This window comes from Leptodactylus fuscus, chromosome 2, assembly GCF_031893055.1.
Source record: "Leptodactylus fuscus isolate aLepFus1 chromosome 2, aLepFus1.hap2, whole genome shotgun sequence".
Classification (NCBI taxonomy): domain Eukaryota; kingdom Metazoa; phylum Chordata; class Amphibia; order Anura; family Leptodactylidae; genus Leptodactylus; species Leptodactylus fuscus.
Window position 1 is genome coordinate 112,733,802 of NC_134266.1, and position 144,179 is coordinate 112,877,980.

A 144,179-nucleotide genomic window follows, 5' to 3' on the forward strand; every position below is an offset into this window, starting at 1 on the left:
GCAATGTTAGGCTACATTCAGATGACCAAGGTGTCAAAACATAATTTTCACAGCTGTCTTGCACCTGACAGGCACCTGTTTTCACAAATCCCCCATATATTACAATGTATGGAGGGATCCATGAAAACAGAGAAAATTGGAGATGACCTATACTTTGACGGTCCGTTACAACAGACCATCTAAATAACAGTCATGTGAATAGCCCCCATTCAGACCCGAGAGTATAATAGTTGGAGGTCCAGGGGATTGGGCCTCAGCAGTAACCTGGCCACGCTGAGCATTATGACGTCATGATGTTCGGCATGTCCATGTGACTGCTGGTGGCCCAATCACAGACCTCAACTGTGACTTTGGGCCAATGACTTTACAAAAGACCAGTGAAAATAGATTTTGCTGCACACACTGTTTTGTGATCAAAGGAATATAGAGATTTATTTTACAATATAGTTAACGCCTTTTGACACAATGCAAAATATTGGCATAGAAAGACAGGCTAGATCAATTGGATATGACGTTTCGGTCCTTAGACCTTCATCAGACGCGATCTAGTGTGGTAGCAGGATCAGTATAAGTGTCAAGGCATGACACTTGACACTTATACTGATCCTGCTACCACACTAGATCGCGTCTGATGAAGGTCTAAGGACCAAAACGTCATATCCAATTGATCTAGCCTGTCTTTCTATGCCAATATTTTGCACTGTGTCAAAAGGCGTTAACTATATTGTAAAATAAATCTCTATATTCCTTTGATCACAAAACAGTGTGTGCAGCAAAATCTATTTTCACTAGTATATTTGGGTCGAAGGACCTTTTTTCGCTAGCATCACATATAATTTTAGAGTGTGCGGTACCATTGACTTTTTTGCTGCTTTACAAAAGACCAGACTTAAAAAGGAAAGTCCCAGGTGCCACAAGGAGGCCCAAGAAAGAAGAGGGAACATGAGAATTAACCTTTCATGGTCCCCAGTCTATCATATTCTGGGGTGTGAAAAGACCCCAAAGTGTAATAATGTCACTTTTCACTTTGACATAACTTTGGCTGTGTTTTCCATGGAGAGCTAAAAATTGGATAGACAGGTTACTTGTAGACCTTAGAGTGTTCTACACTATGTTTGGTCCCAAAACTAACTGGTGACCCAAGCCACCGAACCCAAACATGAAAAGAATCTTGAGAGTTTCATCCATCTCTGGATACAGTATGTATCTTTTGTGGAAAATTTAGAATACCTTTGACCAAATACTATGCTCTGTTTACATAATTTATTAAGAGACTGCTACTGTCTTACAAGATGACATTTGTCATAACCATTTATGTTGGTCACGATGGTCCTATAGATAGTGATCTGAAGGACCATGCTTGGTGATTGTTGCCATGGACATACAAACAGTATTTGAGTTTTGCTTGTTCTTGCAGAAAATAAACCACCTTAAGCTAAAATAAATGAATTATTGGTATGTACCTGGGTTTGGTGCATATCGTAGACACTTGTGTCACTGCATACACACCCAGTCACCTTACATCCTCTGGCTGGACTAGAGGCATGAGATAACAGTATATAAGTAGCGACAACCAGTTTGAAGTCTCTACAGCCGTCAGCATCACCAGATCAAGGTAAAGTACAAATATACATGGCATATGTCTATTGCAGTTTTCTGAATTCTATATCATTATTACGATCAATAGTATTAGTTTTGCTTTATAGATATCAAATAAATATGGTAGATATAGATTTTTATAAAATAAGTTTATATATAAACCCTTAAAATGTATGTATGGTATTTTAATGTACTGTAGTATTTGTATACTTAGATAGCACTTCGGATTGAATTTTGTAGGCTGCTGTAGTGTAACCAGGTACATAAAGTGATGACTCTGATTCACATATAGTAATGCAAAAAGTTAAGAAATATTCTATAGGGTTTAACTTTTCATGTCATTTTTCACTTTCTCTTATATGAATGGAATTCTTTACAGGATACATTCATATCTGCATTGGAGATTCAATTTAAAGCCTCCGATACAGTTTCTGGTAGAAATCCTGGATGAAAAAGTTTGGCAATCCTGACTTTTTCATTCAACGATGTCTGTGAAAAAATAACAAATACCCGATGGACCCCAATATAGTAAATTTGGTCCCTCGGAATTCATTTCTGTCATCAGATAAACCATTAACAGACATGTACAATGGATACCATGTCTAACATGTATTCTGAAATAAGTCAATTTTAGTGTTTTCTTGTGAGCTCCCAAATGCATTTTTTATTGCTTTCTAACTGTCCATAGTATTAGCGTAATACTGCCAACTGTCTCTATTACAGTATGGTTTATTTTTCATCCATTTTTAATGTATGTGATACAGAGCTAATGTTACTGACAACATACTGATACAATATCATCAGTAATATGTTTGCTCATTTACCAGTACTCTTGTGTCACGCACACCTAAGTTTGCCATGCTTTCAATTAGCATGGGTCTCATGGACCAATTCTATGTGAACGTATGTCTGGGGAACTAAACACCCAATACAGAATCCTGTATTACACTCTTAATGTTACCACATAATGGAGCTTTAGGGTGCTTTACAGAATCCTCCTGTAATATGGCATGTGTTCTGTTCCTCCATACAAATTCCTAAACAGAATATATTAACACTAGATAGAAAGTAGAATCAATATGTCAAAAATTCTAAATGAATCCAAATAATGAACTGTTCATTTACCTCTATATTCTAGACACAATGAAGATTTTATTAGGATTGGTTTTGGGACTGTGCACTGTTCTGACAGGTATGTAAATCAAAGGTAATATTGCATAAATTAGGCCATTACACACAAGGATTTATTCAGTTTAATAAATTATTATTAGTTATATTAGTGTAACATGTCATGCTTCATAATGTGTTTTGTTGTTTTCTTCCTGTAGTGCATGCACAACAGACTTGTGATGCATCAGTCAACTGTACCTGTAACACCGATTTATTCAACGCAACAAGTAATGTATTCATACTGTTTAAATTATCAGTAATTGTCACTTTGCAGCAATGCTGTTCTGAGGATTATGTTATGTACCTGAGTCCAACACCAGGACTCAGTGAAATGCAGTTATTACTGCAAATTTATCAACTTTGTTATCCTGTTATATCGCTCTTGAGAATCCTAACCAGTGAAAAGTGCGATGTGAATTTATGCTGGGGAGGAATTATGAGCTCTTTATAAGGCTATGCCTCACTCCAGTTTTATTATACAATCCATTCGTTTAGTGCCAGTGCCCTGCTAGCCCAGTCAATATACTGAGCTGGCAGTGGTGGGTATGTGGGCAGTTATTATATTCCAGTTTAATCACATGCAAGAATCTTTAAGGGACACTGCTGATCTTTTATTAGGTATTATCGCCATATAATCAGGGGCTCTGACAAATTTATATTTTAGTACCAAGCACAGTCAGGCAGATATTGTGAGTAATAGGGTGGGGATACACCTGCAACAGTGTTAACCCCTTGATCAATGGTGCTGAATTTCCTGCAGTCTGGTACTTTTGGTTGCCTCCTTTGAGGACTGAGTCAGGTCTTTAAAATTGTAGTATTGAGACTTTCATCTGTCCCTTGTACGTTTGTCCTCTTTTATCTTTGTTTCCCTGAACTCCATCTTTTTGAGAATTATAGGGATGGTGGATGCTTTGAGAGAATTGTGAAAAGTTTTATTAGATACCAGGGATGCTAGCACAGGGAATTGAGATTTTTTAGTTGTGAGGGAGTATGCCCACAGCTATAACTATTATCTGACACTACATATTCTGCTTTTGGTTTCCACTTTGGCTGTATGCCATCTCTTAATAGTATTTATTAAATGTTAAGCTTTAGCTAGGGGATATTCATTGAATGCAATGCTGTACTATGGTGTCACAAGGAGCACCATATGGAGCCATACAGAGTCCCTGTGGTTCCATAGTACAGACTCTGTGTGCCCCAAAACAGCCTTCTCCACATTAAACTATAAATTCATAACCTTTAGCATTCGGAATAATAGATCTAAGTAATGACTATTGGCTATTTGTTCCTATTGAACTTGTATTAATGTAGGTTATATGATTAGAATATTTTATTAAAATAAATTGTTCATAGATGTAATTGTAATTGATCAATCTAGATACAGAACCGTTACAATTTAAGGAATCTTTTGTACTATAAGCCCATATACTTTACATATATGCTGTGTTTGACTCAGAATGGTATTCTATGTGCATTAGTAGTGGATGTAAAACAATTTTAACCATTCATTCTCCTTATTTAGTGGCACCACCAAATGCCAATGTTACCTGCCCAAATGGACAGATGATCATTTACATCTCAAAATGCCAACTGGAGAAAAGTCTTTTTGATTCTACCAGGCTGTCACTGGATCAAAACACTGGTGTTGAATGTGCAAGTAAAGAATATTATGTACCAGGAGACGTCCTAGTAGGCTTCAACAATCCTCTGAGCACCACAAAGTGTGGTAACAATGTCACTGTGAGTACAAGTAAAATATAGTTTAACATATCCTGATAAAAGGATCATGGCTCTTAGAATCATATTTTCTTATATGAATTATATGTCCTTCTTTGGCAACACTCAATGCCGTTTGTCTTTATATAAGCTGCTACAGTAGACCTATGAATGATATAACTGTATCTTCACTGACTACCTCTTGTGTTAGAGCATAATCCAACTGCTCTAGTTGTAAAAGCCATTTACCTATTCATGTCTGTTTCACAAATAATACATGTCCCTTGGTCCTTTGTACAGTTCCTGTAATTAATGGATTACGTATGGATTGTGTTTATTGCCCACACATATATTTATACGTATTAATAAGATTACCTTTAAGAATTTTTTTATTTTTTTTGCAATGTGAAAAAAAACAATATTTCCAAACTGTTCATCCAGAGCAGTGATTCCCAAAGTGGTCCAGGTGGACCACCAGGAGTCCACAGGAGACTCGACGGGACCATCATTAGATCTAATCTTCACATTTTTTGACGAGTTTTGGGAATATGGTAGAAATGTAGCAGCAGGGGGTCCACCAAAACCAGTAAAATTTTGAAAGTGGTCTACGAGGAAAAAAAAGTTTGGGAACCTCTGCTCCAGAGGATACTTCCCCCAAACATTTGCAAGCAGGTGCAAAAGGAAAAACTCCAGACTAAATAAACAGAGGTGCAGATATATTATAGCAGATACTCATGGTTCTACAGTGCTAGTTCTTATACCTGCTCCACAACTAGATTCCAATGGATATTGGAATTGCACCTATGTCATCTGGTATTTGTGATTTCACAGTATTGTTTACTCCATAAGTAATCTTCTCCTTCTGCACTTACTAGCAACAGTGTTTGGGTAAAGTATCCTCTGGATGAAAGGGTACAATCTCCATGTATAGATGGTTGTCTTACACTTAGATGCAGTAAAACATTTTCTGCAGCTTAGATGCATTACATTTGTCAACATTAAATTTCAACTGCCACCTTCTTGTACATGCTACCAGCATAGACAAGTCCTCCTGTAAAGTTTTATGATTAGAGAGAATCTGTCAGTAGGGAAATGGCTATGCATCCAGTCCAAGTATCTGGTAGGGTACAGTTTCCTACGTCTATTCATGCCTTTATTTTTAACATTTGTGACTTCATTTTAATGAAGATTATGATTTTCATGATATTCATATGACACTGAAGGGATGCAACAGAGACTGGCAGGGATCCAGTGAGAAGGAGAAGTGGGTGATGTCAGTGGTGGCACTGTCTAGGGCCAGCCAGGAATCAGAAGCTGATAATAAATTGCACACTTAGCAGAGTTAGGTGAGATTCACTGAGCAAAGGGCTGAAAACCAAATCCATCCAGGCTCTGCCATTCACAAATATAATGGAAATCACGATTTTCATACAATGAATCCAAAGTTGTGAAATAAAGCCATGAACGGTCTCAGAAGCCTGTATGCTGCAATGTACTGGGGCTGACCATTTCCCTGCTGATAGACGCCCATTAAACTGAGATTTTAGAACTCTAAAAGGCAAATTTATCTAGGTTAGCTGTAACATTTCCTCTGCTACTCAAGTAGGTACTGCTCATGATATATTAAAATATTTTATGTAAATTGTTATCTAATTCTACAATATTGCACCTCTGGATTAGTATTGCTATTACAAAATCATACACACACAAGTGAGTAATAATAAGTAATTACCATTCTAATAAATGTTCTTTATAATATTATTATGGAGTTCAGAGATTAACTATATATCATGATCATTTTTTTTCTTCCCAGGTAAATTCAACTCATGTCACTTATACCAACAACCTGCATATTTATCCTTTGATACGTCCTATCATATCTAGAAATAACTACAGTGAAAGTCTGAGCTGCAGCTACCTTTTAAATTATCCAGTTCAACTTAATGTGACATTAAAACCAAAAGTAAAGTAAGTGCAACCCTTAAAATGTCTTACAAATCTACAGACCTTGCATATCCTTATGCTTCACATGCTGAAGGTAGTTAGCTCCAAATGCAATAAATGGACAGACTTTAAGATATGTCATGCTAATCCTTTGAATACATTTATTAATGCAAGGTGATTTTTCCATGTATGTTATTTCACTTATATTATTCAACAGTAGATCTGTAAATGTTAGCTGAATACATAGAATTCAAGATAGATAGATAGCTCTTGCTTATAAATATTTAATAGTGATATTTGATGTGCTCCTTGTTAGAGATGAGCGAACAGTGTTCTATCGAACACATGTTCGATCGGATATCAGGGTGTTCGCCATGTTCGAATCGAATCGAACACCGCGTGGTAAAGTGCGCCAAAATTCGATTCCCCTCCCACCTTCCCTGGCGCCTTTTTTGCACCAATAACAGCGCAGGGGAGGTGGGACAGGAACTACGACACTGGGGGCATTGAAAAAAATTGGAAAAAGTCATTGGCTGCCGAAATCAGGTGACCTCCATTTTAGACGAATAGTGGATTTCAAATCCGGGTCATATGAGAATGTGAACTTTGTGACTATGAGACAGGGATAGCTGTACAGGCAGGGATAGCTAGGGATAACCTTTATTTAGGGGGGAATGTTATTAAAAATAACTTTTTGGGGCTCTATCGGGTGTGTAATTGTGATTTTTGTGAGATAAACTTTTTCCCATAGGGATGCATTGGCCAGCGCTGATTGGCCGAATTCCGTACTCTGGCCAATCAGTGCTGGCCAATGCATTCTATTAGCTTGATGAAGCAGAGTGTGCACAAGGGTTCAAGCGCACCCTCGGCTCTGATGTAGCAGAGCTGAGGCTGCACAAGGGTTCAAGCGCACCCTCGGCTCTGATGTAGGAGAGCCGAGGGTGCACTTGAACCCTTGTGCACCCTCGGCTCTGCTACATCAGAGCCGAGGGTGCGCTTGAACCCTTGTGCACACTCTGCTTCATCAAGCTAATAGAATGCATTGGCCAGCGCTGATTGGCCAATGCATTCTATTAGCCCGATGAAGTAGAGCTGAATGTGTGTGCTAAGCACACACATTCAGCTCTACTTCATCGGGCTAATAGAATGCATTGGCCAGCGCTGATTGGCCAGAGTACGGAATTCGGCCAATCAGCGCTGGCTCTGCTGGAGGAGGCGGAGTCTAAGATCGCTCCACACCAGTCTCCATTCAGGCCGACCTTAGACTCCGCCTCCTCCAGCAGAGCCAGCGCTGATTGGCCGAATTCCGTACTCTGGCCAATCAGCACTGGCTAATGCATTGTATTGGCGTGATGAAGCAGTGCTGAATGTGTGTGCTTAGCACACACATTCAGCTCTACTTCATCGGGCTAATAGAATGCATTGGCCAGCGCTGATTGGCCAGAGTACGGAATTCGGCCAATCAGCGCTGGCTCTGCTGGAGGAGGCGGAGTCTAAGGTCAGACCTGAATGGAGACTGGTGTGGAGCGATCTTAGACTCCACCTCCTCCAGCAGAGCCAGCGCTGATTGGCCGAATTCCGTACTCTGGCCAATCAGCACTGGCTAATGCATTGTATTGGCGTGATGAAGCAGTGCTGAATGTGTGTGCTTAGCACACACATTCAGCTCTACTTCATCGGGCTAATAGAATGCATTGGCCAGCGCTGATTGGCCAGAGTACGGAATTCGGCCAATCAGCGCTGGCTCTGCTGGAGGAGGCGGAGTCTAAGGTCAGACCTGAATGGAGACTGGTGTGGAGCGATCTTAGACTCCACCTCCTCCAGCAGAGCCAGCGCTGATTGGCCGAATTCCGTACTCTGGCCAATCAGCACTGGCTAATGCATTGTATTGGCGTGATGAAGCAGTGCTGAATGTGTGTGCTTAGCACACACATTCAGCTCTACTTCATCGGGCTAATAGAATGCATTGGCCAGCGCTGATTGGCCAGAGTACGGAATTCGGCCAATCAGCGCTGGCTCTGCTGGAGGAGGCGGAGTCTAAGGTCGGACCTGAATGGAGACTGGTGTGGAGCGATCTTAGACTCCGCCTCCTCCAGCAGAGCCAGCGCTGATTGGCCGAATTCCGTACTCTGGCCAATCAGCACTGGCTAATGCATTGTATTGGCGTGATGAAGCAGTGCTGAATGTGTGTGCTTAACACACACATTCAGCTCTACTTCATCGGGCTAATAGAATGCATTGGCCAATCAGCGCTGGCCAATGCATTCTATTAGCGTGAACTGAGTTTGCACAGGGGTTCTAGTGCACCCTCGGCTCTGCTACATCAGATTGCTACATCTGATGTAGCAGTGCCGAGTGTGCATCAGATGTGTAGTTGAGCAAAACTGACTCAGCACTGCTAAGTCTCTGCATTCGCATAGGAATGCATTGGCCAGCCTTCGGCCAATCAGCGCTGGCTCTGCCGGAGGAGGCGGAGTCTAAGGTCGGACCTGAATGGAGACTGGTGTGGAGCGATCTTAGACTCCGCCTCCTCCAGCAGAGCCAGCGCTGATTGGTCGAGTTCCGTACTCTGGCCAATCAGCACTGGCCAATGCATTTCTATGGGGAAAAGTTAGCTTGCGAAAATCGCAAACTGACAGGGATTTCCATGAAATAAAGTGACTTTTATGCCCCCAGACATGCTTCCCCTGCTGTCCCAGTGTCATTCCAGGGTGTTGGTATCATTTCCTGGGGTGTCATAGTGGACTTGGTGACCCTCCAGACACGAATTTGGGTTTCCCCCTTAACGAGTTTATGTTCCCCATAGACTATAATGGGGTTCGAAACCCATTCGAACACTCGAACAGTGAGCGGCTGTTCGAATCGAATTTCGAACCTCGAACATTTTAGTGTTCGCTCATCTCTACTCCTTGTATGTTTTTCAGGAATGAATCAATAATTGTTCCAGGAGTAAATGGAGAAGTTCTCTTAGTTATGTCAGCTTATGAAGATAGTCAATTTGCCATTCCAATTACTGAGACCACAGAGTTGTTTGTGGAAAGTACAATTTATATTCAAGTTTTCATGCCACTGTTGGAAGCAGGCACATTTTCTATTAAAGTGATCAGGCTATTTGCCACCCCAGGTGGAATCAAACCTGAAGTTGGGCCAGTATTTAATCTAACAAGTGGACCAGATGGGTAAGCTCTTCCTTAAGTTCAGCTTTTCTTTAAGATAACATAATTTATTAAATATTTTCTATGGTATGTTAATTATTATACCCAAATTCAAGCAATTTTAATGCCAGATTAATGAAGTAGCAAAAAATGTTAAGATCAAATGTACTGAACTATATTGATATATTAGAATATGTAGGGGTACATAAAAAGGATTTTTGGTTTACTGGGGCTCAATTACTCAGCAGACAATTCCAGCGTATTATATCTATCCTGTAGATGAAATTGTGTCATATTTACCACATCAAGCATTGCAATCTTAATAGTTATAATCTTGTGAACTGATCCTTGCATTAAGCACTAACTGTCTATTATCAGCTACCGTATATCGTTGCATATAAGCACTACAAATGAATGCTGCATATATTCTTGTGAACTTGGTATAGCTATTCTGCTTCTAAAATATATACCTATTTCATGGATACAGAAGGCATTTTACACAGCAAATGAGCAGTGCTTAACAAATATGAATAGAATATGAGCAAATGTAAAAGAAAAGCTGCAGTTGAATAGAAAATAGACAACCATGTAATTATTTCCATTCATTGTGTTTAGATGCCCAGATCCTCAATATGGTAGCCTCATTAACATAATTCAAAATGGTAATGGTTCTATATCAAGATTCGCAATGAAAGTCTTCCAGATCGCTAACTACCCCACGGTGGACCTCTATTCAGTTATTACTATCTGCCCTACTGCATGTCCATCGGTAAGAATGATTTCCATTTTCCTTTAGCACTGTGGCACAGCAGTTTACTCAACTATTTCAATGGGTTTTATTGTCTCCTTTGATAAGATTTCAGCCTTTATAAATCATCATTAAAGTTAAACATTACTCCAACTGTATTCAAGAAAGGTTCACATCTTCATTGGAGACTCCGTTGCAGATTCCGCCCAATATTGGCAGACAGAAAAGTTCTGCAAAGACTATGGGGTCCATGGGTATCTGCATGTAACTGCTTTTTAAGCAGACAGGCTCTCTGTCGTTCAGGTCCCCATGCGAACCTGCACAATGGAGTCCTGAAAGCTAATGTGAACCTAGAATAATTTGTTTCACCACTTTACTTTCCACATTCATATAAACACTATGCTGAAAATAAGAAGCGGCAGCACACAGGTTTGTAAAAACTGTGATTATGAGATAGTTCTGAAATTGTTCATTTTCACATTTTGCTTTGTCATTTACACTGTTGGGGATGAATCCTGCTAATATGTTGATCCTGTCCCCTACTTCCTATTTTCCAATGGAATTTATGCTACCATATTGTTACATGTATTATCAGGCCCCTCAAGTAAAGAATTGATTGCATCCATATTACATCAATGTGACTGTAAATATGGATATATAAAATATATAATTGTCTCCATGTCCATTTCACACTGCTACAGCAGTTAGAGTATTTAATACTGAATTACTCTTCTTTTTTCTGCATGGAACAGAACTGCGTCCAAAAAACTAGTAGAGTATCCGTACCAGGCAACGTGGCAACTATGAGTTTGCAATTTGCTGCTGGTAAGTAAAATATCTGTAATATGTATATCTGGTTTCATCTCTGTTGAATGTGCTAGGACAATGCAGTGCAGTGTTAGAGTGGGGAATTTTAGGCCTAAGGCTAAGGCCCCACATAGTGAGATGCAGCAAAAAACACTGCATGAACATTGCAGCAAAAAATGCTGCACATTACAGTACCTAAATAGTGGATGCGATTATGGATAATCCCATCCACACATTGCAGAAAAATATCTGTAGCGGAAATACTGCAAATTTTGGAAAACTGTTGCCTTTGTAAATCACAGCATGTAAGTTATACGCGCGGAAACGCTGCATAGACATAATAGAAAAAGAAATTCTGTAGAGGAAAACACAAATAAAATTTCTTTAGCTTCTAATGAATCTCGTACATTCCTGGTTGTATATAGATACACCATGCATTGTATATAAAAAATATATATATTCTTTTGTCCTTTCATTTAATTTCTCCATTGCTCAGTTCTAAAGCATGTATCAATTTATATTTGCTTACCCTTTCTGCTTAATTTTTTACAGGAGGGAGTATCTATTCTGGAGCCTCTGACCGTAAGTATTTAATATTTCATTAGAATTTTCAAAAATGAATGGGTAATTGTAATAATATTTTTGTGATATATAATTTAACGTCTTTGCATATTTTTATGCTTGTAATTGTGCACAACAATTGTGTTTGTTTTTTATATTTTATATTATTCATGTATTCTATTTTCATAGATAGATTTCCTAAATAAAAAATCTTAATAAAATAAATACATTTATAAATAATCAAAAAGGGAGGTTGTGTGTGGGTAGGAAGTGAGAGATTAGGTCAGAGATATATGGAGGGAACAGGTTATGGATTTCTTTGTATTTCAGTGTTAACATTTTAAATTCTATTCAGTGGGCAATGGGTAGCCAGTGAAAAGACTGGTAAAGGGTAAAGGGTTAGTGGCACCACTAACTTTAATAGATGGGTCATTAAAGGGTCGTCGAAGGTGGGGGAAGATGATGAACTTAGTTTCCTTCATGTTGAGTTTGAGAAAGCAGGAGGAGAGGAAGGAGGCCATGGCTGCAAGACACTATGGGATTCTAGACAGCTGAGAGGTAATGTCTGAGACAGAGAAATATATTTTAATGTTGTTGGCGTAGCAGTGGTATTGAAACCTATGGGATTCTATGAGTTGGCCAAGGCCGAGGGTGTAGATGGAAAACAGGAAGGGTCTCAGGACAGAGCCTTGAGGGACACCTACGGAAAGAGGGTGCGTCGAGGAGGTGGTGTACCAGTGGTTGAATGTGTCAAACGCGGCGAAAAGGTCATAACAGATTAGTGCTGTTTGACGTTAATAGGTTGCTTGTGACTTTCTTTAGGGAGCTTGTGTAAATGGAGTTTTGGAAGATAAAAAAAAGAAAAGATATTGTATGATTTTTCTGTTCTGATTTATGTGTTTTGTGTTTGTTTCTTTTTTACTACTACTTTTCTACTACTTATTTTTTAACTTCTGCTCAGTGTAGAAGTATTGCTATGTACTATATATAGCAGCAAACAACCCCAAAGTAGTGTTGAACCCCATACTGAGTAAAAATAATTAAAATAAAATACTGTCAAGTATTAAAAAAAACCCCACCATAAATAGCACTCCAATTATTTATTTTTTAAATTTAGTACCGATGGATACAAAGTGACCTGCCCTGTAAAAATAGAATATTATTTAAACTACATATTGAACAGCGAAACGATAATAACCCTATATGTTACCAATAGAAACTACAGTTCTTCCTACAAAAACACAAGCCCCTACACAGCTCACAGCAGAATGTAAAGCAAATGATTTGTGTCAAATAAGAAATTTTATTGTTCAAAAGTACAACATAAAATATAATATAAATATAAATTTGGTATCACTGTAGAAGCACTGATCTGTAAAATAAAATTAGCACCAAATATAGAATATTAAAAAAATGACTTCTGCTTTTGTTCCATCCTGTTACTAAAATGTAATCAATAAGCTATATGTTTCCTAAAATGGCTCAATGAAAAAATACAGATTGTTGCATAACAAGTAAGCCCTTATACAGCTAAATTTGCAAACAAATTCAAAATTTGTAGTCTTTAAAATGTGAAAATGGAAATGAGAATTTTACACATTTACTAAATATTTAATTGTTAGAAAAACTATGGAAAATCGGGGAATCTCTGAAAGAAAAAGAAAAATGTAAAAATAATTAGTGCCTCCTTCCATTTAGGCCTCAAGCATGGCCGGTATGCGGTCTGTCTTACCCCTTTTTCACACCTGCATTGGTATTCCGTCCGGGGGAGTCCGCATGCGGACGCCCCGAACGGAATAGCAAACGCAACTGCAAGCAGTGTGCAGTAAAAGTACATGGACCCCTTAGACTATAATGAGGTCCATGTGCTTGCCGCACACTGCCCGCACAAATCATGCAGACAGGAAAGTAGATTGTGTTTCTTTCCACAGAGTTTACACTACGTGGGTTGTTGGCTTTAATGTGAAAATACCCTGTTATACTATTTTCATTGATCTATCAATAACCTCAAATCTATCAGGGATCTATGAAAACAGCTGCAAACAGCTGTGAAAAAAATTAATTTGTATGTGCATGAGGCCTTAGTCCATGACCTGTTCTAAAATAAAGTCAGCCAATATAAATAAAAAGATGTCATGTGTGTGAATTGCACTTTTTGAAAACTTTCTAGTGATTATCCTGGTTTTTCCAGACGCAAGATCCTGTATATTCACCTTAACCTCAACCTGTGGATAATCTGAACCAAATGAAGTAATGATTACTGACATACATGCTCTTTATGTTTTACTGCAGGCTTCTCCTTGTCATGGACCTTGGTATCTCTTATCTCCACCCTGCTCTTTGTGAAGCTTATGTAAAAAACATCATGTATATGGCTAAAGAATAAATGCAGGACAAATATGCCAAGCTAAACACGACGAGAAGAACTGATCTGACAAATACCTTTACATTTTAATCTTTGATATATCTCTATGAATCAAAAACCAAAATTGATATGATACAATTAACAATTCTTTTTTGCCTATTGCATGTGTGTTACATTCAATGTAAGAAAAGACAATAACATGAAATAACACACATAAGGGTTTATTCACATGTCTACTTTCAGTGAATGTGTGATGTCCATTTCAGGCTAGTTTCACACCTGCGCCTGGTCTCCGTTCAGGTTTCCATCTCCGAATCCGCAGCAGAACTTTTCTCTCCACATTTTCCAAGCAGAAACTGGGAGGAAACCCCGCAAATCCCATTATAGTCTATGGGGTCTGCAGGTTTCCATGACTAACCTTCTTTTAAGAGAATTAGGTTTCCATTCTTGGGCTCCCCAAGCGTATGCCATGTACAGAAACCGCAATGCAGGTGTGAACCTAGCGTCAGTCAGGCTGCATACTTAACCATTGATTTTAAGGTGCCATGCAGACATCCCTTCTCTAGCCACAGACCAACGGTTCATGGAAAAAGAATGGAGACATGGTCTTTTTTGGTCCATTTTCAGGGCCACAGGGTACCTTTCTTGTCTATGGTTCCATGAGAATTACAGACTGCACACAGATGCCATCCATGTGCTGTTCGTTTTTCAAGGAACCAGAGATAATATAACGCATGGTAAAATAAATGAATTGATCTGGTTTTCATGTGTAGGAATAATAGATCACCCATGGACCGTACACGATAGTATTTTGTGCTGTCCAGGATTATGCAGGCATGTGAATAAGCCCTTCAGTATACACTGCTTCTACATTAAAAGCTGCTGATAAATCCTATTTAATTAGCTTCTGCCTAGTATTTGTTGTACAAGATTTATTTATGGATTATGGAAACCTTTCGGCTGTACGCTATTTCTGCATGGACCTCTATTATAGTATTTAATACCAAGAACTGCTGCACGTTGAGCTCTATTATTGTACTGTCACTCCTGAAGGAAACTTTGTGCACCTTGATCTGTGGCAATATAAATCTATACATATACATTTTATTTTATGAACCAATGTATAGCTTTCTAGCACGTAATAAATTTCATTGCAATAATATGTGTCTTCTTGTCATTCAGTATAAATTTGTCTTTCATATTGAGTTATGTTCCATATAAAGTAAAGAAAACACTTCAGTCAGGGGTAGACTGATCATTTGGTTATTAAGGTAGTACTGAGAGCCTGTAATAGCGTTACGTTAGAAGAGTGTGTGTCCTTTTAAATATGGGAACTTTAGGCCCTGTGGTGTTAAAGTGGGTTTCCTCACTCAGAATTTGCTCTGACTTAGGCTAAGTTCACATCTGCGCCAAAGTTGTTGCTCAATGGGAGGCAATGAGTTTGGTGTGGATGAACTCACTCAACCTTAATGCAGCATGCACTCCCTCACTTGCTGCAGGTAGTTTTATTATCTCACCTGTGACAGAGCAAGACTACAGCCATGGTCAAGGCAAGCACAGAGAAAACCCTGACAAGTGCCAGGGCCCTATGCTTTTGGGGGTCCACTCGGTTGTCAGATACTGACTACTTCATTTTGTTGTCACTCCCTGAGTTGACACCCTGCAACCTTATACTGGGTAATGATGCACAGGATCCGCAGGCACAGACAGGCTGGTAGATCACACTGGGCTGCAGCAGGTCAGTGTAATCTATTCCTGACTTTATCCAGTTTTACACCTACAAGTACATGTTCTGTTTTCTGTGTGTATATAAGTTATAGACTCCACAGCAGCTGTATATACTTACAGTAATTGTGGGGGCCCACTAAGATTCTGCAATGAGCATTTCCATCAATACAGATGGAACCATTCATTGCACTGTTAGGGCCCATTCAGATGGCAGAAAATGAAGAGAAATTGAGACAAACTTCTATCTCTTCTGTTCTTCCACAGATATTGAAGCAGAATCCCTCTCAAAATCAATACCAGATACCACCGTGTGAACATACCCTAAACAGTGAAGAGTGGTCAGTTCAGAATATATTTTCACTTACTGCTCTTAGCTCCTCTGACCCCTGTTCCTTCCCTATTATTCCCTAAGTGTGCTGACACCAGAGCAGGGAAGGGGAACGGTATCAAGGAGCTAAGAGTGGGCAGAATAAAATATGCAATGACTGCTCACTCCCCACTAAGCACTGTATAGCAGGGGGTGGGGGTGGGGAGTGAGCGGACCTTATACCGTATTAGGACATAAAGTGCCATTATCCTTTATGAAGGCGTAAGGGACCAATATAATGTATGTGGGTATAAAGGAGCCATTATACTGTATGGGAATAAAAAGGGACCTTTATGCTGTATAGGGACATAAGAGGAAAATGACACTGTATGCGGCCATAGGAGAACCATTAAACTGTAAGGAGTCAAAAGGGGCTCATTATACTGCATGTAGACATAAGGGAACCATTATTCTGTATAGGGGCATAAAGCGGCCAATATACTGTGTGAGGTGTAATAAGGGGGTATTACGCTGTATGGGGACATAATATGACAAATATTTGTCATTGTCATTAAATGGCGTCATTATGCTAATGTGAAAAAGGGGCATTATACTATATGGGTGCATAAGGGGTTCATTATATGTGCAAGTATGGGTGCACATGAATTATAGCTACAGATCTCACCCACAATTTTCAGTCTTTGGAATGCAAAGATCAAAAACTATGGAAGACCTGCAGCCATTCCAGAAGGTCTGCCTCAGCAAAAAAAAAAAAATCACACAATTTTGGGTGTTTTTAATCACATAATGCATATGGAGGATTTGGGGACCTGGTGTAACAGACCAGAGTACCCACAGTCCAGACTATACCTGGGGTTAAAGTTGCCTAGGCCAATTCATACCCCTCAAGTCATATTGTACCCCCATGACCATTGAGTGATATATATAAGAAATACTTAATGTTTCAACATTTTATTGGGGATTTAGCTTTGACTGGTAACTTAAAGGGGTATTCCCATGTACATAATTATTTTTAAATCTGTAAATAATTAAAAGTTAAACATTTTTGCAAATATAAGTAATTAAACATTTTGCAGAGTTTTAAAGATTTTCTCTAAATATCTTGTGGTGACAGTCTGTTGTCTTGATCAGTTGCCAGTGGATACGACCACGAATGCAGAAACTTTTTAAGGTCAGAAAATCAGCCATGATGTCCTTATTGTGGCCGAGATATCTTCTGATACATGTAGTGTCCTTGTCTGATATCCCAGCTACAATAAGAAAATCATAGCTGGGTTCCTGACAAGTCCCAAACCATAGAAAGTGTCTGCATTAGTGGTCATAACCATTGGCAACCGATCAAGACAACAGACTGACACCACTAAGAAAGTTAGAGAAAATCTTTAAAACTTTGCAGAATTTTTAATTACTTATATTTGCAAAAATGTTTAACTTTTAATTATCTACAACTATAGATATGATTATGTACATGGGAATACCCCTTTAAGTGAGAAAGCTAACTGACATATCTTAAAACTCTAAACACATAGACTTTTATTACATCAACCAGAAAAACTTGACTGTCCATAATATAATAAAAGTCATAACGTCTTGAAACTTCAACTTATAAAGGTGGCTTTACATGTGGCGATTAACGGCCAAATATTTACGGGTCACTTGCTCAGCACATGATGTGTGATACACTGATCATGTGACCTGGAAGCCCCGCAGAGCGAAATTCAAAAGCTGCAGCCAGAGAAGTGGGAAATGGTGGTTGGTGGAGACATGGAGGAGGGACGGCGGAAGGCCAGGACATGCTGGGTGGTGAGTATGTATATATTTTTTTCAGCAATTTCTCATTAGCAATAAGTCACTTATCGTCCAATAGTCATCCCGGGTATTGGGACCTTTAGACTAGCAAGTCCTTGCTACAATATAAATGATTAAAGGTAAACACTGAGAACATTAAAATGATGATGTCTATTTTCAAGATAAAGTGCATGTCCTGTTGTTGACAGCAGATTGAAGCTTGCAGGATACGTCAACCACTTCATGGAGTCAGGGCTCGTTCACATCTGCGGCCCGGTCTCCGTACTTAGGTTTCCGTTTCCTGCCTAAAACACAGGCAGGATACGGAAACCTGCAGGAGACTTTCTCACCCATTCATTTGAATGGGTGAGAAAGCTGTCCGGCCGTGAGCGGCAGTGAGCGTTTTATGCTCTCCGCCGCGAAACCGGGTTTTATAATCCGGACACAGAGTCGGACATGCAGTACTCTGTGTCCGGATAAAAAAATCCGGTTTCGCGGCGGAGAGCACAAAACGCTCACCGCCGCGCACGGCCGGACCCGGTCTATGGTTTCCGTCTTCTGGCATGCAGAAGACGGAAACCATAGAACGGAGACCCCAAACGCAGGTGTGAACCCAGCGTCACTGACGTTTGTGTAGATGATGATGTCACAAATCAACAGATTCACTGTGGCCATGATCTCTTCATCAGTTGCCCAAATTCTATAACAAGATATTCCAGAGATCTTCATATATTCATTCACATTTTGGTTCAAGCTGTCCTGTAGTTTTTTTTTGTCAAGTCAGTTTTAACGTGGTGGATGATTTTACCTCTGAGAAGGGAGTGGGTGTCCTCTTTTCCTGTCAGGATGAAAGGTCCCCCAAGAGCTGAATAACATCTCGGGACACATGGTGGCACAGGCCCACAAATAGTTAAAGGAATATTTTAATTAATAAAATTCATTGGTTAGTATTATAAAAGTTGGTGGAATTTAAGTGGTTCAGCCCGGTTTCTTATCTCCCCCATTTTCTGAGGAGATGTGTCAAAGTGGTGCTTACCTTGAGAAGTCAAACCAGGTCAGCTGTGCTGTGCATGAGCAGCTTCCAGATGGTTCCAGATGCTTCTGTCAATTCTACCCAGCAACGAGTTGAACAGCTGATTGGACAGCTGTTTGAAAATGGCGGGAATTTCGGCTATATAAAGGGGTGCCAGCTGTTCAGTGCTGTCAGTCATCCTGGATCAGCTGGAAGAGGAAGCAAGCGGTATGCAGGAGCTGCTCAAGCAACTCATTAACCGGGCAGAGGCGGCGGCACCAGAACTCTGGCCCAGCTGGGCGCTCTTGTCAGAGCGCTTACAGTGTGGGACCAGACCGCAGCTGTAAGACCTGGGGAATCGGCGGTGTGTGACCCTAATTTGCTGCTGTTCTGCGGTGAAACCGATTCTTCAAACCTTGCCTGTTTCCTCTGTGGACTCTCTTTCTTCTGGTCCTTTTCACCATGGAGCTGCTCCTGGAGTTTCTGCTGCGGTTAACCACCTGGCTGCTGGTCCATCTCAAGAAAGGGCGACACCTAGTGGTGAGAACGTCTATGTGCAGTCTGTGAATGATAATGTTTTGAATTTTATGCGTTTATTTAGTGAGTTTGTTAAATCATCTACCCCTCCTTCAGTGGCTGGCGCATGGGTTAAACCACCCAGCATGAATGTAAATTAATTTAATGTTGCCTCAACGGTCATCTACTCCTAGGCCTGCAAACCCCAATCAATCTAATTTGAAGAAAGGGGTTTGCTTCGCTTATAATGAAAGTAATTGTAAATGGTTTCAAAGTTACCGCTACAGACATGAATGTTCGTTTTGTGGAGGAGCACATATGTCTACATGCTTTAAGAAAAATGCCCATTCTACCCAGCAATAGCCCAGACTCAAAGAACAGGTATCAAAAAGCATTGACGCCAGTGAATTGGCAAAAAATGCTGCCTTGGTTAGAGCGTTGCCCAAACAGGGTGACAAGCCGAGTTCTTGCTTAACGGTTTTAAATTTGGCTTTTATGTGCCAGAATTTCAGGGTAAAGGATGTTGCTGTTCCTGTTGAAAAGACAGTCTATCCTTGTTATGCTTTAGAATGTTTAGTAATAGTTATTGACTCGGAAAAAATGGAGTGTCGTTTGTCCGTTGAAAAGATTGTTAAAATGAAGTGTTTGTTAGGGGGCGTTCACACTACCGTCGGTGTCCGACAGCTAGTGTCCGCTGCTAATGTCCGTTCAAAATCTTGCGGACATTAGCATCGGACACTAGCTGTGTCTGTGACATTTTGCATTCATTTAAATGGACATCGGGTGCGTTCTTTTACAGTCCGTGGGTTGTCCTTGTTGAGGTCAAATCATAATACCCCAGAGATATGCTGTCTGTAAAGGAAAATTAATTAACAGGCCAAGATCGGCCTCCGCCATCTTAGCCTGGAGAACCACAAGACACATGGTGGTCGTGTATCAAAATGGATTCTGATTCATTGTTACAGAAAGTTAGCATTTATACAAACATAAGCAGGTTGGACTTTGACCCGATTGGTTATACATAAGCTGTGGCACATGACTATTGGATAAGTTCTGCATCTCATTACTATACTCCAACCTGGGATGACCTTTCTCATGACATACAGAAGAATTTACAATATTTATGTGTAAACCAACATCTTACACTAATTCTAGATGTATATATCACAGCACGAGAGATAATGATCACATGCTATCTGTCCAGTCCGGTTTGTGGCTAAGGGTCAACTGGTTATAGAACCTGTTATGAGATTCTCACCACAAACAGATAAGGAGTTACAACCCAACCATCAACATTCCACACACCTTATCCCCTAAAGGGGTCTCTTAAACTCTAAACAGACATCCTTATGAAGCTTATATAAGAAAAAGCTTACAAAATGGCTGACAGAATACAAGATGGAAGATGTGATCCTAACAATTCCCCCATTTTGAGATAATTGGATACAGGAATTCATATTTAGGTACTTCAGTGACTTAACGTCTACTGCTGGACCTTTCCAGATTCCCCTCATATGTTCCTGTATTCCAAATTAATCTCAATCATAGTTCTGGCCTGTTATTTTCAGTCTGCTTTGTATTTTTCAAACACTATGTATCATTACTTCAAACATTTCCTGTTGTGTTATGAAAACAGCTATATATAACATGACTGAGGTTAATATGGGGCTATGAGTACATATCCTACAGGCTGACACATTCAAATCTTCATTCAAGATCATATGATGTTTAAAGAAAAAAACTTATTGTCCCACTCATTGTCAAATGTTCTATGCAGGCTTATCGCCAGAATAATCTATAACAGTAACATCAGGAGAATCTTCATCGCTGTGTGTAGAGACTTCTTTGCAATGTGAAGCATGGATACAGTTAGGCTTTCCGTCAAGTCTCATAGAAGTATTAGTAGTTAGCAGCACTTGAAGGGAATCATCAAATCTTGGTTCAAGAGGATTTCTCATGTGTCATCAATCTCTTGGTTCAAATGAATAGGTCCCGTCCACTAACTTAAAATCTGAGAGGGAGGAGAAAACTCAAAGCCATACATTAGTCAAATGTTTTTGCCAAGACATCACATAGTCAGTCAGTACACCATAATACAACTCTAACCTAGGGGCTGACCCAAAGAAAGTTTGCTATGGGTTAAAACCAATTCTTCTGTCAGGAGGGTACCTTACAGAAAATACAAATACAAGTGACACACTACATCTTCAGTATCTGCAGCCCGCTTGTGATGGCTTTCTTCACCAGATATGCCCCGGGCCATCCTGAAGAGAAATAACTATACACACAAGCACGTACTTATACCGTCTCACCTTTAGTAGTTACTAAAGTTATAGTTATAGCATATAGTTATCCTGCAATCTCTGGAACAGGTACAAGGGCTCTGGGCATGGCTAAAAAAAACACTTTTCACTTTTTGGCCTACTTTGCACTTACCACATGTCATGCAGGCTCACATATATCTGTCAGTAGTGATACTAAATCCTGCAGCCGCCCATCCTCCGCTCACCAGGTCACACATGGCTACTACTAAACAGTGCACTTAGAAATGAGCTGCTTATGCCATCAGTGGGGACAAATGCTATCAGTAAAAATACTCTCTTACCACCGGAGATCAGGACTTGTACATCCTCTTTCAGTCCTGGACCATTTTTGGTGCTTCAGTGTTGTAAAACCTGAAAAGAGAGCTAAAAGGGGTTTTTGGGCCTAGTATAGTGACCAATTATCAGTAAAGCATATCCCCTAGGCCTCTGCAGCTGGGTTAGTGGCAGTGTCTTCCCACATGTTACCTCTACTTTCTTTCATATCAGCCTTGGTGTGTGTCCTGACTTCTGACTATGCCCACCTGTGTGGGGGCAGCAGCAGGGTCTATCACTACCTGAACAGCCTGGAAATCCTTTTAGGCTTCACATTAACCCTACAGAAAGCTCTCGCTCTCCAGATTGGACCATAGTCCCACTATATCAAACACCTACCCTCAGGCCTTGTACCCTGTCTCAGTGATGGCTTCTAGTTCAGCTTCATGAGCTGAGACCCATACAGTTCTATAATGGTTCTACTTGTGCTTGGTTTTACCCTTGGTTTACCTCATATTCAGTGACCATGACATATCTGGTGCAGAATCCACCATCATTCCTAAATCGAGAATCATCTAAAATGAAAGAACTCTTATCAGAGTTAACAATAGATTCATCATTTACATAACCAAATTAGCAAAAATAAAATTAATTTTAAGTTATCTGACTTTTTCCTCCCCTGAAACTATTGTTAACAGGTTTAGATGGGACTTGTAGTGCAGCACAGAATGCAAAGCTTACATTAGAAGACATAAATAAGACACTGCAGTCTGAGATTGTTATCTTTGTTTCCACTGCAAGCAACCCTTGTGTCTTATCATGGAAGCAGCTGAGCTGGCTTTTCCCAAACTTGTTATACCTGTAGTACTACATATCCCAGCAGCTTGTTTAGACAATCCCAAATAAATTCAGTTCTCTAAAACTTCTAATTATTCCAGAATTACAAACTAATTCATTAATTAGATAAAACTTTTTTTCACAAAATAATTCCCGATTGTTAACATTCATAGATTTATAGTATAAACCCATAACCAATAAACATTGAGTACATAGCACATGTACAAGGTATATCAAGTACATCTCATATTCACCAGAAGACATATACTGTATATATATTCAACGATGGAAAGGAACTCATATCTACTTATCACCACCCTCTGTGGGGCTATCAATATCTTCATCTGCTCCCTGTGGAGACTGAAAATGTAACAATACAGACATAGGCAAACAGAGCATGTACATGTAACACATATGGGCCCATTTACTTCATACATACATGCAACCTTCACACTGGAGCTCCAGACACACACACATCCATTGAATCATAAAGAACTTGTCAATTTTCATATATTTTGTACAGTGATATCATCTTATTGTTCTTTTCCTACAAATAATCACAGGGTTAGTTATAATTCCTGCACAGCTGAATATTGAGGAAAAATAAACAAACAAATCATTAGATGGCTTCATCTTCAATGTGTATCACTGAAAAATAAACATAATAATGATTATCTAACATTTATGCCATTAATCCAATTCTAAAGACATTAAATATGATTTAAACAGCCAATACTGATACCAACATTACATATTAATATTTCTGTGCAGTCTTCGAATATTTCCATGGCAGACCCCACTCATCTAGTTGCTACAGATGCTCAGAAACTCTTACACTATATCTGAGATTTGCCTTAAGGGCCAACTGCCAGAATTTTAACATTTTTTTCTTTATGAGATTCCAATCAAAGTTTTTACCACTGTTACACAAGGTTTAAAAATCAAATACTGGCATTTCTAAAAACAGCTTACATTATACAGTTACAAATTATTAAACCATATATTCCTAATTCTCCATACATTATACCAATGATGTTACATTGTATCACTCATAGCTGAAATCTTAGCTACCTGCCGTGTCTCCCCTCCCCCCTTCTGTTGAATCCTAGCAAAACCTGTCTCCTGTATACCTCTGCTGTGGATATACAGAGGACAATAGGAGGTGGTGGGGGGGGGGAGGGGGAGGCCTGACATTCATTGTGAATTATCCTGACCTCCATTAGAGACACACAGGAGCTTCTGATCTTTTTCTGCCATTTTTCCTTACATAAATGCTTCAACAATCATGGTGTTTTTCAAAGCATTATAGACCTGGTTTCACCCAGAATCTACTACCTTGGTGAGTAGTCTGCCACAATATACTTCAGCGGACTCTCCCTATATCTTTATCTAGTTACCACTCATATATAGTGCTAACATCACAATGCAGACCACATTTAATCCTTTAGCTGGACTGTGAGTGGGGGCTCACTATACAGTCCCTTACACTAAGGAAAATATACAAACACTGAATACCTTATTTCTGTAACCATTCCTTACTTAATGTTTATCCAACTATCCAACATCTTATCAGCAGTTTCTCACCTCCATTTCTAACTGCTCTTTCCTTAAACTATCTTTTGGGTTGATTTCCATACCGGCTGACTCTGCACTCCCCCCATTCTGTTTCTTCAATTAGAGCACATATCCCTTTGTAACTTATGCTCCTGTATCTGTCCTGCATGCTCTAATCTCCATTGGTTCCCAAAATTTACTATCAAACAATCCTGTTCTTAGGAACCCCTGCTCTCTTAAGGATTTTTATTTATTCTTTTTTTTTTTTTTTTCTTTTTCTCGGGCGGCAACTTTCTCTCTCTCTCTCTATTAGTTCATATGGGGTGTACCATATCTCAGAGGGTCCCTTCCCCATACTAGCTGATGGCCAGTCAGCTGTGAGCTTCCCACTCCTCTAGGGCAATTAAGACAATAGAGGGTCACCCTTGACTACTCGAGGGTCATACATACTGACCTCTCTTAGTGGGATCTCCCAAACAGTCACTCTGTTTTCACTGAACTAATCTCTAATGTACAAGTTTCCGGTATCTGTGCTCAAGGCAAAACCTATTCTGAACACCCCTGAATCTTTACACGTACTTGCGCGGATTCTACTCAGTCCTTAGTGCTTAAACAAGGACTTTTCAATCACTCAGTATTACGGATGGAGACTGACTCTCCCTTCTATGCCTCCCTATACACTTTATAACAGATGTATCAATCAAATCACAGCATGGACAGTATACAAAGAATGAGGTATAACATTTCCCACCCCCTTTACAGACAATATATTCTTTTAGGTTCTTTGCAAAAAGCTTGAGCTATCTATATAAGGAACATATGTGTTTACCTCACACTCGGACAGGAAAACAAAAGTTCTTAGAAACACAGATCAAACTGGTAACATTAAAGCTCTTACCTTGCAGCGCTGACTTTGTTGGATCTGTATTTCCAAGCACTCCTGTAATCTGGTCGTCCGGGGGATCAGCAAACCGTCTCCTCATCTCTCAAGCCGCACGTTGGAAGCGCCAATTCCTGTTGAGGTCAAATCATAATACCCCAGAGATATGCTGTCTGTAAAGGAAAATTAATTAACAGGCCAAGATCGGCCTCCGCCATCTTAGCCTGGAGAACCACAAGACACATGGTGGTCGTGTATCAAAATGGATTCTGATTCATTGTTACAGAAAGTTAGCATTTATACAAACATAAGCAGGTTGGACTTTGACCCGATTGGTTATACATAAGCTGTGGCACATGACTATTGGATAAGTTCTGCATCTCATTACTATACTCCAACCTGGGATGACCTTTCTCATGACATACAGAAGAATTTACAATATTTATGTGTAAACCAACATCTTACACTAATTCTAGATGTATATATCACAGCACGAGAGATAATGATCACATGCTATCTGTCCAGTCCGGTTTGTGGCTAAGGGTCAACTGGTTATAGAACCTGTTATGAGATTCTCACCACAAACAGATAAGGAGTTACAACCCAACCATCAACATTCCACACACCTTATCCCCTAAAGGGGTCTCTTAAACTCTAAACAGACATCCTTATGAAGCTTATATAAGAAAAAGCTTACAAAATGGCTGACAGAATACAAGATGGAAGATGTGATCCTAACATCCTTAAAGGGGTATTCCCACGTCGCATACTCACCCGTATTCGTTTCTGTGAAATCTTCTGTATTCCGGCTTTGTTGCGTCATTGGTGGGCGGGGTCACATATGCAAAGCCAAGCGACGAGATGCCGCCGACCCTGCCTGCACGCTCATAGACCAGTCTAGCCTTCACAATGCGAATACAGATCCGACAGGGTGTCGGGTCTGTATTCGCATTGTGAAGGCTAGACTGGTCTATGAGTGTGCACGCAGGGCCGGCGGCATCTCGCCGCTTGGCTTTGCATATGTGACCGCGGAGCGGAATAACAGCATCGCTTCTGCCGCTGCTGGCTTCATGCAGGGCAGAAGCATAGCGATGTTGCTGACTTCACCTGTGCCGGCGTCTAACAGTCCCCAGCATCCGCCTCTCTATTACAGCGGATGCCGGGGAGTGTTAGATGCCAGCACAGGTGAAGCCAGCAACATCGCTATGCTTCTGCCCTGCATGAAGCCAGCAGCGGCAGAAACGATGCTGTTATTCTGCTCCTCCCCCCCTCCCCCCCCCCCCCCCGGAATATCAGCATCGCTTCTGCCGCTGCTGGCTTCATGCAGGCCAGAAGCATAGCGATGTTGCTGGCTTCACCTGTGCCGGCGTCTAACCCTGTATTGGTGGCCCCTTCCCCCCAAAGGGTAAACTACCCCCCCTCCAGGCTCGCTCCCGTGCACTTAGCCCCTCCTCCCTCCCCCCTGAGAGCAGGCTGATACATCACTTGACTCATGAGCAGCTAGGTCAAGGCTGTGGCCACAAAAAAATGAATAAAGTAATATAGTGGACAAACAAAGCAGTTTTGCTGAAGCAATGTATTTAGGAAAAGTCTGACATCCACATTAACAAGCAGTATAGATAGGATCCTTGTGATGGGACAACCCCTTTAACTGTCCGTTCCCAAAGATGTCCGACTTTTCAAGCGGATAGCAAAACCCAACATGTAGGTTTTTGCTGTCCACTTGAAAAGTCGGACATCTTTGGGAACGGACAGTTAAGGACAACCACGGACAGTAAAAGAATGCACCCGATGTCCATTTAAATGAATGCAAAATGTCACGGACACAGCTAGTGTCCGATGCTAATGTCCGCACAAGAGTTTTAACGGACATCAGCAGCGGACACTAGCTGCCGGACACCGACGGTAATGTGAACGCTCCCTTAGTTCAGTTGTTAGCAAAGGCAAAAGTTACTTTAAGAGAGTTACAGTCATTACTAGAACCTATTGAATTTTGCAGATAGGGTCATCCCTATGGGTTGTGTCTTCTCTAAACGATTATACTTTGCTACTAGGGGGCTTTAATCCCCTTATGCTCATATTAAATTAAAAAGATGTCTAAAAGAAGATTTAGGGATGTGGTTGGAATTTCTTAGCAAATTCAATGGGTCGTCCGGCTGGCAATCTGAATTTGAAAGTGATGATGCATTGTGTTTATTTACTGATGCTGCAGGAAGTTTCAGCTATGGTGCTTATTGGTAGGGCCAATGGTCGGCTGAGAAATGGCCTAAATTGTGGTTTGAGTCGGGTTTGACAATCAATATAGTGTTATTGGAGTTGTTTCCAGTATTGGTGTCCATTGTAATTTGGGGTTCTAATTTTAAAAATAAGAGGATTTTAATTAATTCGGATAACAGAGGTGTAGTTTTTGCAATCAATTCTTTATCATCTAAATCAGATGCAGTGGTAAAATTGTTGCAACATTTGGTATTATGTTGTCTAAATGCTAATATTTGGTTGAAAGCCAAATACATTCCTGGTAAATATAATATTATAGCTGAGACCCTATCTCGTTTTCAGTTAGACAAGTTTTTCTGTCTGGTTCCGGAGGCAGAGAGACAGGGAATCCCTTGTCTGAAGCATTTGTGGGACCTTATTTGGGAATAATAGCTGAGAATCTGAAGGCACCAGTAGCTCAGAGAACATGGGCTGTCTATGCAGACGCATGGCATGATTGGCTCTTGTTCTGCAATTCTCTGCAAATTCAGTCTTTGTCTTCAGACATTGGTTTAGCACTTCTGTTCACATGTGAATTAATGCAACAAAGGTTATCTTACGCGTCAATTTGTGAAGTAGTGGCTGGAATCTCTTTCTTTTTCAAGCTGGCTGGGCAACCGCCCTTTGCTTCTGCATTTGTACAGTAATTAAGCAAATGCTAAAAGGTTTTCATAGGTCAAGTATCCCTCAGGTAATGGTTTCTATTGATTTTTTGTCTCCTTTATGGATAACTTTGGAAGAAGTATGTCTAAATAGTTATGAGATATGTTTATTTAGAACTGCGTTCGTCTTAGCATCTTTTGCAGCTTTGAGAATTAGTGAATGTGGCAGTTAATAACTTCAGACAGTCCCCTTTGGAATTCTCGAATGTCCAATTTTCTGGTAACGCGTTGCTGGTGAAGGTAAGGAAATCTAAAACTGATCAATTTGCCAAAGGGTGCTTATTACATTTATATGACTTAGAAGGAAGTCATGATATGTCCAGTGGAGAATGTGAGGTCATTTTTATTCATTAGGCCTAAAGTGGACGGGCCGTTCTTGATACATAAGAATGTGAGACCTCTAACTAAATATCAATTTAACTCGGTATTAAGGAAATGCTTCATTAAATACAGTTGGCTGATTGCAAAATATCTGCTCATTCTTTCAGGATAGGTGCTGCTACTGAGGCAGCCCATCTTGGATTGGATGAGTCAGTAATTGAAAGAATTGGGAGGTGGGAGTCAAACCATTTTAGAATATATGTTCGTCCTGAATTGTTGAAGGTTTAATTTTGATTATATTTGGTTTTTAGATTCACCAATAGTTGTTTGGATAATTGGATATTCGTTCATATTTTGGGCCTAGAAGAGGGCACAGAGGCGAGTGTACAATGAAAACTTATCATTTAAAGAGGACCTTTCACCATTTTGCCCACAGGCAGTTCTAGATACTGCCGGAAAGCTGACAGTGCACTGAGTTCAGCACACTGTTGGCTTTCCCGATCTGTGCCCGGTGTGAAGAGCTTACGGTCCGGTACTGTAGTGCTCTATGGTCAGAAGGGCGTTTCTGACAGTTAGCCAGAGACGTCCTTCTTCACAGCACAGCCAATCGCGCTGTGCTGTGAGAGCCGGAAGGAACTCCCCCCTCCCTCCCTGATAATGCTCGTCTATGGACGAGTACTGCGAGCAGAGGGAGGGGGCGTTCCTCCCGGCTCTCACAGCACAGCGCGATTGGCTGTGCTGTGAAGAAGGACGTCTCTGACTGAGTGGCAGAAACTCCCTTCTGACCATAGAAGAGCTTCGGTACCGGGACCATAAGCTCTTCACACTGGGCACAGATCGGGAAAGCTGACAGTGCGCTGAACTCAGCGCACTGTCAGCTTTCCGGCAGTATATAGAACTGCCTGTGGGCAAAATGGTGAAAGGTCCTCTTTAATGTTGATTCAATTGAGGTGTTTTGGTTTGGTATTAGAGGGATGAAATGGACACAGTTAGTAGAAGAAATAATGAAACTACATATTCTAACCCACATCCTGAGTTTTTGATTGTCCATTTAGGAGGAAACGATTTGGGGAAGGTAAAAACAACTGAATTACTGTTTGAAATGAAGAGGGATTTTTAGCCCTGTTAACCCTTTTCCTGATACTATTCAGGAAACTATTATATTTGGAAGCCCACACCATCCTGGGTACTATCTCTGAAAAAATAAAAACTGAGTCAGGAAATAAACATTTTTCAAAGGGGCTATATCAGCAAAATCATGCTGATAGAGCTCCACATATGCGTGAATAGCCTTTAAAAAGACTATTCAGGCACCGTAAATGTTATATTAAACTAACCCCCAGTTTTAAAATAAAACCCTAAAAAAGAATGTTATCTACTTACGCATCGTGCACGCTGGGCGGGCATTCAGGGTGCGCCATCTTCTTCATCCACGCCTCTTCTTCCTCTGATGTCCTCCGGTCCCGTCCTCCTCCGGCGCTCACGAACTGACACTGATAAAAAAAATGGCCTGGGCGCCTGCGCAGTAGCCGTAGTAGAAGCCGCATGCTACTGCGCAAGCGCCCAGGCCATTTTTTTTATATCAGTGTCAGTTCACGAGCGCCGGAGGACGGGACCGGAGGACATCGGAGGAAGAAGAGGTGTGGAAGAAGAAGACGGCGCACCCTGAATGCCTGCCCAGCGTGCACGATGCGTAAGTAGATAACACTCTTGGTTGTCCAAGGTCCCTTGTGCAACCATAGTGTACAACCCTACCAAACGTAAGGTCAAGACTGGTGCTAAGATACTTCATTCCTGAACTTGGTAGTGGGTTGAAAGTCTTAGGTTGCTTGTGTTTCTGTGTGGCACAGTCATCATGGGACTGAGTTGGCGGAGAAGTCTCTTCATCCTTCTAAAGCTCAAGTTTGCTGGCGTAGTAGGTGTTGCTCAGTATCTTGCCAATCTTATTATTCTTTTACTCATCCCTCAGTCAAGGATTCCACAACTAAGTAGGGTCCAATCCAGTGTGGTTCCATCTTTGAACCCAATAATCCATGTGTTGAGTGCGGTAATGCAAGAGAACCCTCTCTAGGAGTCTGCTTACTAAATCCCTTTATTGTGCTGCTGGTAGAAGGTAAGGGAATCATTGATTATGTTGTTAATCTGTTTTCCCTTAGTCCTAAAAGCAGCACAAGCTTTCTTCCTTAGAAGATTAGTGTTTCTTTCTTTATAACTAACACAATAAGTGGAGGTCTCTTATAGGGGGTATCACTTAATTAATTCATTAGGCAACTTAAAAGTTCCACCTGTCCATGGCAAGCGTCACCGCATACCCTGCTCGGTAAGAAGGAGGGGGGATTGGCAGTACCACACGTATTACATTACTACTGGGCTGCCCACTTGCGCTGCCTTCCATTTTGGACAGCCCCGCAGGCTAGGTTGAGATAGAGAAACTCTGGTGAGCTCTGATACATCCCAATGTGTTTCTGTGGTCCCGTCCCTCCACTCCCCTTTTAGGCCCTATACGCTTCACAAGGGCTATTTGGATTACCTGCTCTAAAATCTTTCCCTTGGCCTCCCAGTGTTCGTCCATGATTTCCTTCCTGTACAACCCCCTCTTACCAAAGGGACTTACATCAGCTTTAGTTCGGCCATGGAATAGGCTGGGCCTTTTCGTGTCGCTGACTTGATAGACCCGCTAAAGTTGAAGCTCAGGCCCTTTGAGTATTTTGTGTCAGAACTACACCTACCTGCTACTGAGTGGTTGCATTACCAGCAGATTGCCTATTTTGTGTTTACACAGTTTGGCTCTCTGAAGGTGTCCCCACCGACTGCTTTTGAAAAACTTTGTTGTGCTGACACCTCTACTGCTGGCCTTATGTCCGACATTTATGTATCCTCTTCTCCTCTGGACGACAGGGCCCCATATTGCATAAATATATGGAGAAGTGATCTGGGGCCTTGAACAGGCAGATTTCCCCAAACCAATGGAAAATTATCTGGTCTCGTGCGGCTAAAACATCCACCTATGTTACGTTCCACGAGACCCAGTACAAGCTACTTATGCATTGGTACCATACCCCTGCCTTACTCCACTCTCTTAACCCTGGCATTTCTCCCCAATGTTGGCACTGCCGGGTAGGAGTGGGTAATTTGTATCATATCTTTTGGGACTGCCTGGGGATCCGTCCTTTCTGGTTGGAGGTCAAGTCCCTTACCGACGCTCTATTTATCCAGGGGTCCCCTTAGATCCTCTCACCTATCTTCTCAATCTTCCCCCTGCACGCCTAGGCAAACAATCCTCTAAACTGTTCCTTTATCTCTGTACTGCCGCCAGGACGCTCATCGCTCTCTGCTGGAAGACTGCCTCTCCTCCTTCTGGTTCAGCTCTTGTAGCCCGAGTTAAGGATGTGTGTAGCATGGAGAACCTGACGGCCTTGCTTAATCATACCGTTGAGGCATTCCAGGCTATATGGTCATCTTGGGACGCATACTGTATTTTGAATGGTCTCTGACTCCTTCCCCTTCCCTTCCTCCCCCTTCCCCTCATTTCCATTCTCTCGTTTTTGTAATGCATATATTTGCGTTTATTTGACGGTATGCGCATTGCTATATGTTCATGTGTTTTATGTTTTCAATTCTTACGTTGTATTGTATTTTACAAAAATCTTTTCAATAAAAACTACAGTTCAAAAAAAAACAAACATTCCACCTGTCCTACCAGCACACATGGGCAGAAATACCCCATATTTTGTATGTTCTCCCCGTGTTTGTGTGGATTTTCATCCCATATTCCAAAAGATATACTGATAGGGAAAAAAAATGTACATTGTGAGCTCTATGTGGGGCTCACAATCCACATTAAAAAACAAAAACAAAAACAAAAAAAAACATATTCTGCTGCTGCTAGGACTAAGGGAAAACAGATTAACCACATAATCAATAATTATTTTAAATAATCAGTGTGACAATTGGGGGTAATTTAGCATCAAAGGTAAGCAGTTTTCCTGGATTTATAGAGGTGTTGGTGGCACTGGGTGCCAAATAAACAGCAGATCGGGTGATGTAAACCAAAATAAGTGCCTTTATTCAGCTTACAACAGGAACAAAAAAACAACAAACAGCCTAGCCCACACACAGGGCACTACCTCACTTCTTGAACCCTGTCTATTCTACCAAGGGCAAGATACTCTGAGGTTTCTTCTCACCAGTCTGCATAGGAACTGCACTGACTGCATACCTATTAAAGGGGTGCCAGAGAAGCGTCTCCAGCGCCGCCTCCTTCTGCGTCCGCAGCGTCATCTTCAATGTCTTCTTCTGGCGTAGGCTCGTAACTTCTAGGCCAAGGGCCTTGGGCAGAGCAGACTGAGCAGGCGTAAAGGCCACGGGAAAATGGCCGCTTGCACAGTATTGTTAGCGGCCATTTTCCCGTGGCCTGTGTGCCTGCACAGTCTGCTCTGCTCAAGGCCCGAGGCCTAGAAGTTACGAGCCTGCGCTGGAAGAAAACATTGAAGATGACGCTGCGGAGGAAGAAGGAGGCGGCGCTGGAGACACTTCTCTGGCAGTGGTGGGGACGCCCCCATCGCTGTTTGAGCGCTGGGGCCCGCCCCCATCGCTGCGAGAGAAATCATTTGCATACTGGTAAAAAATGGTATTTCTAAGGAACGGCGCAGCAGAGACCATGTCTAAAGGTAAGAGACGAATAGCCTTTCTAAAGGCTATTCTGATGTCTTAGTCACAAAAAAAGGTTTTAATGGTAGAATCCCTCTAAAGAGGCTCTATCAGCAAAATCATGCATCATAGAGCCCCACATATGCGTGAATAGCCTTTAAAAAGGCTATTCAGGCACCGTAAATGTTATATTAAACTACCCCTCAAGCCCCCCCCCCCCTCCCCCAGAAAACAGAATGTGATAAACTTACCCATCGTGCACGGTGGGCGGGCATTCAGGGTGCGCCGTCTTCTTCAGCCATGCCTCCTCTTCCTGCGATGTCCTCGGGTCCCGTCTTACTCGCGAACTGCCATTGATAAAAAATGGCGTGGGCGCATGTGCAGTAGCATGCTGCTTCTACTATGGCTACTGCGCATGGCCCACGCCATTTTTTTTATCAATGTCAGTTCGCGAGTAAGACGGGACCCGAAGACATCGCAGGAAGAGGAGGTGTGGCTGAAGAAGACAGCGGACCCTGAATGCCCGCCCACTGTGCACGATGGGTAAGTTTATCACATTCTGTTTTAGGGTTTTATTTTAAAACGGGGGGGTAGTTTAATATAAGTTTAAGACCTTATGTAGCTCTGAGAACAGAAAAATAAAAAAGGTTATGGGGTTTGGAAGGAGGGGAGTCAAAAACGGAAAAAAAAATCAAAAAAATTCCTCTGGTGGAAAGGGGTTAAAGGCTGCTCACAACCCTTTCTGACGCTGGGTTCACACCAGCTCCTGAACTCCGTTCTCAGGTTTCCGTCTTCTGCATGCAGAAGACGGAAACCTGTCATGCCGAATCTGGTCGTGAGCGCCAGTGAGCGTTTTATGCGCTCTGTGGCGAAACCGTTTTTTTTAAAACCGGACACAGAGTACTGCATGTCCGACTGTGTCTGATTTAAAAAAAAAACGGTTTCGTCACGGAGAGCATAAAACGCTCACCGGCGCACACGGCTGGAGACTTTTCAAACCCATTCAAATGATTGGGATTGAAACATGCTGGAAGGTTTCCATCTCCTGCCCCTGTTTTGTGCAGGAAACGGAGTCCTGGCCGCAGATGTGAACGAGCCTATATCAGTAATTTCATGCCCTTTCACCCCATGGTCACTTCAGGTACACTTTACAGTCTCAGGGATGGTTCACACTAGCAACCGGGGACTCTATCTCCCTTCTATATTTAGGCGGTACACTAGATAATTGATATATTCGGGCACCCATATCCCATCTGCATACCTCCCAACCGTCCCGATTTCCGCAGGACATTCATGATTCCAGTGACGTGTCCCGTGGTCCCGGTTGGAGGGAGGTATGTCCCGATTTCAACTGAGATCTGCGTCCAGAGGACGCAGATCTGAGTTGAACACATACGCGGCTGAAGCAAGGAGCTGTCACAGTTCAGCTCCTTGCTTCGCTGCTGAACGCCGCCTACTGGCTGTGTAGACGCGATGTGATGACGTCACATCGTGTCTACAACTGTGCGCGCGAGAGAGAGAGAGCGGCGAGGGAACGAGGAGAAGGTAAGTTGTAGACTGAGGTGGAATGTGAAACTGGGGGCAGATGAAGGAGAGGACGGCATGACACTGGGGGAAGAGATGTGAGAACATGAATCTGGGGGCAGAGATGTGGAGACATGAAGGGGGCAGAGATGTGGGGACATGAATCTGGGGGCAGAGATGTGGAGACATGAATCTGGGGGCAGAGATGTGGGGACATGAATCTGGGGGCAGAGATGTGGGGACATGAATCTGGGGGCAGAGATGTGGAGACATGAATCTGGGGGCAGAGATGTGGAGACATGAATCTGGGGGCAGAGATGTGGGGACATGAATCTGGGGGCAAAGATGGAGGGGGGACATGAATCTGGGGGCAGAGATGTGGAGACATGAATCTGGGGGCAGAGATGTGGAGACATGAATCTGGGGGCAGAGATGTGGAGACATGAATCTGGGGGCAGAGATGGAGGGCACATGAATCTGGGGGCAGAGATGGAGGGGACATGAATCTGGGGCAGAGATGGAGGGGGGACATGAATCTGGGGGCAGAGATGGAAGGAACATGAATCTGGGGGCAGAGATGGAGGGGGGACATGAATCAGTGGGCAGAGATGGGGGACATGAATCTGGGGGCAGAGATGGAGGGACTGAATCTGTGGGCAGAGATGAAGGGGACATGAAACTGGGGGCAGAGATGGAGGGGGGACATGAATCTGGGGCAGAGATGGAGGGGGGACATGAATCTGGGGGCAGAGATGGAAGGAACATGAATCTGGGGGCAGAGATGGAGGGGGGACATGAATCAGTGGGCAGAGATGGGGGACATGAATCTGGGGGCAGAGATGGAGGGGACATGAATCTGTGGGCAGAGATGGAGGGGACATGAAACTGGGGGCAGAGATGGAGGGGGGACATGAAACTGGGGGCAGATGAAGGGTGTATATGAAACTGGGGCAGAGATGGAGGGGGAACATATAATTTACGGATGACTGTAGGAGGATTATACTGTGTGCGGGCATATGAAAAATTTATGAGAATGGGTGGAGTCAACACAAAAGTGTGCGTGGCTAAATTCGCAGCGGCACGCCGCACATTTTGTCCCTCTTTCGGTTCTTCAAAAAAATGCCGTAATTGTTTATTTAACCACTAACAATCTGGGCTCTAATATACATATAATACACATATATATTGTGCTGTGTCCTTTTCTAAACTCGCACACTGTTACCACAATCTACCATACACAAATCACTCTCGCTCGCCCAGGTTCAGGTCTCTGCAATGAGATTTGTTTGAAGTTGTATCAGTCATAGTTCTGTACATCAAAACCAGAGCACAAATGTGAACAAAGCCTTATTAGCTATGAAAACCAAAAGTGTAATTTTTTATTTTTTTTTACAATGATTTCATAATTTATTTGTTTTCTCGCCCCATATGGTGCTGAACATAAAGCATGTATGTCACTGCTGTAATGTGAATTCACATCACACAATACTGCCAGCAAAACGTGGCAAGCTCCATCCTTCGGCTAGGTTCACACTGAGGGTTTTCCTTGCGTTGCAAACTGCATGAAAGCCTTTAAGGGTAAGCTATAGACTAAAAGCGTGTGGTTTTTTTTTCCAAAGCGTTGTTCATTGCGTTTTAGCAGAGCTTTCCTCTGCGGCCTTTGTGCCGTTACATGCAGGGAGTTGTAGTTTCCAGCAGTTAGAGTGCCGCCGTTACTGACCCCTGACCCCGGCACTGCTCCACCTGACTTTTGGGTTTGACTCCGTTGCTACGCGCTGGCGTTATTTCCAGCCATTAGAAATGACGTGTAAAAGTACTTTGTGAACACGGACCAGTCACAGCTTCTTTCTCACAAAGAATCGCAATGATTAGTGGCCAAAGCCGAACGTGATTGGCGGAGGTTAGAGGGGGGCGTGGCTAGGCGCGGCGGGGAAACGGTTTGAAGACAAGCCCCGCCTGACGCTCAGGCATGAGTAGTGTCCGTTACCGAGGCTGCCATTCGTTCTCCCCGGTGCTCGAGTGCAGGTGACGTTGTGTGGTTATTGTATGTTACCGACACCCTGGCGGACCCGGCGGCGTCCTCTGTGGTATCCGCCATATCTGCTTGTAGTTTCTGTTTGTAGTGTCAGTGCAGGTAGAGACATCCCACTGATGTGAATGGGAGCTTAGAAAGCCTTATGGTTAGCTGGGCCTGTGGTCAATGATATATCACGACGTACAAATGGAGCAGCAGTCTGCACGGCCACTGCCAGGACACTCATCTGTTTGAGATCACATGCACTGTACTTGGCTGGCTTCTATAATCCCATAGGTCTGACAGGAGCTGCAGCAGACCCCCCCCCCCCCATGTCTTTCAATGACTGGTGGGGGTGCCACAGGTCAGACTTATTCCCTACCCTCATCTTCTGTACACAGAGTTTTTTGCAGGCAGATTTTGACGTGGAATCTGCTTCAAAATTTGCCTGCAAAAATGTTCCCCATTCATTTCAATGGGAGTCTCTTGCAGTTTTTTTCTGCTAGCGAATTTTCACAGCTAGCGTGAAAAAAATGCGACATGCCTTATCTTCACATGGATTCCACTCCTGGGTCAGACGCGACTCGAGACTCCCTCCTGATTATGCTCATTCATCCGGGCCACTAATCAGAAGTGGGAAGTGGCCACTAATCAGAAGCGCCACTGAATGCACTGTATCAACCACATGGCGAATAAGGTTTTCGGTGTTAGGTCACAGGCAGATGGTATTTTTATGGAAATATGAGCATGCTGTGGACCTTCATATCTTCAAATACTACAGATTACAGTTAATCCTAACAATTTAATACCCAAAGACACACAGTGCAAACATCTATAAAAATGAAAAGGATTAAAACAGAACAATACTTAGAAGTTTTTGGTTCCAGGAGCTTGCAGGGCCTTCTATAGTGAAGGAGACACTTGGCTCTCTTAACTGAGACCTAGAGCTTTTGTCAAATCTGTGGAAGCAGCTAAGGCCAATATCCAGCCATACTATCTTGCCAGGATACCCCCCTCCTCTTACTCCTAAATCCTGGGGAAGAAGGCTCTTTTCATGGCTGCAGGAACACTGTGGCTCTGGAAGTTGGTTCAAGGCACCCCTTCCTCTCGCAGGGTCACTAAACTAAAACATCTGGTCAGCCTGAAAAAGCAATTTCCCCTCTGACCTCCCCCTCCGTATACACAGAAATCACTGAAGCAGATGAATGACACACAAACAAACACAACATTCCAAAAGGTATATGTATGATTTATATGAATAAGCAATAATACATACATACGGTAATACTACCTAGCTCCTGTCATCACACTCCCCATTCAGGTATTTAGCCTATACTTTTTGTGGCATAACCCAGTTAAATGTTTTATACCAATGTTTCAACTCTTGGCTACATCTAAATTATAGGCATAACCCTATAACAGAATAAATTCTAATGGAAATGGCAACTTCCAGTAGATCCTAACATTACTGTGAATAAACTTATTTATTTTTTATACAATAAGGATGTGCTGCCCAATTCACTTGTGAAGGATTTCACTTTTGGGTTTATTTTGTGTAATACCAGTAAACTCTGAAAGTGTTGGCTTGTAGGAGCGGCTATACATATTCCCAGTATGACTGCATTCAATGGTTAAATGTGCATTTGAAAAGTTTGTGATTTTCAGGGGACCCAGAACAATAAAAAATAGTTGTCCAAGCTAGAGCCCCCCCCCCACCTCTAGGAATGCTATATTGTAATCTATACTGTACAAAATATATGGTAACATCTTGTTCATTAATCTACAGCTCCATAGAAGGACGATGGCGGCTCTGGATAGGTACAAAGAATCAGGATTTCAGCAGCCCGGTAGTACAAGCTCTAATCCTTTATCTGTACATTACTGGTATGATTTCATGCCGTTTGGCTTTGACTTTGTCCCCTTATTCTTGTATTGCAGTAAGTGGACTTAAGCATGGGAGCAGTTCTTCCTACACAGAGTGGCAAACTCCTCAAGTATCAGGAAAACCTCTGAGTAGAATTTCTGTATCTCATGGGAACAAGCAAGGTGCCAGTGTCTCTGAGGGAATTTCTGCTTCTGAACATAATGATGGTGAGTTATAATGTACAGTTTCCTAAAGCAGAAAATCCTATTGGAGAGCTGCTCTATGTATGTCCCAAAATCTTTTTGGCATAGTCAAGAGCTAATGCAAAGACTGTTTATTGCTGAAATATCATGCATCCTTCGGTTTTTTTTTTGACCGTTTGTCTTCAGCGGGGGACCATCATGAACAATGTCAGGAGGAAAGTGTTGACATAAAAGGTATTGGATTGCAGCAGTGCAGGTTTTAGTGGTTTGTAACTTCAGGCACTGAAAAACTGTCCAGGTATATGAATATGTTCTTGAGTTTTCTCGTGTGAAGGGAACCCAATGAACCTCTGTTTTACAAGACCAAAAGTATGTAACCTATAATTCTGTATGTTCCAGTTTTCCCCTGGAACCATACTGTTGTGTATAGAAAGCTCCAACTATTTGTGCTCGGCTGTCTCTCAGTCCCATTCACTTTGAACGGAGCAGCAGGTTACATGCTTGGCCACAATCCTGTAACTAGTCTAGTGGGGGCTTAAAAACCTAGCTTTGTATAGCTAAGGTTCTACATTGCAGAATTTAAGGGTGTTTTGGGGTTGTTGGTTTTTTTTTTGAAGATTTTGCTGCACTTTTTGAGACAGAGTCAAATATGGCTATAAAAGAAATGGGAAATATATAGAAGCTCATATACTTCTACATTCTGTCAAATCCACTCTTGTCTTTGCCTCAAAAAAAATGCAGCAAAATCTGCAACAAAAAAACTACGTTTTTACAGTACGTTTTCGGAATGTGGGGCCTCAGCCTAACACCAGCGATTTCTTTACCATAGTTATCTAGTACTTTAACTGTTTAAAATCTTTTGACAACAGGGTATATAGTATCAAACCTAAGTTTCACTCTAGCTGCATGCTTATTATATGGCAACCTCTGTGGAAAATTCCTACAAGATTTTTAAGGATTCCTCTGCTCCACTGTCATTTTATTGGAACAGAGATATGATCACATTAGTGTTTGTTATATATTTTTTTCTCAAGATGACCGCTTTTGCGCCAGCCAGAATATGCAGCTCTCCCTTGTCATACAGTGCATAGCCACACAAGAGGCTTCCATAAGGTGTCAAATTGTCAGACTTAAAATCCTCTCATTACATTAAGCTGATTATACTCTATAACTTCCTATTTGACCATCTTATACATTTTTTGTTTTTTATCTTTCCTTTTGTAGATTTTTGCAATACCAGTGATAGTACTTCCTTCCAGCCAATCAGAAGCCAGATCCCTATTCCAACAGCACATGTTGTGCCTTCTACTATGGCAACATCTTCAACGAACACAAGAATATATGATAGAGTTGGGAATTCCTCAGAATCTGCTGTACAGTTCTGTCCCTTTACATCATCTGTAGACCCTTCCCCAATTGAAGACGCCAGAAAGTTTGAAATGCCTAATATCGAACCTACCATGAACCAGTCTGCTTTGTTAAATACCTTTTGCACAGATGGTAGAACTGACCACCTTACAGCAGTTATCAATGGTGCTGTTGAGCCTTATAAGTCTCTTCCCGAGAGCAGGGAAATTGGAGGAGTGGAGCTGACTCATAGAGCTAGATACCAGTCTTCAAATCTGCAAAATCATGGCTGGCGTGCAGATTCATACAGTAACCAGCCAGCTGCAGAATACAGCTTATGGAAACTTCCGCAACAACAGTATGTAGACAACGTGAGAATGAGGATGGAAAAACTTCAGGTATCTTGAATTAGGGCTAGGCAATTCATTGTAACGTAACAAAAATTGAAAGTTTGCTAGATTAATTGATGTGAACATACTTACATTGTTATTTTGCACCAATGTCTCTCACTGCCATTGGCTAAAGGATAGATCACTATCTGTACATTATACAAACTGGATTGCTGATGTGTTATTAACTAAAATCAAAATTTGGTGACCTAGCATTGGTAGCATGTAGAAGAACAGAGTGTCCTAAAATAATCGCAATCGAGGTAATAAGTTCAGTTACTCATGATCTTGTTTTGGGTCGTAATCGCCCAGCTCTATCTTTAATGTATGTATGTTCATCAGTGTATCCATACCTCTGCCTGTATGTCTGACTGCTGCTCAATCTCTTACAGCTTGTGAGAGATTATTCTACAGCTCCAGTGTACTCTGCTGGACTTCATCCGATTCCAAATGACTGGGAGCGAGTTGTGAAGGCTAGTGACAACATTCTACTTGAAAAGGAGGTGATGTTGGACAGGTAAGAGCATTGTGAATGAGGTTGGTGCTGCTTATACTCAGCATTAACTGTTACTGTCGTCTATTGGAATAGTAGAAAAATGACAATTGTTTCATTTGTATGCAGTTTTCTAGTTAACATTCTAATGGTCGCTAGATAAGTAGCATAACCCTATCCCTGCCACCCATGTATCTAAACCTCCTCCCAGTGTGGCACTTTTCTAGCAGAGGACGTATCTGAAACGTCCTTACTTCTAATGCCGATATCTCAGGATTGATTAGGGCTATGAAGATGGTTTTGGATTAATTTGAAAGATGAGGAGAATTTCTTCAATTCACTGTTGAAAACGCTATTCTGCATTGAGATCCCAATACAGATCCCAATTCCTGACGTTTTTTACAGCAGATCGCTCCAAATCTGTAAGGACTATAATGAAGATCGTGGTATCATTTTAAAGATGAGATTCATCTTCATAGCCCTAATGGATCCTGAGATATAGGGCTCTAAAATGTAATATAATCAGTCACCTTGGCAGCCATCCACATGAAATGAGTTTCTGACCAAGGGGCCCAAAGTAAGGCTTGTGGAGAGGTTGGGGCCACCAGTGCTGATTTCAATGTCGCCCACTGTGGACAGTCTTTCAGCTTATATATTAAAGCGGTTGTCCCATCAGTAACACAGATGTATTTTGGAGCAGAATTGTAAACCCAGTCAGTTATTGCTTAATGTTCAAACAAGCATTCATCTAACTTTGTAACTGACAACCCCTTTACATCATATTCCATTTTTGTTCTATTTCTATATTTTACAGGCAGCGTCAGCACATTGCAGTCCTAGAACAGAAATTAAGGGAGGGAGAGATGCAAGTCCATGGCACACTACTAAGCCAATCTAGTCCATACAATGATATGTGTGTCCTGAGGTTACAGGTAACTGTATACGTCCACTAAAGCCTTCATATCATCTCTTTAAAGACTTACAGGAAATAGTTAACCTGTGTTCTTAGGACTTACAACAGGAGGTTACATTCTTAAGAGCACAGTTTGCGGAGAAGACGGATTCAGCTGCTCGGGAGAAAGCAGAGTTGGAGAAAAAACTATGTGCCATGGAGGCAGAAAGTAGAGGCTTACGAGAAGAAATGAAGGAGGCTGTACAAAAACACTCTGATGAAATGAAGAAGCAGGAGGAACGTGTGAGTTACCATAACTTTCTGATCATATTATTTCAGCTGAAACAATAATTTCCAAAAGTGGTGACTTGTATATGCTGTAACAGGTGAAAGGTAGAGAACGGCATATAAATTCATTAAAGAAAAAATGTCAGAAAGAAGCCGAGCAGAATAAAGAAAAGCAACAGAGGATAGAGACACTGGAGAGATACTTGGCTGATCTTCCTACAGCAAAAGACCACCAGAAACAAGTGCTGCAGGTAATTGTTCACACCATTATAGTTTGAGTTCACAATTTGTAGATGGATCTTCACTTTCTAATGTAAAGAGCTCAAAGAAATCACTGACTATTTTTCTGAAGTGCAGTAACTGTTTATCTCAAAAAAAGAGTCCAGATTCCCCGCATAGACATAGGTTTTTGGAAAATCACATGTTGGCTACTTTGTTACCACTAGAGAGAGCGTTTCAGCTTACTTTTTATCCATTGAATAACGTGATATGCATTTAAAGTATGTTATAAATCTCTCTATAAATATGTCTCTGCAGGAAATTTAAAGCATATGTTTCATAAAAGTATTTACTACATATTTTCCAATCCTTTTGTAGCCATTCCTGGCTTTGGCTCAAGAAAACACAGTAAAATCAGCAACAAAAAGAAAAAACCTGTTTCCATATTGTGAAGCCTCGGCCTAAGGGCTAATTCACACGGGGACATTGAGGAGGATTTTGACAGCGGAATCCACGTCATAATCCTCCTATATACAATGTTAGTCTATGTAGAGGGCTAGGTTTTTTTTTTTTTTACGCTAGGCGAAAAAAGAAGCGACATGACCTCTTTCTTCAGGCGTTTTCCGCCTGAAGAAAGCAATAGAAGTGAATGGGAAGCGCAAAACGCGCATTGTTTTGGTTTTTTTTTTACAAAAAACTGCACGGTAAAAAGCGCAACGCTTTTTTTTTTCGGCCCGTTCTCTTTAAGGATGGGAAAATCACCTGGAAGCAGTTTTTACAAAAAAATGCTCCACAAATAGCGGGCCAAGGTCCAAAAAACACTTCCTAATTAAAAAGCCTTTTTTTCCGGTGCCAAAATAAGCCACATGTAATTTATGTGTGAACTAAGCCTAAAGGTGTTTTTCAACGAAGAGAAAACTGCAGGACCTTTCTCCCTCCCTCCCTCCACATTCAATCTGAGTGCAGCCAGCCAGAATATGTGTGGAGCTGGTGGCGATCTCCTATACCTTTCAAGCCAATTGCTGTACAAGAGAGGGAGAGGTCCTGCAGTCTTTTCATGGGTAAAACATTCTTCATTCTTTTGAGCTATGTTTTTGTATTTTGTCTTTATATGTAGATGAAAGAATTTCAAGAGCAAAATCTCCTCCTACAAGAGAAGTTGAGTGATCTAGAGAATAAACTTGGAGTATCCAGAGCAGACTGCAGGGAAAGTGAAGCACAACTTGCAGCTCAGAAATTAAAGGAGCAAGAGCATTTGGAGACCATTGAAAGGTACCAAGTGAGAAGAAAAAATTGTTTTAATTTTGTTCAGGTAAGATGATTTACAGGTTTTATTTATTTTTAGTTTACAAAAAGAAATAAAGAAGTTGGAAACGACAGACTGGAAAGAAGAAGAAAAACGTTTAACAGAAGAGGCCAATAATCTACAGCAAAAAATTGAAAGTTTATATAGAGAGCAGGATTGCTTACAAAAAGTAGGTTATCTTTCATATTTATGGTTCTGCTTTTTTGTTTTATTTTAATACACTGTATAAGGTGGGTTGTGGTTTTTGTTTTTTGTGAAAAAATACACTGTGTATATGTATTTTATTTATATAGTGCCATTATATTCCAAAGCTATTTACAGACGTTGCCAATCACTTTCCCATGTGGGGCTCACAAGCTACACATAAGAGAATGACTGGCAGCGATCATAAGATACATACATACATACATACATACATGACAGCGATGCAACAGCAGTCATCCCAGTTTAGTGTAAATGTAATAGGAGGCTTCTATTAGGGACAGTAGATCAGAACTTATCAGTCCACGATAGTGGTGGTCGTGCCCCCTCTGATTGCCACCATTGACCAATAGAAGTGATTGGTGACATCACAGCACTGCGATACCCCTGGCAACCTCTGTAAACTACTCTGTTGGATTTAGTGAGCAGATGAGAGAAGTTGCAGAGCTGTGCTGAATTTTGCTTATTTGCCTTTCATACTTACCTCCTCTGTTGCCTCCATCTGCTGTGTCTCCTGTGCATATACCTCCTCATTTTACCTTCTGCATTACACTCTGCCCACCTCTTCATTGTACCACATGCCACCGCCCCCCCCTTCCGGACAGCTGCTACCCATCTGCCTTTCCTTCTCATTGTACCATCTTTGTTTGTGGCTACATCTTTGTACCACTTCTGCCCCATGTGTGTGTCCTTGTCTGATTTGTTCTCAGGCCCATCTCCCTTTATTTAGGAAACGGTCACCTTAGTTAACCCCTTAACGACTGGCCCATAGTAAAATTACTTTGGCACTGACAGGTCCTTCCTAACTGCCTTATAGCAAAAATACATCAGGCAGTCAGGATAGATTTTAACCTGACAGTGCCGACTTGGGGAGCGGGTGTTAGCTGTATCTGAAAGCTAACACCTTGCTCCATAACCCCCCCCCCCCATTTGAGCTGAGCTCCAGTGGGGGGGGGGTTTAACTCCTGGGATGCCGCAATAAAAAATGATCGCGGCATCTAAGGGGTTCCGCAATAGATCTGTCCCCGTTGACATTCACTGCGGCAAGACGTGGGGGTGCCGGTATGTATAATGTGCAGCCTGGGGTCTGACCAGTGACTCCAGGCTGCCACGAGTCCCCGTTACCTGGTTGATCCTGCCGGGTAATGCCTATGCGTCTCTATAGGCTGCAAGACACGTGCAGCCTATAATACAGGATTAGTGATGAAACCATCACTGATTTAAGTGTCCTAAAGGGACACTTGAAAAAGTCAAAATAAAAAGTGTAGAAAATAGTGTATGAAAAAAATAAATTTATAAAGCCCCCCAAAATCCCTTTTTCTAAAGAAAACTATTATATAAAATACTAAAGTAATAAAAACAATGCATAATTAGTATTATTGTGTCCGTAACAATCTGTACAATAAAACTGAAACAATATTTAATGTACATGGTGAACATTGGAAAAAAACCCGCCGGAATTAATGATTTTTCGCCATCTCACCTTACAAAATATGCTATAAAAAGTGATCAAAAAGTCATATGCACCCCACAACAGTACCAATAAGAAGCACAAGTTGTCCTGCAAAAAATAAGCCCTCAACCAACACTGTCAACTGAAGATTAAAAATGTTACGCCTCTCAGAAGATGGTGATGCAAAAATCATTGATTTATGTTCCCAAATGTGTTTTTGTTTTTCTGTAGAATTAGTATCGCATAAAAAAAATAAATAAATATATATATATATATATATATATATATATATAAGTATCGCTGTATCCGTACCGACCCGCAGAATAAGGGCCACATGTTACTTATACTGTACGCTGCATGGAGAAAAATTAAATGTACTGCCAGAATCGATTGCTTTTTAAATCCGGGAAAAAAAGAGTTAATAAAATATATTCAATAAGTTGTAGGCACCCAAAAATGGTGTTATTACAAAATGCATCTCATACCGCAAACAAAAATCCCTTATATGGCAACGTAACCAGAAAAATAAAGAAACTATACCTTGCATAATGTGAAGACAAAATCGTCGAATCATTAGAACGCAACTGGCTGCAGTAGGAAGGGAATGTATAAGCTGTGTGAGCGAATATCAGGGGACCGCACCACTTACATATTCCCTCTTCACCATCCGCTATAGAGTCACGTCTGGGATACTAATACTCACTACACCCCCTGATAAATTGTTTGAGGGGTGCAGTTTTCAAAATGGGGTCACTCCTTAGGGGAATCCACTTTTCTGGTACCTTACAGGCTCTACAAACATGACATGGCGTCCAGATACCAAACCTCTGAATCTGCGCTTCAAAAGCCGCATAGCGCTCCTTCCCTTCTGCACCCTGCTGTGTGCCCAAACTGCAGTTTATGCCACAGGTATGACACATGTATGACACTGGTGTACCCGGGATAACGGACGTAAAGTCATATGTGATATAAACTGATATTAGGGCACAGCTGAACACAGAAGGGAAGAAGTGTTATTTGGTTTTTGGAGCACAGACGGTTTGGTTTTTGGATGCGATGACACTTTTGCAGAGCTGAAACGCCAGTAAAGTGAAATCCCCTGACATGTGACCCCATTTTGGAAACTACACCCCTGGAGGAATTTATCCAGGGGTACAGTGAGCATTTTTAACCAAGTGTTGCTATAACTTATTATCCATTAATGAATACGAAGCTGATTGTGAAAATGACAATTTCCAGAAATACGTCAGTTCAGTGAGTAATATGTTGTGCCTGACTTGTATCAGAGATAAACCGCTCTAAAAGCTGTTGTGCCCGGGATACCCGCTTACCAGTTTTTGGAGTGTGTATCTCTGCTGACATAAGCTGGGCACAACATATCGGGCAGTGAAATGGAAAGTCTCTGGAAAAATTAAATTTTTAACTTCTCATTATCAGCTGCGCATTAATTTCTGGAAACTAAATAAATGTAACACTCAAGGGTTAAAAATGCTCGCTACACCACTTGATAAATCCCATCAGTGGGCTAGTGTCCAAAATGGGGTGACATGTCTGCGGATTCCTCTTTATTGGCAATTCAGGGGCCTTCCCGGCTGTGCCAGAACAGCCATTTATACCCACATATGTCATTAAGTATGTTATCTGGGGTACAGCAGTGTCATACATGTGGGCATACGTTGCAATTTGGGTACACAGCAGGGCGCAGATGTGAAGGAGGGCTATGTGCTTTTGGAGTGCAGATTTAGATTGTTGGTTTTTGGATACCATGTCACATTTGCAGAGACCCTAAAATTGCGCCTACAAAATGGGGTCACTTCTTGGAGAATTCCAGTTTACTGTCACCTCCAGGGCTCTGTAAAATCATGGCCCCCAGAAAGTCCATCTAAATCTGTACCCCATATGGCATATGCTGGGCACAATATATCAGGCACTGAAATGGCATACACAACTTAAAAATTGCAATTCTATCTCTGCACCAGTTGCTGTACAATACTTTTTGAAATCCCAGTAGGGTTTCTACTACCTCCATAGATGAATACCTTTTTAACCACTTCTGGACCGCCCATAGACTATATACGTCCGAGAAGTGGCTGCCTTGTTCTGACAGGACGTGCCGGTACGTCCTGTCAGAACACAGCTATTGCACGAGCAATTCGTGCAATTGCTGAAGCTGGGAGCTGGCTGTAACTTTAGCCAAAGCTCCCAGAGAGAAGACAGGGAAGGCTTATTCCCATCCCTGCCTTCTCGATTGCTGTGTATACAGCGGTCACGTTATTTGCCGGGCTCAGTGTCTTGCAAGAGCTGCTGTAGGACCCAGATCAGCTCTGTATACTGTGCATAGCAGCGTGCAGGAGGCTCTATTCCTCCTGCAACTGGGGCTAAATGTACCAGCCCCAGTTATAGGAGAAATCAGCCTCTAATACAAAAAAAAAAAAAAGTGATCAGATGTCCCCAAAGGTCTCTTTTGACCTTATGGGGACAACATCTGGAAAAAAAATATTAAAAAAAATTAGTTTGAAAAAAAAAATAAATAAATAAAAAAAAAAAGTAAAATAATACACCAATAAAATGCTGTTATTAAAGGTTATAGCCCCACCCCCGACAAAGCCATACAAAATAAAAATTACCGTAACTGAGAGGAAAAACTATTTTATAAAGTTTTTCAGTTGCACTTTATTGTATTATTAAATTAAAAAAAAAAAGAAAAGTGAAAACCAGACACAATTTCCCTCCTATTTTGTTTATATTTTCCCGGATATAAAAAAAAAATTAAAACGCATTCGAAAATAAAAACAACATAAAAATATAAACCTATGTGTCCCCAAAAAAAGACGCAAAAATTAGTTGAATGAGACATATGAGAAAAAAACGTTACAGCCCTCAAAACCGCACATACAAAATAAACCTAAAATGTGTCTGGTCCTGGACCACAAATTGGCCCGGTACTGAAGTGGTTAAGGAGTGAAGTTTTAATGTGGGGTCACTTCTTGGGGGTCTTATATGTAGTCCTGCCTCAGGGAACCTGCATATATGATTGCACCAGAAAAGTTTTCCAGCTACATCTGTGCTCCAGTAGTCTAAATAGTGGTTCTTCCCTTCTTAGCCCTGCCATGTGGCCAGGCATCTTATAGCGGCTACAAATAGAAAATTGCCAAAACCCACATTATAAATGATGGGGTTTATATGGCATGCCAGTGAGTCATCTCGCCATGCAGTCCCAAACAGACAGGAAATGTGCTAGGCTGGAAACTGAAGGGAATCATGGCAAGAGGGGAGGTGAAGAAAGGGAAGATCTATTTCTATGGACACCCATTGCTTATCCAAAGCTCTATGTTGCCAGTCGAAAAGGAGCAATAGGACAGCTGATCTGTAATATACCCGCCTCTCCTTTGCCTGGGTTAAATTTCAGTATACTTCGGAAGGGGCCTCAAACAAAACACCCAAATAGCTTCTGAAGGTTTGAGAAGTAGTGTCATGGGACTGGGATTGGTAAGGCTTGGAAAGGTAAAGAAAACTGGGAACCATGTCCATCTTCAATGGCTTTATGCATCCAGACCAGGACAACCCGGTGACGTTATAGTTTCTCAGGTCCACCTAGGTATTTAATGGGGAATGTGAGATCAATTGTGAATAAGATGGATGAACTGACTGCACTGACCAGACATCAACAGGAGTTTCGTGAGTGCAGTATGATGGTTTTTACAGAGACTTGGCTTACTGAAATCACTCCGGACACACTCTCCTCCTTGGTGGGCTTCAAACTTTTTTGTGCGGACAGGACGCTGGAGTGCGGTAAGCGCAAGGGAGGAGGGGTCGCAATATTTGTGAATGAGAGATGGTGTAATCCAGGACATGTTGTAGTTAAGAAACAAATGTGTGGAAAGGATATTGAACTGCTAGCTGTGAGCATGAGACCTTATTACCTGCCAAGGGAACTATTACATGTTATCGTATTAGCTGCATATGTCCCCCCCCCCCTCCTCTGCTAAAGCTGACACTGCCTGTGAAGTCCTCCATGCTGCTGTGAGCGAGCTGCAATCATCTCACCCCCATGCCCTGCTCCTAGTGTCTGGAGACTTCAACCACGTCTCCCCAGCATCCACTCTACCTGGCTTCACCCAGTATGTAACCTGCCATACAAGAGACAGCAAAACGCTGGACTTGCTCTTTGCCAATGTAAGGGATGCATATAACTCATCTGCCCTACCACCCCTAGGCAGATCAGATCACAACCTGGTACATCTGCGACCCACATACACTCCACTGGTGCCCCTCACACACCAAGACCCACCCCCCACCGACTGGCAGTAAATTGCAATCCGAATGTCTGATCCTCAGAGTCTCTGGTGTGTCGGAAAATCAAGAGGATTAAGGCAGACCAGGCCGGTGGGCCCGATGGGATAAGCGCAAGAGTTCTTAAAATGTGCAGTGACCAGCTGTGTGGTATTATTACGCACATGTACAATATGAGTCTAAAGCTGGGAGTGGTACCTCAACTGTGGGAAAACATCTTGTGTGGTACCAGTCCCAAAGAAACCCAACCCGATGGACTACAATGACTACCGACCTGTAGCACTGACATCCCATCTGATGAAGGTCCTAGAGAGACTGGTCCTGACACACCTACGCCCCCTAGTGAGCTCCGCTCTGGACCCCCTCCAGTTTGCCTACCGGCCGGGCATTGGGGTAGATGACGCCATCATCCACCTTCTTCATAGAGCTCTCTCTCACCTGGAGAAACCCGGGAACACTGTGAGAATAATGTTCTTTGATTTCTTCAGTGCGTTCAACACCATTCAGCCAGAGCTACTGAGGGAGAAGCTGAACCTTGGTGGAGTGGTTCATCACCTGTCCAACTGGATCCTAGACTACCTGACAAACCGCCCTCAGTATGTGAGAGCCCGGGACTGTGTGTCTGACACGGTGATCTGTAGTACGGGGGCACCACAAGGTACAGTTCTTGCCCCATTTCTCTTCACACTGTACACTGCTGACTTTAGGCACAATTCCTCCAGCTGTTACTTACAGAAGTACTCTGACTCTGCTATAGTAGGCCTTATCACTGATGGGGAATACAGAGACTTAAACCGGGATTTTGTTGAATGGTGGCAGCAGAACCATCTCAGGATTAATGCTGGGAAGACCAAGGAGATGGTGGGGGACTTTAGTAAACGGAGAGGTGCTCCGACCCCGGTGGAGATCCAAGGAACATGTATTGAGATAGTCAGGACCTATAAGTATCTGGGTGTGCTCCTCAACAATAAACTAGACTGGGCTGACCACCTGGAGGCGCTGCACAGAAAGGGCCACAGCAGACTCTACCTGCTCAGGAGGCTGAGGGCCTTCGGAGTCCAGGGGACACTTCTTAGGGCCTTCTTCAACTCTGGTTGCCTCAGCCATCTTTTTCGGTGTAGCCTGCTGGGGGAGCAGTATATCAACCAGGGACAGAAATAGACTTGACAGGCTGATCAGGAGGGCCAGCTCTGTCCTGGGGAGCCCCTTGGACCCAGTACAGGTGGTGGGTGACAGAAGGACACTGTCCGTGGTGACCTCCATGCGGGAGAACAAATCCCACCCCATGTATGAGACCTTGATGGCACTTGGCAGCACTGTAAGTGACCGTCTGCTTCACCCCAAGTGTGAGAAGGAGAGCTATTGCAAGTCCTTCCTTCCAACCGCGACCAGGCTGTATAATCTACATCAGACCAAGCGAAGATCACTCCGCACAGAGAACTAATGATTATGAATGTCCTCCTTCTTAATTCTCTGTTCCTTAGCTGCTATGGACTCCTAGTATATCTTTCTCAGCATATGTGTGTCTGCTACTTCTGTAATATTTACTGTGTATTATCATGTATCTGTATTACTATGCAGCTGAAACATACTGAAATTTTCCCACTGTGGGACTATTAATGGATTGGATTATCTTATCTTATCTTAATGGAGTGAGGCTGCCATTCAATGGAGAATTGGTCGGCAAAGACTCATTGAGAATGGATTGGGAAGGAGATATGAGGTTGAGTGACGTAGAGGAGAAGGTAGTTTGCATATAGTGTTGTCTTAACCTGAAAGTGACCTGTTTGGGGGGGCCCTGTATCCCAGGGTACTCCTGCAGAGCTACTATGAGGTGTTCCATCACTTGCACATAAAGCAGAAGAGATAGGGTTACAACCCTGTCTGGTTCCATTATGGATTGTTGGAGCGTAACCTAGCTATGGCATCCCCATTAAGTGATAGAATATTGCTTAAGAAATTAGGTCCATGCCCCATGTATTCCCCAGCGTAGCACGCAGGAATCTTCAGTGTACACGATCAAAAGCCTTTTTGGCACTGACAGAGAGAAGGCAAAGTGGGGTATTATGGTTGCTCGATGCCTTGGAGATATGGAGTGTTTTGTAAATGTGATCGTTGATTGGGGAGGTAGAAGCCTGTTAGGGCGACCTCTTTGCTGCCGATATGTAGTTGGCTCAGTACCTCCTGTTTGAGAGATCCCTTGGATTTAGAAGTCGGGTTGCCGCTGTGGAACTAGGAGGGTTAGTACCTGTTGCACCGGAATGTGGTCTTTTGTGAAGTGGGTCTCCTGTAGGACCAAAACAGAGAATGAGCCTTATGTATTTGGTACAAAATTTGTTTCCTCCTTTGGGGGAAGTGAAGCCCCCTAGCATCAAAGAATCAAAAGTTAACAGAGGACAAGGGGTCATTAATGGAGAAAAACTGGGTAAGAGTAGGCAAGAAGAAAAGATGAGACAAAAATGACAAGATCTACAATCAACAGTCAGAAAAAAAAAAGAAGAGGGGAACAAAAACAAACATAGAGAACCAGAAAGTGGGGAGGAAGAATCTCCCTCTTAAGCGCAGAGAAAAATGGTGAAAACTCAAAATATCACACTACACAGTAGTGCGAGGACCCCTATGGGACACGAGTTTTCCAATGATGGAGCTACCCCCACAGACCGAATAATAAGACAGTGAACAGCATGAATTTAAATAAAAAACAACCCGACTAGGAACTATAGTGAATCTTTAAATGTAATATGAGAGGGGAAGAATGTGGGAGACATAGGGTGGCCTAGAGGCAAACAGAACAGGATTGCGAAGATTTGCAGCTTCACAATGCCATGACCAAGCCGCGCCCCCTCTAAACAGCGTTTTGGTTTGTTTTTTACCACAAATGGGTAATTGCTGTACTCGGGAGAAATTGTGTAACAAGATGGGCTACTTTATTCCCTGGTAAAAGGGGGGGGGATGAAACAGTGCATATACTTGGAGAAATTAATTTTTTCAAATTGATGGACAAATTCTAATAATTTCAGTGAACGGCCTGGTGGTTCAAAATGGTCATATCACACACACATGAATTCCTTAAGGGGTCTAGTTTCCAAAATTGAATTTTGTGAATCTTCCACTGTTGTGGTATCTGTAAGGCTTCAAATGTAACACGTGACCAAAATCCATAAAGTTGCTCTTTCATTTCTGAGGACAGGTATTGAGTCACGTTGCACAGTAGGGCCACATATGGAATATTTCTACAAACTGCAAAATCAGAGTGATGCATATTATGGTAGGTTTTGCTGTTAACCTTATCTTTATTACAGGAAAAACTGGGTTGAAATGAAAAATTAGCATTAAAAAATGACATTTGGAAATGTCACCTCTATTTTGCAATAATTCCTGTGGAACACCTAGTTAACAAAGTTCACAGCAATATATAGACTCCTGTGGCATGTTTGATCTGTATATTTGTGAGCTGTATCAATTTTCGTTTTTGCTTCATTTCAGGTGATAGAAATGCATAAGAAGAAGATGGAACAGATGTGCAATAAAGTGAAAGTGAGTACAAGTTTGGTTAGCGTTAACAGTACAAAACTCTAAATTTAAAGAAGGACATATCCGCTATGAAGCAACCGGAGAACTTGTGATGGAAACAATATAACAGATTTATCAAATGTATGGTTTTGGGTAACTGCAATCATTTTTAACTTTTTTTTTTTTTTTTTTTCTATTTTTTTTTTTTTTTTGTCATTACTTTATAGTTTTCTTTTTTTTTTTTTTTTTTTTTTTTTTTTTTTTTTTTACCAATTTATTTTTATTGAAAATATTTTAAATATAAACAAGAAATTTATAGCAACAACTTAGAATTATTGAACCGGGTAACAAGAGAAAGGTATAACAGTAGTAGCACCGCAGTGAGGTAGGTTAGGAGGTAAAAATATAAAAGAGGACAATAATGAAGCATATCTTCAAGTGACATAACCAAATTATAAATGCAGTACATTTAGTGGGAGAGAGGAAAGAAGACCAGAGTATCGGGCAGATGTGCCCATCTATGTTCCTATGTATACTCTATGGTAGGAAGGCTTTAGATGTACACAATATGTTACTGTATTAGAGGAAAGTAGCCGGGTCCCAAGATTGCCATTTTTCTCTTTCTAGTAACCAACATTTATTTTGTGAGGCAAATTTTAGTTCCAATTCTTTTGCACCGTTGACTCTTTCTCTTACTTCGGAGATGTGCAGGGGTTTTGAACTTTTCCAGGAGGATGCAATAATACTTCTAGATGCCAGTATAATATGGGAGACGACTGTAGCAGTGGGTTTTTGTAGAAGTTCAGTATTGAGAAAGCGTAGTGCTAGACTTGGAGTAGGTGTTAGGTGAAGGTTAAGTGAGTTGTTGAGAGCAGAAAAAACAGTAAGCCAAAAAGTGTGAACTATAGGGCAAGACCACCAGGCGTGAAAATAAGTACTTTTGTTGCCGCATCCTCTCCAGCATAGATCAGGATAGTTTAGATCCATTTTGGCCAGCTTATCTGGCGTAATGTGCCAATGTAATAGAATCTTACGAGACCGTTCAATATGGTGCATGCCCTTAGATATGCGATTCGTCCACATGAAGGCTTTGTGCCATAATGAAAGATCAAACACTTGTTCCAAGTCTGTTTCCCAACGCACATTATATTTAGGTTTTGCATCATCGTTGGGTGTAGTAAGACTTCCATAAAAAAGTGATATCCCCCCAGAAGATTTCTTAGAGTTCATGAAGAAAAGATAAGCAGTTCTAGGGAAGGTGTAGGTGGTGAACTGGTGAGACGCTAAGGCATGACGAATTTGTAGGTATTTGAAGAAGTCTCTATTTGGTATATGAAACGTCGAGGTTAGGATTACAAAAAGGACCAAGGAACCACAATCCAGTATGTCAGCAATATTTCGAATTCCTTTGTCTTCCCATGTGGAGAGGTCAAGATCAGGGACGATAGTGTAAAGATAACGAATTGGCAGAGAGGTCACTGGTATTGTATCTATCTTTGGAGTCATTTTAGAGTAAGTTACCCACGCATTATATGTAGCTTTAACACTATATAGGTTAGGGGAAGAGGGTTTAGCAAGAGTTATGTTATCCACTTCGTTCTTTGGTGTTAGAAGGCGGATGGAATGTCCGTGAACATAGAAGTCTTCTATCTGTGACCATCTGTTTTGGGGTTGACGCCACCAAGACTTAGCTTGGTCTAGTAAGGATGCTATCTGATACTTATGTCGGGCAGCCCCATGCCTCCGACCTTCCAGGACATAGTCATAGTGTTGACATTAATTCTGGGTTTCTTAGGGCTAGTTCACACGGGGACATGGACGCTGATTTTGACAGCAGATTTTGCGGCCAAATCAGCGTCCATACAATGTCCACACTATGTGAACTGCTCCCGCCGCAACCATCGTGGTCGCGGCATTCACCTCCGCTGTCGGCTCAAATGAATGAGCCGACATGGAGGGCGCTGCGGCTCATCGCGAGCGCCTCCCGCCGAAAGATAGGTCATGTCGCTTCTTTTTCTGCTAGCTCGCTAGCAGAAAAAAAAAAGCGAGCAGTTCACATAGGGATACATTGTATGGACGCTGATTTGGCCGCGAAATCCGCTGTCAAAATCAGCGTCCATGTCCCCGTGTGAACTAGCCCTTATAGCTCCAGATGAAATTGTTTAGTGATTTTTGGATATTGCTAAAGAAGGAAATAGGAATGTGTATTGGAAGTGTTCTGAGCTGATACAAAATTATAGGGAGAACTAACAATTTAAGGATGGAGATTCTGCCTATCCAGGATAGAGGTAATTTGTGATAACAATCCAGTTTTTTCTTAACCGTGTCTAATAAATGCGGAAAGTTTTCTTTATAGAGGATAGAGCTGGGAGATGTCAGATTAATACCTAAGTATTTAATTTTCTTTTCATTCCATTGAAAGGCAGACATAGTTAAAAGCTTGGTTCTGCAAGAGTTAGAGACACCAAGATTAAGTGTGCGATTTTTCATTGACCTTATAATAGGACATGTTGCCGAATAGTTTAAGCGTTTGTTGGATTATGGGGAGGGATTTAACAGGGTCGGTAATGGCTAGAATGATGTCATCGGCGTATAGGCCAATTTTGTGGGTGATCTTCCCTACCTTAAGGCCCGAGATGTTTTGATTTTGTCTTATATGCTCCGCTAGCGGTTCCATAATCATAGCAAAGATGATAGGAGATAATGGACATCCCTGACTGGTGCCATTTGTGATAGTAAATTTATCTGAAATATAGCCTGAGTTGTATACTCTGCCCAAGGGGTTGGAATAAAGTGCAAGTATAGCGTCTTGGATGTTTCCGATAAATCCAAATTTTATCAGTACTTTTTTCAGGAAATTCCAATGCACTCTATCAAACGCCTTCTCTGCATCTAAGGCCAGAAGCAGAGAGGGCGTTTGGGTCAGTTCTGCATGTTGAATTAGGTCTATGAACCTGCGTGTACCATCTGTTGTTTGTCTGCCAGCAATAAAGCCTACCTGGTCTGGATGAATAATAGTTGGCATTATTGATACTAATCTTTTAGCCAGGATTTTTGTGAAAATTTCGACATCGGTGTTCAAGAGCGATATGGGGCGAAAATTCGCTGGGGTGATTGGGTCTTTGCCCGGTTTTGGGAGAGTGATAAGTGTAGCTGATAGCATCTCTTCTGGGAATTCTTTTTTATTTATCGCTTCATTAAACACCGATGTCAGGTGGAGTGCTAGCAAGTCAGCAAATTTTTTGTAGTAACTGTTCGTAAATCCGTCCGGACCAGGTGCCTTACCATTTTTTTAATGTTGCAATTGCCTGAAGTGTTTCATGTGATGTAATAGGCATGGATAGAGTTTCAAGTTGAGAGTTAGAAATTTGGGGAAGATTTAGCCCGTCTAAAAATGCGGAAATGTCTTCTGCAGATGGTTAAGTACTCTTATCATTTTTTAAGTTATAAAGTTTTTCGTAATATTGTTTGAAATGGTTTACTATTAGTTGGAGGTTTATAATTTTTTTCTTTGTTCTGGTTCATCAGATAGGAAATTCGTTGGTTTACAGATCTTCTTTTCGCCTGACTAGCCAAAAATTTACCGGGCCGATTACTATGTGCGTAATAATTTAACTTGTATCTGGTCAGTAATCTATTATAAAAATCAGAAAGTAATTGTTGTAGTTGAGTTCTTAAGTCTCTTAGTTTGGAAGTAACAAGATTGGTGGGATTACGCTTGTGTTCATTCTCCAGTTCAGATATACTTTTTAATAATTGTTGTGATTCTTTATGTCTCAGTTTTTTCCTGATTGATGCAAGCTGTATAAGTATACCGCAAAGAAACGCCTTATGTGCATTCCAAACTATAGAATTATCTGTTTGATTAATAGAGTTAAGCCGAAAGTATTCGGAGATACGCTCTGCTAGGACGGTTTGGTAATCGGAGTGGTGGAGTAAAGAATCATCTAGTCTCCAGAGGTATATATTCGGTGGGTAGGAATGTTGGTGGAGTGTTATAGAGATAGGAGCATGGTCTGACCATGTTATTGAGCCAATCTTCGTGGATTTAATCAGGTTGAGATTAAAGTGATTTAGGAGGAACATGTCGATCCTAGAGTATGTTTGGTGAGGGGAAGAGAAAAATGTGTAGTCTCTTTCAGTTCCATGTGTACACCTCCAGGCATCGACATATCCCTCCTTGAGTGACAAGTTACGAATGGATGACATGTGCCTAGAGGTAGATGTGGAGTCTAGGTCTGGGAACATAATATCGTTTAAATCACCACCTATTATTACTATGCCTTTTGCTTTTTTCCGCAATTTTGCATAAATTTTTGCTAGAAATTCATTTTGTTTCGTATTTGGGGCATAGATGTTGGCTAAAGTGTACTGAATATTATTAATGTGGCAGATTATAAAAATGAAGCGTCCCTGTGTGTCAGTAATGATTTGTTCAAGTGTGAATACCACTGATGCTAGGTTCACACCTGCGTTCTTCTTTCCGTTCTGTGCTTTCCGTCTTCTGCATGCCAGAAGACGGAAAGCACAGACTGGGTGCGGCGGTGAGCGTTTTATGCTCTCCGCTGCGAAACCGGATTTTTTAATCCGGACACAGAGTACTGCATGTCCGACTCTGTGTCCGGATTAAAAAACCCGGTTTCGCGGCGGAGAGTGCAAAACGCTCACCGCCGCTCACGGCCGGACATCTCTCACCCATTCAAATGAATGGGTGAGAGAGACTCCTGCAGGTTTCCGTATCCTGCTCTGTTTTATGCAGGAAACGGAAACCTGCACAACGGAGAGGGCAACGCAGATGTGAACGAGCCCTGAGTTAGCAATGGCTATCAGAACTCCTTTCTTTTTTGTATCAGCTGAGGACAAGTAAACATGTGGGAATTTAGGGTGAGTTATTTTAGGGGTTTTAGTAATCGAGAAGTGTGTCTCCTGTGTGAACAGTACGTCGCACTTGAGAGCTAGGGCTTCTTTCCATAGTAAATGGCGTTTGTAAGGACTGTTAAGTCCTTTAGCATTTATGGAAGAAATAGTTAAATCCATTTTTGTAGAGGGGTTGTGTTGATATGTGAACTATTGGGTGTCTATATGTGTGTATAAGTTTTGTACTCACTATATTACATGAAGCAGGGAAGTACATAGCGGAATTTGGGTCCGGATTGGTCGGAGGCATGAGGCTGTCCATCAGGGTGTATAAGAAGGTGCTACATGAACATAAAACAAAAACATAAGCAAAACATACATAAGAATAAACAAGGAAAAAAATCACCGATGCCAGTAAAGTACTTAGCATTGCAAACAATAAACGGAGGTAAGGCTCCAGTAAGTAGAACCCATTTAGCATAAAGCCGGTGAGGGCTTGAACCGTAGGTTAACCCCTTAAGGACCAGGCCATTTTTTGGTTTCGCATTTTCGTTTTTCCCTCCTCACATTTCAAGAGCCATAACTTTTTCATTTTTCAGTTCACAGAGTCACATGATGGCTTATTGTTTGCGGGACAAATTGTACTTTGTAATGGCATCATTCAATATGCTGTGCAATGTACTGGGAAGCTGGAAAAAAATTCAGAATGAGGTGCAATTGGAGAAAAAATGCATTTGCGCCATTTTCTTATGGGTTTAATTTTTACAGCGTTCACTGTTTGGTACAAATGACATGTTACCTGTGTTCTACGTGTCAGTACGAACGCGGTGATACCAAATTTATATAGTATTTGAAATGTTTTGATACTTTTAAAAAAATGATAAACTTTGCAAAATAGAAAAAAAATTTTGTGTCATCATGTTCGAACACCTGTAACTTTTTCATATTTCCATGTATGGAGCTGGTTGTGGTGTCTTTTTATGCGGGACAAGATGACGTTTCTATTGATACCATTTGGGGAAAGATCTGATGGTTTGATCACTTTTTATTCAATTTTTTATAGGAGGCAAAGTGTTGAAAAAAACGCTTTTTGGCTGTTTTTATTTTTTTTGCCGCTACGCCGTTCGCAGTACGGGATAAATGTTTTAATATTCTAATAGTTCGGGCATTTTGGAGCGCAGGGATACCTAATATGTTTATGTTTAATGTTCTTTAATTACTTTTATAGCTGATCTAGGGAAAGGGGGGTGATTTGAACTTTTATATTTTTTTTATTTTTTTAATACTTTTAAAAACTTTTTTTTTTCTTGTTATACATTTATGATCAGACCCCTTAGGTACCTTGAAACCTAGGGGGTCTGATCGCTCATACTATTCACTGCAATACTACAGTATTGCAGTGAATAGGAAAATCGCAGCACTTCTATTAGACGATGCCTCTGGCATCGTCTAATAGATCTGGTGCAGAGACAAGCCTGGAAGCCTTCAATAGGCTTCCGGCTGTCATAGCAACCGATCACCGCCCTCATGTGACGTTCAGGAGGGCGGCGATCGGGGAAACATGGCGGCGCCCATGACGCCTGCGCTGTTTACACGCTGCGGTCGCGTTTGACCGCAGTGTGTAAAGGGTTAACAGCAGCGATCGGCTCGGGCACCGACCGCTGCTGTTATTGGCAGGTCCTGGCTGTATTATACAGCCGGCATCTGCCGTGTATGGAGCGAGCTCAGCGTGTGAGCTCGCTCCATACATCCCCATGCGACCCATGACGTACAGTTACGTCAAGGGTCGCTAAGGGGTTAAAGAACCAGCATAAGGAGTTTTGCATAGTTAGGAATGATTGCCGCGTTTTCCAACAGTTTTCCAATCCTTGGTAATTAAGGCCGGAGAGGATGGAGGATGTTGTGGAGAGAGAGTCGGAGGGGATGCGTTTGTAGGAAGTCGCCAGTTATCAAGAAGTAGCAAGCCTTTTTCTGGGTTGTTAATTACGAAGGTGGAGCCATCTTTAGTGACAATCAATTTGGTTGGGAACGCTTGGGCAACAGCGTAATATACTGCAGAGACCCGGCTCTAATGCGCACGATCAGTTCCCTTAGAAAGTTACGGGTGTGAAAATACGGCAAGAAGTTTTTTTTGTTTTTGTTTTTTTTAAAGTAAACATTAAAAAAAACAAAATAAATTTGGTATCCTCAGAATCTTACTGACCCACAGACATGTCATTTTTGCTACACGGTGAATGCTGTAAAAACAGTCAGAAACAAACATTGCACATGCATAGTTTCCTCCTGGTCACAGCAGCAACAGCTGAGGGCTTCAAAAATAAGTCTTAAATGTCTTTTTACAGCAAAATAGCATAGATGCCTATGGCATTGTATAGAATATGGATTTCCTTTACTTATGCCCTTTCCCATCCCTTGGTTGAACTACTAGCCTCTGCCCGCGACTTCGTCTGCAGGTTGTTGGTGTGTATGATCCGCCTAAATTTAATAAATTGCTGCCGTCGATGGTTTCCGTGCTCCATCGTTTCGGCAGCTCTCAAGCTGTCCTGCTGCTGAACTTGTTTCTTGCACTGTGTCTGTGATTGTTCCAGCATGTCAGCAGCTCACTAGAGACGCCATATAATGAGCGTGTTATTGGCATTATGATCCGCCTGCTCTGGCGTTTCGGCAGCTCTCAAGTTGGCCTGGCACTGAAGTTGTTCCTCGCACCGTGCCGATGATTGTTCCAGCCTCTCAGCAGCTCGCTGGGATGCCATATAATGAGCGTGTTGTTCATGTTGATGATATACCAGCTCCGGCGTTTCGATAGCTGTGAAGCTGGCCTGCCGATTAACTCGTTCCTCGCGCTGCGGCATCTCAGCAGCTCGCTGGGACACCATATAATCAGTGTGTTGTGGGCGCTGATGATCCGCCTGCTCCGACGTTTCGGCACCTCTCGAGTTGCTCTGGCACTGAAGTTGTTCTTCGCACCATGCCTGTAATAGTTCCGGCATCTCAGCAGCTCGCTGCGATGCTATATAATGAGCGTGTTGTTGGTGTTGATGATCCCCCTCAGCTGCGCTTGAGGAGAACTCTGTGACTTCTGGCTACCTTCATAGCTCTCGTTGTTTGCGACAAATGAGATTTTATTTTTCCCGGCATGTTTAAAATTGAGAAACTGCCAATTTGGAGTAAAGGTGTTGCCCATGTCAGTTTGTCTGCAGTGCCTGGACCAGATCAGATAATATGCAAATGCATGAACACTGAGGGTTAGTGTGTGTTCACACAGAGTGATAACAGGCCTGGCTTTATCATAAACTGAGATAAGAACAGTGTAATATAGAATATGGACAGAAATTCATTTGTGAAGCCATGTTATTTAACGGAAAAAAGTAGCCTATATGTTAATCGAGGTTGCAGTCTATCCACGTGCCAAATTCCATTCAAATCTGTTCAGCTGTTTTTGCGTGATTGAGGAACAAACATCCAAACACACAAACCTTCACATTTATAATATTAGTAGGATAGGATGTAAAAGTGTGATTCAAACAATAGGTTCTTTTCTGATGATGCATTCTTTTTAGGATGTTATGAAAAGTTTTTCTTACCCCTTTAGGATTTGGAGGAGCAAGTGTGTCAAGAAGAGGCCATAGGACAAGCTTTAAAAGAAGAGTCTCATCAAAAAGAAGCCGCACTGCAACAGCTGAAAGCAGCTGTTAGGGATGTAAGTCACTACGTGTGCATGGATGGTACTTCAGTAAATTGAACATCAGCACATACTATATGAAAGTATGAATGTTCTTCTAACTCTATTCTTGTTTCAGTTGGCTGCGCAAAACCAGGATCTTATGGAGCGCAATGTGACAGTCCAGGAGCAGCTGCGTCTTGCTTTACTAAAGGCACAGCCATCAGATATGCGATCTAGTCAGCTCTTCACACTATATAAAGAAATGAATCTTTGCCTGAAGAATTTGAGATCTATATGCTGTTTACTGAGCCAGAGAGTGCAGGGAGTAGACCCTAACTTGTCCATGTTACTAGGAGTACACTGTGAGTTGGCCAGTCTGTATCTTATCTTTTATATATCTATTGTATAACTACCTAATCTATGATCCAATGACGCTAACCCTTCTACATACACAGTGGGTTCAGCTCCATTGTACAGCTAACCACTACCTATAATTTCCTTTTATGGATATGGTGCATGTCCTGGTAGCTTTAAAGGGGTTGTTTTGGCTGAAAATATTTACGACCCATTTTGAGGATAGGTCATCATGTTAAACTGGTGATTATCTGTCACAACACATCCCCACCAATCAGCTGTTCTCAGTAGCTGATACACATTGAATGGAGGAGGAAGTAGAAAGCTCATTTATGTGTGACCGGACAAGATACTGTACAGAATAGCAAATAGATTTGTGGGGATCACCCCCCCCCCCCCAATCAGATATTTTTAGCCCAGAAAACCCCTTTAACCCCCACACAACACCCTCTGTCCTTCAAATGACCCATGCTTTCCTGTGACTTGATCAAGGGGTGCCAAGTGGCTGCCATGACAGCTTGAGGCCTACTAAAGACCCCACGCTTTGTCATCTTGATACAGTCAAGTAACAATTAGATGATGCAGGCACGGTTATTGAAATAAACATGCAGTACGATGAACTGTACAAGAAAACGTGTCCATTAGAAAACTAAATATTCAGACGATTAAAATATAATGTTCTATCCAGCATAGAGCAGCACAGTTGCTCAGTGGTTAGCATTGTTGCCTTGCAGTGCTGGTGTTCATTCCAACCAATGTCAACATCTGTGTGTAGTTTTGTATATTCTTCCCGTGGTTGCATGGGTTTCCTCTCACATACGGAAAGTATACTGATGGGTAAATTGGCTTCCTTTAAAAACAACTGACCCTTGTGGATGTTGAGGATGAGCGCAGGTATGGCAGCCTCTAAGTGCTCTACACCACAACGCTTCCTGCGCTTTGAGCCCTTTGGTGAGAAATGTTTGTCATGGTGAGCATGGTAAAAGTATTATGTGCATGGGCAGATTGCTGACTTATAACTGTGCCAATCATTTATCTTTGTTCTTTCTTTATATCAGTCTTAAATCAATTTGTGTTTCTAAGTAGTTTGGAAAATAATTATTAAAATTATAATTTTACACCTTTCCAGCTTCTGCAAGCGTGGATGAGGAGGAAGATTTAGATGACCTCTCTGCTGACAAATATCTGAGTGGAGTAGAGAAGCTGAAGCGAGAGATTGAAGAGCTTCGCACAACCATCAGTGACTGTTATGCACAAGATATGGGAGATAACTGTATCACGCAGTGACTGTGCTTAAGAAAAATGGATGTCCAGGACAAAAAGGTGTGTGGTCAGAATCTAGGCCTAAAATATAATCTTTATTGATTCAACTAAAAATACTACACTCATATGGCATCAGCATCCAACATCTCAACAGAAAAATACAGATGACCTATGGAGTTGATTATGGGGTCAGTATAGGAGCCAATTAATATAGAACTCAAAAATTTTTTCCCTAATATTCCCGGTTTTGGACCAAAGATGATAACTCATTTGGCATAGAATCGCCCACCCTGCTGGTATACCCCAGTCTTCTATACAGATAATTTGGTATATCATATGACCGTTGGTGCCAGTAGATCCATAGCTCCCTCTGCTCCCGACTATAACAGAACTATATACTCGCCAATAATGTGGATACTGAATTATAAGAATGCTATATGCGTTTACATGGAAAGAGGTTTCAAGGGATTGGCCACAGATTAAAAGGGGTTTTCCAACAAAGCTATCTCCCACCATAGGATAGGGAATAACATGTAGTTCAGTAAGGGCGAGTCAAACCACTCAGACCCCCACTGATCAGGAACACATAGAACTTTAGTCTGACTGTAGCAGTATTTGAGCGTTAAAAGCACTGTTCCATTCATTTGAGAGGGAGTACCAGAAATTGACAAAGTACAGTGCTTGGCTCTCTCTGGTGCTCCCATTGAAATGAATGGGTGCGCTGCCTGACTACTGCTCCATTCACAATGGGACTACAGATAGGGGATAGCTTGCTTTGCTGTGATGACCCCTTTAATGTCCTGTTGCATTTATCCCCAGACCTGGGGGAATGAGGAATTATAGTTGGGACAGCCATGTAGAAGAGAATGCAGTGATGGTCACGCAATTGCACTGGTGTTCCATTCACAATTAGGCCTATGAGAACTTTTGGTCCCTTGCTGTCCTGTTGACTGCGGGACCTGGCAATCATGCCCAAGGCAATAGGATACTTAGTCTCTTTCCATAAGACAGGGAATAAATGTCCATACTAGGACAGATCAGCTTACTTTAAAAAAAAAACAACCCTGAAAAATGCTTTCTCACTTCTTCACCAGTTTCTGTATTTAATGCCATGCCTTTGTTCATACAATTAAAATCCAGTCTGTTTGCTTTGTAGGCCACTTTAGCCTCCGCTGCAGGCTATCACTCCCAAGCCAGTGTTTTCAGGATCTTCAACAGTTCTTTTGGGAGTAGCATTTTCCTGAGAAAATTGGAACATGAGATGTTATTCAGTTTATTCTTCAATAACAATGTACATTTTAGCTACACTTGCTCCATTGCACGGTTCTACATTAAATGTTTATAGTCCGCCTAGATGTAAAACATGTTTTGTGTTTTTACTTTCCTATAATAAACTATTTTTTAAAAAGTTCAAATATTTTTGTGTAAAAATTTATTTTAAAAGGTGGACAGCCAACATTTATATAAAACAAGAAATACAGTGATATATATATAAGTCCCATAGTGGCCCACATACCCTATAAAGCCGTATAGTTGCCCATGTGGTTTTCTTTATGAATTTTCTTGGGGCTCTTCAGACCCCAGAGTATAATGATCAGAGGCTCTGCGGTGGTGCTCAGACAATAGACAGTGTAACTCTTCTCTTCTAATCTTGTCTTCCTGTGTCTTCTGTTCAGAGATGTCTATGAATGTCAGAGACCACTGAGGTGGACCCTATGTGACATTGCGACAGTGTCATTTTGCTTATCGTCGCCAATGTGACTTACTGATGTCATTCAGAGATGTCTCTGTGAACAGAAGCTGGAAGGCCCGGAGCCTGGGAGAGGAGAGTTATACTGTTTGTTACATTTAATCACCTCCCCAGAGCCTCTGATTGTTATATTAGGGCAGAATTTCCCAACATTTTCAGATTCTGACTACCCCTAACAATTCATTTTTCTCGCTTATTTCACTGGGGGACATCATGGTATGGTCCTAGCCACTAAGAGGTTGACTCTAGGAGAATGAAAAGTTGTCGACTCCACCTCTGGGCTATACCCTTCTCACAGACTCTGTGCTAGTCAGTTTGAACCTAGTGTCTTAGGAGGCAGATACGACCTGACTCGGGTCTTTGTCTTGCATCTTTCTTTCTCTTTCAGGTGCGGGGGGGTGGTCTTCAGTGTGTACGTCACACTAGTCATACCTTCCCCCCCCCCCCCCCCCCATCCCTGCGGTCGCAGTGCTCTGCAAAATAGCACCTCGCCGGTCACCCACTCACTGCAACAGCGGCGGGATTACCAGTGACCCCACTCCCATGTGCAAGGTCCTACCGAGGGGGTGAAATTTCGACGCCTGTATTATCATTTTCAGTCCAAGAGTGCTTGTGGTTACAGACATGCACTCCTAAAACTATTAAATGGGCTATCCCGGGTACAAAAAAAGTTGGATATGTGGGCATATAATGTTTATTGGACAAAAAGCAGGGCTCAGAAGAGATTTAGAGGGACTTTTTGGCTATGTTTTTTTTTTTTACAGAGCCCAGGAGGTGCCAGTAAATTGGCATTCCCCAAGAAGTGACCCCATTTTGTAGGGGCAATTTTAGGGTCTCTGTTGGTTTTTTTGGAAACCATGTCAGATTTGCAGTCTAAATCTACACTTCAAAAGCACATAGCGCTCCTTCCCTTCTGTGCTCTGCTGTGCGCCCAAACTGCAGTTTACACCCACATGAAGGACACTGCTGTACCCAGGATAACGTACTTAATATCATATGGGGGTATAAACCACTGTTTGGGCACAGAATGAAAAGAGCATCATTTTGGTTCTGGGACTTCAGCTTTTGGAGCGTTCATCTCTGATGTAAGCTAGGCTGAACACACATTAGCCTATCCTATCCTACTAATATTGCTTCATGACTGTTATGAATTTTTGTTCACATATTACTGTATATTACACTGTTCTTATGTCACCTTCTGAGAAAGCCAGGGCTGTTATGACTCTGTGTAAGCACACACTAACCCTCAGTGTGTATACACATTTGCATATTATCTGATCTGCTCCAGGCAGTGCTGACAAACATGGGCAAACGCCTTTTAATCCAAATTGTCAGTTTGCCAATTTTCAACATGCCTGGAAAAAGAAAATCTAATTTGTTGCAAACAATGACAACTATGAAGGGCACCACAAGTCAACAGAGTTCTCCTCAAGCACAGCTGAGGAAGATCGTCGACGCCAACAACACGCTCATTATATGGCATCCCAGCGAGATGCTGGAACAATCATGGGCACAGCGCGAGGAACGAGTTCAGCGGCTTGACAGCTGCAGAAACGCTGGAGCAGGCGCATCATCAACACCAACAACACGCTCATTATATGGCGTCCCAGCAAGCTGATGAGATGCCGGAACAATCAAAGGCACGGTGTGAGGAACAAGGTCAGCAGTAGGACAGCTTGCGAGCTTCCAAAATGCCGGAGCAGGCAAACCATCAACGGCAGCAATTTGCTGAACATAGGCGGATTATCAACGCCAACAACCTGCAGATGAAGTCGTGGGCAGAAGCTAATATTTAATGAACACTTGGGGGTTAAAAAAAATATTCACTGCACCCCTGGATAAATTCCTTCAGGGATGTAGCTTCCAAAATGGGGTCATATATCAGGGGATTTACTGGTGTTTCAACGCTGCAAAAGTGTCATAATGTCTAAAAACCAAACCGTCTAAGTCTGTGCACCAAGTAATGCTCCTTCCCATCTGTGCCCAACAGCAGTTTATACCCACATATGGCATGAAGTACATTATCCTGGGTACACCAGTGTCATACATGTGACGTAAACTGCTGTAACCGTGCACTGGATCTCAGCTGCTTTACATAGCAGGGACCTGGCAGCAGTGTTGGTTATCAGATAGTTATTTTGCAGGGAAATCGTGGGAACTGTTCTATTGACTTACCGACACCCGTGCTTGCCTGGGCTATATTACTATTGAGACCTGTCATAAAAATAGAAAAACATTTTTGAATCCCCCCTCCTTCGCCAAATAACATAAATGGAAAAAAAAGCCCAACATAATCATTGGGTCTTGGGGCAACTGGGTGGCTCAGTGGTTAGCACTGCAGCCTTGGAACAACATCTGCAAGGAGTCTGTATGTTCTCCCCGTGTTTGCGTGGGTTTCCTCCCATTCTACAAAGACATACTGATAGGAAATAATGTACATTGTGATCCCTATATACAATCTACATAAAATAATAGTAATAATCATTGGGTCTCCTTATGCCTGATTTATGAAGCTAGAAGAATATGTATCCCATATGTTGAACTTTGCAACGGCAAATCCAGTCATGGCCGAGTCATTGGTTTTTACCATTGCAGATACCGCACACTGGTTTATGTGCTCCAATGACAACCAGTGAGCTGTGCAGAGCCAACCACACCTGATACTACTACAAGCAGGGCAGCGGGCACATTCCCTGGCGGAGCTTTATTTCCTTGGGCAGCAGCTCGACGCCAGGAAAGATCGCACTGCATATTGGGATTTGTAGTTCACAGCTGGTCATCACGTGTTAGTCTCTGCTCTATAATTGGTCCAGGGGTGGACACGTGGTGGGAGAGGTCGGAAGTCTTCAGTGTTGAACGGAATCTGAACGATTAGGATGTCGCTGATTCTATATGTGACATCGGTGACCCACTCCCGAGAGGTGAGGAGGAGGGCGGGCGGCGCTGGCAACGGCAGGCTGTGTGCAGTGAGGTGGCTCCGCTCCTGGCTGCTGCCAGTCCATGGAAGCCATATACCCTATAGTAACCTCTTTCAGTTAGTAACTGTCTTTGTCACTGCCGCAGCTGTCAGCCAGTAATAGTTTCTGGGTTACTTGGGTTTCCTATATTGTAGCTCAGGGATGTGGATGTAGCGCTGCTGTTATTGGGATCCAAGAACACCACCATAGTGATGTATGGAGGGAAGGAGATAGGAGGTGTCCTGCAGCCGCTTATCTCTGAGGGAACGTCACCTCTCCAAAATCTAATTAACGTGGGGGTCACATTCATCGGGCAGATGATCTGCAGCTCAGTCCAATCCAAGAGAATGGGCTGAGCTGGGGTACTAAGCACTGTGCATAGTGAGTATTGAGGAGGGCAGGCTGCGACCTCTTCAAACTGATCGACAGGGTATTGGGGTGTCAGACCCCAACCAATCTCCAATTGAAGGTATTAAGCCTGGAAACCCCTCTTGGCTATTACCATGATTGGTAATGGTAGGGGGTGTGAGTGTCTGGACCCCCCACTTATCAGCTGCTAGAATGGCCTCTCCATTACCAGTCACAGTGACGTCCGTTCAGTAGGGTCTGTCTGGGCTACTACAAATGGCTGCTCTAATAAAGTCCTCAGTAGCCATGTACTGACATTTCCCTGTCAATGACATGTGGGTAAAGCCATGTTTGTTTGTTTTTAGATTTGCTCAGTGTTGCTAGCAGTCCTGATAGTGTTACACTGTCCCCTATGGATAACTTGGGGTATTGAATATATTGACTAATATTCCACCATTATTTCCACCATTCGCCTTATGTAAAGTTACACATACTCTTCTCACCGCATGAACAAGGCGTTCACTTGTCATTTCGTGTTCTTCTGTATTCTGAGACTTGTGCGATCACAATATTTCCTTTTTTTAGTACCTTCACTTCCTATTTTAACCTCTTCCTCTTTATATTTTTTAGTCATTGTCTTCTTCCATATTTTCCTTCTACATAGAGTTGGTTTTCTTTGTTCTGATTGTTTCCCACCTTTGACATTTCAGACAAAAGCTCGGCAGTGTGAAGTGAAGCGGATTTTCGAGACTAGAGGAATCAAATATGATTCAGTGGATATTTCCTTAGACAAATGCTATCTGGAAGAAATGCGAAAGAAGGCTGGAGACCCCTGTGCAGTCCCACCGCAGTTGTGCCGTGGAGATAAGTACATTGGGGTAAGGACTACTAATTTCCTATACCTGAAGTGGCTAGAAGGAAATACGTGTACCTGGTTCAAAGTGTCCCCAAGAAATGATCTATTGTTTAAATCATGTTTTTATATTATCCCCTTCCCGCCAATGGCATTTTTTGATTTTCGTTTTTGACTCCCCTCCTTCTAAACCCCATAACTTTTATTTCTCCGCTCCCAGAGCCATATGAGCTCTTAATTTTTGCGGGACAAATTTTTCTTGATGATGCTACCATTAATTATTCTATATAATGTACTGGGAAGCAGGAAAAAAATTCAGAATGGGGTGGATTTGAAGAAAAAATGCATTTCTGCGACTTTCTTATGGGCTTTGGTTTTACGGCGTTCACTGTGCAGCCAAAATGACATGTCCCCTGTATTCTGTGTTTCGGTATGGTTCCAGGGATACCAAATTTATATGGTTTTATTTACATTTTGACCCCTAAAAAAAATTCCAAAACTGTGTTGAAAATTTTTTTTTCTAAAAGTCGCCATATTCCGACGGCCGTAACTTTTTTTATACGTAGGTGTACGGGGATGCATAGGGCGTCTTTTTTTGCGGGGCCGGGTGTACTTTTTAGTTCTACAATTTTCGGGAAATGTTATTGCTTTGATCACTTTTTATTCAAATTTTTATCAGAATCAAAACAGTGAAAATGGCGGTTTGGCACTTTTGACTATTTTTCCCGCTACGGCGTTTACCGAACAGGAAAAGAGAGAATTTGCAGACTGGCTGGGAGCCTTTAACAAGGCTCCCGGCTGTCATGGCAACATGACGTCAGCCCTGGAGCATGCTCCAGGAGCCGGCGATCCCTGCCAAAATGGCGGCGCCCATGCACCGCCGGGAAAATGGCGCCTCCGGCGCCTTTGACCGCAGTGCCGGAGGGGTTAATGCCTCCGATCGGTCCGGGGACCGATCGGAGGCATTAGAGCCGGTTGTCTACTGCTTAAAGCAGTAGACACCCGGCGGCTATGGCGGGCGCCCGGCTCCCGGGCGGTCGCCATAATTACAGACCCGACATGCGCCGTACTATTACGGCGCATGTCGGGAAGGGGTTAAACATATTTTTAGGAATTTTTAGTGATTGTTTTTAATTTGACTTTTTAATCTATATTTAAAAAAAAAAACAAAAAAAAAAAACAACCTAAAAATCTTATAATTCCAACTCTTGCCACTAAGCTGAAGGCCTCATGCACATGGCAGTGTGCAGTTTGCAGTCTAGTGGAAACGGCATGAATGATATCCGGGTGTCATCTGTTGCTTTCACTGACCCTTCCATTTTACTGAATGCAACGAGCTGCAAATATGGACAGGTATAGGATTTGCTCCATAATTAGTGTCTCTAAAATGTAGCCCGAACACACAGTCGCAAAAACTATGGCTGTGTGTATGGGCCCATAGAAATGTATGGGTCCCTACTTTTATCTGCAGTTGTATGACTGACTGTCAGGAACGCCCTTCTGACTGTAAAGAGCTACGGTTCCGGGACCGATAACTCTTTACCCAGGGCACAGATCGGGAAAGCCGTCAGTGTGCTGAATTCAGCGCACTGTTAGTTTTCCAGCAGTATATAGAACTGCCTGTGCCCAAATCGGTGAAAGGTCCTCTTTAAATAGTCTGGGACTTTCTGTCTTCTCCATACCACACAATGGTCTGGAGCAGACCCTACTGAATTGTATGGGACCGGTTTTCTTTTCATTTTTTTTTTTTTTTTTTTTAAATTTAGATTGTTAGCCCCACATAGAGCTCACAATGTACTTTTTTTTTCCCCCTATCAGTATGTCTTTTTTGCAAACACAGGGAGAGCATACAAACTCCTTGCAGATGATTTTTTTTTTTTTTTTCCCCTTTGGTGGGATTTGAACACCAGGACCCATTGCTGCAGTGCTAACCACTGAGTCACCATGTGGCCCCTATGAGAGCAGTTTCTAGGCATGCTCTGGGAGTGGGGAGTAGATCTATTGTGAATGGTGGATTCTTATCTACATATGTGTGATAGCTGAGATCATCAGTGTGCTGGTAAGTGAGATGGAAGAAATCTCCTGCAGAAAATAGGAAGTATCTGCATATTATGTGTTCTAGTGGACAGGGTTAGAACTGCAGGGATTTTAGGTATATTTTAAAATATAGATAATAACATGGAAAAAATTTTAAAGACCTTACCGAAAACTCTGTTTAACACAGTAAGTGGGGTCAGAGAACAGTATGAATGGTGCGGGTTTGCTAGTTACTATACGTGCTGTGGTTGGATCTGGTCTACCCTTGTCCTTTTTGTAAACTTCCCTATTTTGATTTTTGTCTTGATTATTATGTTATGTATATGTGTGTGATATATGCACTGCCTGCTTTTTTTTTTTTCCATGTAACGCTGCGGTTGTTGTTACAAAGCAAAAATAAACTCTTTTAACAAAAAAATAAATAAATAGTTTAACATAAAACTTGATTGAAAGAATTGGTCATTTTATAGTGAAAAATTCCATTTAGGGTGCATTCACACTACGTTTCCTGAAGCTTATTCTGAACGTAAAACACGTTTAGAATAAGCGGCGTATAAAGCAGCTCCATTCATTTCTATGGGAGCCGGCATACGAGCGCTCCCCATAGAAATGAATGGGCTGCTTCTTTCACTCCGTGCAGTCCCATTGAAGTGAATGGGAAGTGCCGGCGTGTACGGCTCGGCATGAGCAGAGCTTGCCGTATACGCCGGCACTTCCCATTCACTTCAATGGGAGTGCTCGCAGTGAAAGAAACAGCCCATTCATTTCTATGGGGAGCGCTCGTATGCCGGCTCCCATAGAAATGAATGGAGCTGCTTTATACGCCGCTTATTCTGAACGTGTTTTACGTTCAGAATAAGCTTTAGGAAACGTAGTGTGAATGCACCCTTAAGATGCTTTTGATATGGAAAAAAGCAACAGAATTACAACAAAATGCAATAGAAATGCAATGTTAGTTGCCATTCTAGCAAGGGCATGCTCCATTAATAAATAATATTAATAACGTCACACTGTGACAGGTCGACCATAAGCTATTTTACTAAATACTTCCACTAATGTTACCAGCATGACACTTCACTATAAAGGAATCAGAAGAAAACCTCAATGCAGATTATATGTAGTGATCTGAAGGCCAATGTTCTGATTTCTTCCCAGTGCCATGTTGGAAGCTTCTCTCATTGAAACACTGGAACTGTTGTTCCTCTGAAGCAGAAAGCAGACTAGTCCACTGAACACTAAGTAAATTCTATTCTTTGTCTGAGATTTTATCTGTAGCCCACAGTGGACTAGGCGAATTTTCCGCTCACATAAGTAAACACACACTGACACACATGCAAAGGCGTTCAGTCCTTTTTATAAGCCCATTTAAAGACTTGGCCTTTACCACTTCCTTTGGCCGAGACTTCAAGTCTTGACTTTCCTGAATGTGAACAACTTACTACCTTTTATGTTCTACTTATATTTGCTGTGTGATAAACCTAAGATAATAGATAGACTTTTGTTTTGGTGGCAATATTTCTGTAGCATGTCATTCCTGAAATGTTTGACACTTCTGATTCTAGAGATAAGATAATCCTTTAATAATCCCACCGTGGGGAAATTCAGTGTGTTACAGCAGCATGGATAATACAGTAATATATTACAAGAAAGAACACATACAAGCTCAGAATAGCAGATAGAAAGATACTAGGAGTCATAGAAACTAAAAAGGACTCAGGATGAGGAGCTGACGGACATGGCGAGGGGGAAATCCCCGGGTCCTGACGGTATTCCACTGGAGGTATATGCTCAATATGGGTCTGTGCTCCTGCCTGTGCTGCTGAAGTGCTATGAATCTGCCTTTGAGGGCCGCAGTCTTCCGGCGTCCTTTTATGAGGCGACTATTATTGTTCTTCTTAAACCGGATAAGGATCCATTGGACTGTGGCTCTTATAGGCCTATATCCTTGCTGAATTCTGATTACAAGCTACTGACTAAGATGTTGGCGAGGAGACTTAATACGGTGATTCTAGATTTGATCCATCCGGATCAAACCGGCTTCATGCCCGGTAAGTCCACATCTGACAACCTCAGACGCGTCCAGGTGGTGACCCAGATTGGCTCGGTCTCCTCGGAGGACTGGGCAGTGGCCTCTTTAGATGCGGCCAAGGCATTCGACTCCAAATGGCCTTTCCTTCTACAGTCTTTGCGTAAATATAGGTTTGGGGATCGCTTTATCACGTGGATCTCTATTTTGTATAGTTCTCCCAGGGTGGCGCTATCCATTAATGGTTCGCTGTTTCCATATTTCACGTTAGGTAGGGGCACGAGACAGGGTTGCCCTCTTTCTCCACTGCTGTTTGCTCTAGCTATAGAACCCTTGGCCTTGCTTCTCCGGCATGATCCTGTCTACAGAGGTGTATCTATTGGTCCCAGGGAGGAGAGGACTGCGCTTTATGCTGACGACCTCCTCCTATTCATGACTGCCCCCTCTACATCCTCGCCTCGAGCTATGGAAGTGATAAATACTTTTGGTAATTATTCGGGCCTGCGTACCAACTGGTCCAAGTTCTTTTATATGCCCATAGGTCGTACTCCGACAGCAGCGGAGGGAGAGGTGGACTGTGGTTTGCCGGTGGTCTTGGCTTTTAAATATCTTGGAATTATGATCCCTAGAGACTATAGGAGGTACGTAGACCTTAATGTTTTTCCCCTACTCTCGCACTTCCAATCTAAATTCGAGACCTGGGCTGCTTTGCCATTGTCTGTAGCCGGTAGAATTAACCTGATAAAAATGATCGATCGTTCTGCCCAAATGCCTATACTCCCTTAGCAACTCAGCTGTGCCCGTCCCTCTCCAATTTTTTTAGACAGATTGACTCCTTGTGGACCTCGTTTGTCTGGGGACATTCTAGACCCAAATTACGGCTATCTGCTCTCCAGAGGCCAAAACAGCTTGGGGGTGCATCACATCCTAACTTATTTCTCTATCATTTGGCGGGGCAGCTACGCTTTATAAAGCCATAGCTCTCCCCAACTCAGCTTTCGGGACCTGAGGCGCACCTGGCTCACCACCTGGACCTACGTGTATTGTGGCCGGTCCTGGACCAGTCTCTGTTGTTTAAAGGTCAGCTGCTACCCATTCATGCCATGGCAGAGCAGGTTTGGAAACAGGCTAGGAAGGTATCCTCGTATTCTGATACTCCTGCAGAGACCCCTTTATGGGACAATCCTGGATTATCTGATCTGTTTAAACTACCCGACGCCAGGTCCTGGGCCAAATATGGGGTGTCTTCCTTGGCAGACTTATACACACAAGGGGTGTTTGTTACTTTGAGTCCCTGGTCTCCTCTCATGAGATTCCGAGGCACCAATTCTTTAGATTCCTCCAGATTCGACATGCCCTCTCCTCAGTGTTCCCTCACCAACCCTGTGCTATATCAGAATACCCGCTTATTGGTGTGCTACGATCCCGGGGCCCAGGGGGCCTTATTTCAGTTCTTTATGATCACTTGATTCATGTGAAGGTATCTCTAGCCGATGCCCCGACATTGATGAGATGGCGTGCTAATATTCCAGAGCTGACAGAGGAGACGTTTCAGGAGATCTTAGTCTCCTCTCTACGTCTCACCCTCTGCTAATAACAAATTGATCCAAATTTTCATTCTACACCAGTGCTATTTGACTCCAGTCCGGTTGCACCGGATGGGTCGGCTACCTGGCCCTAACTGCCTTCAATATTCATGCCCCCGTGCGGACTTTTGGCACCTGCTGTGGAGCTGCCCAGTTATTCAGGACTTTTGGAAGGGGGTGGTAGACCTTCTGACAGATGTCCTGCAACGCCCTGTCCCGTTTTCTCCCGAAGTATGCCTGTTTGGTGTGCTGGAGGAGGAATTGTGGCAGCACCACGTCCGCATTTTCCTAGGGGAATGCCTGTTCTATGCGAGGAAAGCCATCACTTTGCAGTGGATGGCCCCTTGATCCCCATCCGTTCCTCAGTGGCGAAAACTGGTTAACGCGGTTCTCCCATTTAACCAGATTATATATTAACGTAGAGCCTGTCCTCAGAAGTTTGCTAAAGTTTGGGGTGCCTGGTGTGACTCCCCCATGACCCAATACTCTGCCCCTTCAATGCGTTTGGCTACTGGTGCCTTCACTCCGTAAGCGATGGCTTGTGCCAGTAAGGTTTGCAACCCCCCTCTGTTATGATAATGTTTCCTTTCCTCAGAATATGTACTGTGTTACTCTGAACTGTACGGGTGGTGGGAGGGGGTTTGGGGATGGGAGGGGATAATGATGTGTCTCATCTTTGTTCGTTTGTGCTCTTTTCTTATGTTTGGTTTTTGCTTCTATTCTGTTTTATTTACCTGTATTATTTGCTCTGTTATGTTTCAATAAAATGAGTAAAAAAAAAAAAAAAAGCAAGTCAGGATCACTTAGTTCTCTGTGCGGAGTGATCTCCACTTAGCCTGATGTTGATTATACAGCCTGACTGCAGTTGGGAGGAAGGATCTTCGATAGCGTTCCTTCTCACACTTGGGGTGAAGCAGTCAGTCACTGACACTACTGCCCAGTGCTGTCACGGTCTCACACATGGGATGGGAGTTGTTCTCCAGCATGGAGCTCACCATGGACAGTATCCTTCTGTCACCCACCACCTGTACTGGGTCCAGGAGGCTCCACAGGTCATAGATGGCCCTTCTGATCAGTTTGTCAAGTTTATTTCTATCCCTGGCTACTCTTGAGTTTTTATTGCTTAAGGCCACCATTTATATCTGCTCTACAAAGCTCAATAAATCTCTATATCTATCTATAAATCACTGATATAACATATGTATTACTATTACTCCTTGTAGGTCTTTTACAGAACATTTTATGGTGAATTCTATGCAGATCATAAAGGCTGGTGGTCTTTCATAAACAAGATGGAAGAAAGCTTCCATCTTGTTTTAACAGTTTGGGGAAAGTGGGTGCTCCCTCTGCATTCGTCAGTCTGTCAGCTTTTTAATCTATTGCTCTGATCCTATGACTAATCAAATAGACTTGAATGATGGCAGTGTGAACTTGGCTTGAACTACACTGTGTGCTTACAATTTGTGGCTGCTTCACAACACAGAGCTGAAAGTTGGTTGTGTGCCTTATATAGTGGCTGGGGTCTGGTACTGCAGCTCTGTTCCCATTGAAGTCAAACCTAAATCCTAAACAACCCCTTCAATTACAGCTTTATTGTGAAGTTACAGTAGATGCTCATCTTCCGAGCTCTGACTTTCCTCTCTGCTCCTGTGATGCAGGCACTGTTTCCTGTACGAGGAGGATGTCAGATTCACAATGTACGTCTATTAGAGCCCAGATCTGACTCCCATAGGCCTTAGTTGTAAACTTGACCTCCTGTTCATAGAGAAAACTGTATTCATCAGAAGCGATCAGTAAGGTATTTAGTAACATTACACTACACGGGCTCATTTTCAAATGGGGAGGGGGAAATTTCTTTATTTTTTAATTGAGGCAGCTCATACTGCTAGTTTTACAGAAATGAAAGGGAAAAAAAAAACTTCAGAAGAATCAAGAGAATTTTCTTGATTCTTCTGAAGTTTTTTTTCATTTGAACTTTTGGCGTTTGCCATCCACAAACCATTATTATACTGTGGGGTCTCTTCAGACCTCAGACCATGATGGTGGAGGTCCCGGGGAGGTGATCAAACATAATAAACAGAGTAACCCACCTCTTTTGGGCTCCAGCACGTGTCTTTTGGCATCTTCTGCTCACAGAGACGTCTCCAAATGACGTCAGAGACCGCTGAGGCATGTGACATTACACTGGCATAGTTTGTCCTGCTTGGGCCTTAGCAGTCTTAGCAGAGAACAGAAAACACCAGAAGCCTCTGCGCCGAAGGCCAGGAGAGGTGAGTTATACTGTTTATTATGTTTGATCATCTCCATAGGGCTTGTCATTATGGAGTCTGAAGAAATCCCAGAGAATAAGGGTTTGATGGTGGCGATCCTGCAATAGTGCCAAAAGCGAAAAATCTAGTAAATGCTTCATCACACATACAATGTATGCCAAGTAAAATAGCGGGTCTGCTGTATTGTATTTTTACTTCGTGCTGCTTCCTAGTTGGATCATTGCTATTTGAATGTGTTCCCGAGAGGAAGCAACATTGAACAGATGTTTTAACTCCCTGTATATTTTTTTTTTTTTATCATAAAATTTCAAGGAGAGCCTTTATATCTTAGTGCTGCTATTGAGCTAGCTGTGTCCTGTTACCGAACAAGGCCAACAATCTTGAAATGTGTTGCCAAGTCCATGATGCCACATGTTAAAGCCCCACTCCAGCAAAATGTATTCTATTTTACATGGCCGCATATCCAAAGTGTCTGGTGCATCATTCACTTTATTCAGCCTTTGACCGATGACCTGGCTGGTCAGTTGATCATAAGACTGACCTGGCTATTTCCATACACTTCTGGCTGATGTGTGAATTGGCAGATCAATCTGCCGACCACATGAGCAGCCGACTCACTAAGGCAAAATAACGTGAATGATGCAACCAGCTAGTGAGTACATTGACTTTGTACAGAGTGATCCATGGATGGAGACGCCGTAATAAATAAACTTAGGTTGGGAACAAAGTGTGTGTGTTGCTTGTTGCTAAATGGAAGGGGGCAAATCGGTGGCCATTTTGAAAGCTGCCATCTTAGAAGCAAGTTGTTTTTTCCCCCTTTGTGGGAAGGGGTGCATGAAGTTCACATACATAACCCTAGCAACATGTTACACCCATGATGGTGTTTCCAACCAGCATTTCCATTTATTCAGGTGTCTCCGTATTCTTGGACCTCTCTGATGTCGCCGTACCTTAGAATCGCCCTGTATTAGGATGCCCTGTACTATACAGCTAAAACATAACAATAAATAATGCAGCCAGGCATAACCGTTATACAATGAATATTGTTCCCCTCTCACATTTATCCCTTTTTATATCCTGTAGGGTTACACGGAGCTTGTGGATGCTGTGGAAGACGGCAAGTTGGAAGAGTTGCTAGCACAAGACTAAATTTCAAGCTACTCTGCATCTATTTTGCTCATCTCTAACCTGGCTCCTTTTATTTTCTACATCACTTTTATTCAGTTTTTGTTATTGGAACCTGGTAGTGTTGCAATTTATTTTTGTATTTTTTTTACTTTACACTTTTGGTCATTCCAGTTTTACAAAACAAAACTACATTCCTGTAGAATTTGTACCATTCATTCCAACATAAGCCTTTAAACTGGATGTCAAGAGGTCATTTTTTGCCTTCTAGTGTTACAGAAGCCCTTACCCTTTTGGCAGCTTTGTGATCTCCCATCCCCATTCCTATCATGACTGTGAATTGTGTATTTCCTGCCAAAGAGGAAGTGTGTCTTCCAGCTGATCAATAAATGTTTCACAATAACTGTGTTCTCACTCGATTATTTTACCTGGTACGGGGTGGATTTCATTATGTGCTATTGGCTTCTGGATGACATGCAAACAGCCACTGAAACTTTGACCCTTGGCATTTACAGTGCCAATTGCTTGTTTGACCAGGCACTGTGAAGGACACTTCTACATAGTGATTCTGTAGCAGCTAATGCTTGGTGATTTACAGCTGCAGTATAGTGATGGCGATTTAAACAAGTTCCATTCATATTGTGCAGTCCTACTAATATAAGTCCAAAACCCACTATTTGCAGGGTATTAATCATTAACTTTATATGTCTACTAATGAAAGTCCCTAGCGTAAAGAAGACATTCTAGGGCTTAAGTAAACAGGTGGTTACTGTTCACACCAGACCATACTGCCTAAAACATTGTTTTTTCCCGCAAAGTGGGCATGGGATTTGCACGAATCCCATCCCCTTTGATTGCAGTGTAAAATGCCGCAATTTTTCCCGCAGCGTCTCTGCTGTGGGCAAATCGCGGTGTTTACATCCTGTGGGTCCCCGGCCTCAAACTCTATTCGTGTTTTTTTTTTACATCTGTTTAACGAATATCAAAAATTAATGCAAAAAACTGATCCAAATAGATGACCATAGACAATTTTTTTTTAAAAAAATTAAAATCAGTCGGTGTTTTTTTGGATGGATACATGTATACAGTATGGTATACTGTTTTTATATTCTTAAAAAAAAAAGAGGAACGGATCTATTTTTTATTTTTTTTTCCACAATGATGGCCATCCGTTTGCATCCATTTTTTGGATCTGTTTTTTTTGCATTTGTTAAAAGGATGTAAAAAACATGATCTGAATAGAGGCTAAATTTGCATTATAACACTACATACAGTACAATCTATTCCTATCCTATCAACACTCAATGAACTCATAAGTGTTGATGGGATATTAAAAAAAAAAAAAAAGGCAGCAATCATCAAAGATAGTAGTAAGTATAGAGAGACTGTAGGAGGAAAAAAAAATGAAAAAAAACATAGCATTGGATTTGGAATCTGACTGGTATTGAGTGTGCAATAGGCCTAAAATTTCTACAGTGAAGATCTCTGCTAGGTTTGGGAATGAGAGTGACGAAAGAGTGGAGAAAGGATACAAGGATAGGCGTTTCCTCAAAAAATGCATTAAACAGGAAGGTGAGACAGGGAATTAGGTCTGTCCCAAAAAACAAGACTGTAAATACGGGGAAAGAACATCATCCTTCTGTGTGCAGGGAGACCAGTTGGTAAGGGTTTGTTCACACGGCAAAAACCTTTTCCGCCATGTGAACTCTCCACACGGCTAGCCGCGGCGGGATGCTGATGCAGTGCACCGCCATTCTGTTGTGGCATCCTGCTCCTGATTAGGCACGAATGAATGGGTCTCATTGGGAGTGAGACTTGCGTCACGCACCTGCAGCTGTCTCAACCGCAAAATCCGCGGGAAAAAGGGTATGTCACTTCTTTTTCCCACTAGTGGGGAAAAAGCGAGCGTCCCCCACTCAAATGAATGGTAGCCTTTTTTGCAGACTGATTTTGAGGCAGACTCTGCCTGCAAAAAAAAACTCTGTGTGAACAAGCCCTAAGGAATACAGTCGCAACTAATAGCATGACCTATGTGAGCCACTTTAGCTGGATCATAATTACTGTGCCATCTTACTGTCTAAGAGTGTAGGCTGTTCCCTTGTCTAGTCGGTCTCTGAGCTGCAATTTTCTAAGTTTGAAATTGAATGCCTTTCATATAGAAAGTGGCACTACCCAAATGACTTCATAAATAGAATTTACCATATCTCTTCATTATGTTGTAATCAAACTTTAATCACATTTTCATTTTTTTTTCTATATAAGACAAGTTAAACAGCAATTTTCAAAATTTTCAAAAACATTTCCAAAACCCATTTTTTCAAGGAACCAGTTCAGTTGTGAAGGGGTCTTCAAAGGCCTCTCTAATATAACCCCCCCCCCCCCCCATAAATCACTCCATTTTAAAGAGGACCTTTCACCATCTGGGGCACATGTGGTGAAGAGTTATCGGTGCCGATACCGCAGCTCTTCACTGTCAGAAGGGCGTTTCTGACAGTCGGTCCCCAAGTGGATAAAATATATTACATTAGTCATGTTCTACATCTGTTTTACATATTACAGTAGTTCTTGAAAATCACAGTACAGTTGCTTGGTTGCCAGGAGTTACTTCTGTTTTTCAGGATCTTTTGGCTTCTTCCTTCTAAGTAGGAGTAACGCATTGGGTACAAGGCCAGCCTCTTGAAGAGTACAAGTGTCGTCATCATAAACATGGTGGGGATATCGACTGATTATATCATAGGATGAAACATCAGAAGATCTGTTGACATAAATAACGATAATAGATATGGCAGCAACAGAGCAAACACTGGGTATTTAGGAGCAAAACTTACATATGTTGTGAAAGGCAGGCTCGCAGGTCTCCAATGGTCTCATTGGGCAACATTTGTACCTTGTAAGTGTGGTCTCCAGCCTCAGACTTGATTCGTAGGGTACACACATTTGCAGGTTTCTGGTACCTGACAATAAAAAATAAAAAAAAAAAGTGATCAAACAGTGATATGAGTGTAAATTCACACTTGCGTTCACTCAGTTGTTCGGGTCTGCCGGGGGACCCAAATGATGGAGAGCTCTTCCTCTAAAACAGCAGTTACCAGCAGACCCCATAGACCAGGAGTGGGCAATTAATTTTCCCATGGGGCCACATAAGAATTTGAAACTATGCTAGAGGGCCATGCCACAGCAAATTTAGCTCCACCCACTTCTACGTTGACTCCGCCCATTCCCAATCATCTTTCCATGTGCCCCCACAAAGTATAATCCTCCTACAGTCACCCGTACATTATATGCCCCCACATTATAATGTTCCCTTCCAACTGCCCAACAGTATTAAGTCCCTCTCCTGGTGCCCCAGTATAAACTGGTGGAAACTAGAGGGGACACGAAACTGGAGCAGCTGGAGGGGACATTAAACAGTGGGGGTAGTTGGAGGGGGGCAATAAATTGACAGCTGGAGCGGGACATGAAACTGGGGGACATTAAAATCGGAAAGCAGATATTAAAACGTAGGGGTAGCTGGAAGGTGACATTAAACTGAGTCAACTAGAGGCAGACAGGTCCCCTTACAGCTTCCTCCATGGTTTAATGTCCCCCCAGTCTAAGTGCCCTCTTCATCTACCCCCAGTTTCATGTCCTCCCCTCCATTTCTCCCTCAGTTTCATATCCCCCTTTATTTTCCCCATTTCATGTCCCCCCTCCATCTCTCCCCCAGTTTCATGTCCCCCCCTCCATCTGCCATCTCTGCCCTAGTATAACATTCCCCTTCCATCTCTGCCCCTAGGTTACTCAGACACATATAGACAGACACATACAGACAGAGAGACAGACACACACACACACACTCTCACTCACACTCTCTCTCTACCCTGCATCTTTTAGTACGTTATGACACACTCACATGTCTCCATCTTCTGCCGGCACTAAGACACGCCTCCCTAGTCAAAGCTGTGCGGGCCGGACTGAATCAGTCAGAGGGGTGGACTTTGCCCAGGTCTGCCATAGACCATAATGGTGTCCCGCGGGTGTCTGTCAAGTTTCTGCTGTTTTTCCACTGATCCCGGCAGAAAGAATAGTACATGTTGCAGAACTTCTCTCTGACAATTTTCGGCAAAAACTGCAACGGAATCTCCTATGGAGACTGTATTGCAGATGTGAACCTAGCCAAATTTTGAACTATTATCATTTAGGGGGGGGAACAAAAATTTAGCATATGTGAATTTTCCTGTACACTGGGGAAGAATTATGATATATAATACATTTAGTTCATCTTGCTAGACATGGTGGACATTTTTGTCTAACATTACACCACCTACTGGCTGACTGACTTTGTGCCAAAATTCTGGAGAAATTTTATTTTGCAATATGTCGTCCTATCAAAATATAATATAAGAATAGGATTTGGAGTGATAATTATTTTATATACATTATACATTATTATATGCTATATAATAATAGAAACAAGACCTGTAAATGCTTGTCTTTTATAGAAGAACAAAGTAAAAAAAATTAAATACTTTTAGTTGACTACATAGACTGATAATGCAAAGTGTGTTTTCTCTGTTTATGCTGTTTTATCAAGGTTTGCACTTTTATAGCCTTTATAGTGTCCGTTTACAACCATGTCCAATTTTCAAGCAGACAGAAAAATCCTGCATGTAGGATTTTTCTGTCAGCTTGAAAAATCGGACACGGTTGTAAACGGACACTTAAGGACACAACATAATATCCCATTTAAATTCATGGAAATTGTAAACGGACACAGCTAGTGTCCGTTGGTAAAATCTTGCGCGGACATTAGCTACGGACACTAGCTGTTGGACACCTACGATAGTGTGAACCCAGCCTAAGATTGGAGGAGTTGGCTGCCAGCTTAGCTGGAGATGAGTCCAGACTCGGTCTGCTCTTCTGTTTTAATGGCAGTTAAGTCTAGGAATCCTGAGACATGCTGCCATTTGGCCCCAGAAGCTTACATAAAGTAACCAATGACGGTAACCATGAGCATCTCTAAACCGCACAGCCCTTTCTGTACATTATTATGGGGGTAGCCATCTTGTCTAAACTCTTCTCTTAACAGCACTTCAGAGATACGCTTTGTAGCCACATGGACTATATCAAACTGCAGTATGAAAACTGACTATTCGCTGAGATATAGGGTGGAGCATTGTAGGCATGTGTTCTGTGATCTGAGTAGAGGTCTCTGAGCAGGGAGTGTGTGGAGGTGAGTGGTGTTTCATCACCTATTCCAGAAATTTATCCTAAATTATCTCACTCCAGCTGTTTAATATGTAGATGTTAAAGTATACCTCCAGTTATAAACAACTTTAATACAGTAAGTTAATACTGCATTTAAATATAAGACGCTTTGCAATAGATCTTATTAAGGAAATCTTTTCCTTCACCACGTATTAAGGCTATGTTCACATCTAGAGTTTCCAATAGAGGCTCCATTGCAGTGTCCGCCTGAAAAGGAAAAATTAGTATGTTCACACAGCGTTTTTTTGCAGGCGGTTTTTTTATGTAGAATCAGTCTCAAAATTTGCCTGCAAAAATGCCTCCCATTCATTTCAGTGACAATCACTTGCAGTTTTTTTTCCGCTACCAATTTTTTTTCAGCTAGCGTTAAGAAAATGCGACATGCCCTATCTTCACACGTATTCCACATTGGCATCCAGTCGCGGCTAGCCATGCGAAAAACCCACACGTAGAAAAGCCACATGCTATTTTACTATTATTTTAGTGGTCCGTCTCCAACCTACCAGAACAATTGTAGTATGAACTTAGTGTAAGCTGTTCTCCTTCAATCTGACAGCTTGTCTACATTAGATTGGTTTTGAGCTTCACACATGGAGCTCTATGGAAAAGGGGGAGAGGACTAGGATTCTTCAGCCAGCTAGTTAATTGATTTATTTCCTCATTCTGTGTACTAGTAGCTTATGATCTACAACCTAACCTGCTACAATAGTTTACAATCGCAAAGCGAAGTAGCAACTATTTGAGTGTCTTTTCTGTCCCTGCTCCCCAAAATATGCAGAAACCAACTGAAGAGTAGAGAAGAAAACATATTTCTTTAATAAGATATATTACAAAGTTTCTAAACCTGTACTATGAAAAGTTGTTTATAACAGGATTAAATTTTCATTGTAATTCTGTGATGTTCATTGTAAGCCAGTGATGATGAATGCTGAGAAGTGATCTCTACAGAACAGGAAGTATCAGCCTATTGTGAGGCTTGACGACTCATATCAATTATTTTTTTTATTTTTTTAATGTAAACAGTGATTAAATTAAAAAAAAAAAAACACCACAAATATTCTTCAAAATGATACTTAAAGGGGTTGGCCACTTTCAGACCAATATTGAGAGAAAAATGTTATGGTTTGTATAATAAAAAGTTATACAATTTTCCAACATACTTCCTGTCTCAATTCCTCACGGTTTTCTAGATTTCTGCTTGCTGTCATTCATTCTGTTACCTCTAGTGGATAAAAGTCTGATCATGGTCATGTGACTTACGGTCCATGGTCATGTGATGAGCACACAGGTGTACAGCTGATTAGCAGGCAGATGTCTGATTACTGTGCTGTGATTATAACGAGCAGCACCTGTGCGCTCATCACATGACCATGGACTGTAAATCACATGACCATGGTCAGAGTTTTATCCTCTAGAAGTAACAGAATGAATGATAGCAAGTAGAGATCTAGAGAACAGTGAGGAATTGATACAGAAAGTATATTGGAAAATAGTATATCTTTTTATTGTACATTTGTCAATATTGGTCTGAAAGTGGCCAACCGCTTTAACATAAAAACCTAAATAGGACATTTACTGATAATAAACTGCCTTTAAGATGTACTAACTCGCTATACTTGATATTATACATGTGTTAACCTGACATAATAACATTGAGTATTTTTACATGCAATAATGTTACACTGAAATATAACATGCCAAAATATATTCTAATTCCTAATTAATTACCCCACATCCATTGATGACACAAGTGAAGATTCTAAAAGACTCTCGTCTGCTTTGGGCCCCTGAAATGTGTACATATAAAATATAAAGAGAGACAGATTAAAACAATCTTCTAGCTTACTGACCTATTTCTAGCAAGAATTTATTGTATAAACATGACAAACTAAAAAGCAACTGTTGAAAGAAAGTGACCTAGTTAAGAATAGATGCAGTCAACAATCTAAAGCATATAGACAAGGAAGTTACTGTAAAGACTGGGCCCATAGTAAACTTTTGACTTGGGAGGGGGGCCGACAGCTTAGTTCCCCCTTTCCTAGCTCCCACACAGTATAATGCCCCATTTACACACTATAATGTTCCAAAGTGACCTCCAGATAGTATCATGTCACAGAGTGGCTTCTCCAGAGTGTAATGTCCATAGCACCTGCCCCTGCAAAAAGTATTGTTGCATCGTGTATAATGTCCCATTCTGGAGCCTAAGGTGTTTGTTGCAAATATTGCAAAAAAATCGGGTCGGCAGAACCTGTAATTTTGGAGGTACACCGTCCATTAACTATTTTTACCATATCATGTCGCTGGAACACACGAGGCACCCTGGATGGCATAAGGGGGAGCGGAGGTGGCCATGAACAGGAACTAGGATTGGTAAGTAAACAGAGTTAACTGCTGGAGATTACTCTAGCAGGTAACGGCCTATTTAAAAAACATGAAAAAAATAAAAAAATAAAAATCTAATCTAAATCTAAAAATCTAATAAAAATCAACTAAGCCCCCTAAGGTCACGGGCCCCGTAGCAGCTGCTGTGGCCATACTTTGACACTGCATATAGGACTAGGTTACTGGCACCTAATGTGTCTGGCAGTTACTTATCCTCCGCAGCCATAGGAGCCAATGCCAAGCATACATTTTATTTAAAGTGGAATTGAGGAATAAACTGCTAGATATTTTTGTCAACTGAGTATCTCTGAGGGAAGAAAGGTTTGAATTTCAATATTGACCAATCCTACATTCACACCAACTGTATATGATGGGTGTCAGGTTGTCCAAACTCATCTTAATTGTCAAGTTTACATAATGTTAAGATTCATATCCAGAGTATTCAAGCCATTTAAAAATAAATCCCAGATGCTTTATTCTAGTAAATTAAAAATCTGGTCAAGAATGGAAAACTAGTAGACATCTAAAATGATATATAACTTATTTGGGCTCCTGATATTGGTCTTTAATTGAGAAATTAGCAAGTGTTCAACAGATCAAAAACATACAAACCAGCAAAATGTCTCTAACAGGACCTTGAATATCCATGACGCGACCACCTTGTATAACAGATTTAGGGAGCCTGTTTAAGAATTGTTGGATCGAATGCCGGGAACCTAAAAAGTAATGTAATACTCCTTTGAGCCTCATAAGAAGGGTATTCTTATGTAATATCCCTTTAAACATAATCAGGAAGTTTATTGGTGCTGGGACCCAGACATTTACCAGTGTCAAGATCGCAGCGCCAAACTCTTGTAGCACCAACAACACATACAAAAAATCATGAATAAAAGTTTACATTTGGTATTGTCCCTATCCTGTCCATACCTGATCTTTAGAGAGTTAAATATGCTGACCACTTCTCCAGCAGTATATGTTACATGTATCAGACATGCAGTATCTGTTACATGCTTCTTTCCGCATAGATTGTAAGCCCTTGCGGCTTTAACATGTTAGTGAATGACAGCAAACTATTACTGGTCTTTTGTTTCAGTATTTTTGAGAGCACAAGCTCTTATTAGAGTTGTGGTGTACATATTATTCGTGCACACTTCGATCTATTAGGTTATATGTGTTGTGTAAGTGAAAGCACGATTGAGTATGAATTTTAGATGCAAATATCTTTTAATGCATTCTTAGAAAAAAATTATAATAATTTGTGTTTGTCACAAAGTTACAAGAGGGTGGACATGACTTCTGATAATCCACTGAGACAAATCCTTAAATTGTCTACCTTCAAGAAATATATGGTTTGGGAGTGCCTTTGCTTTTTATGGTGTGTAATCTCTATTTTGTAGGGTGATACTTTAACATTTCCAGCTGGGGCCCCACGCCTCAAAAATTCTGCAGCAAAAAACAAAGCTTACAGTACCTGCAAAGTAGAATGGATTCTGGCAAATCCTATCCACAAATTGCAGAAAAATATCCGGACAAATTAACGGAAATGCTGGAATTTCAAAAACTGTTGCGTTTTTGTAAATTGCAACATGTCAATTATACGCATGGCGTTTTCCGTAAAGATATAATAAAGGCAGAAAGTCATAGATTGTAAGCCCCTCATAGATTGTAAGCTCTTGACAGGCAGGGTCCTCAAACCCATTGTGCCAGTCGGCCACTATTCATATCATACTTGTTTTATATATTTTGTGTACCGTATGTAAACCCTCAAATGTAAAGCACCATGGAACTAATGGTTCTATATAAATAAACAATAATAATAAAAAGTCCACAGAGGAAAACTTTATGGACTTTCTGTGAAAAGTTCTGTGGCTTGCTATGTGAGGCCTTAGCCTAAAATCAGATTTCTGGTCCTTCAAGTTCTGGTGATTAAGATATGTGCATGCAGGTGTAGGTTTAAGTGATTTACTGTGCACATATTAAACTCTTATTTTTAGGGAGTTTGGTACATAGGTTTGAGGCAATATTCACACCTTTAGTCCTGGAAGCACGACTTTGGCTGTTCAAGTAGGATTTATGATGTCATAACAATGGTAGGAGGATCAATTCCCACTGCACTGCAGATTGGAATAGGTAGGAGTCAGAGTGGCAAGAGAGAGGTTTCAAGGAGCTGATGGATCGTTCAGCTACCTTACTTCAAAGTTGTCTTTCTCCAAAAATGACATATATCACAAAGGTATGTCAGTTATCATTGTAATGTGCTCTGTAACAGGATACTGACAGCTGAATAAGATTGGGCGGTGGTAGACGCCCTTTAAATTGCTACTAACTTTTCAACACACTTTTCATAAATCAACAGAATAGGGAAATATAAGATAATATGCACTATATCTTCATCAGAGAACTATACAACTTTTTTCACTTATCTGGCTCTTTTCTTGTGCCACTTTCCATAAAACAGACTTTCACTCTGAAACCTCTACTGAAATGTGTTATGAGGAGGGGCAGAGTAGTAAGAAGAAGCTTAGTGACAGATAAAAAAAAAAAAAAAAAGACTCCAAGCAGCTAAATAGGAAGCTTTCTATCTCACTCTAGCGCTCTATTCACACCAACACTGTTCATTACTAGTTTACAGGATCCTATATGATATTACTACAGCTTCCGAGTGGGAGAGCGATGTTTATGGAGCAGATTCTTCTCTATTTTCTGTGTGCTGTGTATGGCAGACGTCATAGCAGATAGTTTCCACCCACCAGCTTAGGGAGAAAATAAAACAAAGACCTTGCAGTGAGGAAAGCTGCTAAATAGAATGGCCAGATATCGTGTTACCCCTCACGTACACACACAGTACTACTGATTCATGCAAAGCTTGTTGAATAGTTAGGTAACCCTTTAACCAGTCAGATGCACTGAAATTGTTCTATAGGTTTTATTTTTAATATTAGCATACCTGGTATCTCACTAGTCTCATTTGGGTTTTCCTCTGCACAACCAACACTATGACCGGTACCTGGAAACTGATCCCAAGGTCTACGTTCACGGAACATAATATTACGCATATCTGTAACCTGAGCAAAGAACATATATTCATTACATATCATACAGGACATGTTATAAAAGGGTTAAGTGCCTTATCTATCACTCTACGTCGATAAGTAAAATACTAATGTAACAGGTTATTTCATTTACTTTGTCTTTTATGGCACTATACGTAATACATGATGAATGTTTATCATTAGATTAAGGCTGTGTTTACAATTCACATTTATGACCAATTTCTAACCAGTCTCACAATCACCATTTTCACTAGGATTGTAGAGTGAAAATAGTGACCTAAAAGAAAAAAACTCTTATATGAAATTAGAGGGGATTGTGTTACCAAGAGGAAAAAAAGGCGGACATTTATTTGCACATACAATGTATAAGCTAACTCTATTCTCAGAAATTGCTAAAAATATTGTAAATTGCCAATTCAGAACAACTGCCTAGATACTGATCTGACTGATACTGGTATGATATTTGTGTAACCCCATAAAAACAGATGAAAACAATGTCACAATTTAGAGGATATCTACAGCCAAAGCATGCCCCAACACTGCAGCAGATATTATCAGCACAGCTGATAGAAAACTATTCCACATGATCAGTCATGTCTGTCTGCGAAGAGTCTGCATTAGCGATAGCTTGATAGGACGTCTTGAGGGCAAAACAAAGATACGGTATCGTTAGGATAATCTGATATGTTTGACATTTTTATATACCATGTACAATGGTAAATATTAGCTCATTCCCCTCTTGTGAATAAATGAAATTTTGTAATATAGTTTGATAGTCTTCCCCACCTTCCAGTGGCCTGTTGTTCCTCTTTCTCTACTTGTAGTGGGTATGGCAGAGGTTTTCTGGGACATAACTGATTACTTATACTTTGGATCAGTTATTAACTGACATCCAGGACCCACGAGGATCTCATGTTCATCAGTTATACGGCCTGATCGCAGCTCAGTCCCATTCATTATTCTAAGCTCCGATACCAAGCACAGCCATTGCACAAATGTGTGGCACTGTGTTTGATAAGTTGGGAAAAGGCTGCAGGACTCACTTAAACATATTTAGCTGATGCTAGGTAATGTAATTGTTTGCAGCATAATGCAGACAGGCCCAAATAGTAGATGCTGGAAACTGCACAGGTGCAAAACAGCGATATAACATCCACACACACACCTACAATCCATAAGGGGGTGGATGCCTAGTTCGTAACGCCAGTCACATGGTAATGTGGGGTGCAGTGTGCTGGATTTACAGGCTATTAGAGATGCCCATACCATTAGATCAGAGGTAGGCTGTCCAGTACCTATATAAGAACACCCTACCAACACCCCATTTTCCCTCAACTAACTTTACAGGGCCTGGCTGCATCCGGCAAAAAAATTGAGTCAAAAACCTGACATATTAGTATATATTTTGGCCATAATCCACAAGCTCACAACATGTGTCAATGCTCCCCATGTCTTCGGAGCGCTTATACTACAATCATAAACTATTTACGGAAAGAGACATTATAAATTAGATAATTGAAAGAGCTGACAATTGAAATTGATAATGATAATTGATAATTGAAAGAGCTGAAGAGCTAACAGCTGATATTAAGCTGACATTTATCATTAGAGCAGGCAAACTGCTTAGCACCTATATACCAGCACTCTATTTCACCTCAACCAATTTTTTGATTTTATAGGAACCCTTAATGATGGTTGCAAGCTTGAACATTTTGGCAAAAATATCTAAAAAAAATTCCTCATGCACATTAATTCATTTTTTGCAGGATGCAGGAAGGCCCTGTTCTCTTGGTTGAGGGAAAATACATTATTATGATGTTGTAGGTTCAGTTCACGGGAGCCATAAAGGCCAGAAAGGGCGAACTGTATTTCTTGGCCAGAATACAGCTGTGTGAAAGGGCCCTGAAGGAAGCAGAACACAAAGCCTAGCAGTTACATTGAACTATGAAAAGCTTGACCACTCAGCAATCATGGAGAGAGAAAACATATAGTATACAAAATCAGCAGAGGGAAGGAAAGTATATATATTATGTTTTATATAATATAAATCACTATAAACACCACCTTCGTACACCCAAAATGTATGTTATAGTAAACATTGCATATGTATAGAATATTGCCATGAACTATAATAACTAAGTTGTATGAGACTGGAGCCACAAAGTTGTTCCCCTTGCAATAACTTGGTGCAGATTTCTGATATTTGCCTTTTTGACACTATACATTTTCTCCTATGTTGTCTGACATTAAACTCTGAATGACCTTAATTGTAAGTAGTTGTGACTTCTACTACAACCAGAAAAACGTCATTCTTAAACATAAAAAATGTGCTTACAAACAACATAAAACAATGAGTAACTTGGTGATACTTTGCTCTTAGTTACCTGAAAAGTAACTCCATCGGGAAACCGAGCCTGCAGTTCTGATGGAAAGTATCCATCCATGATGTCCCTCAGGCATTGCTGAAATACAAAAATGACCAGTACTTGTTAGTCAGGATGACGTTATCCCTGGCTTTATCCCTATTGCCTCACAATTTTTTTTTACTTGTGTTGAAGACTCTTGGTAGGAACGAAATGGCCCCTGGAACATGATGATTCCATTTTTATATAAGGTGAGTGGTACAGGTTCAGGAAGCTTCAGTCGTGCTGCCCGCTCTTTATATTCTATATGTGATACTCCATCTCCTCCCAGCACATTCAAGTCCTGTAGATTTTCCAGGACTCGATCAAAATCTGGCTGGAAACTGTAGCCAGACTGTTCTGTGTATATGCGAAGCAAAAAAAAGAGGTGTTTAAATGTGACTGTTACTTCTTCTTTTTCCCATTTAGCACCTATTATGTTTAGAAATTTTTAGGTGGCAAGAGAACATTGACTTTGTTACCTGAACTGCCCTGTGGTGTCTCCTGTTGGAAATCATTAGAGGAACCTTCATCTCCGACCCAAATAAGTCCATAATCACTAAGAAACTGCTGAATATACAGAAGCAACAAATTTCACTCTAATGCGAAATACAATTTCTCAACAAGTTATAGAAGCATACCTATGGCTATAAAAAATAAATAAATAAAAAATCATTTCTTATTCAATGTAAATGTTTATTTGATGGACTCAAAGAGCAAAGGTGCCTATACTGCATATCTCAGTCCCTTCCCTCACTATTTCTGTAATGGATCATTTTCGTTGTATAACTAGTCTCTTTCCTGTGTGAAACCTGTTCTATGATGTGTGCTCTAACCAATCAGCTTCCTCCCAGGAAGGTGCTATTAGTCTTTAACCCTTTAACGTTGCAGGGACATTAACGCTCGGCAGTTTTTTTCTTTCTTGCATTCCAAAATCCATAACTTATTTTATTTCTGTTAATCATAGTTGAGTGAGAGTTTATTCTATGAATGACGAGTTGCCCTTTTATTTTGCACCAGTTGGGAGTACATATAAAGTTTTGATTAGCTTTTATTAACCTTGTTTTGTTTTTTTTTTTGTTTTGTTTTTTTGGGGGGGGGTTGCATCATAATTTTCATAATTTTTTGCATTTTGTTCCTAAATCATTCACTTTACATTAAAAATGACATGTCAACAAAAATTGACATGTCCAGTGGGTCATTACAATTAAGGTGATACCAGATTTATTTTAGTTTTATGTTTTGTTGCATTTACTAATAAAACACCATTTTTCGAAAATGTACAATTTTCACGTTGTCACCATATTCTGTCGTTTATAACTTAACTTTTGTTGACGGATATAAGTCAGGGCTATTTATTTGTGGGGGAAGTTGTAGTTTATATTGGTACCAATTTTTGTTACATGTGACTTTTTGATCACCTTTTATTGCTTTTTGGGTAAAGAAATGTAAACAAAGTACGCATTGTGATTTTTTTTACAGCATAGGAAATATAAAAAAATAAGTAACTCTGTTTTTGGATAGTTGGGGCACACATAGGGATATCTAACATGTTTGTTTACTTCTGTTTACATCATGCATTTTTTAACCTCTCCCCACCATTCACTGTACTATTATGGCAGATGTTGGGTCTTTAAAAATGGCAGCCACTCTGCTGCAAATCAGCTACCATAGCAATAGGGTCTCCGCTGTATTGTTTTCTGGAGTCCATGACAGCACCTCTTGCAAGGAGACTGCCCATTCTGGGACAGGAAATCTGAGGATATAAAAAGGTTACACATCCGCCACACCTGCATACACTAACTTACAGGAGGACATAAATCCCTACTATTGGTGTAGACTCTCAGAAAATAATAGGAGTAAATTTATAACTTGTTTAATCCTGAGAACTATGGAGGAAACAGCTGCCTCAAAAGACATTGCAGCAACCTGGAACTGTAAAAGAAGATTTGCTGAGAAGAAACTTCCAAATATATGATCAAGCACCTCCTCACATCTAGACTGTGAAAGCTACTTCCTAGTAGGAAGGATTGGGACAGAAAGAGGGAAGACAAATTATCTGACAATGATACGGTGGTATAGGGAAGTAGAGAGGAAAAGATATTTCTAAGACTCTATTAGCAGATGTGATTGCCAGGGAAAAAAGCAATCTTAATAGTTAGCAATTTTTCTAAAATCTCCAGAGACTGAAAGGGGACCTGAGAAATATCCTTAAGGACCATATTAAGATGGAATTTTTCCAAAAAGATCTTTACAAAATTGCTTTTTCAATGCCATAAGTTCTTTGAAATTTAAGAACTAAGACCTTGTCTTGAGATCCCATCTGCACTGCCACCATAGACGAGTACTGGGGGGAGCGTTCCTCATCGCTCAGCGTCATCATTGGTGGTAAGCAATGCCCTCTCTCACAGTACAGTGCAATAGACGCTGCTGTGAGGAAGGGCGTTCCTGACTGACTGTCAGAAACGCCCTTCTGACAGTGAAGAGCTACAGTACCAGCACCGATAGCTCTTCAGCGAGGGCACAGGACATGAGAGCCGATAGGACACTGAAATTCTAGGGGTGTATTACACCTCATGTGCCCCAGGAGGTGAAAGGTCCTCTTTAAGACTTACGGAAGACCAGCTGTTGAGCATTTGGTCTGCTTATTACATACTTGGCTGTGTGCTGGGAGAGCAACCCCTCTCAAAACACCCCTCCCCAAAGATACAGTGTACCATAAGTGACACCAGAAATTATAACAGTCTGGTTCCAAGATACACAGCAACAACCCCATGGCCCCAGAAGTAGTGTTACCCACACAAAAGTGTCCAGCGACATCCGGAAACTACCAAGATGCTGTATGTCAGCACTGCAACTGCAACTCCCTCCCTTCTAGGGTCAACAGAGGAAATTTTCTAAAGGCAATAGGACAGACTGCCAAGCTGCGGTTGCAGGGAACAGGAGGGAGGCAGCACCGGGCTCAGCATATAACACCACAATGGGCTGTGCAATAACACAAGTTATGCATGCTAGAAGTAGGGAGGTAAAAGTTGACTTCCCCATCTTCAGCCCCCATGATGTAAATGTTTAGACAGAACGCCAAGTGGGAGCACCAACTCCACAGATCTTCCCATCCAGGTGCAGGAAATCTAAACTCAGGAGTGGGGAGGATTTAGCCCGTTTATATCCTCAGATTTCTGGACCGGAAATGAGCGGTCTCCTCGCAGGGGTGCTGTCCTGGGCAAAATTTTGCGCTCTACTGAGGCATTGATCACTGTGTTATTATAATGTGTAAAGAGTGACATGGAATATACTAGCAAAACATACATAATGGGAAATAATTAACTTTACAGTGTAAAGTGTATTTGATATGTCTAGTATATTACGTTGGTTTTCTCTGGTATGTGTCAATTGGAGTCAAACAGTTCATGCTTCTTACAAAAAATAAAGCTGATTGAATAGACTACAGCCGGATTTACAATATTAATAGACATACCTCCATATCATTGACTTTCTTCTGCAGTTCCTTACATTTTTTCTCAACCTCGTGAACTTGCTTCTCCCCTTGTGGATAGTCTATAATCAGAAGAGTAGTCAATGACTTCATCAGTCACCCCTTTTCTACACATGAAAAATGTCTCACCTATCCTCCGTATTTGCAATTTCTTAATCTTCTGCTCCAAAGCAGCAATCTCTTGATCCTAAATTACAAATCATGTGAGATTAAAACAGTGTAACCCCAACTTCTGTGATATTCTATGAACAGTTTGGCTATTTGCTAATATTGTATACAGATGAAAACAGCCCACATATTGTGGCTAAAGATTACATAATTATTCAAACTAAAGCAGATGGATGAGCCACTGCATTTGGACATTTCATCCACATGCTGCAGTTGCAACCATTTCCTTATCCACTTATATAAACAAAGGAGTAGGAGAGCAGTTTAATAACAGTCCTATTTGTATCCAGCTCACACATAGAAGTCTATGAAGAGAGAAGAAAAGAAGAAGGCTGTTAATTGATTTATAGCTTCATTCTGTGCAGCCGTAAAGTCTTATCTTCAAACATAGCTGCTAAACTCTGTTATTCTTATAACACTGCTAAAGCAATTAGTGTGCCTTTTCTAGAAGCGAAAATCGAAAAATTCCTCCGGATGGAAGGGGTTAAAGTGGAGGTTTTGCCCTTCCCAGAAAGCCCTGTGCCCACTTTTGAGGAAAATGGCATGCATGCAAAAAGGTCCAATTTTCTAACACAAAATATGCTTTTTGCCAAAATTGTGACCTGTCTATGCTGGAGAATTGGTGTAATGCTTTAATAAACCTCCCCCTCATGGGTAAGCTGCACATAGATCACTGTATATCAAACCTTGAGCTGGTTTTCCCGTGCTTGTTGTTTCACTCGGGTCTCCAACTCACTCACTCTTTTCACAGTGCTGCTTAAAAGATCAAAGTCACTTAAGCCTGCAAAAAATTAGAACAGATCATCCATATACAGGTCATTCACATACCCAAATCTTATAATGTGTATTATTTCTTACTTGAGATTCTCACCATGTTCTTTCCCAAATGCGTAGTGTCCCATCTGTTGAGATAGACAGTTGTTGGAAGGAAGACCTGCTACTGAAAAAAACAAAGTAAAGAAGAGAACTATATATAATCTTACTAACAATAGTTTCCTATACAGGAAATGGAATTTCTACTTATAAGACAAGGGTCTGGACATAATGGCAGTGTAAACTGTTCCTATGTGAATGGAGCCTACTTACACGTTACACTATATACCAGAGCTTAAAGGGGTTGTCCAGGGAAAAAAAATATTTTTTAAAACCAGCCAGGGTGGTGTTTACAAATAAATAAGTAATCATATCATACTCTTTCCAGCGTGGTTCGGTCTTGCTGCCTGTCTTAAAAATCTATTATTTTTTGCCCAGACAACCTCTTTAATCAATATGACTTTGGCATATGGCAATTTGTGTCACATTGTTGCCTAAGCACTTGATGTACCTGAAAAAAAAAAAAAAATCAAATCCAAACACAAAACGTACTAGATATAAAAATAACAGCCATTAGCCTGCTCTTAACAATCACCCACCTTAACAACGATCAAAAAATAAATAAATCACCAAATAAGGGTGCATTCACACTACGTAACGCCAGCGTGTATCACAGCCGTACACGCCGGCGTTACAGCAGGGCTGCCGAACACTTCCCATTCATTTCTATGGGAGCCGGCATGCGAGCGCTCCCCATAGAAATGAATGGAAAAAAGCAGTCCATTCATTTCTATGGGGAGCGCTCGCATGCCGGCTCCCATAGAAATGAATGGGAAGTGCTGTAGCGCCGGCGTGTACGGCTGTGATACACGCTGGCGTTACGTAGTGTGAATGCACCCTAATAAGGAAATTTGCCTGGAGCGGTCATATGGGTAAATAAACATTTTTTTTTATTTTTTTTTATTACTAGTGTTATTTAGAAAGTAGGAGGGGGGAGGGTGTTTAGATTAGTGTAGGGATTTCAAATTATCCCAGACAACCCTTTTAACATTAAAAAAAATAGTAATTTAAAAAAACATTTTTAAAAATAAATTGTGGTTGCAGAGCTGTGGTGGCATTATCAATAAATCTGGAGTGGTCAGTTGCAGCAGGGGACAAAGTTAGCTGGCATATAGCCTTCAGATGGGTTAATAAGTACACCCATATACCTTTAGCAGTGCTTGGAGTGATTTCTGGGTGTCTCTGTGAGCTACTAGCATCCTCTGCATTTGTTTACGATGTTCAGCTTCTTGATGTGCAGCTTCCTGTGCACCTTCCACACTAGTTCCATCTCATTCAGCCCTCCCTCCTCTCTCACTCCATTCCACCCCGTCTACCTAGCTAATCTATCCTGCCCACTACTAGCCCCTTCCCCTGCCTGTCTTCCTAGCTAAGCTATCCTGCCCACTACTAGCCCCTCCCCCCTGTCTCCCTAGCTAAGCTAGCTTACCCATTACTAGCTCCTCCCACATCCCCCAGTCTCCCTAACTAAGCTATCCCACCCACTACTAGCTCCTCCTCCATCTCCCTAGGTAAGGTATTCCACCCACGACTAGTAGAAAGGAAGAGGGGAGGAGCTGTTCCAGGACACAGGAAGGCTGGGGATGGGGGGTAGTAACGGTGATGTTTAGTTTCGGGAGTGATCAAATGGAATGTAACTGGATTATCAGAAAGTGTAATGGGTAATATATATATATATATATATATATATATATATATATATATATATATATTTTATTTTTTTTTATTAAAGTAAATTAAAAGTTAGGCAGGGGGAGGGGGTTTAGTTTAGGGGTGAATTCTTAGTTTATCCTTGACAACCCCTTTAAAATAACAAAAACCAACAGAGTCTGCATGGCAATTGTGATTACAAAAAGCATGCCTCTAACACAGCAAGTAAAACATTAAGAGGGTACTATCTCAGGTGGGGGAAGGTAACAGGTAAGGCACCAAGTACATGCCAAACCGGCTACTATATTGATAAACGCTGGTCGATGCAACATAATTATACATTAAATATATACTATATGATTGCAAAGGCATCACTTATTCCAACATTACAGTATACCATATACCAAGCCCAGTTCATAGCAGAGCCACATGTTCCTTTCTGTATTGTGGACCATACTTCTGCTACAGTTAGAGATGTGGATATTTTCCCAGTGGTCCTTTTGTGCTGGGGGGGGGGAAGACAAGTTCTATTCCTGGAAAAAGTTGAAAGCTTCCTTGGGGCTGCTCACAGCCCCAAGAATAGCAAGGAGATCAACAAGAGACATCAGCTGAATCAGCATGGAGAGGCACCTAATACAAGGAGAATCCAGTCTGTAGAAATAAGCCAGGCAAGAAAAAAGTCACATAGGCAAGTGAGGAAGGACTAAGCAAGCAGCCATGGATTCCGAGCCTGTAATAAACTTACAAGCAAGGAGGTATCAGGAAGGGAGAAAACAGCAGGGGCAGGGTGGATGGACTTATAGGAACACACATCTGTTCACATGCTCAATCTACTCCATGACCATTTGTAGTTGAGCAGTATTTGATTAACCTGTTAGTTTAGCACGCATCACTAAACATTACAAATATCCTATTTACAATAGGGTGTGGTGCACCATGTAATTATTGTATGACTCAGCTGTGACCTCCCACCTTTAGTTAGTTTCAAACTGATTTGAAGCCATATATGCAGATCCAGAGAAGTCACTTGTTTCTGCTTCTTTAAAGTGATCCTATCAAATAAACAATTTTTTTTTCTGGTTGGCACGTAGGAATAGCCCTAAGAAAGGCTATTCGTCTCCTACCTTTAGATGTCTTCTCCGCACCGCCGTTCTGTAGAAATCCCGTTTTTTGTCAGTTCTCTTGCAGCACTGGGGGCGGTCTCCAGCGCTCAAACAGCACTGGTGTGTCCCCAGTATTGTAAGCGGCCATTTTCTTGTGGCCGGCAGGCATGCGCAGTCGGCTTTGCCCTAGGCCCGAGGTCTAGAAGTTTGAAGCCAACCCCCGAAAGAAGACGAGTCAAGACCCCTTTCCTGAAGAAGATGGAGGCAGCGCTGGAGAGTTATCTCGCAGAACTCATTTGCATACCGTCGAAAAACGGGATTTCTACGGAACGGTGGCGTGGAGAAGACATCTAAAGGTAGGAGACAAATAGCCTTTCTTAAGGCTATTCCTACGGGTCAACCAGAAAAAAAATGTGTTTAAATGATAGGAACCCTTTAAATACCAATCTTTTTTGTGTCTGCGCCGTATTTAATTTGTAGGAGAAAGAAAAAAAAAAAAACACATAGCAAGGAAATGTGCATGGAATTTATCAACAGCTTGTGCTCGATGAGTAAATCATGCAAGAATTGAAAGGGGCACAAATGGCGAAACTGCGCAAAATTTCACCGTAAAAAGAGGCGCATTTGAAAAATAACCCGAATTGAATTGCCACAAATGCATTATAGAGCACAATACAGTGATACATAAAAGTATATTATTTATGTCACTTGTGTAGATTTAGAGGAAAAAGAAAAAAGCTTTGATAAGATATGCAAATTACGTATTTGGTGCACTGGGGGCAGGCTGTTAGCACTGCTCTGGCCACTCAAGTAAAGTGGATGATGTCCCACTGCACAAGCTGAAGAAGGCAGTAGATGGTAGTGGCCTAAGCAGCAAGGCCGGTGCTCCAGGAAGCCTTCCAACTGTGCACCAATTACCTCATTTGCATAAGACTTGTTTTTCTCCAAAAAAGTGACATATAAATGTGACAAACATATCGAGTTTGCAGTTGAATATGTTTGAGAGAAATGACAAACTTCCTTTAACCCTTTCCCTGCCACCCACATATTTACATATCCATCAAGGGTGGCACTTTTGTAGCAGAGGACGTATGTAATACCTCCTTACTACTAATGCCTATATCTCCAGATCAGCTAGGACTATGAAGATAATCCTAGATTCATTTTAGAGAAGAGAATCTTTCACCTTTAAAATATCAAAATCATCAGGATAGCCCTTACAGTTCCAAAGTGATTCGCTGGTGAAAACGCTATTCGTCATGGAGATCCCAATGCAGACAGCAACTTAGAGCTGATAAAGGAAGGAGGAGTGGAATGAAGCAGAGCTGCGCAATTGCCCAGCGCCCCGTCCCCAAGGGGGCCCTCAGGATCCGAAGCATCAGGCTTTTAGGGGCATTATTATAAGGAAATTATTAAATTATAAAATATAAGTGGACTATTATAAGGGGGAACAATTATATAAGGGGGATTTTATGTTTAATGGAGGAGCTCTTTTATATAAAGAGTACTATTATCAGAAAGGAATTTTTATATATACGGAGCACTATTATATGGTGAGACAGTTATATACACTGCTCAAAAAAATAAAGGGAACACTCAAATAAGACATCCTAGATTTGAATTAATCAAATATTCTCATTGAATACTTTGTTCTGTACAAAGTTGAAGGTGATGACAACAAAATCACACAAAAATCATCAATGGAAATCAAATGTATGAACTAGTGGAGGCCTGGAATTGGAGTCACCACCAAAATTAAAGTGGAAAAACACACTAAAAGCCAACCCAACCCAACTTTGATGTAATGTCCTTAAAACATGTCAAAATGAGGCTCAATAGTGTGTGTGGCCTCCATGTGCCTGTATGACCGCCCTACAACGCCTGGGCATGCTCCTGATGAGGTTGCGGATGGTCTCCTGAGGGATCTCTTCCCAGACCTGGACTAAAGTATCTGCCAACTCCAGGACAGTCTGTGGGGCAACGTGACGTTAGTGGATGGAGTAAGACATGATGTCCCAGATGTGCTCAATCGGATTCAGATCTGGGGAATGGGCGGGCCAGTCCATAACTTCAATGCCTTCATTTTGCAGGAACTGCTGACACACTCCAGCCACATGAGGTCTGGCATTGTCCTGCATTAGGAGGAACCCAGGGCCAACCGCACCAGCATATGGTCTCACAAGGGGTCTGAGGATCTCATCTCGGTAACTAATGGCAGTCAGGATACCTCTGGCGAGCACATGGAGGGCTGTGTGGCCCTCCAAAGAAATGCCACCCTACACCATTACTGAATCACTGCCAAACCGGTCATGCTGAAGGATATTGCAGGCAGCAGATCGCTCTCCTCAGCGTCTCCACTCTGTCACGTCTGTCATATGTGCTCAGTGTGAACCTGCTTTCATCTGTGAAGAGCACAGGGCGCCAGCGGCGAAGTTGCCAATCCTGGTATTCTGTGGCAAATGCCAAGCGTCCTGCACGGTGTTGGGCTGTGAGCATAACCCCCATCTGTGGACGTCGGGCCCTCATACCATCCTCATGGAGTTGGTTTCTAACCGTTTGTGCAGACACATGCACATTTGTGGCCTGCTGGAGGTCATTTTGCCAGGCTTTAGCAGTGCTCCTCCTATTCCTCCTTGCACAAAGGTGGGGGTAGCGGTCTTGCTGCTGCGTTGTTGCCCTCCTACTGCTCCCTGCCTGTCTCCTAGTAGCACCTCCAGCCTCTGGACACTACGCTGACAGACACAGCAAGCCTTCTTGCCACAGCTCGCATTGATGTGCCATCATGGATGAGCTGCACTACCTGAGCCTCTTGTGTGGGTTGTAGAGTCCATCTCATGCTACCACGAGTGTGAAAACACAACCAACATTCAAAAGTGACCAAAACATCAGCCAGAAAGCATTGGTACTGAGATGTGGTTTGTGGTCCCCACCTGCAGAACCCTCCTTTATTGAGTGTGTCTCGATAATTGCTAATAATTTCCGTATGTTGTTTATTCCATTTGTACAACAGCATGTGAAATTGTCAATCAGTGTTGCTTGGAGTTACATTGTGTTGCTTAGGTTTTTCATTACATACAGGCTGCCTGTTATAAGGAGATCGTATATATATATATACTAGCTGGTACCCGCGACTTCGTCTGCGGTGATTGTAGAAGTGGGTATATACAGGCGCGGGTAAGGTTTTCGTAGTATGTATAAGGTATGGGATATGAAATGTAACTTTGTATCTTGTTTTTGCTGTAATTCAGAGAATACGTGAGACTTTTGTGTTGAAGTTAATTTGTATTTGAGCTGCTATACGGTGTTGTGAGAAACTTTACATAGTGACTTTGGGACAGAAGTATTTGAAGTTAACCCTTTCCCGCCGATGGCATTTTTGGATTTTCGTTTTTGACTCCCCTCCTTCTAAACCCCATAACTTTTTTATTTCTCGGCTCCCAGAGCCATATGAGGTCTTAGTTTTTGCGGGACAAATTTTTCTTCATGATGCCACCATTATTTATTCTATATATTGTACTGGGAAGCAGGGAAAAAATTCAGAATGGGGTGGATTTGAAGAAAAAATGCATTTCTGCGACTTTCTTACGGGCTTTGGTTTTACGGCGTTTACTGTGCAACCAAAATGACATGTCCCCTGTATTCTGTGTTTCGTTATGATGCCGGGGATACCAAATTTATATGGTTTTATTTACATTTTGACCCCTTAAAAAAAATCCAAAACTGTGTTAAAAAATTTTTTTTTTTGAAAAGTCGCCATATTCCGACAGCCGTAACTTTTTTATACGTGCGTGTACGGGGATGTATAGGGCGCCTTTTTTTGCGGGGTCGGGTGTACTTTTTAGTTCTACCATTTTCGGGAAATGCTATTGCTTTGATCACTTTTTATTCAAATTTTTATCAGAATCAAAACAGTGAAAAAACGGCGGTTTGGCACTTTTGACCATTTTTCCCGCTACGGCGCTTACCGAACAGGAAAAATATTTGTATAGCTTTGTAGAGCGGGCGATTTCGGACACAGGGATACCTAACATGTATGTGTTTCACAGTTTTTAACTATTTTTATATGTGTTCTAGGGAAAGGGGGGTGATTTGAATTTTTAATCCTTTTTATTTGTTTTTATTTTTTTTTTTAACTTTTTTTAAACTTTTTTTTTTTGCATTTATTAGAACTCCTAGGGGTATTGACATTGGTGGGCGGTGTCGCGGATTGTCAGAGCGGTGGGGGTCGGCAAACATGGCTGCTCCGGAGCGTTAAAGAGAGCCTCCTGGAGTATCGTTAAGGTGAGGGGCAAAGTGGTAAAGTATATGTATATGTGATTGTGTGGGGTTAGGGGCGAGGCTGTAGAGGACAATATGAATTTTGTGGCTTGCTATGGTCCAAAGTGTGTGAGATTGCAGAGATGGTGGTGTGAGTTTGGGTTTTGTGGGGGTCCTGGCACAAACGTATGTGCGCTATTGTGACGAAAAGTAGCCTATTGCGCAATCCTGTGTAGTAACTATGTTTATGGAAACTTTCAGCCAAATCGGTGGAGCGGGTTTTGCGTGATTGAGGAACAAACATCCGAACATCCAAACTCACAAACCCACAAACTTTCACATTTATAATATTAATAGGATATATATATATATATATATATATATATATATATATATATATATATATATAGGGCTATTATGTATAAGGGAGGAACTGTTATATATAAGGAACTGTCTGTTATACATAAATGGGGAATTATTATTCATAAGGGGGATATATATATATATATATATATATATATATATATATATATATATATATATATATATGGGAGAGGACTATTATGTATAAAGGGAGGAACTATTTATAAAGGGGCTACTATGAGAGGAAATTATTACATATAAAGTGAGCTAGTATTAAAGGGAAGAACTATTTATAATAGGCCCATAATAAGGGGGACATTATATGGGAGACTATTATGTGGTCTCTTTTATTTATAAGAGGGAAACATTATAAGCAGGGTATTGTTAAATGGGGCTATTTATAAGAGGGAACTACTATTTATTAGGGGGTTCTAATACTGATAAGGGGGAACTATTAATGATATGGGGAACGGTTTATAAGCAGGGACTATTATTTATAAGGATGCAAATTGCCTCAGTAGTTTTTGAATGAGCCAGTTTTTAACCATATGCTAATTGGCCTCCATTGCGGAAGTGACTGTGATCACCGTCTGATATCCTCTATGTGTGTGAGAGCAGAGAGATGAATCCACAGCAGCAGCCTCTCTGCACTCACACACATGGCAAATAGCGGAGGGTGCACACAGACACTTCCGGAGTGCATGGTGGAGGCTAATTAGCATGTGAATAAAAACGGGCTCATTCAAAAACTACTGAGGCAAATTACATACAAAAGGTACGTGTCAAATAGCCTTTTTAAAGGCTATGCAAGTATGTGTTTAGCTAAAAATGACTTTTCCCAATGATAGAGCCCCTTTAACTGCCGGACAGCAGGACTGGTATATTTGGCAACCTACTCTTGTTCAAAAAATAATGTTGGTAAGACGACCCAGGAGTTTCTCAGACACCATGTCTGCAGTAGCATGCGGCTTCTACTACGGCTACTGCGCATGCGCCCAGGCCATTTTTTTTTTTTAATCAATGTCAGTTAGCGAGCGCCGGAGGAGGACAGGACTGGAGGACATTGGAGGAAGAAGAGGCGTGGATGAAGAAGAAGACACAGCCTGAATGCCCGCCCAGCGTGCACGATGTGTAAGTAGATCATTCTTTTTTAGGTTGTGCTGATAGAGCCCCTTTAAGGCTACACATTGTGAAAACGCAGCTTTTTTTGTTGCAGATTTTACTGCGTTTTTTTGAGCCACAGCCCAGAATGGCTACAAAAGGAAAGGGAAATACAGGGTGGCCATAAAATAACCTCAGGTGTTTGGAGTCGTGTGCACGCTGACCCAATGGACGGAACTGCCTGAAAATTTGAATGTGTGCTAATCAAGGCATGGGGAAATGGATGGCATGAAAAAAAAAAAAAAAAAATTTAATACGAAAACTCCCCACCAGGAGATAATGTGGCGCTGTACAGTGAGCGCACGGCGAAAAACCCATCTGTCGATACTTAGGGATGTCCCATTTGGACCACCGACTAGCATGACTGTTCAATGTGGCCCCACAACCAGAAATCACAAGGAGTGAGATCCGCGAAAAGTCTTGCGGGCATACCCATACAAAATTAGCCTTCATCACCAACTGCTTCCTCGTGACAATGACCCCCGCATGACATTTGCATTAATGTTTCTGGCCAGAGTGGAAGTGGATACCAATTGGCCATGGAATATCCTGTGGAGTGACGAAGCGCATTTTTACCTGAATGGAGCGAACAACACACAGAACTGTCGCATATGGGCCACCGAAAACCAGCGTGCGCTCGAGGGGGTTCCGCTACATTCGCCCAAGGTGACCGTTTGGTGTGGGTTCACCTCATCGTTCATGATCGGACCATTCTTTTTCGAAGATTTGGGCCCAACTGGGGTTGTCACCTGTTCCGTCACAGCAGCAAGGTACTGGACAATGCTGGAAACAGTGGATGTTCCCCAACTCGATCACCTTCATGCAGGATGGAGCCCCTCCTCACATCGCAAATCCTGTGAAGAACGCTCTTCGTGCACATTTTGAGCTGCTCATTCCCTACAGCGTGGCCACCGTGCTCTCTGGATCTCACTCCTTGTGATTTCTGGTTGTGGGGACACTTGAAGGAGCGTGTTTATCGGGGGAATATCGAAACCCTGTCTGACCACAAAGACCGCATCACGTTGGAAGTGCGCAGCATCTCACCAGAGACGTTACACCCAAGCGTCGTTCTGCATAGGATGACAATGCTCACCATGCATGATGGCGGCCACATTGAACAATCATGCTAGTCGGTGGTCCAAATGGGACATCCCCAAGTATCGACAGACTGGTTTTGCGCCGCGCGCTCACTGTATAGCGCCACATTATCCCCTGGTGGGGAGTTTTTGTATTAAATTTTTTTTTCATGCCGTCAAAAGTGAACCCATTTTGGAAACTGCACCCCTCACAGAACATATCAAGGGGTATAAAAGGCAGTTTGACCCAACAGCTGTTTCACAGATTTTATTAATATTGGAACGTGAATATGAAAAATTACTTTTTTCTTCCAATAAACTGTCAATTCAACATTATTCTCAAGAATCTGCTGATACTGAGTGGAATCCATGCGACCCTCAACTTTAACAAGATTCCCGGTGCCGGCATTGGCCACACAGCCCCAAAGCATGATGGAACCTCCACCAAATTTTACAGTGGGTAGCAAGTGTTTTTCTTGGAATGCTGTTTCTTTTTGGACGCCATGCATAACGCCTTTTTTATAACCAAACAACTCAATCTTTGTTTCCAAAATGAAGTTGGCTTCTCCAAATGTGCTTTTGCATACCTCAGGCAACTCTATTTGTGGCGTACGTGCAGAAACGGCTTCTTTCTCATCACTCTCCCATACAGCTTCTCCTTGTGCAAAGTGCGCTGTATTGCTGACTGATGCACAGTGATACCACCTGCAGCAAGATGATGCTGCAGCTCTTTGGAGGTGGTCTGTGGATTGTCCTTGACTGTTCTCACCATTCTTCTTCTCTGCCTTTCTGACATTTTTCTTGGCCTGCCACTTCTGGGCTTAACAAGAACTGTCCCTGTGGTCTTCCATTTCCTTACTATGTTCCTCACAGTGGAAACTGACAGGTTAAATCTCTGAGACAACGTTTTGTATCCTTCCCCTGAACAACTATGTTGAACAATCTTTGTTTTCAGATCATTTGAGAGCGGGCTGTCCATGTTCGGCGACCATCTAACTTAACTGAACTTGAATTGTTTTGTAGAAAGAAATGGTCCAAAATACCTTCATCCAGGATCCAGGAACTGATTAAAAGCTACAGGAAGCAACTAGAGGCTGTTATCTTTGCAAAAGGAGGATGTACTAAATATTAATGTCACTTTTCTGTTGAGGTGCCCATATTTTTGCACCGGTCAAATTTTGGTTTAATGCATATTGCGCATTTTCTGTTAGTACAATAAACCTCATTTCAATCCTGAAATATTACTGTGTCCATCAGTTATTAGATATATCAAACTGAAATGGCTGTTGCAAACACCAAAATATTTAGAACTAAAAATGATTAAGATTAATAGGGGTGCCCAAACTTTTTCATAGGACTGTATAAGCGGTGAGGAGTACATAGGGAACACCAAATTCCCCTGTGTCCCCTGATATGCGCTCACACAGCTTATACATTTCCTTCCTGCCACAGCCAGTTGTGTTCTAATGATTTGGTGATTTGGGGGGTTTTTGTCTTCACATTGTACAAGCTATATTTTTTTTCCCGGTGATGTAAACATATGAGGGCTTGTTTTTTTGCGAGATGAGATGTATTTTGTAATGACAACATTTCTGGGTGCCTATAGAATAAATTTTATTAACTCTTTCTTGGTGGATTAAAAAAAAAAAAAAAAAAAACTAAGTAATTCTGGTATTGCTTTTTACTTGCTAATTTTTTTCCACGCAGTGTACAGTATACATAACATGTTATCTTTATTCTGCAGGTCGGTACGATTACGGCGTTACCTCATTTATATTGTGTTTTTATGTGTTACTAGTTTTGCAGAACAAATAAACATTTGTGGAATGAAATCAATTATTTTTGCATGTGTAGCTTTTTTTTCGGTTCACAGAGTTGGTTGAGGGCTTATTTTTTGCGGGACAATCTGCGCATTTTATTGGTACTGTTTTGGGGTACATGTGACTTTTTGATCACTTTTATACCATTTTTTTAAGGCAAAATGGCGAAAAATCATTATTTCTTTGCTTGACAAATTAATTTTTTTTTTTTTTTTTTTCATACAGTTGTTTTTTTGTTTTTTTTTGTTATTTTTTAACTTTTTTATTGATGCAGACACACACGGCTCTACTCCTGAGCCTGCTCGATCACCTTCACGTACCTGTATGTGGGATTGGGGAACTACTGACATTTCCTGATATACAGGTAGGTGAAATAGCGTTAAGGGGTTAATTTAAGTCTATAGATCTATGAGGGCAGTGAAATAACTTATACATGTACCCCAGTAAGTTACTTAGTGTGTTATTAGTCCAAATATTTTAAACAATGTTATGAATTGATATATGCTCTATTTCCGAGAGAGGGACTTGGGCATATATCACCATGTTTGATTTTAGGCTAATCTTTTGATGAAAATGTTATCGCTTTTCCTTTACATTCCCATTATATATATATATATATATATATATATATATATATGCAATATACGAATCCAAGACTTCCACTTTGACATACTTTCCATCTTTATTCGTATGTATCCTACGTTTAGGGAGATTGTTATTATGCAATACAATATGCACAGGATTAGATATACAGCTCAGCACACAGTATCACACACCAGAGGATTAGATACACAGTTCAGCATACACCATCACACATCAGGTGATTAGATATCACAGCTCAGCATGCATCAGAGGATTAGATACACAGGTCAGCACACACTATCACATAGTAGAGGATCAGATACACAGGTCAGTACATATCAAAGGATTACCGTATTTTTCGGACTATAAGACGCACTTTTTCTCCTCCAAATATGGGAGGAAAATGGGGGTGCGTCTTATAGTCCGAATGCGTCTGTGTCCCGTCCCTATCCCGTCTGTGCGAAGGGTACAGGTGGCGCAGGCAAGTTAGAAGAAAGCGGCGCCTGTACTTGTTTATTATGCCCCTTCCTGACATCTGTGAGGACGATGAGGCAAGTTCACGAGTAGATAGATACTACTGTACATTGACTTGTCTATCTACAGGGCGCTCTGAAGACATGTGAAGGACAGAGGACCGGACCAAGAAGAACTGGGAGCTGCAGCTGTGCAGGTAAACGGACACAGGTGTGTGTGTGTGTGTGTGTGTGTGTGGAGATATTATATTATTATGTTATTAAATATTTTACACATTTTTACAAATTTTTTGGCTTCAAAATTTTTTTCCCTCTATTTTCCTCTTCTAAAACCTTAGTGCGTCTTATGGTCCGGTGCGTCTTATAGTCCGAAAAATACAGTAAATATCAGCACACAGTATCACATATCAGGTGATTAGATACACAGCTTAGCACACAACAGAGAATTAGATACACAGTTCAGCACACAATATAACACATCAGAGGATTAGATACACAGCTCAGCAGGCATCAGAGGATTAGATACACAGCTCAGCACGTATCAGAGGATTAGATGCCAGATGATTAGATACACATCTCAGCACACACCATAACAAAATTGGGGGATTAGATACACAGCTCAGCACACACCATCACACATCAGAGCTTTACTCCTGATTTCCATAACAACCCAGGCATTTTTCTTCACTGCTGTATGTCAACTTTAAAGCGACAGGGCGCTGTGGATGACACTGTTACACAAGATCACATTCACACAGCTTTACTCCAGATATCCATAATAATCGATCACAGGTTTTTCACTAATATCCAAACTGAGATATGCAAGATCACATGACGCTTATGGACACACACACAAACGATATACAAAATAGACCAGTGCAAAACTGGGCAATTCCTATGGGGTCACTACACAAACAAAAATATATATACCTATGTGAAGCTGCTAGTTTCAAATAAAAATGGCCCAATTAAAAAAAACAAAACAGGGTTATAATATGAGTTGTTTAAATATTCAAGATTGATTAGTCAAATGTATTAGATGTGCACAACATTTAACAAAGTCATGTGCCTACATCATAAATACACATCACAATAAAACAAGTCTAAAAAAAGGTGAACCTGCAAATAATATGGCCAGTAAAGGTCAGATGATACATAACCCCACTGTGCATGATGTGGCCTGGACCTGGTTATAGATTCTACTTAGTGCCTGTAATATCCCACAGCATAAGCTTATCCTACTAACATGTCTGCATATATTGTACAGTTGTGGGTGAAAATATCTGGAAATGTGAAATTCCTCCCACTTGGCGGTTGTGATAGTGAAGCTCCAGCTATTGCTATTCATGAAGTGTCCTCAGCTAATGAATAAGACTGGTGACATACCTAAGGATGCTGCATTGTCCTTGTACGGGGCCGCTCTTCTCCTGGGGATACACAAGGCAGAGGTTATACACAGGACGTCCACACATGGTGTATATGTAATGGAGCTGTAAATACCCGGCAGCTTCAGTCAGCTTCTTGTGAGGCTTCTCCATGGTCTCCGCTGTGTCACTGCCCCCTGACACCTCCTTCACATCACCGGGATATGTCTGGAGACGCTGCTCCTGGTAACCGTGCTGGCCGCCAAGGATCTTACTCCTCCGGACTCTCCCTAATGTAACCAGCGGACCGCTCATAATGCAGACACTGCGCCGCCATATTGTTTGATGCTGTAACTAGGAGACTATGGGGCTTCCGGAGGACACAAAGGCGGGGGCGCGCAGAGCCTTAGGCGGGTCTTTGTAGGGGCTGAGGTGGCTGCTGTGTGTTAACGTCCAGCCTGGTTCGGAGGGATTCCGTGATAATAGGGCTAAAGTAGTAGTATAGAGAGGACTATGGAAGTTTCAGCAAGTAGTTGTCTGAAGTGCTAGTTTGTGTAGTGTACCACAAGACGTTCCTTATTTATATATACTGTGTGGTATTGGGGTACCTATAATATAGTGGGGTGAACTGCACATATTAGCTGACACCCTGGGCCATTGTAACCATAGGGCTAATGGGCCATACGACCTATGTTTGTGGGCCCGCTCAGCCGCCTGCAGTCTTTTACATTACCTGCCAGATGGATGGGATTCTGGCTAATCCCATTCACACATTGCAGAATAATATCTGCAATTTCAAGAACCGCTGTGTTTTTGTAAATCATGTCAGTTCTACCTACAGAAATGCTGCTGTTTTCTGTATAGGTATAATAGGGACAGATACAACAAAAAAGGAGAAAAATCTATCAATGGCAGCGGTATGACCTTAAAGGGATTCTACCATTAAAACCTCTTTTTTTGTGGATAAAACGTTGGAATAGCCTTTAGAAAATCTATTTGTCTCTTACATTTAGATGTGATCTCCACTGTGCCGTTCCTTAGAAAAAACAGTTTTTACCAGTATGTAAATTAGTTCTCTGGCAGCGATGGGGGCATCCCCACTGCTGCTCGAGAACACAATCCTGCGATGCCTCTATCTTCGGCTGGATCCTCCCCTTCTCTGTCGTCTTCCTCCTGCGTCACCTCCAACGCCTGCGCAGTAGGCTCTACCAGTGAGACACTTAGTGAGACCGTCCTTGCTCTTGAAGTTCAATGCATGAGCAGCCTCCCAAAAATGGCCGCCGGCTGACATTCGCACTCGGCTCTGCTGGTGTCTCACTGCCAGAGCCAACTGCGCAGACATCGGAGGTAACGCAGGAGGAAGACGACAGAGAAGGGGAGGATCCAGCTGTAAATAGAGGCGTCGCAGGATCATGTTCTCGAGCAGCAGTGGGGATGCCCCCATCGCATTTTCAGCGCTGGGGCCGCCCCCATCGCTGTGAGAGAACTAATTTGCATACCGGTAAAAATCGTTATTTCTAAGGAACGGCGCGGCAGAGATCACATCTAAAGGTAAGAGACGAATAGCCTTTCTAAAACCTATTTCGACGTCTTATCCACAAAAAAAGAGGTTTTAATGGTGGAATCCCTTTAATATATTTACCATTATATTGAATAGCAGGAGTACAGAAACAATGAAAATTCTCCCTATAGTGCTGCTCACACCTTATAAATAAAGTCATATCAAAAAATGTAGAAAGAAAAATTAGGGGGCACTCAGGGCCGGTTTTAGATAAAGTTGCCGCCCTGAGAAAAATAAAAGAGCCCCAAATTCTAAAATATAGCATGAAAAACGCATGGGTGGTGTGCTGTCCATGGTTGAGCAACTTTTCACGTCTGTGAAGAGCAGATCAACCTTTTCTCTGTTCATTTTTCTTTAAATTTTCTTTTTCGTATTTCCCTGGATTCATGAAAACGAATGACCCATTGATGTGATCAGCGATTAAAAAGGCTGTGGTTTCATTGGATTTTTGTGGACCTACTGTAACATTTGGTGTAAGGCGCGGCCAAAAATGTAGATACCATATGTATGTGATATGTGGACATGTGAATAAGGCCTTCGTGTGCTGCACTGCTGATCTTTAATTTTTATAGGAGTCTGGCAGTGTCTTTAACCACACATGCAGGTTTGGTAGATTTGAGCATGTATGTATATGGGGAACCAGAAGAGATGAGTGTTTGGCTGACAATTATTGTATGTGTATGGCCTTGAGGACATTTTATACTGGCAGGCAGTGATCAGGAATACACTTTCCTACGGCTGTTCAATTCAGATTATCAGCTACTTTTTTGCTGCATTTAACAACCACCACTTTTCTGCGTAGATAAATAACTTGTTTATCCCATGTGGTTTGCATTTGCCAGCTCAGTCTGATAGGCCAGGGCCCCACATTGCAGAAGCGCAGCAATTTGGCCACAACATTTTACAGTACCTGCGTAGTGGATGGTTCTGCCTAATTCCATTCACACATTGCAGAAAAATATCTGCAGCAGAAATGCTGTGATTTCAAAAACCATTGCTTTTTTTTTTTTATAAATTGCAGCATGTCAGTTATAGCTACAGAAACATTGGTGTTTTCCATGTACAGTAGGAATAATAGGGACAAAGTCCACAGAGGAAAACTCTGTGGACTTTCTGTAAAAAGCGCTGTGGGACAAAATGCAGTACGGACGTGAATAATGGATCAATCACGAATAGCATTTCACCGGTAAATTAGCAGGATTGGGTGCTGTCTATGAATATCATGGAACTCATCTGTCCGCATATTATGGGTGTGTTAATGAGGACTAAGTGTTTATTCACATAGTGTGGTTGGATGCTGTTCTGATGCTGTTTTAGCACCATATTCTTAATTTTACAGTTGAAATACATTTATTTAGCACAACTGACTGTAAAATAAAAACGGTGCCAAAAACAGCATCAAAACTGCACTTAGATTTTTTTCTGATGCAGTTTTAACCAGTATAGGTGTCAATGACATCTGTAGAGATAACTCTGCTGGAGGACCTCTTTGGGGATAGAGGCCCTATGCAATTGCCCACTTTGCTCCTCCTAACAGTGGCCCATTCATGATAAAAACATGCACAAAGAATTAATGAGAGAGAGTGATTGCAGAAAAGTGGCCAGGCAACGTCCGTTTCACGCAGGGCGTGCTTTTTCAAGACTCACTTATGGAATAAAAGAGTGATAATAGGGACAGTTTTCCTCTTCAAACTTTTTGCACAATGGGATTCTGCTGCTGTCATTTCCCCAGCGGTTTCTTAATGCGACTTGGTTTGTGGGCCTCAGTCTTAACTCCTTTGTGACACATGATGTATTATTTCGTACTGGGCACCTGGTACTTGGTGTAAATGGACGTAATAGTATGTCCTATAATGGCTGTCCCCTAGATATTTCAGTGGGTGTTGGCTATAACTGACAGCTAAAACCCACTTTATTAACCACCTGTCAAAGCTGTGCTCCGAATGCTTGTGTTAACCCATTGAACGCCACGGTCAAACATGACCATAATGATACTGGCCTTATTGACACCCCCGCAATGAGATGGAGGTTCCGTTATCTATTTTCTGCAGCTCAGGATCTGACCAGTGACCCTGGGCTTCTAGGAGCCCACATACCTGGTTGATCCTGCCTTTGATGCAGAAACATGCAGGAATAAAAACCAGTATGTGTGGTGGACTACAACAAATTTATGGACGCAGTTGATTTCAATGATCAGAGATCCTAAAGTACAATGTAAATAAAGCCCCAGTACAATGTAAAAGCCCCAAAAAGTGACCTCATTTTAGAACCGACAAGGAGTATTATTGTTTTGATCCCAAGACTGCTTCCCAAATATTAATGTACAAAGTGAAACTTCAAATTTTGAAAGAAATATATACTATTTTGAAAGAAACCGGGAATATTTACCGAACTGCAGCGCGGAGAAGACTTCTAAAGGTAGGGGAAGAATAGCCTTTCTTAAGGCTATTCCGACCTGGGTTTAGCTAAAAATGGGATTCTAAAGATAGAATCCCCTTAAAGGGGCTCTATCAGCAAAATCATGCTGATAGAGCCCCACACATGCGTGAATAGCCTTTAAAGGCTATTCAGGCACCGTAAAAGTTATATTAAACCAAATTCCCCCCCCCCCCCCCCCGTTTTAAAATAATAACCTAAAAAAGAATGTGCTCTACTTACGGATCGTGCACGGTGGGCGGGCATTCAGGGTGTGTCTTCATCTTCATCCACGCCTCTTCTTCCTCCGATGTCCTCCGGTCCCGTCTTCCTCCAGCGCTCGCAAACGGACATTGATTAAAAAAAATGGCCTGGGCGCATGCGCAGTAGCATTCGGCTTCTACTACGGCTACTGCGCATGCGCCCAGGCTATTTTTTTTATATCAGTGTCTGCTCGCGAGCGCCGGAGGAGGATGGGACCGGAGGACATCGGAGGAAGAAGAGGCGTGGATGAAGATGAAGACGCACCCTGAATGCCCGCCCACCGTGCACTATCCGTAAGTAGAGCACATTCTTTTTTAGGGTTTTATTTTAAAACGGGGGGTAGCTTAATATAACTTTTACGGTGCCTGAATAGCCTTTTTGAAAGCTATTCACGCATATGTGGGGCTCTATCAGCATGATTTTGCTGATAGAGCCCCTTTAAAGACAAAATCGGCAATATCCATCGGCAAATAACCCATTCTCCAAGCAACATCAGTCCCCTTTGCTCCCTTGCTCCTCATTGTGTATTCTCATTATTTGAGCCAGTAACAAGAAGTCTTCCAGCTCCTTTCTTCTTATCACCCTACTACTTGCACAAGTGAACCTATCCTGTCACACCTCCTTCAGTCTCTGTCCCCTGCTGTTACAACTAACCTTACTAAAATTTGTAACCTCTCTCTTTCTTCTGAAATCTTTCCCTCCTCTTTCAAACAAGCTGTAATAACCACGCTACTGAAAAAACCCTCCCTTGACCCATCCTGTGCTGCTATCAACTTGTCTCTAAGCCCCCTGAGGGGCTTGGCTGCCTTGATGCAGTGCTCCAAGCTGGGAGCAAACTTTTCTTTCTTTTCTCACTCTTTTCCTCTATATCTTCAAAAATCCTGTAACAAGCAATCTAGCACTATGAATTTAGCAACTATAAATCGAATGGAAGACCCTGTGGAGTATTTTGTTCCTTTTGTTTTCCATTGTAAAGCATGGACTCAAGACCTGGTTCAGCTGGTTTCCACATGTGCCTGTTACCATCCCCCCAGCTAGGACAGCATGGCTCACCATGCAGCATGGAGGAAAACCTACATGGAAGTGTGGACTTCTTCAAGGAGATGATTTTTGGCATCTATTGCTGATGTGTGAAGATGCTACAGCTGACTGGTATTTCTTTCTTTCTATTACTGTGGACACGTGGGACTCTGCTACAGCCTGGGAACCTACCATCACCCACCTACCCCAGGAGTTGTGGAAGCTTGGCAAGAGAGGAGCACCATGTATACCTGGATGGCTTCAGACTTCTTTGGGGAAGTAGAACACAGTGGTAAGAAGGAAGGAGGAGGAGGGCTTGTGATGAAGGACATTTGGGGCATTTTCTTTTGTGGTTAAAAGGACAATAGTGCTGATACAAGATACCGAACTATCAGCTGTGAGCAGGAGATCTCACCACCTACCAAGAACTACCACATGTTATCATGATAGCTGCATATGTCCCCCACCTCTGCAAAAAATTCTGCTTGTTATATCTACATGCTGTGACCCCCCTCCTTGTGTCCTCCAACCAAGTCGGCTGTATTATTATTATTATTAACATCACTCCGCACAGAGAACTAAATGATCCTGCAGTGTGTCTGTGTTTCTTTCTTTTTTAGTTGCTATGATTCCTAGGATTTCTCTATCTGCCATGAGCTTCTATGTGTTTCTCTCTTGTTATATACTACTGTACCATCTATGAAACTGTATCACTGAAATTTCCCCATTGTGGGACTATTAAAGGAATATCTTATCTTATCTTAACCTCCCCTTCATCTCTAAACTCCTGAAATGCCTGGTCTATTCCCGCCTAATCCACTATCTCTCTGCGAACTCTCTTCTGAACTCCTTACAATCAGATGTTCATGCACTACACTATACAGAAATGGTCCTTACAAAAGTCTCCAACAATCTCCTGAATCTAAAGGGAACTATTCACTACTTATTCTTCTGGATCCCTCAGCAGCATTTGTAGACCACCAACACCTCCTCACTATGCTTCACTCTATTGGCCTCAGGGATAATGCTCTCTCTTGGTTTTCTTCCTATTTTTCTGGCTGCTCAATTAGTGTATAATTTGCTGGTGCTATTTCTTCTCCTTTGCCCCTTGTGGTTCCTCAGGGCGCGGTCCTAGACCACTTCCTCTTCTCTCTGTACACAGCCCCAATTGGACAAACCATCAGCAGATTTTGCTTTCAATACTATCTTTATGCTGAGAGTCCTTGGTAGTTCATACCTTTTTAATTAAAAATTATGACATATTGCGAGCTTTCGGAACAACTCGGTTCCTTCATCAGGCTGGTATAACACAATATCTGAAGGAAAGCACATTTATACAGGAATACAGTGTTTGATGCACAAATGATGGAAAACAATACGGTACAAAGATAAATTTATCTTTATGCTGATGATACCAAGCTACATACCTTATCCCGTGACATCACCCCTGCACTACCGTGTTTCCCCGAAAGTAAGGCATGTGGGGGGGGGGGGGGGGGTTTCTGTTGAATTGCCTAATATAAGGCACAACGAAAATAAGGCATGCCTGGCAGTGGTGGGCGGGGCTTAGCGGAGCTTTCGTGGATGGGGCATAGCGATACCCACTTCACTGACACAGCAGCCGTGCTCTGTGCTCCGTGTGCACAGCAAAGCCGGCTGTTGCCTTTGCTGTCCGTGCTGCTGTAGGATGAGCTCTCCCAGCTCATCCAAGAGGCAGCAGCCGCCACAAAGAAGAGGCAGTAGCTGGCTTTCCTGTGCACACGGAGCACAGAGCATGGCTGCTGTGTAGGTGAAGTGGGGATCGCTAAGCCCCGCCCAAGAAAGCTCCGCTAAGCCCTGCCCACCACTGCCAGGACGAACAGCAGCACCAGCGCTGCTAGGAAGATGGGAAAGGTAAGTATGATACCTTCCCCCCTCCCCTACACTACACTACCTACAACCGGCAGTCATGCTGTCGCTCCACTAAGGAAGTGCCGGCATGACTGCCAGTTGTAATAAGACATCCCCCGATAATAAGACAGGTCCTATATTTAGGGTGACAATTTAATATAAGACACTGTCTTATTTTCGGGGAAACACGGTACTACAGAACACCAGTGACTGTCTCTCATCTGTCTCTAACATCATGTCTTCTCTTTATCTGAAACTGAATCTTTCAAAAACTGAACTTCTTGTGTTCCCTCCATTTTCTAACCGACCTAACTCTGATACCTCCATTTCTGTCTACCGTCTTACTATTACATGCCCGCTGTCTTAGGGTTGTACTTGAATGAGATTTCACCATTACCTCACATATTCAGACATTTGAACGCTCTTGTCACCACCTTAAAAACATCTCTAGAATTTGCTCTTTTCTCTCTGTGGAAATATCAAAAACTATCAATGTTGCTTGATTCTCTCTTGTCTTCACTATTGCAATTCTCTTTGTAATTGGGTTTTCTCTTACTAAACTCTCCCCACTACAATTTATCCTGAATGCTACCGCCAGACTCGTCTTTCTGTCAAATCGGTACACAGATGCTTCTACCTTGTGTCAGTTGATGTATTGGTCGCCCATCAAGCACAGAATTAAATATAAAATCATCACACTCACCCACAAATCCATCCAAAGTGCTGCGTCCCCCTATATCTCCACTTGTTACTGTCTACTGCCCTAACCATTCTGACCACCACCATCTCCAAGTCTGTTCTTGAGCTGCATCGGTGCTCTGGAACGCTTTACCCCGTACACTCACATTAATACTCAACTACAGCAGCTTCAAATATGCCCTAAAGTCACATCTGTATAGTCAGTCTTATCACATGAATGCGTAGGTGTAGAACAATAACACTTTTTTATACTTCCTCCTCTGATCCTGGCCCTTCCATCTCCAAGTTACACTGCACTCTTTTCACTTAATATCTGTTTATTCACAAATACCAGCTGGTGACAGGTTCAGCTTCTGTCACATAATGACTAGACCATTGTAGCAAACAATACCTCTGATGACCTCATGTGTCCCCCTACCTCCTCATAGAATGTAAGCTATTTTGAGTAGGGCCCTCACTCCTATTGTTTGATATGTTTATTTTTGTCACATTGTAATGTCTAATATTGTTTTTCCATGTGTCTTCTGATTTGTAAAGTGCTGCAGAATAAGTTTGCCAGGGCCGTTTTAACACATTGGTGGGCCCTGTGCAAAGGTTTCATAAGTGGGCCCCCCATCACCACTTAGAAATACCTGATCTGCACAAATTATAATGCCCCCACATAGTATAACGCCCCTTAGTATAATGCCTCCCTAGAGGCCTCATACAATATATTGCCCCTCATATCGTTATGAGTAAGTATATACATTATATGATAGCACGTCATGCTGTGATCGTGATATTTATGTATTGTTTCAAATGTTATGCCAGGTTTTGGATGGGACCTTTATCATGAATGTTATTTTATCATTAGTTTTTACTGCTTAGAGTTTGTTAATAAAATATTTATATTTTTCAATTATGTTTTGTGTATGATTTCTTCGGTATATTCATATAGGTTGACTCTATATATTTGTGGGATAAATTTATTTTCTTTGTAGGTTAGCATAGAAGAACATCCTGGAAGTGGTTTTATTGTGGTTCCTGAGAAGTGACTGTTGTAAAACAAATTCGTTACACCTTCCTGTCTTTGTGAACAGGTGTTAAACCAAAACACTGACACCAAAATCAACTATCAACTAAAATATCTGCTATTACTTGTATTGCATTTCTGTCTAGCGACATTAGACATTTCTTCATCTCACCAAGTCCATTACAAGCTCTGCTGTGAAGTCTTCCATAATGGCACATTATTTTTTCTGGTGTGCAGTACTGCTTTCCCTCACCGCTGTGGTACTGGGAGAAGATCAGATGGTAAGTGTCATTGACAGGGAATTTTTTGAAAACTTCATATACCATATATTATTACTTACCCTTCATATATGAAGACATGTAACCTTGGTGACATAGCTGAGGTATAATCTGAGAAATATCAGAGCCTGTTCCATTATAGAATGCGAAGTCGCAATGGGACAGGCCTGGAGGCAGGTAGATTTACTTCCTTCATGATACCAATGATTTTATACAGTAGAACGTTGTCTGACTTTCACGTTTTTATGTATTAAGTATGTAAAATATTTAGTATACTAAGCTTCAAATAATCAGTATAAGAATCAGTATTACCGTATATACTCGAGTATAAGCCGAATTTTTCAGCCCAGTTTTTGTGCTGAAAAAGCCTCCCTCGGCTTATACTCGAGTCAGCCAAAAAAAAATTTATTTATTTTTTTTTTTAGGAGGGTGAGGGGGTCTATGACCAGCCACAATATCAATATATAGAATCTCCCATAAAATTGTGCAAAAAAAAAAAGATTTAAAAAAAATAAAAGTTCTTAATCCCTCCTTTCCCTAGAATACATACAAAAGTAGAAAATGACTGTGAAACACATACACATTAGGTATCCCTGTGTCTGACAGTGCACGGTCTACTGAATATAGGGTATCTGCGGTGCTCCTGTCCCATCGGAAAGGGGTTAATAGGAGCACTGCAGACACCCTATATTCAGCCAGGCTGAATTCCAAGTGGAGGAAGAAAAAACTCAGTCCTCAAGCTCAGGGAAGGGGCAGACAGACAACCAAAACACCCCCTCCCCTTTCCCAGCATCTACTGCACCCAAAAACTCTGACCATTTTAATTTTTGAAATTTCCCAGTAGCTGCTGCATTCCCCCCTACTCGAGTCAATAAGTTTTCCCAGTTTTTTGTGGTAAAATTAGGAGCCTCGGCTTATATTCGGGTCGGCTTATACTCGAGTATATACGGTACTTTGTATGGCGCCATCATCAAAACCTATTTGGAATTTAGTGATACTACAATTCTAGGCCAGATTTATACAAAACTGGATACAAAAAAATGTCCTCACCAGTTGTGTTCCAAATGGTGCTGTCTGCATAGTGCCCTAAATTATAACCTATAAAAAGATAAAAACTTCTTTTGGCAAGCTCCTAGAGTTTAAGGTGCAGCAATAACTAGCTATACCATGATAAAAGAACATAGGGTTTCTTGGTGTTACATAACTAAAGATTATTCTCTGTATAAATGAAACATTTAAAGTGCTTCATATCAATTAGATGAATTATTTTAGTTTCACATCATCTTGCTAACATTTAATTGTTGACGGATAATGGCTTTTCAACAGAGAAGTGGTTATAATTGAATCCAATCTAGGCTGTGCCAAATGAGTCTGGGGCTGACATAGACTGCTGACAGCCCCTGTGTAAGTTATAGTTTTGGGCTCTCTGTTTTTCAATATCTCAGCATAGAGCGCTCCCCTTACGTATCTTTAAACATCCACCAGTAATTGTTAGCCATAAAGTTTATTAGGTTAGGAAATTAACCTCAATCTAATAGACAGTAGAAAGTGGCTGTAGGTTCCTGACCTACTGGGTCCTTGAGCAACTCCACCTTGTGTACCAATCCTTCTGTTATCTAAGGCTATGTTCACATAAGCATTGAATTCTCTATAGGACTCCTGCTATGATTAGATGCCAGGCCACAATAAAAACAACAGCATGAAATTGGCTGATAGCTGTGAGCAGTAGAGACAGCTATTTACAACCAGTACAACTCTGCGAGCGAAAACAGACCCCCAGATGCCTTGACCAGAGCTTGCCGCAAGGAGAGATGGACTTTGCTGGATCCGAACTGTCACCAAACAGATAAATGTACTAATAATAAATGCACCACTGCAGAAAACCAAAAAAAACTTACAAAGAGGCATGGATGCAGTGAAGACATATTAACAAATTAAAAAACCAGGAGAACATGTAGTAAGCGAAGACGGAGACAAAAGCAAAATCCGATAAACAAGCCAAGGTTTTTTTAAAAAAAACAAAACAACACAAATGACAAAAATTAAAATTGCCATTTCCTTTTATTTTACATATAAAACTAGTAAAACAATACAATAAATTTTGGCATTTATCCTGCATAGTACAAAGAGTAATGGAGAAATTAAAAAAAAACAACAATGTCCAATTCACTATTTTTTGGTTACTTCACCTACACCAAAAAATCACGCATTACGTACCCTGAAATGGTATTAAAAAATACTGCTCATTCTCCAAAAATGATGAAAAAAAAGTATTTTCCTGCTTCGTTTTGCTACATGGGGCTTTAGCCTAAATCTAGTTTTACAGTAGTCGTACTAACCCACAGAATAAAAATAATAGGTAATTTTTACCATATAGTGGATGATGTAGAAAACAAATCCAGCACCCAACAGCAGAATTGTTCAGTAGTAGAGTTGTTTATTTTTCCATTATTTCATCCCACAAACAATTTTGTTTACTATTCTGCAATACATTACAAAGAACATTAAATTGTGACATTAGAAAGTAAAACTTGTCCTATAGAAAACAAATCTCCATACAGTTGTGTGAGTAGAAAAATGTAGAAGTTAGAAGGCAGGGAGGAAAAAATGAAAACCATAAATCCAAAATTTGCTACTAAAGGAGGGATAAACCATTAATGAACGATCATGTACTAAAAAGTGCTGCATTTTGCTTTGCTGTTAGGAATGGAAATAACTAGAGATGAGCGAACACTAAAATGTTCGAGGTTCGAAATTCGATTCGAACAGCCGCTCACTGTTCGAGTGTTCGAATGGGTTTCGAACCCCATTATAGTCTATGGGGAACATAAACTCGTTAAGGGGGAAACCCAAATTCGTGTCTGGAGGGTCACCAAGTCCACTATGACACCCCAGGAAATGATACCAACACCCTGGAATGACACTGGGACAGCAGGGGAAGCATGTCTGGGGGCATAAAAGTCACTTTATTTCATGGAAATCCCTGTCAGTTTGCGATTTTCGCAAGCTAACTTTTCCCCATAGAAATGCATTGGCCAGTGCTGATTGGCCAGAGTACGGAACTCGACCAATCAGCGCTGGCTCTGCTGGAGGAGGCGGAGTCTAAGATAGCTCCACACCAGTCTCCATTCAGGTCCGACCTTAGACTCCGCCTCCTCCGGCAGAGCCAGCGCTGATTGGCCGAAGGCTGGCCAATGCATTCCTATGCGAATGCAGACTTAGCAGTGCTGAGTCAGTTTTGCTCAACTACACATCTGATGCACACTCGGCACTGCTACATCAGATGTAGCAATCTGATGTAGCAGAGCCGAGGGTGCACTAGAACCCCTGTGCAAACTCAGTTCACGCTAATAGAATGCATTGGCCAGCGCTGATTGGCCAATGCATTCTATTAGCCCGATGAAGTAGAGCTGAATGTGTGTGCTAAGCACACACATTCAGCACTGCTTCATCACGCCAATACAATGCATTAGCCAGTGCTGATTGGCCAGAGTACGGAATTCGGCCAATCAGCGCTGCCTCTGCTGGAGGAGGCGGAGTCTAAGGTCGGACCTGAATGGAGACTGGTGTGGAGCGATCTTAGACTCCGCCTCCTCCAGCAGAGCCAGCGCTGATTGGCCGAATTCCGTACTCTGGCCAATCAGCGCTGGCCAATGCATTCTATTAGCTTGATGAAGCAGAGTGTGCACAAGGGTTCAAGCGCACCCTCGGCTCTGATGTAGCAGAGCTGAGGCTGCACAAGGGTTCAAGCGCACCCTCGGCTCTGATGTAGGAGAGCCGAGGGTGCACTTGAACCCTTGTGCACCCTCAGCTCTGCTACATCAGAGCCGAGGGTGCGCTTGAACCCTTGTGCACACTCTGCTTCATCAAGCTAATAGAATGCATTGGCCAGCGCTGATTGGCCAATGTATTCTATTAGCCTGATGAAGTAGAGCTGAATGTGTGTGCTAAGCACACACATTCAGCTCTACTTCATCGGGCTAATAGAATGCATTGGCCAGCGCTGATTGGCCAGAGTACGGAACTCGACCAATCAGCGCTGGCTCTGCTGGAGGAGGCGGAGTCTAAGATCGCTCCACACCAGTCTCCATTCAGGTCCGACCTTAGACTCCGCCTCCTCCAGCAGAGCCAGCGCTGATTGGCCGAATTCCGTACTCTGGCCAATCAGCACTGGCTAATGCATTGTATTGGCGTGATGAAGCAGTGCTGAATGTGTGTGCTTAGCACACACATTCAGCTCTACTTCATCGGGCTAATAGAATGCATTGGCCAATCAGCGCTGGCCAATGCATTCTATTAGCGTGAACTGAGTTTGCACAGGGGTTCTAGTGCACCCTCGGCTCTGCTACATCAGATTGCTACATCTGATGTAGCAGTGCCGAGTGTGCATCAGATGTGTAGTTGAGCAAAACTGACTCAGCACTGCTAAGTCTGCATTCGCATAGGAATGCATTGGCCAGCCTTCGGCCAATCAGCGCTGGCTCTGCTGGAGGAGGCGGAGTCTAAGGTCGGACCTGAATGGAGACTGGTGTGGAGCGATCTTAGACTCCGCCTCCTCCAGCAGAGCCAGCGCTGATTGGTCGAGTTCCGTACTCTGGCCAATCAGCGCTGGCCAATGCATTCTATTAGCCCGATGAAGTAGAGCTGAATGTGTGTGCTTAGCACACACATTCAGCTCTACTTCATCAGGCTAATAGAATACATTGGCCAATCAGCGCTGGCCAATGCATTCTATTAGCTTGATGAAGCAGAGTGTGCACAAGGGTTCAAGCGCACCCTCGGCTCTGATGTAGCAGAGCTGAGGGTGCACAAGGGTTCAAGTGCACCCTCGGCTCTCCTACATCAGAGCCGAGGGTGCGCTTGAACCCTTGTGCAGCCTCGGCTCTGCTACATCAGAGCCGAGGGTGCGCTTGAACCCTTGTGCACACTCTGCTTCATCAAGCTAATAGAATGCATTGGCCAGCACTGATTGGCCAGAGTACGGAATTCGGCCAATCAGCGCTGGCCAATGCATCCCTATGGGAAAAAGTTTATCTCACAAAAATCACAATTACACACCCGATAGAGCCCCAAAAAGTTATTTTTAATAACATTCCCCCCTAAATAAAGGTTATCCCTAGCTATCCCTGCCTGTACAGCTATCCCTGTCTCATAGTCACAAAGTTCACATTCTCATATGACCCGGATTTGAAATCCACTATTCGTCTAAAAAGGAGGTCACCTGATTTCGGCAGCCAATGACTTTTTCCAATTTTTTTCAATGCCCCCGGTGTCGTAGTTCCTGTCCCACCTCCCCTGCGCTGTTATTGGTGCAAAAAAGGCGCCAGGGAAGGTGGGAGGGGAATCGAATTTTGGCGCACTTTACCACGTGGTGTTCGATTCGATTCGAACATGGCGAACACCCTGATATCCGATCGAACATGTGTTCGATAGAACACTGTTCGCTCATCTCTAGAAATAACATGGTCTTTTAAAGGTTAAAAAAATTTTTTTTCATTTTTTGTGTGCTTTACCATATAAAGAGAAGTCCTAGGTTATGGATACAGCTGATTTTTCATTGAAATGTAGGTGATTTGCCCACAGCTATTGAGCCATGACAATTTAGCACATATTTATAGATAAGTATGACAATAAGACTTTGTTGGAAGCTGGTAATGAAATAGTATTACTGTGTGAAGCAGATGTGTTGTCCAGTCTAAGGATAAGGACACATTTTTCAGTCACGGCTTGATAAACGCGCTGCTGCGGTGTGGATAAAATACATGCGAATATTCAGTTTGACCACTAAAAATTAAGACATTAACAAGTACCGTATTTGGTACTGTACCATACCAGCTAGGGACAGAAATAGACATGCCAGGGTGGTTAGAAGGGCCAGATCTGTCCTGGGGAGCCCCCTGGACACAGTAAAAGTAGTGGGTGACAGAAGGATACTGCCCATGGTGAGCTCCATGCTGGAGAACAACTCCCATCCCATGTATGAGACCGTGATAGCACTGGCAGTACTGTCAATGACCGACTGCTTCACCCCATGTGTGAGAAGGAGCACCATGGGGGTCCTTCCTTCCATCTTCAGTCAGGCTATATAATCAACAACAGGGTAATCAAAGATCACTCCGCACAGAGAACTATATGATCCTGAAGTTTTTTCTCCTAGGACTCCTAGTATCTTTTTTATCTTCTACTCTTAGCTTTTTATGTGTTTTCTTGTGCTATTATTGTATTATCTATGCTGTTGTAACACACTGAAGTTCCACATGATGGGACTAATTAAAGGATTATACGTCATAACTGCATCCCACTTGTACCCTAACACCTAAAAAAATACTTTGGTTTATGATATGAAATAAAAATCGTTTACATCTTGTATTTTTTTTCTTCTAAATTAGAAACCTACCGCTGCAACTACAAACATAAATCCCAATTCAAATGGAGCTCCAGAAATGTCAGCCATGTTGCTCACCATTCTTACATTTTCAATTTTTCACTACATCCTGAACAACTGACCATCTGTTATGACGGGCTGAATGACGACGACTAGTCCGGTCTAGAAGAGCCAAATATTAAGAAGGCTCCAAACAACTGATAAATTCACTTCCTCTGAACCATTGCTTATACTGAACCTGTTTTGCTGAATAAACCTATCCTTAAAGTGATATGTTTTATTATTATAATTTTTACTGCACTACTTTTTTGTTGCACATTCACTTAAACGGAGATTTTGACATAAAAAATGCTACAGAGCCATCATTGTGTTCATTCATTTTAATAAGTCCCATATATAATCTAGTATATACAAAATCACCGCGAACTTGTGAATTAGAAAAGAAAGACAAAGACTGCAAAACTGTATAAAAATATATATGTATATATATATTATAAATATTTAGTACCTCAAACTTGATGCACAGAGATGCTTAATAATACTATACAAGATATATCTACTGTGCCCTGTCATATTCAGCTGGAGCTTCACATTTTACAGATTTATGACTTGCTTTTTATGTGGTTAGGAAAGTGCATCACACGTTATCATGACAGAGTTTAAGGTTTACAAAGTCTGCCAGCCTGCATCTTAACTTAGTAATACTGTAGTAAGAAGCATGAGGATGATGATGGGCTCCTGTAACTCACTGAGAGTGACTGTTTAGAACTGGAGTAAGTCCACTGAGCTTGCACTGTAGTATAGTGTACTTAATGCGCAGAACACCAGTAACCCGTAACGGTTTTAGAACACCTCAAGATCCCATTGTTGCGTTAGCCTGTCTTCTGTTGGCTCCCACACTACAACGTGGTCTGAGTCATAGCTGTGCCCACCTGTAAGTAGAAATAGAAGAAGTCAGCAGAAGTGATAATTCAACTTCACAAAGAAAACTAAAGTTTCCTACTGCAACCTAATACTTTCCCATGTAGAAAAGCCACCTTTAGAAGATCACAGTGTGAACAGGTCATATTTATTTCAGGATTACTAGTATAGTGGTGCTAACAGGTTAAGTTTTTCTAGTCTTGTAAATAATATAATTTTGCACTGAAATTTCTAATATTAGAAACAGATGTACATATTATATTTTACATAGAGATACCTTCTGTGCAGTGTCATTATTATTATTAGTAGTATATTAAAGGGGTTGTCTGGGATAAATATAAATCGCTACACTACTCTAAACAACTTCCCCCTCCTACTTTCTAAATGACAATTAATCATTTACCCATGTATATTTACCCATGTCATGTGACTGCCCCAAAGACATTTTCTGATTATCTGGTGACGATCCTTTTCTGGAAAATAGAAGATCACTACTACTCCCTACTCCATTCACTCCATCATACTTACCTATCATCTTCCTGTCTAGGCTTCCTTTTGAGGGGAATGGCTCCTCCTCCTTCCTTGACTTCAGCCCACGCGTGCACAAAAGAGCTGGAGTCTTGGCTTTGCGCTGAAGCTGACACTCCAACTCTATTGTGCAAGCGTGGGAGCCTGCATAATAGAGATGCAGTGAAGGCTACAGCACAGTGCCGGGACTGCTGCACACTGGCAGTCACAAAAGAGGAGGTGCCATTCCCTGCAGAGGAAATTGTGGGCAGGAAGAAGATAGGTAAAGTATAATAGGGTAAAGGTGGCTGACAGAGTTGGGAAGGGCTAGCCATGGGTGGAATAGCTAGGGATACAGAGGGGGGGGGGGAGATGAGAGGGAGAGTGTGAGAGCCTGCAACTACCAGAATGCATTGCATCAGCTAAGGCATCGGGAAGATACGCCTTGTAAACAAATGCAGAAGATGCTAAGAGGTCCCAGAGAGAGCCAGAAATCAGAAACATGGGTGTTATATGGGTGTACTTATTAAACTATTAACCCATTAATAGCACTAGCAGAGGGGTTAAAAAAAAAAAAAAAAGATTTTTTTTGCCTGGAAAACCCCTTAAATATCAGAACTAACCATTATAGAAACGCTTAATAAGAACTAAGAATCTAGAAGAACTGTGGAGAAATTCTCCCTCTTTCTGAAAAGAGACCCTTCAGCAGCTGCAGAGTATATTGTGCAGAAAAGGATGGACAAAAAGCTCCCCTAAGGGGTAAGGCGGTAATGCACTGATTCTGCCTCTCATTGTTTCTAATTGGAGGTAAAGATCAAAGCAAGATGCTGAAAACGCTACGGATTCCACCGCTGACTCAGCTGCACAGTCTGTGGTGCGTGACATCCCTGAAATTAGTACAGAGGGATACAGTCGTCAACTGCAGAGTGTAGACGTAGGGGCCCAATCCAAGTTCAGTGTATGAAGTGTGACGTCTGCCTTCATATCCCAATGATTAGGGTTTTTTGTGTGTGTTTGTGTTTTTACTGTATTTCCCACAGATAGTTGTTAATATACCACTGGTTGAAAGAACCGTGGAAAAGAGGTGCCATGACCCAGTCCTGAACCCTAGGCAGACTAGGAAACCATAGGCCACAAGCCACCTGAAACCTACAAGTTTCCATGAACACGAAGGAGACATCTGTGTGTCCTGGTGCAGATGGTGCAATGACATCACTGCGTCATGACTCTGCACTAGGATCTTCACATCCTAATGGTTTCCTGTTTCTATATAAGCCACAGACCTAAAAAGGCTGTGGTCTCAGTCTGGAAGAAGAGTCTGCGACTGTGTAAGTAGAGGAATCTGAGGTAGGTACCTATAGTTTTTCTTTCTTTTCTTTTTTTTTTTTTGCACATTAGGGGACATTGGTAGAACTAATAATATAAAAGGGGCATTGGGAGGAATAATAATATAAAGGGTGGGGAATATAAATATAAGGGAACATAATTTATATAAGACGAACATTAATGTAGCAGGTCTAGGGACACTCTAGGGCAGGGGTAGGGAACCTTCGGCTCTCCAGCTGCTGTGAAACTACAACTCCCAACATGCTCCATTCACTTCCATGGGAGTTCTAAGAACAGCAGAGCAAGTATGCATGCTGGGAGTTGTAGTTTTGCAACAGCTGGAGTGCCGTACGTTCCCTATCCCTGCTCTAGGGGGACAGGAGGCACTGAAATTTACCACTAGATTAGACCTATGCTGTAAAAGAAACATGGTCTTTCTGCTTTGATTTCTTACCTTTTATATCTAGACACAATCCCTCAAATAAGCAATTCATCAAAAGACCAGAATCCTCAATTGACCATGTTTGGATTGGCTTGCGCCCTTCAGACCACATGACTACTTTTGTCCCTGGAGCAGTCATGCCAACTACTTGTAGGCTCATTTGAGGAGTCATCTATGAAGAGATAGAGAGGTATGTTAAACATTGTGTCCTTTTTATTAGACTGGATTTCTTTAGACTGGATACTTACACAGAATTTTCTTTTGACAGGATTTATAGATATACATATGTACTATCCCACATACATAAACACTTGCCAGTCATACCACCCCTATAAAGTTGTCATCCACAGTTGGTATCTCTCTAACCTTGTGAACCATAGAAGGTTACCCCATAAAACTGCCAGACGTAGTGGATTTAAAGCAACCCCCCCATAAAAGCCTTCCAATAATATATTGAGCTACACTGCCGTCTCTCCAACATTACTGGCACAGCTATAGATCTGTTACAGCGCTACTCACTTACAGTACCTCTAGAGCTGCTCTTCAGCTTCACTTGGAGAAATGGCTCAAACATGTTCTTTCATGCTGTTATATGTTATTATATCTCCAAAGGAAACTGAGTAGTTTAGGGAAGGTGTAAATCTAAACAGGTAGTCTATACTATATAGCTGGCATTGATGGATTGTTACGCAATCTTGCTAAAGTAGGAAGCTGATGAAAATGTACCTCTCTTAGGAGGGTTCACACTACTGTCAGTGACCGTTAGCAATGTCCGTAGCTACTGTCCATTAAAAGATTTTAACAACGGACACTAGCTGAACCATCAGAAATCCATTAAAATTTCCATTCATTTCAATGGGATTTTATATTGAGTCCATTAGTGTCCATATGTTTCCGTTTACACCCAATCTGTCAGAAGTCCATTTTTTTCCAACTTTCAAAAAATCCTACATGCAGGACTTTTCTGTCTGTTAGAAAAAACAGAGGGCAAATGTCCGTTATTTTTTAACATTGAAGTCTATGGACAATGGACTTATAACGGACAGTAAGGGCGGGTTCACATTGGCGCCCCGGTCTCTGCTTTCAGGTTTCCGTCTTCTGCCGACAGGAGACGGAAACCCGGCAGACAGTGTCCCCCCATGAGCACTCGTGAGCGTTTTGTGGTCATTGTGGCAAAACCGTTATTTTTTAACCGGACACGCAGTCTTGCATGTCTGACTTTTTGTCCTGTTAAAAAAAAAAAAAAAAAAAACAGAAAAAACAGAAGACACTCATGGGCACTCACGGGCGGACAATTTACAAACCCATTCAAATGAATGGGTTTGAAAAGTGACTGCCGGTTTCCATCTCCTGACAGCCATCAGTTACTGTATGTTATTTTGTGTCAGTTTTTTTCTGCGCATGCTCAGAAAGCAGAAACAAAAAAAAAAAATGGACAGTATAAAAAAAACGGACACTAACTGACACTAACTGATGCTAGTGTGTCCATTTATTTTTAATTGGATTAGTTAAATAAAAACAGACACATTAAGGGTGCATTCACACTACGTAACGCCAGCGTGTATCACAGCCGTACACGCCGGCGCTACAGCAGGGCTGCCGAACACTTCCCATTCATTTCTATGGGAGCGGGGATACGAGCGCTCCCCATAGAAATGAATGGGCTGCTTCTTTCACTGCGAGCAGTCCAATTGAAGTGAATGGGAAGTGCCGGCGTATATGGCAAGCTCTGCTCATGCCGTGCCGTACACGCCGGCACATCCCATTCACTTCAATGGGACTGCTCGCAGTGAAAGAAGCAGCCCATTCATTTCTATGGGGAGCGCTCGTATGCCGGCTCCCATAGAAATGAATGGGGAGTGTTCGGCAGCCCTGCTGTAGCGCCGGCGTGTACGGCTGTGATACACGCTGGCGTTACGTAGTGTGAATGCCCCCTTACATCAGTTGGTGTCCGGTAATGTCTGTTACGATAGGCGTCTGTTTTGGGGGGTTTTAACGGACACCTTCATAATGAAATTCAACAGTAATGTGAACCCAGCCTTATGCTGAATGGTGTTCAGCTTCCCCTGTTTCCTCTACAATGATGCTAGTGCTCACAGATAACCTTGCTGCTATGAATTAACAGATTTACAGTTGTCTCTGTGGTTAAACAGAGCTCTTCATAAACACTTGCCCTAGTCAATGACATTTTTAGCACATTGCTGAGCCTATAGTACCTGAACAGAAACACTAAGATCATCTGTAGATCTGTATAGATTGTAGGAACATAACATTTTGGTCGTAATACAGTGCACAAGATAGAATCATTAAACCAAAGCTTTTGGATATGGTTTAATTTCACCAATTAATATAGCTATAGTGTTATTAAGGAAGAATGCTTTCAATGCTTTTATTTGGCTTTTTCAAGGGTTTACCACCTTATTTTTATGTAAGGGTAAACATGGCCCCCATGAAGTACAGTAACACCTCAGGTTACTGTACCTCAGAACATTTTTCCACTAACCTGATTCTTAATGCGCCCTTGTTCATAGTACCAGAGATCACAGCTTCCGTCTCTTGGCTCAGTGACTTGGACACGTGCAGCTTTCATGTCCTCCGCTGGTTCTGGAACGCATAAGAATAGTCCTAGGGCACGGTTCCGAAGTCGGAAATATACCCTCCTCTAAAGTAAGGAGGGAAAGCAGGGTTTAGAATTTAGAAGAAGACCACCTCATCTACAACTTTAGAGCATTGATTTATTGGTTAAAATAAGTAGATAAATACATTATAAAATAATAACAGCAATACTATTTTCATATGCAATTCAGAAACTGACACTTACTAGTTTGCCATGAGGGAATTTGGGTGTTGTTATAGTTTACTGTGTTTGCAGTGTCCTTACCTGTCTAATAGGACAGAGTGATCCAACTCGCTGAAGCCCACTGAACAACAACCAGTTAGTGATCTGTGTCTGTTCTAGTAGCCACTGTCTGCCACGGAAATCACTGTGCTCATAAAGTACCCATCTGCATTATCAGACAATAGAATGGACAGCACATTATATAAAAAGCAACTAACACATGAAGAAGCCTTGTAATGAATAACCACTCACATTCCACCCGCCACTTTAACAGACAGCACATGGTTGTTGTAGCCTTCACCTTGCAAACTCCGAACTGCCTCAGTGAATTCTAGTTCCTTGCCTTCAAATCTCTCTAAACCATGAAGTGATATAGAGGGAATGCAAAAATACTGTAATAGAAACAGCAGGATCAAATGTCAATATAACCTAAAGAATGCATATATAGTATAGCAGTACTATAGCTGATATTATTATGCAACTATTTACACACAGAATAAGGACACACCAAAACATACCGTATGCAGTCATGTTTTAAAGACAATGAAATCTAATGGAATAATATCAGGCCGGAAACACTGCAATTTACCCGCGGCAGAAACGCTGAGGGAAAAATCGCGGTGTTTTACAGTAACTGCAAAGAGGATGGGATTCTTGTGAATCCTAAGCACACTTTGTGGTAAAAACCATGGAGCGGACACACTGCGATTTCCAAAACCGGAGTGGTATTGGAAATCGCAGCATGTCAATTATATCTACAGAAATGCCATCGGCTTTCCCGTAGATATAATTGTACCAGAAAGTCCATGGAGGAAAACTCCACAAACTTTCTTTAAAGCTTTGCAGGAAGAACCGTGATGCGTTCCCGCCGCGTTTTTTTCCGCAGCGCTTTATAGTTGTGGGTCGTCCCGTGGGGCCTTAGCCTTAAAGAGCCTTATGTCCTCATGCATATGCAGTTTTATATATCGCTGAATTCAGCGCACTTTTGGCTTTCCCGATATGTGTCCTGGTGGAAGAGATATCAGTGTTGTTAGTCTCGGCACCAATATCTCCCCATTCTCAGAAAGGTGCTCCTCATTAGCTCAGCGTCAATGCTGTGAGGAACAACCTCCCCCCTGACAGTACCCTAACATAACCTTGTACTGTCAACGGGGGTGTTCCTTACCGCCCAACAGCTTACCCAGGGGACATAGCGGGAAAGCTGACTTTTAACGTTTAGATCAGTTGGTGGCCATGAAATTTTTTTTTTTTTTTTAAAGTGCATCCCGCATGTCCTGCTTCTTCTGGTCCGGCTGCGTCTCCCGAGTGTCTTCCGGAGGTCTGCCCGAGCTGTTGTTTGGCCTCAGTGGTCACATGACTGTTGAGGCTAATCAGCAGCCTCAGCAGGGCTCAGGAAGAGAACCCATGATGTCACAGGTAATGACATTGCAGACCCTTCGCTGATTGGTCTCAGTGGTCATGTGACCGCTGAGGCCAATCAGTGGCTTCAGCTGAACTCCAGAAGACACCACTGGAGCAGAAGAACCTGGGACGCACGGGAGGACACAGTTGATTTAAATGTTAAAAGAGGTGTCCATTTATATCTGGACCACCCCTTTAAATATCAATACACAAAGGCTTGGGCTACATGGTGGCTTTAAAGGGTTTGTCCCGTTTATAATGTTTTTATATAATTTAATCATATAATAGGAGATAATGCTATTCTCTAACGTGTATTTATTTAAAATTCTGTTCACATAACCATCTTACACCAGATGGAATAATTTAGTTATGTCTGTACACTTTAGAATGGTATAGTCCATGGACTATTTAGTTTATGTGTAATAAGCCAATTATCTAAATAAGACAAAACATGGCATTTACTATGTGACACATACACAATGATCCTCATGCAACTTTTGTTATTCAGTAAACAGCAGTGTTCTGAGATATACATGAACGGTGGGCTGAATTTTACATTCATATCAAAATCTTACTGGCTGTGATTTAAAAAAAAAAAAAAAAAAAAAGTTAAAGGGGTTAACCACTTTCTAATACTGATGAACGAGTGATTATGAAGATAATCTTGTTTCCCTTAGTCCTAACAGCGGCACAATGCGGGGGGGTATTTCTGCCCCTGTGTGCTGGTAGGACAGGCGGATATTTAATTAGCCAATCAAATGCGTGGCAGGCCCTATAAGAGGGCACAAGAACCTCCCCTCTGCGTGTAAATACAAAAGTACCTCCATTACATTTATATACAGTTTTATACATAAGATATGATTCCCAGGGTGGGAAATCTTGTGCCGCTGTTAGGACTAAGGGAAACAAGATTATCTTCATAATCACTCGTTCCCTGTCGTCCTCAACAGCGGCACAATGTGGGGATATAGCAAGCAGGTCCCCAAGATGGGTGGGACAAACCCATGACCGAACTTAAACTGGTCTGGGCAAAGGCAATGGAATCTGCCACTTGGTCCTTCAGGCGGTAATGCCGAATGAAGGTGGATTCAGATGCCCAAGAGGCAGCTGCATATATTTGGTCCACAGACAAAGCACTTCTTTCTGCCCGTGAAGTGGACACTGCCCTGGTTGAATGGGCATGAAGGAAAGATGGAGCCGACAGCCCTTGGGCGGTATAGGCGACTCTAATAGTCTCGGTAACCCACCGGGATATTGTAGCTTTGGCGGCTTTGGCGCCCTTGTTTTTCCCCGTGTAGCTGACCAACAGGTTTTCAGTCCACCTAAAGGGCGAGTGCGCTGCAAGTAGATCTGCAGACATCTAACCACATCCAGCTTGTGCCATCTTTCTTCTTCAGCAGAAGAAGGGAACGGAAAAAATACTGGAAGGGAAATCAGTTGGTTCCTGTTTACAGCAGATGGCACCTTGGGACGAAACCCAGGGAGGAACCTAAGCTGTACATGGTCAGAGAAAAAGGTGGTATATGGCTCCTCAGCGGACAAAGCTTGTAGTTCACTAACGCGTTTGGCAGGTGTGACTGCCAATAGCAGCGCCATTTTGCCGGTTAGCGACTTGAGGGAGACCTCTTCCAGAGGTTCAAATGGCTGGCCACATAGGGCGTTCAGGACCGGAATAAGGTCCCATTGGTGGACAGGGGTGTTTACCACCGGTCTCAGCCTAGTTGCCCCTTTAATAAAGGTGCTCACTAAAGGATCCTGAGACAAACGCCTCCCCAGATAGGCGGACAGGGCCGCTACGTGTACCTTGAGTGTGGCCGCAGCAAGACCTCTGTCTAGTCTGTCTTGAAGGAAGTCCAGGATCGCCTCCGTAGGGGGATCGGTGGAGTCCACTTGATGCTGCAGACACCAGGCATTAAAGATGTTACCTATTCGACGGTAGTTCCTGTTAGTCGAATCTGCTCTGGCGCTGGATAGGGTCTTCAAGACGGCTTGTGACAGTCCTCTATTTCTCAATAGGGACTGGTCAACCTCCAGGCTGTCAGGTTGAGTCTCCTCAGATCCTGGCATCTCAGCTCTCCTTGGGTTACCAGGTCTGGGAGTGGGGGAAGCCTCCAATATATGCCCTGACTCATTTGTATGAGCTGAGCAAACCAAGCCCTTTTTGGCCAGAACGGGATTATGGCTATTCCCGAGGCTTGGTCCTGTCTTATTTTTATCAATACCTTCGGTATGATTGGAATTGGAGGGAATATGTAAAACAGCCTGAACCTCCATGGGATGGACAGGGCATCCACCGCCAAGGGATTGTCCTCCTGGTACAGAGAGCAGAAGGTCCCCACCTTGGCGTTGAGTCGGGTAGCCATAAGATCGACCTCCGGGAGACCCCATCTCTGGACGATCTGTTGAAATACGTCTGGATTGAGAGACCATTCTCCTGATACGGTAATACCCTGACTCAGCTGATCCGCTACTATGTTCAGGGAGCCCTTTATGTGAACAGCGGATGACTGGACCAGATTCTTCTCCGCCTAGGCAAATATGAGATTCGTCTCTCTCAGCAAGGTTGGTGACCTCGTGCTCCCTTGTTTGTTTATATAGACTACCACCGTCATATTGTCTGACCGGTTTTTGACAGACTTGCCTTTCAATTCTGGGGCAAAGTGTACTAGGGCCAGGTACACTGCTCTGAGTTCCTTGAGATTGGATGACCCCAGCTCCGGACATCTCCATCGTCCTTGTACAGTTTTGTCTTGACAATGGGCTCCCCATCCCCACTGGGATGCATCTGTTGTCAACAGGGTCCACACTGTCGGGACCGTGGACCTTCCGTCTTTCAGGTGTATCCACCATCTGAGGGAAAGACGGGTAGCGGGAGAAAGGCAGATCTTCTTGTGCAATCCCCGTGGAGACCTGTTCCAGGTTCTCAACACTTCCATCTGCAGGGGACGCAAATGCCATAAAGTCCAAGGCACCGCCCTGGCCGAGGATGACATCAGGCCCAGGACTCTCATGGCGGTCCGGATGGTTACCTGCCGAGTGCGCAATAGGAATCGTGCACTGGCTTGGATTCTTTCCTTCCTTGGACTGGAGAGGAAGATCTGCATCGCTTCTGAATCCACTATAAATCCGAGGAATTTTCTTCAGGTGGATGGAACGATTTCGGACTTCTCCCAATTGATAATCCTAACTCCTGTAGGAAGTTGATGGCAAGGTTGAGCTGCTGGAGGAGGGCAGCAGGAGACTGAGCTTTCAGTAGCCAGTCGTCTAGATAAGGGACGATGAAAAGACCCTGAAGTCTGAGGGCCGCGGCGACCGGAGAAATCACCTTGGTGAATACCAGTGGGGCGGATGTGATGCCGAATGGCAGAGCTGTGAATTGATAGTGCTCCCTGTGGCCGGCCATAGCGACGGCAATCCTGAGGAACTTCCTGTGGAAATGAGCAATGGGGACATGTAGATAGGCGTCCTTCAAATCGAGGGTAACCATCACCTCTCCTGGCTGAAGAAACACAGCCACGGAATCCACGGTTTCCATTCGAAATGACCTCTTCCTGATAAACCGATTGAGGTACCTCAGATCTATTATCATCCTCCAGCCCCCGGTGAACTTGGGGACCAGAAAGACGGGGGAGTAGACTCCCAGACCGAGGTCTGAGGCTGGTACCTTCTCCAGGGCGCCCTTGGTAACATATTCGGCAACCAAGGCTTCTAGACTGGCCTGCTGAGAAGGTGGAAGAGTTTGGGTGGAAACGAACCGATCTGGAGGTGGAAGATGAAAGTCGATGTGATACCCGTGTTGTATGATCTTCAACACCCATGGGTCTTGGACATGGGTGAACCATGCTCTGGAAAAGGAGGAAAGACGTCCTCCCACAGGAAGGGGGGCCACAGGGAGCTGCCCCACGTCAAAACTCAGGCTTCCTCTTGGTGTCCTCCTTGGAAGCGCCACGACCAGCTCCCCTAGGGCGATATCTAAAACGCCGTTGTTGGGAAGGGCGTCTATAATTAGAGGAAGAACCTCTGCCTCTAGGGGGAGCACGTCTGCCCCTGGATGCTTGAGGTAGGGACCTTCCCCTACCTTCAGCTAATCCCTCCATAATGGCGTCTAAGCTTTGGCCAGACACCCTTCCCGGCTCAAAGGGGAGAGCACAGAGTGCTGCTTTAGACGCAAAATCTGCCCGCCAAGGCTTTAGCCAAAGGGGTCTACGGGCCGCAGTAGACAACGCCATAGATTTGGCGGAGATTTTAAATTGATGGCAGGAGGATTCCGCCAAATAATCTGCAGCCCTATGAACTCTTTTCATAGAGGCCAGAATCTCATCTCTGTCTACGCCCAAGTCTAGCTCCAAGGCGGCTAAGCGGTTGCGCAAAAAGTCACCAACCATAGAGGAGGCTATGGCCACAGAGGCTTGCGCGGAGGAAGCTGAGTAGACCTTCTTCAGAACGGAGTCCGCCCTACGATCCAGAGGGTCCTGAAGATTTGAACCATCTTCCAAGGGCACCAGGGTTCTGCGGGACAGCTTTGCTACGGCCAAATCCACCTTCGGGGGAGGCCCCCAGGAATCCCACTGGGTAGTGTTAATAGGAAACAAACTCTTGAAGATCCTGGAAAGCGAATGTCCTTTCTCTGGCTGTTTCCACTGCTGCACCATAAGGTCGGTCAGCGTGGCGTCCGCATGGAAGGCAATATGTCCCCCAGAGGCAGACGTGGAGGCTTCCCCGTCAACATCTCGGCCCACTGTAGACCGGATGGACTTCAGCAGCCTGCCCGTTTGTTCATAATGGAACGCAGTTCTGCTGGAATAACTGAGTCGTCCTCGGAGGAATCATCCTCTGCCACCCGCAGGTGTTACAAGGGGGGGGGGGAGACGAGGAACGGAGCTCAGAGCATGGTCTCCTGGTGAGCTGAGACAAGGTGCAATGGATCCCTTTGAGGGAATCATCCTGCAAAACAAAAAGGAGAGTACAAGCAAGGGAAAAACTATTTACCCAAGCGATGCCCAAACTCACCATCTCCTTGACCCATGCATCATATCTCTGGGAGAGGGCTCCACAGGTGGAGGACCTCTGCACCCGCGACAATGGGCCCACTCATAGCCTGAAAATAGGCAAGTTATAGGACCAGTAGTACCCCGCAGGGCACAACCTTTCAAGCCGCTACCTACCATCAGGGAGCGGTGTGTCGCAATCGAAGCAGGAAAGATGTTTCCTCTTGGAAGAGGTTTTCCTCCTACCATCCCCAGGAGGGGTAGTAGAGGATGACATATCCTACAGAGAGAGATAATAGACCATGCAACACTGTCACCATGACATCATACCAGCTTTTTAAAAAAAAGGGTAAATCTTACCAGGTCCTGTAGACCGGACAGAGAGGTGACTTGGCGCCCAACGTGCGACTCGAAACCACGACCTTGAGATTAAGAGTCTCATGCTCTACCGACTGAGCTAGCCGGGCTGGCGCTGTGAACAGGATCTGAACCTGTGCGGGGAGACCCCATTGGATTTCGAGTCCAAAACCTTAACCACTCGGCCATCACAGCCGGTTCCCAATAAAGTTTGCAAACTGGAAAAGAGTTCAAGATCAATGAACACCACAATCGCACGCCTTCAGCAGATACTGCAGGAAGGTCTCTGACACCAGGCCAGCCAGCCTCTTAATTCTGGCCGGCTGGAAGTGGGCGGAGCCACAATCAAAGCAGGTGAGGCAACCTGCCCAGACAACTAACCCTGTAATCAGGAGTCTGCAAAGATATACATTCCCCCCCACCAAGAGGCCCTTAACACGGGCACTTACCCCCACATCTCCCCGTCTTTTCCGGCCTTTAATAAGGCCTGAATCTTCCCTGAGTGAGCGGCCGCCAGCGCCAGGCCGTTGCCATGGCGCTATGATACTTCCGGCGAAACCGGAAGTGCGCGCTTACAGCGGCCGGCGGGTAACAGGATACACAGTGTGGTTCCACCCGCCGGCAGTCCGCGCGGCCACCAGAGGTGGCATGCGGAGTCCCCGGACTCTCACCAAAATGTCAGGTAAGTCACAAGGAGCAGGGGAAGCGGAGGAGAGGGGGGGCAGGGGGGATAGAGGGGGGTAGCCACACATGGCTAACAAGCACCTTCTCCCCGCAGGGCACAGAAGGTGACAAGAAGAAAACAACCGCTCAGGAGGTGAGTGATCCTGCTGAGCTTCTCAAAGAGGACACAAGTCCTCCACCTGTCCTCTGTCCACACAGGACAGAAAAAAACACGCAGAGGGGAGGTTCTTGTGCCCTCTTATAGGGCCTGCCACGCATTTGATTGGCTAATTAAATATCCGCCTGTCCTACCAGCACACAGGGGCAGAAATACCCCCCCGCATTGTGCCGCTGTTGAGGACGACAGGGAACTCTTTAGTATAGCCCACCAATATTGCACGAGACACCGCAGATCAGCTGTGTCAGGACAGCATGGCTCCCAGTAAGATTTACATGCAAGGAGCTTACTGCTCAATCGCCATAAAGTGTAGTGGACTTCAATATGGCAGTGCTGCAGTACCTGAAGCTGCTGCTACACTTTATATAGTGAGCAACAGCACCAGCAGTTCGTGGCATGTTAACATTACCATGAGCTGCGTTGTTCCAGTTATTGGACCCTCGCTAATATTGAAGGCCGATTCTAAGGATATTCTATCAATATTAGAAAGTGGATAACCCCTTTAACTAAAAAAAACTTGATGTAATTTTGTTAAAAAAGTTAATTGTTCAGATGAAAATCAAAGCACACAGTAAGAAATCAAGGAGACAGCCATGATGAGGTGATGTAGTGATGTAGCACATGTAGGTCCTTTCCATCAATACGCTACTAATCACCTGTGAGACACCGGGACGGTGGATACCAGAGATCACATGACATGTTCGGTGGGTCACATGACTGATACCATCTTTAGTCCAATGAATGACATTGTACTATTTATTTATTTATTTTCATAAACATACGAGGGGAAAAGTGTTTTGCCTCGGAGCTGAGAATGTGATTTACAATGGGGCTTTTTACACGCTCCAAAGCTAAATAAGAGAGGCATACTTGGGGACTACAAACGCTGCGACAAGGTGGGACCCACATATGTGAGACATTCATAACATATACTGTGAATGCCATAAATGTCTTAAATGGGAATGCCTCTTTTGGGTGGTAACACATGATGTACCCACTATAGCCACATCCAAGCCTGGCCACCTGTTTTTCACTTGTATAAGTGAAACACCGATGAATTTCACCTGCACTTGTGTTACCACACAGCCTGCATATCATGTGTTCCCAAGCTTAAGTCTGAGGCCCCATGTTGCAGAAACGCAGCTTTTTTTGTTGCATATTTTGCCGCGTTTTTTTTTTGAGCCAAAGCCAGGAGTGGGTTGAGCAAAAAGAAGTATAAATGCTTACTTTATATTTCCTATTCCTCTTGTAGCCACTCCTAGGTTGGACTCAAAAAAGCAGCTTTTCTGCACTGTGGGGCCTTAGCCTTAGTTTTTGAGGCTTATTAATTGATGTCCTATCCTTAGCATAGGTCATAAATTGAAGATCGGTGGTGGTCTGAGACCTGGCACTCATGCTGATCAGATGTTTGAAGAGACTGCAACATTTGAGTGAAGGCTGCTATCTCTTCACTAAAGACAAAGCACATTTGTATAGCAGCTGTGCTTAGTACCCCAGCTCAGCCCATTCATTTTAATAGGACTGAGGTGAGAACAGGCCATGTGACCAATAAATGTGACATCATATGGTCTTTACAGCAAAAGTGGTATCCTGAGGACAGGTTATCGAATAACAAAGTGAACTCAAGTCTCTGTGAATTAGCCTGAAAAGTTTTATGTCCAGACTTTACACTAAACACAATGATTTACATAAAATTAAATAAAAGGTGTAGCTGCTAAAGGAAAATACATAAATTGTACTTACTAGAGGAATCTTCTTAAGAGATTGTATAATACTTATTGCCTGGCACCCCATGGCAGTACGTGTAGGATAATCCCCTTCGACCAGTATGTATTGCTCTCCAGAGCAATCTTCACCTTCATACAAAATCCAACTATGGAAAGAACACAAATGTATAATAAGAAATTATGTTCATACAAAGGGGCTATTTTCCAAGTGGTACAATTTTCCAAATGCACCAGAATTTTGGCTTCATAAGTCTCATTCCCATTTACAGGGTTAACGCTCAGACTTTCTGCCACTCGTTACTAAAGAATCACAACTTCCTTCTCTTCCCCTTTCACATAGCAGAACAAGAATGGAAGTGTACTTGTAATATACCATTTGTCCTGTAGATTGCAGTAGTATAGTTGAAAATATTCCCGGCTACAGCTGTGAAGAGGAAAAAGATGCCGCCAACAATTGCCAGGAGGCGCCTTAATAAGTCACAGAGGCTCTGTTTTCTATACAGCTGGGTTGTATGCTCATTCTCCATACTGTAGCCAGCATCTATCCCTGTCTCTTCTGCAATACTTTTTCTCCTCTACTGCTACGGGGTGCAGGAGCTGGCAGAATCTACAGCTAATCAGTACTCATTAGCAAGAATTGATAGCTAATAAATTTAGCTGTCAGATAATGTTTTTTTCTCCGTAAAATGGAAAAAAATAGTTTTCTGTGCAGTAGTGTAACTAGCAAAGACTGGCCCCCCCAGCAAATCGCCCCCTTTCCTGGCCCCCGCACAGTATAACACCTCATTTACACACATTATAATGTCCCAAAGTGGCCTCCATACAGTATAATATCCCAGCATGGCCCCTACACAGTATTCTGCCCCATAGTGGCCCCTACATAGTATTATGCCCCATAGTGGCCCCTGCACACAGCATTATGCTCCATAGTGGCCCCAGTACACAGTATTATGCCCCATAGTGGCCCCTGCACACAGTATTATGCTCCATAGTGGCCCCTGCACACAGTATTATGTTCCACAGTGGCCCCAGTACACAGTATTATGCCCCATAGTGGCCCCTGCACACAGTATTATGCTCCATAGTGGCCCCAGTACACAGTATTGTGCCCCTGCACACAGTATTATGCTCCATAGTGGCCTAGTGGCCCCAGTACACAGTATTATGCCCCATAGTGGCCCCTGCACACAGTATTATGCGCCATAGTGGCCCCTGCACACCGTATTATGCTCCATAGTGGACTAAAAATGAACAATTATTATACTGATCGAGTATACTAAGTATAATGATCGGAGATCAGAGGAGGTGGCAAAGATAAAAAAACACTTTTACTTATATATCCCTGTCTCCAGCACACTCACCGCTAATTTCGTCCTTCTTCAATGTTGGACCAGACGTCATCTGAGCCTTGCCGGCGTCATTATGGGTCTGGGACATTATGAAATAGGCCCGAAGATTGCTGAATCGCAGGAGAGGTAAGTAACACTGTTTTTTATGTTCCCTCACCTCCACTGGCCCTCCTTTCATAATAGTCTGGGGTCTGAAAAGACCCCAGAGTATAATGATAGCAGTGTGTGTTGGGGTTCGCGGGCCCTCGGCCTCACTTACCGATTCCTACTCCTGATCACAGCTGCTGAGGAATACTGTGTAAAAGGGCTGTGAGCTGAAGTAGGAGGTGGCAGTGGGTTCCAGTACCACTGCCCCAATGACTTCCTCAGTTATAAGTACACGTTTCTAAGTATAAAGATGTTGGAATTTATTCCCAGTCAGTGTCAAACTCTCTCTCAGAGATTAGGAATCATCGCCAGACCATGTGCAGTAATTTCATGGCACGGACTGGGGATCTGGGTGGATAATTCAGTCCTAAGGCTGGGGCCCCAGGTGGTAGAAATGCGTTGGAAATGTAGTTTTTTACAGTCTACACTTTGCAGAAAAATACTTGCAGCAAACACACTGCTATTTCCAAAACTGTCGCAGGTTTGGAAATCGCAGTACAACTATTATACCTACGGAAACGCTGGCGATTTTGTGAATTTTTCAATTCATAGAACCATATGAGGGCTTATTGTTTGCAGGACAATTTCTTCTTCATAAGGATACTATTATTATTATTATTATTCTGTACAATTTACTGGGAAGCTGGAAAAAAATCTGAATGAGGTGGAATTGGAGAAAAGTGCATTTGTGTATTTTGGGGAATATCTATTGCTTTTCATCACTTTTCCCAATATGTCGCTTGCCGTACGAGAAAAATATTTTTAGAAGTATTGTAGACATACATAATGTGTATGTGTTTTACAGTAATAACTTTTAATATTGCATTTATTAGAACCCTAGAGCATAAAGCAGCCTGCCATACAAATGTATTGCAGGCAAATCTAGGAGCCTTCAATAGCCTGTTATAGCAATGGGATACTGGACCTGGATTCCCAGGCGCCGACAGCTAAATGTACCTTGGTCAGCTTTGACCGAGGCACCAGGGGCCTTAATGACCATGATCAGTGTGGGCATTTTCTGTGGGCATTAATGCCCATATAATACAACAGGGACCATATTTAAATACCTGACATCTGCTGTACTATTATGGCAGATGACGAGAAGGGGTTAAAACAGACACATAATGATCTTTTAATATAAATGGGAATGGAAATGAACCCCACCATTGGAAAAATCACTTTGACAGCTTATGTTTGTTTAGCATTGTTTTCATCCAATCCATACAAAATAAGTGATCCACTTTAACGACAAACAGGGAAAAAGAAACCGGAGTCAAGTTTGATCGCTTTAAACTTTTTCTTACTGATATCTGGGTAGATTTAATGGTGACACAGACAAATCTTTATACCCAACAATTTAGGACTAGTAACCCTGACTCCCTCTATTTCAAAAGCCTGTGGTCTGATTAGAGATAATGAAGTTTTTAGGCCTTAAAAAATCTTGGCCATTAATTTGGTCAAAAAGCCAAGAATAAGGGACTGTTGGATCATAGATATTTTATATTTTCTCCAATCTCCCATACAGCTATGACCAGTTCAAAGTTTCAGATCATTTTAAAATTTCTTCATTACACCGATAATTCTCTTTGTCCCTCAAGAGATCACTCACAGTATGATCAGTATATAAGATTAGTCTCATAGTAACCCCTTAAAATTCATTATTTTTCCAACTCTTACCCCTTGTAAATTTATTTTTATGGGTGAATTCCTCATTCTTTTTAAGCGAAAGACAGTTCCACCAGAACCTGTTCAATAAGCAAGCAATGTATGGCGTGAAACTATAAAAGCTCTGTGATAGCTCCTCGGCCAGCTGGCTGTGCAGAACACGATTCATGACCACACTGAAACCCCAATCCAGATCCAATGTACGTCAGAGGTAACTTGCAAGCCCGATTTTATCTTGGGCTACAACTGATAAGCAGAGCTGATTGGCCAGATCAGGTCCTGCAGCCATATAGCAATATGCGAAAGACACAGATCTGGTATAAGAAACTGGAGATAGTCATAAAGTAGTACTATACAATTAGTTTGTGGTCCATAGAACTGCAGCCCAAAGGGGGAGGATTCTGGAATAT

At 42.2% G+C, this 144,179-nt stretch overlaps 3 protein-coding genes and 1 non-coding gene across 4 annotated transcripts; 2 read left to right on the top strand and 2 right to left on the bottom strand.

Moving 5' to 3' along the window:
• The first annotated feature begins 36,703 nt into the window (after positions 1-36,703).
• CEP85 (centrosomal protein 85) lies at positions 36,704-63,361 on the top strand. Its single transcript, XM_075264428.1, has 14 exons — positions 36,704-36,725; positions 38,501-38,561; positions 38,653-38,805; positions 40,006-40,526; positions 40,910-41,034; positions 41,825-41,942; positions 42,020-42,205; positions 42,289-42,441; positions 43,527-43,681; positions 43,755-43,884; positions 53,149-53,199; positions 61,625-61,732; positions 61,833-62,058; positions 63,180-63,361. The coding sequence occupies exons 2-14, from the start codon at positions 38,516-38,518 to the stop codon at positions 63,335-63,337; spliced, it is 2,130 nt and encodes a 709-aa protein (XP_075120529.1). The 5' UTR covers positions 36,704-36,725; positions 38,501-38,515; the 3' UTR covers positions 63,338-63,361.
• Positions 63,362-67,891: 4,530 nt separating this feature from the next.
• On the top strand, positions 67,892-78,668 carry SH3BGRL3 (SH3 domain binding glutamate rich protein like 3). Its single transcript, XM_075262716.1, has 3 exons — positions 67,892-67,984; positions 69,079-69,246; positions 78,224-78,668. Exons 1-3 carry the CDS (start codon positions 67,940-67,942, stop codon positions 78,287-78,289), a joined length of 279 nt encoding a protein of 92 aa, XP_075118817.1. The 5' UTR covers positions 67,892-67,939; the 3' UTR covers positions 78,290-78,668.
• Positions 78,669-80,827: 2,159 nt separating this feature from the next.
• UBXN11 (UBX domain protein 11) lies at positions 80,828-110,068 on the bottom strand. Its single transcript, XM_075264443.1, has 15 exons — positions 109,972-110,068; positions 109,872-109,932; positions 109,758-109,798; positions 95,885-95,953; positions 95,700-95,794; positions 94,975-95,032; positions 94,828-94,907; positions 91,832-91,919; positions 91,495-91,709; positions 91,332-91,409; positions 88,842-88,959; positions 86,507-86,610; positions 85,241-85,299; positions 81,094-81,219; positions 80,828-81,020 (listed from the first exon to the last, which is right to left on the bottom strand). The coding sequence occupies exons 1-15, from the start codon at positions 110,048-110,050 to the stop codon at positions 80,867-80,869; spliced, it is 1,425 nt and encodes a 474-aa protein (XP_075120544.1). The 5' UTR covers positions 110,051-110,068; the 3' UTR covers positions 80,828-80,866.
• Positions 110,069-138,153: 28,085 nt separating this feature from the next.
• TRNAS-CGA (transfer RNA serine (anticodon CGA)) lies at positions 138,154-138,235 on the bottom strand. Its single transcript has one exon. It is a non-coding gene; the product is annotated as a tRNA-Ser (tRNA).
• Between the last annotated feature and the right edge of the window lie 5,944 nt (positions 138,236-144,179).

Excerpts from the sequence above, each read along its gene's own strand:
- CEP85 (XM_075264428.1), top strand. The coding sequence starts at position 38,516 with ATGGCGGCTCTGGATAGGTACAAAGAATCAGGATTTCAGCAGCCCG. Across the intron at positions 43,885-53,148 it reads AGCAGGATTGCTTACAAAAA|GTGATAGAAATGCATAAGAA; the intron begins GTAGGTTATCTT and ends GCTTCATTTCAG. Across the intron at positions 62,059-63,179 it reads CATGTTACTAGGAGTACACT|CTTCTGCAAGCGTGGATGAG; the intron begins GTGAGTTGGCCA and ends ACACCTTTCCAG.
- SH3BGRL3 (XM_075262716.1), top strand. The coding sequence starts at position 67,940 with ATGTCGCTGATTCTATATGTGACATCGGTGACCCACTCCCGAGAG. Across the intron at positions 67,985-69,078 it reads CGGTGACCCACTCCCGAGAG|ACAAAAGCTCGGCAGTGTGA; the intron begins GTGAGGAGGAGG and ends TTGACATTTCAG. Across the intron at positions 69,247-78,223 it reads GTGGAGATAAGTACATTGGG|GGTTACACGGAGCTTGTGGA; the intron begins GTAAGGACTACT and ends TATATCCTGTAG.
- UBXN11 (XM_075264443.1), bottom strand. The coding sequence starts at position 110,050 with ATGAGCGGTCCGCTGGTTACATTAGGGAGAGTCCGGAGGAGTAAGATC. Across the intron at positions 95,795-95,884 it reads CGCATTTGGGAAAGAACATG|GCTTAAGTGACTTTGATCTT; the intron begins GTGAGAATCTCA and ends AATTTTTTGCAG. Across the intron at positions 86,611-88,841 it reads TGAGACTAGTGAGATACCAG|GTTCCCGGCATTCGATCCAA; the intron begins GTATGCTAATAT and ends ATTACTTTTTAG.